The following is a 144,179-nucleotide window of genomic DNA, read 5'->3' as shown; positions in this document are numbered from 1 at the left end:
AAGTAAAATGAGTTACTAGTGAAAGAGAGAAAAAATATGAGGGGAAGTATTTTTTAAATCACTCTTGGGGGAAATATTGAGAAGAAACTGGAGAGCAGTACAAAGTTAAGATATAAATTTTTTTCCAAATGAAAATGCATTGCATAATGAAGACAAGGAGAAGATTAAAGACAGGCTAAAACATTTTAAACTCACAATTACAATATATAAAGATATTAGAATTCTACTTATATGAGCATTGAGATTGTATAAAGTAATGACATCCATGGGAACAAAAAGAGGAAAAATTGAGTTCACATAAAATAATTAGGCATTATGAAAATATTTAAAATATGAGTAAAATGCATGCTTATGCTGATATCTTGAAAAATAACAGCAATAATGCACATTCCAAAAGTAAAAATAGTGATTTTTTCATATTGATATTTACATATTGATATAGTTTGATCTGTATCTCTGGCCTTTATTTCTTACTTAAGTAAAGTAACAAGAAAGATTTTTGAAAGTTTTTAATCTTCACACCTGTGGTAGCATTGCCTTCAATATGTAACAAAGTAAAAATCGACTATTGTAGCCAGAGGAGACTGAGTTCTCTCACCCTTTGGAGACAGGTGCTTTTGGGATATGAACCAAATCCAATGCTTGACCTTACAATGTGAACAAAGGCTACTGGGGTTAGCTCCCTCTTTGAAAGGAACAGTAGATAGTAGATAGATAAGAATATTTCCACTCAATAGTAGCTAATACCATTTATTGTACAACATGAATCTTTGTATGTTTTAAAAACCCACAGCTAATATACTACAATAAATAAAACAAAACAAAGATGTAGAAACTCAGCGTTCCAGTCTTTTAGGTCATCGAGAAACATTAAATAATAAGAGTGGCTCCATATTCAAAAATTGAGAGGACATTTCAGTCAAAGCAGTCCTGCCATGCATTGTATACTCTCCCTATTCAAGTGGCATTGTAAAATCAAGATCACTAAAACCTCTATGAAGAATTTTCAAATAAAAAGAAAACCAGAGCATCACAGCCACATCCTCACTGTTTTCTTACCCACTTACCAAAATAGAAGACTCTGGGCAGGCCTGAAAGCAGATATTAGTAGAATAAGAAAAATTTCCTATCTAGGTATATTAAAGTTAAGATGAAATTAAGACATGCTAGTGAAGATATTGACTATGCTGTGAATACATACACCTGGAATTCAAAAGAGTCATGGAGTCGTGATCATATAAGTTCTATGTAAATGCTGAAAAGACCACAGAAACAGTAGGTATAGAAATATCAAAAAAAAATCCGGGGTCTAATCTGGAGATTTCAACATTTAGAGGTCTAGAAGAGATGTAAACATGGGGGTTAAATTAGGAAGACTTAGGACTGGTCACACAATAAACTAAGGAATACTTGAGTACCTTTGGTTGTACAGTTTGGATTATTTATAGATGAATGTGATTGTTATTCATTGTCTCAAACACAAATATTATTTCTGCCTACTATATATAGGTTCTTTTTAATCCTTAATCGCCTTTTGTTTTTCCATTTTGCCTGAGGCTGGCCTTCATATCATGATGAATTTAAGGATTTAAGATGTAACAATCATTTTTTATTGCTTTTATGTCCTAGAGATAATCTTTTCTCTTTGGATCCTAGTGAGTGTGCAAGTTTACAGACTAAAGGAAAATAAGTAAATAAACCAGAATAAACTTGTGTTCTTCTTGGTTTTGTTGGATGTTTTTAAACATAATATGTTAGATAATTTATACTGTCTTTTACATTTTGGTGGTATTGTTAATATTTACTAGATTGAATACCATTGGTTAACCATGAAACATTTGAGCAAGAACTTTTTCTGCTCTCTAAATTTTTAAACATTATGATTAACACCACCTTGGGTTTTGGTCATAATATAATCACTATAGGGACAGGTGAGTAACTTTTAGTATTTTAATGCTATTGCTTAGTGTTGTTGTTGTTTTTATAATTAAACACAGTATGGAAATAAAGGAATTTAACTATGAAGACAATTATTTCTATATTCCTTTAGCCAGAAAAAGCTTAAATTGGGATTAATGAGTGGCTGGAGGTGCTTTTAAGAAAACATTTTGTTGAGGTAAACTTGATGTATTAAAAAGTTGCACAGATTTTGAGTAAACAATATAATAAGTTTTGACAAATAAAAGTATCTGAGAAACTTTCACCATACCAAGATAGTGAACATCCCCAAAGGCTTCCTGTAACCCATTTTTCCCCTCAACACCATCCATGGACCCATTCTGTAACCCATTTTTCCCCTCATCACCATCCATAGACAACCATTGAATTTCTATCTCTTATTATAGATTAGATTGCATATTTTGGAAATGTAAATGCAGTACATATTCTTTATCCCCTAGCTGCTTTACCTCAGCATAAAGATTCTGAAAATCATCTATGTTTTTGTTTTATTTCAATTATGTAATTGCATGTATAAATATTTGCTTTTTTATTGCCAAGTAGCATAATATTACAGGGATATACTACAATTTATCCATTCATTCACCATTTAGGAACATTTAGATGTTACCAGATTTGAACTACTAAAAATAAAGCTCTATTAGTTACGTACAAGTCTTTGTACAGATAGTCACTTTCGTTTATTGGGAATTACCTAACAGTGGAAGGTTAGATGTCCTACTTTGAGCTGCTATAACAAAATATCTTAGATGGGGTAATTCCTTATAAATAATAGAAATTTATTTCTCACAATTCTGGGGACTGAGAAGGGTCACTCTGCTTCATAGCTGGTGCCTGTTGCTGCATGCTCACATAGCAGAAGGGTAGAAAGGCAAATGGAGCAAAGTCACATCCTCAAGCCTCCCCCTTTTTTGTATTTATTATTTTTGTAATTGACACATAATAATTGTACATATAAGAACACTAATCCCATCCATGAATTAGGAGGCCTCACAGCCTAATCAACTCCCAAAGGCCCCTTTTCTTAACACTATGATCTTGTGGTTTAAGTTCCAATAAATGAATTTGGAAGGACACACACATTGGAACTATAGGACTGGGTTATATGTAGGTGAATATCTAACCCTTTAATAAACTGCCAACTGCTTTCTTTTTAATTATTATTATACTTTAAGTTTTAGGGTACATGTGCACAACGTGCAGGTTTGTAACATATGTATACATATGCCATGTTGGTGTGCTGCATCCATTAACTCATCATTTAGCATTAGGTATATCTCCTAATGCTATCCCCCCTCCCCCCACCCCACAACAGTCCCCAGTGTGTGATGTTCCCCTTCCTGTGTCCATGTGTTCTCATTGTTCAATTCCCACCTATGAGTAAGAACATGCGGTGTTTGGTTTTTTGTCCTTGCGATCCAACCCAAATGTCCAACAATGATAGACTGGATTAAGAAAATGTGGCACATATACACCATGGAATACTATGCAGCCATAAAAAATGATGAGTTCATGTCTTTTGTAGGGACATGGATGAAGCTGGAAACCATCATTCTCAGCAAACTGCCAACTGTTTTACAGTCTCACAAGCAGTGTAGGAGAGTACAAATTGCTCTTTACTCTCACCAACACTTGGAATAGTCAGTTTTTGCTTTCATTGTTGCTTTATGTTGTTTCCATATATTACTAATAACTTTATTACCATTATTATTTTAGTCATCACTAGGTGTGTCATCATATCTTATGATGGTTTTAATTTGCTTTTTGTGATAATTAATGATATTTAGCTTTTCATGTGGTTGTCATAACTAACCTTCTTATGCCTTCTTTTACGAAGTGTCAATTTACTTTTATCCATTTTTATTTCAACTGTTTGCCTAATTATAGAGGTATTAAAATTCTTCATTCTGATTGCAAGTCTTCAATATGATGTATGTATTTCAAATTGCAAATAAATTCTTCTAGTATATGGTTGGCTTATTTTTAAGGATGCCATTTGAGCACCACATTTTTTAAAGTAACTTTAATGAAGTATAATTAATTCATTTTTAAAAGATGATTTGTGTGTTTTGTATTGTGTCTAAGAAAGCTTTGCCTATGTCAATGTGGCAAAAATACATCTCCCACTCTTCTAAAAATGCTATACTTGTAGCTTTTACATTTAAGCCTATGATCCCTATTAAGTTAATGCTTTGTGTATGATGTTGAGGTAAGGATCTGTATTCATGTTGGCCCAGCACCACTTCTTGAATAGACATTTTTCCCCCTTTGAAATACCTTTGCACCTTTGTCAAAATTAATTGGCAATATAATGTGTGAGTCTAACTCTGGACTCTCTTTTTGGTGCTACTTATGTATTATGAATACCATCTCACCAAGTAACAAACTGTCTTGATAACTGTACTTTATGTGGTGTCTTGAATTCAAGCAAGGTAAGGCCTCCAAATTTGTTCTTGATTTTAAAAATCTCTTTGATTTTTTTGATAGCATGCATTTCCTTGTGAATTTATAACCCTGTTGCAAATTTCCACACACACACACACACACACACACACAAAAACTCAGCAAAATTTTTAATTGGAATTATACTGAATTTGTAGATCACTTTGCAAAGAGTTATCATCTTAACACCGGGGCCTGTTGTGGGGTTGGGGGATGGGGGAGGGACAGCATTAGGAGATATACCTAATGTAAATGACGAGTTAATGTGTGCAGCAAACCAACATGGTACATGTATACATATGTAACAAACCTGCACGTTGTGCATATGTACCTTAGAACTTAAAGTATAATAAAAAATATTAATTCCTCCCATCAGAGAATATAGTATGTATTTCCATTAACTTAGGTCTTCTTTAACTTCTCTCAGAAAATCGTTAACAGTTCTTAGTTTAGAGGTCTTAGATGTCTTCATTAGATTCATTCTTAAGCACTTTGTATTCTTGGCTCTGACACAAAAATAGACATACAGATAAATACATTTTTTTCCAATAGTTTTTTGCTAATATATAATTGATTTTTTAAAATAGTTTTACTTTGTATGTTGTTACTTTGCTAAGTTCATCTTAGTTCTAGAAGTTTTGTTGACATTCCCATTTGCACATAAGGACATCTGTACTTATTCCATTCTGATGTTTATTATTTTTATTATTATTCTTTGATCAAATGTGATTACTAAGACTTCTAATAAAATGTTTAAAACAGGAGCTATTATATTCTTCCTGATATTAGGAAACAACTCAGTGTTTCACCAGGTAGGAATAACATTAACTGGATTTCTTTCAGAAAATGGCCTATGTCAGCCTGAGGAAGTACTACTTATAGTTTTTTGAGTTTTATGTTTAATAGCAGTGAACTGATTTTTCTGCATTTGTTTAAATGATCTTTTATTTTGTATAATTTTCCCCTTTATTTTGTTAATGTCATTAATTACATTGATCAGTTTTCAAATTTTAAACCCCGGTGAATTGCTTGGATTAATCCCACTTTGTCATATCTATTTTGTTTTATGTATTGTTAAAATCAATTTGGTAAGGTTTAATTAAGATATATTGCATCTATATCCATGAGAAATATCAATCTATAATTTTCTCCTCTTCCTTATTTCTCTTCTTTTGCCTCTTCTTGCTCTTCTTCTGTCTCCTTTTTCTTTTCCTTCCCTTTCTCTTTTTTGTTCTGTTCTTTTTGTTAAAATCTTGTCAGTCTTTGCATTAAAGTTATATTGGCTTACCAAAATAAGTTGGATTGTGTTTAATCCACTTTCTTTTATACAGTTTTTTTTTGTAAAATTGTTATTATTTTTACTTGGATGTTTGATATAATTCATTAGTGTAATCATTAGGGCCTGGAATTTACTTTGGGGAAAATTTTTATTAACAAATTCAATTCCTTTAATTGATATATGGCAACTCAAATGTGTGTGTGTGTGTGTGTGTGTTTTCTTTTGTTCTCATACAATTAGAGTGTCCTCTTGTTCAGTTATTTCCTCTCTTTTCCAGATTCCTCCATAACAAGCTTAGCCACCCCTGCCTGTGTTAGTCCATGACTGTGGAGAATGCTTGGAAAAGTTGAAAGAAAAAGTGAGAAACTAAAATAATGGATGAGTCATTTTATCAGATGTTGCCTCTCTACCACAATCTTACTTTGATTGTTTAAGTATCAGAGCCTACCTTTTCTTTTTTCTCTCTTTTCCTCTTTTCTTTTTTTAATATATTGTCCAGAGTCTAAATCAGCAGACTGAATGGGCTGTAGGGGACCTACATCACCATAATAGCACTGGAACCCCTTGAAGTTATTCAAAAGCACCAAGACTATATTCACAACTAAATTTAGATGCATTCCACATCATTTCTTCAAATGCAACTAAAATGAAATTTATGTGCACAGTTGGGGGATGCGGATAGAAAATAGTGTGAATTTTCTGATTAACTTATCTCTAGAACTTTCTATTATTTAATTGTAACTTTTTGACTATCCTTATGTTTCATGATGACCCGGAAACAAGAGATCTTTTTATCCAGTTCTTTCTTCCTTTTAACCTGGTTTCTCTACCATCTTGGAGTCTCAGTAATTTTCTCTATATTGTAATTCCGAGTTCTTCATAAGCAATTTCTTTGATATTATTTTGTGTCATCTCTGAGTGGAAGTCTATTTTCTTCCTAGAACATGAGCAACTTGGATCCTCCCTCTTGAATCAAGTTCAGAAAATAAATCTACTGTGTTACATCCTAACTCTATCAGGGCAGTGTTATTGTGTGTTATTATTACTATGATTATCCATGTTTACTTTAACACAACTAAGATTGAGAATCAGTATTCCAGGTCAACTGTCTGGTTGCAATGATGAGAAAACCAGAGTCTATTCATTTTAGCATGGGTGAGCAAAAGAAAAGTGCAACATACTGCTACTCCTTTAGCTTTAATTTTTTCCAGTATATTTTATTGTAATATTTCTTAATGGAATTAATCTAGGTGACTCTATTGCCTCTAAAACATGCCGTTCTCCATGAAATTATTTCCAAAAAACTCAAACTATGTCTATATCATCTTTCTGAAGCAAAGTGGTGGTTCCTCAAAAACCCAGCACAATTTATTTGTCTCATTGTATATCCAAGGTTCCTGTATTTACTATCGGGTTAAAAATTGTTGTCTTAATTCATGTTTACAAGGACTTGATATTTATATGTAGATTTCATGTCCCTTGATAGACTTTGCTGATTCCAGCTCATAAAATTTGAGTTATTTTTATCCCATCTCATTAGTCAGTCTACTCACTGAATCTCTCATGTTGTTGCTTTGTTGAGCCCGTTTTTTATCTATATCTACAGATTGGAATTTCTATAACTGAATGTATTCTAAGAGGTAAATTTCACAACAAATAAGGTAAAGGCAAATCATTATTTTCATCCTTCTCTAAAAGTGTTTTTTCTTGCTTTCAACAAAAGCTGCACAAATAAAAAATTTCACCTATATTAATTATTCTTCAACATTTTACTGTGATGATGAATTACATAGAATGCTATCCTTACACAACACCAAATTTTATCATTTGTATATATATTTCCATACTGTTGTCTATTTGGTTAACTTCTCAGCATTGTTTTGAGACCTCCAATACATACTTCTGAGATTAAATCAGACGCCTGAATTTTAAAATAGCTATTGCTTCAAAACTTTATTAAAAGTTTCACTTCCCTCTTTTTAGTATCAATAGTAGTACTTCACTGTTTATATACATAGTTTTAAAGTCACAAAGAAATAGAAGTAGCAACTACTGTAAAAATCAATTGTAACAGTTGTGAAGAAGTTACAGAATGGATGAAAACAATGTGAGATAAATTCCTTTTTAAAAAAAATGAGAATTCTTTTTCTGGGTGAAATTTATTTTCTTAAAAAAATTACCTTGTAAAAATAAATTAATTTAAAATAGACCAAATCTTAAATATATAATAACGGCATTGAGGTTTTAACTTTCTTTTTGTGTGTGTGTGGAAACTTATTCATGTAAATCTTTTTAAAAGTTTAATAGATAGGTCATGACAAAAGATAAATGACATTTGGGCTTAATATCAGAGCATGCTTCAGGGCTCCTTTATGTTAAGTTGCTATCAATTAAAAATAATTCTGCCAGTTGAGATCAGGACTATCTCAGACATTCCATTTAGTATTTAGGTCTGATCAGTTTATTTCGAATATGTTGTTAAATTGGTAGTTGATGGATATTTGCAGCCCTGGTAATGTATAAAACCAATTAAAGCTTTTATTTGGAAAGAAAAAGTTCACCTCTATTAACGAGTCAAACATTTTATGTTACCAGCCAAAACAGAAAAACAATTCTAAGAAAAAACAAAAACTATGTTCTATATAGATTGAGTCTATAAAAATTAGGTCTGAAAATCAAACATTAATGAAATGAAGGTACTCAGGAAAAAATCAGAAATCTTCACATGAAGAAAGCACTTTATACTTATGACTCTGGGAAAGGTGCATAGAGAGGTTGGGTTTGGTGAGGAATTAACAAATGAAAAGAGAAATCATCTCCAGGTCATTTCACCTATCCAGACCTAACATCATTAAGAAGGATATTCAAGGCCAGTCAGAAGTACACCTTGGGAGGCCCAAAGCAGGCAGATCATCTGAGGTCAGGAGTTCGAGACTAGCCTGACTGACATGGTGAAACCCTGTCTCTATTAAAAAGACCAAAAAACAAAAAAATTAGCCAGCCATGGTGGTGCATGCCTGTAATCCCAGCTATTTGGGAGGCTGAGACAGGAGAATCACTTGAACCCAGGAGGCCAAGATTGCAGTGAGCCGAGATCGTGCCATTGCACACACTCCAGCCTGGGCAACAAGAGTAAAACTCTCGTCAAAAAAAAAAGAAAGAAAGAAAAAGTACACATGGGGAAATTCTGAGTTACACAATTTTTATGTTTCATTGCAATCTCTCATATTACACTATATCACACACACACACACAATATATAGAGATATTTATATATAGTATGATTTTATATATATACACATTATATATATATTTATATAAAATGTGTGTATACACAAACACACACACACATATACACATCAACTAAGCCATAAACTAAGACTGAGAGATAACCTAATACTAGAATCTAATAATAAAAGACAGATATATCTGAAATGAGAAAAACATTTTCTGGCTCTTCCATATGGAATCCTAAAGCTCTGTCTCATGAAATTGGCTGTGTGAAATAAGTTAATTTCATATCACCCCTTGTGGATACAGCCACATTCAGAGTCCTGTAGGAAATAAACACATTTCTAAAACCTCTAGGATGTGTGGGGCTTTTCTTTAAAAAAATTAAAGGATCAAGAAGACTGAAGAAAATCAGGATTTTGGCAATGTTGGGACTCCTATTTCAGGAACCCACAATTCTCCAATTCTCCCAGCAGTAAATTAAATGCCCCTGTGTCCTGAGAAGTTTCCATGGCCCCTGAAAATCACTGATGCTTTCATCTAATAAATTTACGCATCCAATTATAATACGGTATTACAATATGGTTATACTGTTAAAACTGTGGCTAACCATTTACAATTACATGAAAATCAATGATTAACAATACACTTCCCTACAATACACTTACAGGGAATAGCTAAAAATTTGCTTCACAGTTCAAATACTCAAAAAATTTTTGCATTCTTCAGAGTGACACTACTGTTTAACTGCTGTTTATGGTGCAATATCATTCTCCACCCTGCAGTTCCCTTAGATATTACTGTAGTTATCAACAGTTAAAAGATATTCACAGTATGCAGAAAAACTCAAGATTTCTCAAAATACTTAAGAAATTTTATCTGAGTTTTTATATTGCAAACTCAGATGGTAATATCATAATCTCAGATAATGATCTCTATTTTTCTCTTATTTTTTGTCTCCATCGAAAGCATACTGATACCTCACTGCATCTAATTTGCCATTCCCTATTTGTAACATTATACTCTAAACTGGCTAGAATTTACGGAACATCTATTCTGTCTTCTCTATGACTCAAAGTTATAATGTGCCATTTCTCTCAAAAAAAAAAATGTATATTTTCCATTTTCTCTGTGCTCTAAAATCGAAGTTTTGTCCTTACGTAAAAAGTAATACAAAAAAAAGCTATGTCCAAGGTTGTCTAAGGCACACACAGATTGAAGGCAGTGGTGGGCCGTCCAAAGTGACCATTGCCATTGCTCCGGCTGCAGTGGGGAGGAGGGAGCAGTGGTGGCAGGAGCAGCAGTGGCAGCCATGGGACCCCTGTGCCCCACGTCCTGTGTGCCCCACGTCCTCAAGGCAGATGACTGCACTACCCTCACCCTCACGTGGGCTTGGGGTATCTGCCCAGAGCCTCCACTCCTCTAGACCCTGGCCCCATGTCACTGCTCTCACCCGCCCCCACTGTGGGGAGAGCAAGGGAAGGAGACAGACAGTCCCCGGCACTTCCCTCTGAAAGTCCCCCAGATCCTGCCCCCCGGAGTCAGATGTGATGGAGCCTGGCCGAGTGGTCCACCAGAAGGGGAGCAGCGCCATTGGGCAGAAAGGGGCCCCGAGTTGGAGCTGGGCCTGAGGTGTTGCTGCACTTGCACACTGAGGCCCAGGGGGCAGAGCTGGGGCCATGCCTAGGGGCCCTGGGGTGGGGAGTGGAAGTGGAGACCTCTTCAGGGACCCAGCCAGCAGTGCAGCCACCACACACACCCCGCTGAGGGTGCCAGGTTCCTGTGCCTTGGAAGAAGGCTCTGTGTAGTGCATTCTGGGGCCACGTCCCGAGTCCTCTCCTCATTGAGGTAATCACTGAGCCTGACACTCCTGAAGGCCAGGCTCAGGCCCCCTGTTGGCTCCTGAAGGTTCTCACCCTGCTCTGGGCAGGGCCATGAGCCAGGTGATAGGGAACCCTGGGCCTTCCTTGAGGCTGTGGCCACAGGGCTGGGGACAGCTTATGGCAACATTGTCCTCCCCAGGAGGCCAGCCAGGGTCCAGGGAGGACCTGGAGCCCATGCCCCAGGCTGCAAGGGGGTGTGGGCAGGACTGCATTCTCCACGAAGCTGGCAGGAGTTAGGGACAAGCAGAAACCCTGCCCCGTCTGTGTTGGCTGGATGGGAGTTCCTTGGGTACAGCCGCAGCACCCTGCCATGGCTCCACATCTGGGCATCTCTGTGCTCTTGGGGGCCTCAGAATGCTCCCTGGCCCTCGTAGGCTCAGAGATGCCTGCTCCCACTGTAAGGCTTCTGCCCACTGATGGCACCTACTCTGATCCCAGAGCAGGTCTGGCCCACCCCAGGCACTGTCACGCCTGGCTGGGTGTGCACATGCTCAGGGCAGTGCTGACACACCAGCCCCCTGCTGCCTCAGCCACTTCTGGATTTTGGGGTCTGATAAGCAGGAGAGGGAGGCCAAGGTGGGGATGAGGACAGCTTGGCTCTGGCCTGCAGGTGCCCCTTGGCATGAACAGCCATGGGGCCATGAACAGCAGAAGAAGGCAGACAGGTTCCTGGGCAGAAGGGTGCAGGTCCCTGATGAGCTATACCTTCAAGCTAAAGAGGGCCTGAAGCCTGGGGCCTGGGCTGCCACTCACACAGACCAGAAGGGAACTTGTACTTTTCCCTGGGCCCACCCATGGCTGCCCATGGCCACCCATGGACCAATCAACATGCACTTCCTCCTCTGTGAGGCCCATAAAAACCTTGGACTCAGGCCCATAAAAACCTTTGCCTCAGCCGGACTGGAAGAGAGGATGGAGAGGGTAGAGAGAGGATGGAGAGATAACGGGGAGACAATGGGATGACCAGCTGCAGAGAGGAACTACCCTCTTCGGAGATCTGGACACTTGTTGGGATGACTTGCCTAGCAGAGAGGAGATATCCTACTCTCTGCTGAGAGCTAAAGAGACAATAGTATCACTAGCTGCAGAGAGTAACTACCCTCTCTGCCAAGAGCTGAACAGTCTTTAGGATACCCTGACTATGGAGAGGAGGTGCCCACTGTGGGTCTCCTCTGAGCTGTTCTATTGCTCAAGAAAGCTCCAGTTTATCTTGCTCACCCTCCACTTCTCTGATTACCTCATCATTCCTGGATGCAGGACAAGGACTGCCAAATGGCTGGCCTAAAAGAGCTAAAATACAAACAGGGCTGAAATACACCTTTTGCTCGCCAGGCTACAGGCAACATGGAGGAGAGAAGAGAGAAGAAAAGAAGGAGAGAAGAGCTATGGCCCTTTGAGGAGCTCAGACCCGGGAGCTCCTGGAATCAAGGCTGGGACTTCCCCTTTTGGGCCCTTCATTCCTGGAGTCTCCAAGATTCCAGGCACCACTGCATTCCCTGGTGCCAGCTGTGGAAGCTGCTTGCAGTGCACCTGGTCCAACCATAGCCTCACAGTGAGTTGGTACCTATGCCTGCACATGGAGCTGCCTGCCCCACTGCAGCAGCTGGTGTGCTTTACTGTGCACAGTGGTTGGACCCCACACTCGCTTGCTCATATACCCCTTGGCACTCTGTCCCAGTGTCTTCAGAGGTGTGGGATACAGGCCAGTAGTATGAGCTGAGCTCAGCCTGCCAGGCCAAGTGGGCCCAGTGGGCCTGAGCAAAAGTGCCACCAGCCACAGAAGTTTCCGACCAGAAAAGCAATACCATCGATGATACTGTAACAATATTTTACAATAAATGATAACATTTTTAAAAATTCCAAATATTTCTGTTATGAACCACTGAATAAGTTCAGTTGTTGTGAATTGTTTTCCTTTCCATCCCTTCTGTGTCTTTTCTTTAGCCTAACATTCTCTATAATCCTTCCTCTAACTCCCTCTTTCTCTTTCCTTCTTTCTTATCTCCACCTTCCATCTCTCCTTCACACCCTTTCCCTCTCACTCTCATCTTTCCTCCCCTCCCTCACATCCTTTGTTCTTCTTCCTCCTTCCCTTTTCTTACCTCCTCCTCCTTCCCACTCCCCAACTTTATTCCTCCTTAATTTCTTATTTTCTTCATTGTTTTCTCTCTTCCTCTCTTCCTTTTTTTTAAATTGTTGATTTCCATAGGTTTTGAGGAACAGGTGGTATTTGGTTACATGAGTAAGTTCCTTATTGGTTATTTGTGAGATTTTGGTGCACCCATCAACCAAGTAGTATACACTGAACCCAATTTGTAGTCTTTTATCCCTCACCCCCTCCCACCCTTTCCTCCTGAGTCCTCAAAGTCCATTGTATCATTCTTATGCCTTTGCATCCTCATAGCTTAGCCCCCACTCATGAGTGATAACAAACAATGTTTGGTTTTCCTTTCCTGAGTTACTCACTTAGAATAGTCTCCAGTTCCATCCAGGATGCCATTAATTCATTCATTTTTGTGGCTGAGTAGTATTCATGTATGCTATATGATACATATATGACAATTTCTTTATGCATTCGTTGATTGATGGGCATTTGGACTGGTTCCATATTATTGAATTTGTGAATTGTGCTGCTATAAGCATGGGTGTGCAAAGTATTTTTTTCACATCATGACTTCTTTTTTTTTTTTTTTTTGAGACGGAGTCTCGCTCTGTCGCCCAGGCTGGAGTGCAGTGGCGCACTCTCGGCTCACTGCAAGCTCCGCGTCCCAGGTTCACGCCATTCTCCTGCCTCAGCCTCTCCGAGTAGCTGGGACTACAGGCGCCCGCCACCACGCCCAGCTAATTTTTTGTATTTTTAGTAGAGACGGGGTTTCACTGTGGTCTCGATCTCCTGACCTTGTGATCCGCCCACCTCGGCCTCCCAAAGTGCTGGGATTACAAGCGTGAGCCACCGCGCCCAGCCCATGACTTCTTTTCCTCTGGCTAGATAACCAGTAATGGGATTGCTGGATCAAATGGTAGGAGCCGGGTAGTGGGATTACTGGATCAAATGGTAGTTCTACTTTTAGTTCTTTAAGGAATCTCCATGCTGTTTTCCATAGTGGCTGTACTAGTTTACATTCCCACCAGCAGTGTAGAAGTGTTCCCTTTTCACTGCATCCACACCAGCATCCATTATTTTTTGAATTTTTTATTATAGCCATTCTTGCAGGAGTAAGATGATTGTACTGTGGTTTTGATTTGCATTTTCCTGATCATTAGTGATGTTGAGCATTTTGATGGAATTATTTGGGTTTTTTTTCCTGCTAATTTGAGTTTCTTGTAGATTCTGGATATTAGTTCTTTGTCAGATATATACTCTGTGAAGATTTTCTCCCACTCTGTGGGTTGTCTGTTTACTTTGCTGACTGATACTTTTGCTGTGCAGAGCTCTTTAGTTTAATTAAGTCTCAGCTATTTATCTTTGTTTTTGTTGCATTTATTTTTGAGTTTTTGGTCATAAAATCTTTGCCTAAGCCAATGTCTATATTGAAGTTTTTCTGAAGTTGTCTTCTAGAATTTATACAGTTTCAGGTCTTAAATTTAAGTATTTGACCCATCTTAAGTTGATTTTTGTATAAGGTGAGAGATGAAGATCCAGTTTCATTTTTCTACATGTGGCTTGCCAATTATCCCAGCATCATTTGTTGAATAGGGTGTCCTTTCCTTATTTTATGTTTTTGCTTGCTTTGTCAAAGATCAGTTGGCTGTAAGTTTTTGGGTTTCTTTCTGGGTTCTCTATTCTGTTCTATTAGTCTATATGCCTATTTTTATACCACCACCATGCTGTTTTGATGACTATGGGCTTATAGTAGTTTTAAGTCAGGTAATGTCTTGCCTCCAGATTTGATTTGTTCTTTCTGCTTAGTCTTGCTTTGGCTCTGCAAGCTCCTTTTTGGTTCCATATTTTAGGATTGTTTTTTCTAGTTCTGTGAAGAATGACGGTGGTATTTTGAATTGCACTGAATTTGTAGATTGCTTTTGGCAGTACAGTCGTTTTCACAGTATTGATTCTACCCATGTATGAACATGAGATGTGTTTCCATTTGTTTCTGTCATCTACGATTTCTTCTAGCAGTGTTTTGTAGTTTTCCTTGTAAAGGTGTTTCATGTCCTTGGTTAGGTGTATTCTTAAGTATTTCATTTTTTGTAGCTATTGTAAAAGGTTTTGAATTATTTATTTGATTCTCAGCTTGGTCACTGTTGGTATACGAGAGCTACTGATTTGTGTACATTAATTTTGTAACCTGAAACTTTGCTAAATTCATTTATCAGTTCTAGGAGCTTTATGGAGGAGTCTTTAGGATTTCCTGGGTACACAATCATATCATTAGCAAACAGTGACAGTTTGACTTCCTCTTTACCAGTTTGGATGTCCTTTATTTTTTTCTCTTGTCTGATTGCTCTGGTTAGGACTTCTAGTACTATGTTCAGTAGAAGTGGTGACAGTGAGCATCCTCATCTTGTTCTAGTTCTCAGAGAGAATGCTTTCAACTTTTCCTGGTTCAGTATTATGTTGGTATGGGTTTGTCATAGATGACTTTTGTAACTTGGAGGTATGTCCATCGTATGACAATTTTGATTAGGGTTTTAATCATAAAGGGATGCTAAATTTTGTCAAATGCTTTTTTCCATGTCTACTGAGATAATCATGCAGGAGATAATTCTGCTTATGTGGTGTAGCACATTTATTGACTTGCATATGTTAAACCATCCCTGCATCTCTGATATGAAACCCACTTGATCACGGTGGATTTTTTTTGATATGCTGTTTAATTTGGTTAGCTAGTATTTTGTTAAGAATTTTTGCACCTATGTTCATCAGGGATATTGGTCTGTAGTTTTGTTGTTGCTGTTGTTAGGTTCTTTCCTGGTTTTTGGTTTTAGGGTGATATTAGCTTCATGGAATTATTTAGGGAGGATTTCCTCTTTATCTTGTGGAAGAGTGTCAATAGGATTGATACAAGTTCTTCCTTGAATGTCTGATAGAATTCAGCTGTGAATCCATCTGGTCCTGGACATTTTTTGTTGGTAATTTTTTAATTATAATTTCAATGTTGCTGCTTGTTATTGGTCAATTTAGGGTTTCTAATTATTTCAGATTTAAGATAGGAGGGTTGTATATTTCCAGGGATTTATGCATCTTCCTTAGGTTTTCTAGTTTATGAGTATAAAGGTGTTCATAGCATCCTTGAAAGATATTTTGCATTTCTGTGGTATCGGTTGTAATATCTCCCATTTCATTTCTAATTGAGCTTATTTGGATCTTCTGTCTTCTTTTCTTGGTTAATCTTGCTAATGATCTATTGATTTTATTAATCTTTTTCAAAGAACCAGCTTTTTGTCTTAGTTATCTTTTGTATTGTCTTTGTGTTTCAATTTCATTTAGTTCTGCTCTGCTCTTGATTATTTCTTTTCTTCTGCTGGGTTTGGGATTGGTTTGTTCTTGTTTCTCTAGTACCTTGAGGTGTGACCTTAGATTGTCTTTTGTGCTCTTTGAGACTTATTGATGTAGGCATTTAATGTATGAACTTTCCTCTTAGCAGTAACTTTGCTGTGTCCCAGAGGTTTTGATAGGTTGTGTCACTATTATCATTCAGTTCAAAGAATTTTTAATATCCATCTTGATTTCATTGTTGACCCAATGATCATTCAGGAACAGATTATTTAATTTGCATAATTTTGAAAGTTCCTTTGAGTTAATTTTCAATTTTATTCCACTTAGTCTGAGAGAGTACTTGATATAATTTCAGTTTTCTTAAATTTGTTGAGACTTGTTTTGTGGCCTATGATATGGTCTACCATGGAGAAAGTTCCATGCACTGATGAATAGAATGTGTACTATGTGGTTGTTAGGTAGAATGTTCTGTAAATATCTTTTAAGTCTATTTATTCTAGGGTATAGTTTAAATCCATTGTTTCTTTGTTGACTTTCTGTCTTGATGACCTGTCTAGTGACGTTAGTGTATTGAAGTCCTCCGCTATTATTGTGATGTTGTTTATCTAATTTCTTAGGTCTAGTAGTAATTGTTTTATAAACTTGGGAGCTCCAGTGTTAGGTGCATATATATTTAGGATTGTGATATTTTCCCGTTGGACAAGACCTTTTATAATTATGTAATTAATGTCCTTCTTTGTCTTTTTTAACTGCTGTTGCTTTAAAGTTTGTTTCGTTTGATATAAGAATAGCTATTCCTGCTCACTTTTGGTGTCCATTTACATGGAATGTCTTTTTCCACCCCTTTACCTGACTCTATGTGAGTCCTTTTGTCTTAGGTGAGTCTCTTGAAGCAAATACTTAGTTAGTGAATTATTATCCATTTTGTAATTCTGTATCTTTTAAGTGGAGCATTTAGGCCATTACATTCAATGTTAATATTAAGATGTGAGGTACATTTGTTGACTGTTTGTTGCCTGAACACGTTGGTTTTTTTAAATTGTATTTTTGTTTTATAGGTCCTGTGAAATTCATGCTTTAAAGAGGTCTTGTTTTGATGTGTTTCTGGGATTTGTTTAAAGATTTAGAGCTCCTTTTAGCAGTTACTGTGGTGCTGGCTTGGTAGTGGCGAATTCTCTCAGCATTTGTTTTTCTGAAAAACACTGTATCTTTCCTACATTTATGAAGCTTAGTTTTGCTGGATACAAAATTCTCAGCTGAAAATTGTTTTGTTTAAAGAGGCTGAAGATAGGGCCCCAATCTCTTCTAGCCTACAGGGTTTCTGCTGACAATCTGCTTTTAACCTGATAGGTTTTTCTTTTTAGGTTATCTGGTGCTTTTGCTTCACAGCTCTTAAGATTCTGTCCTTTGTCTTGACTTTTTATAACCTGATGACTATATGCCTAGGCAATGATCTTTTTGCAATGAATTTCCCAGGTATTCTTTGAGTTTCCTGTATTTGGATGCCTAGATCTCTAGCAAGACCAGAAAAGTTTTCCTCAATTATTCCCCCAAATATGTTTTCCAAACTTTTAGATTCATCTTCTTCTACAGGAACACCAATCATTAGCTTTGGTGATTTCGCATAATCCCACACTTCTTGGAGGCTTTGTTCATTTTTTGTTTCTTTGTTTATTCTTTTTTCTTTGTCTTTATTGGATTGAGTTATTTCAAAACCTCGTCTTCAAGCTCTGAAATTCTTTCTTCTGTAAGAAGAATTGTTCAATTCTGTTGTGGAGCCTTTCCAGTGCATTTTCCATTACTCTAAGAGTGTCCTTTATTTCCTGAAGTTGTGATTGTTTTTTATTTATGCTGCTATTTCACTAAAGATTTCTCCCCTCATATCTTGTATATTTTTTTATTTCCTTAAGTTGTACTTCACCTTTCTTTAGTGTCTCCTTGATGAGCTTAATAATTGACCTTCTGAATTATTTTTCTGGCAATTCAGGGATTTCTTCTTGGTTTGGATCCATTGCTGGTAAGCTACTGTGATTTTTTGGGGGTGGTAAAGAACCTTGTTTTGTCATATTACCAGAATTTTTGTTTGTTTGTTTGTTTCCTTCTCATTTGAGTAGGCTATGTCAGAGGGAAGATACAGGGCTCAAGGCTGCTGTAAAGATTCTTTTGTCCCATGGGGTGCTCCCTTGATGTTGTACTCTCCCCTTTTTCCTAGGGATGTGGCTCCCTGAGAGCCAAACTGTAGTGATTGTTATTTCTCTTCTGGATCTAGCCACCCAGCAGGGCTGCCAGGCTCCAGGCTGATACTGGGAGGTGTCTGCACAGTGACCTGTGATGTGAACCATCCTCAGGGCTCTCAGCCATAAATACCAGAACCTGCTCAGATGGAGGTGGCAGGGGAGTAAAATGGACTTTGTGAGGGTCCTTAGTTTTAGTTGTTGAATGCACTAGTTTTGTGCTTGTTGGCCGCCTGCCAGGAAGTGATGCTTTCAAGAGAGCATCAGCTGTGGTAGTATAGGCAAGGCCCTAGAACTGCCAAAAGAATATGACCTTTGTCTTCCTCTACCAGGGTCAGTAAGGAAGGACTATCAGGTGGGGGCAGTGATATGCATGTCTGAGCTCAGACTCTTCTTAGGTAGGGCTTGCTGTGGCTGCTATGGGGGATGAGGGTGTGGTTCCCAGGTCAATGGAATTATATTCCCAGAAGGATTATGGCTGCCTTGCTGTGTCATGCAGGTTGTCAGGGAAGTGGGAGAAAGCAGCAGTTACAGGCCTCACCCAGCTCCCACGCAACCCCAAAGGCCAGTCTCACTCACACTGTGGCCACCTCAACAGCATCAAGTTTGTTTCCAGGCAGTGGGCGAGCAGGGCTGAGAACCTGCCCCAGGCTACTAGCCCACTGGCTGAGAAAGCAAACAGGGCTTTTGCACCTCCCTGCCTGTTGAGTCTGTACACCAGATTGACGCCCTCTCGAGTTCTGGCCAGGAATCTTTGCATTCAGTTGGAATTGTTACAAAGTTCAGCTGGAGGTTTCCTTCTTTCTGTGGTCTTTTCCCAGTTCCTCTGCAGCCCTCCCAAAGGACCCCTGAGACAAGTCAGAAATGGCTTCCCTGGGGACCCAGAGAGCCCACAGGCCTTTTCCTGTTGCTTCTTCTACCTCTGTATTTCACTTGGCTCTCTAAATTGTCTCAGCTCCAGGTAAGATCAAATTCTTCTCCTGTGATCTGGACCTTCAGGTTCCCCAGGGAAGATGTGTGTTTGAGGGCGGATGATCCCCACTTCCCACTTTTACAGTTTGGGCATACAGTATTCGGACTGTCTCCCAGGTCCTACAGGAGAAATTCACTTCCTTCAAAGGGTCTGTGGATTCTCTTGGCTTTCCTGGTATATTCCTCCAGTCTATCTTGGAACAAAAGTTCACGATGCAAGTCTCCACATGCTACTCTTTCCTTCCAAATTCTCTCTTCCTTTCTTTTCCATTATCTTTTCTCTTTTTTAAGTTGCAAGTATAGAGAGAATTCTATCTTTGTTAGGCACTTCAGAAATATTAATTTCAGAAATAACATTTGCTTCTTTATTTGGGTGATGACGTGTGTGTGTTTGTATGTGCAGTTTTTTCCCAATTAGAAAAAAATATTCATGGGAAGTGATTGCCTTAGTTATTTGAGGTTTATTAGTAGTACCTTTTAAAAAACTGGATGGCCGTGTATTGCTTATGGCAAAGTATCTTACTGATAGTCAAAAATCTAGTTCAATGAGGTACATCTGTTTGAAAGTAAGTTTATGAATTTACATAGCATTTGAAATTTAATTTAAATGCAGTTTTGCTCTCAAAAGAATTTTGATTCGTTTTAGAATTTCAGTAAATATAACAGATGTACTTTAGAAGCAGGATATAAATCTACATAAATTCAAAAAAGCAAAGTCCTTTGAAATTCCATTGGTTTTTGTTGCTGTTGTTTTCCCCAGATGTTGAAACTGTGCATAAGTCCTAATATTTGAGGAACAGATGGCTGAGGAAATGTGATCATTTACTATGTATATATATGTCTTTATACATGTAAACTAGCTTATCTGTAAACTCATATTTACTCAGCAGCATATATATTGCATTAGTAGATTTTTATCGTATTAAAAATTACCAGAATGTTCATAGATTACCTCAAGATCTCTCATCTCAATCGTGACGTAGCGATGCCAACAATGATGCCTGAGAGAGACAAACAGAAATAGATGTGGGGATTATTAAAATGGGATCTTCTAAAACTAATGGAAAAATTATTTGTGCTATCATCATTTTTTCCCTCAGTTTCTTCCAACAAACTTTCATTCACCCTCCACTAACCCCCTCAAACTGGGGTGATGCAAAACTGAAAGATGCAAAAAGGAATTTGGGAATAACTAAAGAAGTTGAACTAGAAGCTGGAGTAATTTTTGTCTTTAGTTACATCTTAACTAATATACTAATGTATACCTAATAATATAACATAATCTTATATTTAGCTACATGCTTAAGTCTGATTTATAAAGTTGGAAGAAAACATAAGAATATTACTTGCCACCAATTCCCATTGAAGGAATTAGACAGGTTCTCTCCAAAGTCATCCATGTCTTTCTTTTGCAGATATTTCTATTACTGTCCTCTTAACTCATATTTCTCTAGGTTGTTTAGCTCTTTTATTTTGTTCACTCTCCCAAAGGAGATTTGCAAACATTTGACATCGTACATGGGCAGTAAGATTCACAGATTTTCTTTTATGCATTGATCTAATAAAAATCATATTTATTTTATTAACATGTGAAGTACTATTCAGCACACTGATTTTTTCCTAAAAACAATTTTACAATTTTACAATGTACTGCTGAAACCAAAAAAAAATGCTTATACCTAAAAGCAATTAAATGATATAATTATGCTAAGGTTAGGAACTTAATAACATAGAATGGAATGATAGAAATATTTGAGGGAATTTAAGTGAATTAAATCCTAAAGATTTTTCACGACATCTTATTTATCTTAAATTGCCAATGCTAATTAAATGCTTTATAACATAGAACATATTTTGTATACTTTTTTAAGTAAAAAATACTAAAACTCAATATCTACCATTATAAAATAAATTGTCGCAGAAATTTTGAGTAAATAATATGATTTGACTATTTCTGCATTTAAATACTGTTTGGTTAATTATAAAATACATACCCAAATTGTCTATTTACATTTTATTGATTGGTTAATTTTTAGAGCATTAGAATATATTTTTTCACATAAAAATTATATATATATGTATATATGCATATGTGTACATTTTTATTACATTGTATTATTTTACTCCTTCAGGATGTTCAAATTCTGAAATATTTGTCTGTTGCCTGTGTCTACCACTGTCCTTTTATTTGCTCTTTTCATTTCTATCACTGTGTTCCTTACTGTGCTTTTTCCATGTATATTTTACATTGAACATTTTACAATTTATCTTTAATTCTGAGATCACTTCATCATTTCTTCAATTTCTTTTTTAAATTTAGTGTTCAATTGACATTTTTCTTCATTTATATTCTGATTTTGAATTTCTTGTTGTCTTGAATGTAAGCAATTTCTCAATTACAGTTTAGATTACATTTATATTATACACATAGTATAAATGCTATAGTTGAATGCCTCTATTTTGAGCTTCTCGTAAGGAAGTATTTTCATCTGTTGGAAAGTTTCAGTTTATTTTTGTTGTTGTTGTTTGTTGTCTTACTATATTAACTTTCTATACTCAGAGTTTTTTTCTCTGTGTTACATTTATGTGCTTTAAGCAAGAGATAAACCTAAAATAAATTGATTTAGAGAGGCTGAAATAAAATGATCAACAAAACATATCCCAAATGCAAACACAAAGAAAAAAAGTTTATCTGGCAATGTAGAATTTATCCTCCAAAGCATTAAATGAGACAGATTTACAGTGTTAAAGGTTAGGAATCACAATGATTGTGTACCAGTTCTAAATATCTATCCAACAAATTACATAGCAGTGAAGTTTCTGAAGTAGAAACTACAAGAAGCAAAGGAAATGATAGAAAATCAGACAATACCTACTCAAAATAAAAGACTTTAACTTATTACTCTAAGTTGAAGACATTTCAAATGAAAAATAATTACAGAGAATACTAAACAATGTAATTATTATAATAAGATACACATTATAAAATATAGACCTCAACTTTTACTCATTGGTAATACAGAAAAAAAGGCTTTTAGTTGCAAAAGAAAAATTTTAAAAGAAAAAATAATATGCACAAAGTAGAAATAAAATAAAAGTCAATATTTGATTATAGAACACTATGTTTCTGGGTATGATTCATCAATACATTAAATACATTGGTAATTTATGTATATAAAAATAGGTTAATAATTTCCCTTATTATAATATCAATCAATCTTTTGATAAGATTATGTAAAATGGTGATTTTTATAACAATTTTTAAGAAATATCCTTTTTTGTTTTAGCTAGAAAAGGTTTTTTAATGTAAGTGTTATTTGGTTTTATGTTGGGAACATTCACTAGTGAATATAATTGAGATAGAAATTTCCTGTGCAGAAAATACATTTGATTTCTTAATAAATAGTGGACTACTCAAATTTTCTATTTTTTCTTGTGTTAGATAAGATGTAATCATTTTTTCAAGAAATGTTTGCTTTTTTTTACATTATAAAATATATTGGTATACAGTTTTTCACAATGTCATCTTATTAATTTTTTGTTAGTAGAACTCTTCACAATGTTTTCCTTATTTTTTATTTTTTAAATAAATTATATTAATCTTTAAAATAATCAGCTTTTGGATTTGTTAATTTTCTCTATTGTTTGTCTATTTCATTTATTTGTTTTATCTTCCATTATTTTCTGCCTTCTTGTGGGGAAAAGTGGAAAGAGGGTGAGATTTGCTATTTGTTTCTTTGCTTTGTGAGTTGGAAGTGTTGAGGCTAGCTAATTTCAAATTTTATTTCTTTAATATAAGCATTAAAGTTATGACTATCTCTTGGAGAACTTTAATTACAACCTACAAGTGTGCATTTCCATATCATCATTATTCATCAGTTTAAAATACAGTTGACCAGGATTACTGATCTCAACCTATTTTCTAATTTGTGAAGTCTCTTATCAATAGGAATAAAGTTCTCTCATGCAACTCTGCTAAAAAAGTTGCATAGTACTTTTCAGAATGGTGTCTTTATGTTGTTTTTATCTTGCTTTTCCTGTCATATAAAGTGGTATGTTAAGGTTATCAATATGATTTTGAATTTATCTGTTTCTTCTTTTGTTCTGTTAATTTTATACACACACTTGACATAAAATTTACATATCTTAAAATTCACCATTTAAAAATGTCCAATTCAGTGATTCACAAGACACTGCAACCATCAGTCCTACTAATTCCAGAACATGTTTATCATGTCAAAAAGAAGCCCTGTAAAGGTTTCCATTTCTACACAGCAGTGCAAGGAGTTTCACAGACTTACTCCCCAGCAACACAAGCAAAACTAATGAGGTATAAAAAACTAAGCACTTAAAGTCTCTAGAGATTTTCCTAATAAATCAGCTAATGAATAAAACAATGATTTCCTATTCCCTAATGAATAATGCTGTTGGATACTTACTCGTGTGCTTACTCATGTGCTTATTAGCTATTTTTATATCTTCTTTGGAAAAATGTCTTTACAAATCTTTTTTATTTTTAATTAGGTTGTCTTTTTATTATTGGGTGATAACCATTCTTTACCTATTGTGGATCCACGTCCCTTGTAAGATAGCTTGCAATTTTTTCTCCCATTCTGAAGATTGTCTTTTCACATTCATGATGACATCCTTTGAAATCCATAACTTTTAAATTGAGTGATGTCTGATATTTCTGTTTTGTTCTTTTTTTCTCCTACTTTTGATGTTATATTTCAAAAGCTCCTAATACATGTTCATAAAGCTTTAAACTTAGGTTTCTTCTAAGAGTTTTATAGATTAAGTTCTTACATTCAGGTAATTGAAGCACTTTGAGTTAATTTTTGTACATGTTTGAGACAGGGGTCCAATTTCACTCATTTGAATGTAGATATCCAGTTGTCTCAGTACTTTTAGTTGAAAAGATTATTCTTTCCCCAATGAATAACTTCTCACCTTTGTTGAAAATAAGTTACCCATATATGTATGGATTTATTTTTCAACTCTCAAGTCTATTCATTAATCTAAATGATTATGTGTATGCTGGTACCACATTGTTCATAACTTTGTATTAAGTTCTGAAATTTGGAAACGTAAGTCCTTTAAATTTGTTCTTTCTTTTCAATATCATTTTGACGTTTTGGGGTCTGTTGAATTTTATATACATTTTAGAAGCAGCTTGTCAATTTATGCAAACAAATCACCTGGGATTTTAATAAGGGCTTCATTGAATCTGTAGATCGATTTAGGGTATATTTTCATCTAAACAATATTGAATTATCCAATCTATGAATACAAAATATCTTTTGATTTATTTAATTATTCTTTATTTCAGCACTATTTTGTTGTTTTCAGACTAAGTTGTGGATTTGCATAGATTAATTAATTGCTTTATTTTAGATTTGTGGTTTCACTATGTTGCCCAGGTTGGACTCAAACACCTGACCTCAAATGATGCTTCTGCCTCAGGAGTAGCTGGGACTACAGGTCTGTGCCATTGGGCCCTGCTAAGATTTATTTTAAATATGTTTTTTAAGGTATTATAAATGGAAATGTTTACATAATTTCTTTTTACATTTGCTCATAGCTACAGTATATATAGTACAAGTGAGGCTTTGTATTGGTCTTGTGTACTGAAAACTTGCCAATTTCATTTTTTAATTTTCATTTTTTTAGTTACTGTCTTAAGATTTTATATATACAAGATCATGATCTACAAGTAGAAATAATTTTATTTTTTCTTGTTCAATCTGGATGCCTTTTATTTTATTTTCTGGTGTAATTGTGCTGGGTAAAGTCTCCAAAACAATGTTGAACAGAGTTGGGAGAGGGGTTATCCTTGTTTTGTTCCTGATCATACTGGCCTAATATTCAGTCTTTCGCCATTTAGTATGATGTTGGCTGTAGGTTTTTTGTAGATGTTTTATATCAGCTTGGAGATGTTCTCTTCTACTCCCAGTTTTGTATGTGCTTTTACCATGAAAGGGCTTTGGATTTTGTGAAATGCTTTTTCTGCTTCTATTGAGATAATGATATAGTTTTCATCTTTTATTCTATTGATATCGGTTATTACCATGATTTTTATATGGTGAAACTATCTTGCATTCCTGTGATAAATCCTGCTTGATTATGATATATAATCATTTTTATATGCTTCATGACTTGGATTGTATTACATTGTAGAGAAATTTGTTTATAAGAGACATTGGGTTTGTAATTTTCCTTGGGTGTGATCCCTTTGCCTGATTTTGATATCAAGGCAATTCAAGATGGCCTCATGGAAAACATTAGGAAGCACACCCTCCTCTTTCATTTTCCAGAGTTTGTGAAGGATAAGTGTTAACTCTTTAAACCTTTAGTAGAATTGAATTCATAAAGGAAGTCGTATGGTTATGGGCTTTTCGTTTAATAAAATTTGTCGATTACTAAATCTATTTAGAATTCTGATTTAATCATTAGTCTGTTTTGGTGATTTATGCCTTTCTAGAATCTATTTCATTTTGTGTAGTTTATCAAATATTTGTCCTGTAATTTTTCATAGTATTATTTTGTAATCTGTTTTTATTTCTATAAGTCCAGTAATAACCTTTTCTCTTTGATCCTTGATTTTAATAATTTTGGCCTATTACTAAATTTCCATATGCATTTTAGAAAGTTTTGGCTCATTTAGTCTTCACTTTCTGCTTGTATAGAACATCGATATAAGTCAGAACTGACAATTTAGGGGCTTTTCAGATCTTCCTGAGCATCTGCCAAGTACTATACCTGTGCATGGCCTTCTAAATTCCTAAACTATGTGGGAGATTTTCAAAGCCCTATGAACATCTCATTACTCAGCCGTACCTTTTAAGTTTTTTGCTTAGTCTATTGTTTGCCCCAACTGTTACCCATCCCTTAGGCAGTCATAATGTTAAAGAATTCAGTAAGCTATCTCTAATCTCCAAAGAAATGCTTTCAGCACTGCATGAGTTTGAGAGAAATCAGATAAAGACATGTCTTTCAGATGTCTTTTGGGGTGCCACCAGACAGGTCAAACAATGATTGTTCTTTGGAATGAGGCTTTGAAATAGATTCAGCTCTGCCCTGCTCCCTCCTGTACAAGGAATGCAAGATGTAATTTTTTAAGGCTACTGTTGAGCTAAGGAGTAGGAAATGAGGTAAGTTAAAACACCACAAAGCTCTCTGTTCTTATAAGGATTAAACCATTTTTTTCTTGACTAAATGATCCTTAGGTTGTGTAAGCCTTTGGTTAAATTTCCAGCATTCTGAAAACATTGTTTCTGACTTTTTTTTTTTTCAGGTTTGAAAATTTGCTTTTATGCAATGGTAAGCTCAGTGGTTTCTATCCACCTTTTTCACTTGCCATATGTATATTTAAAGATGTGTTAGTGAGTGCATATATATTTAGAATTGTGACAATTTCTTATTGAGCTCTTTTTTTTTTATAAATTAGCATTCCTTATCCTTAGTAATGTTTTTCCTTAAGGTTTATTTTGATTTATATTTGCATAGCTACATCACTTTTTTCTTTTTTTTTTTTTTAGACAGTCTTGCTGTGTCGCCAGGCTGGAGTGCAGTGGCGCGATCTCGGCTCACTGCAACCTCGGCCTCCTGGGTTCAAGCGATTCTCCTGCCTCAGCCTCCTGCATAGCTGGGACCACAGCCGCGTGCCACCACAACAAGCTAATTTTTGTATTTTTAGTAGAGATGGAGTTTCACCATGTTCCTGACTTCATGATCCGCCCACCTCGGAGGATCACAAAGTACGTCAGTTTTTTTTAGTTTGTTATTTTCATGTTGTATTTTATGTCTTTCAATTTTCTGTTTTAAGAGTGTCACGTATAAAGAAAGCATGTTTGTTTGTTTGTTTCTTTGCTTTTTACTGAGTTTGACAATCTTGTGACAATTGAAGCGTTTAGTCTATGGTAAATCATAATAATTACTAAAATAGTGGGGTTTTAATGTTTTTAGTTCACCTATTCCTTGTTTTTTTTTTTTTAATTTTTATCTCTTCAACACCTTTTGAATTAATAATGTTTTTTCTTTATTTGGCTTCTTAGTTACATTCTGTCAATATTCTTTTACTGGTTCTACTAAATATTATAAGACATTACAGTTTCTGTGTTTTATTTATTATATTGAATACGAATTATTTTCTCTACCAGTTCATCCAATACTGTTAGAATTAGAGAACATTCGAAATGTGTTTACTCCATTTCAGATTTTGTGTCATTGTTAAATTCATCTTACTTCTACATATATTTAAACTACAAAAGACATTCAGCTGTTTTCTATTGTCAGCATTCATTTATAACTTAACTGTTTATAATTTCAGGTGATTTTAATTTTCCATTGTAGTTTCTTGTTTTCTTCTGTAGTAAGTTTGCCTCAGATGAAATAATTCAATATGCAGGTGTCCACTGGAAAACGAAGAAAAAATTTAAATAAACATTTAGAAGTAAAAAAATTCAGACTTCAAATATCTTTTAAGAAACCTGTCCTCCCATGCCTATAATTTGTGTCCGTAAATAAACTACTGCCAATGGCTTAAAGCATACTTTTATTCTCAAGAATGGGGAAAAACTAAAAAGCCAAAAAGAAAAATGGTTAATAAATTTCATCTATCATTTCATGTTATATCTTAAACATTCTCATTGAATGTAGCAAATAAGCTAAATAAAGAAAAAAATTATTATTAATTCAAAAAGTGTAAAAGGGACAAAATTTTTAAAAACTAAAAAAAAACAAGGAACAGATGAGCTTAACTAAAAACATAGATGGAAAATTAAAACACATCTGTTTTATTAATTCTTACAAATGACAATAAACGTATACTTCCGTTTTGACTAAGATTGTGAAACTCATTATTGAATCTAATTGTCTCACTGAGTCACAGTAAAATACAAACAAAAGATACAATTAATGCTTAGTTTCCCTGCATCAGTTGAGGTTATTTGAAAACCATCACCTTAACACCTCAAAAATTTTAAGGGCAGCCAGAGAGAAAGGTCGGGTTACCCACAAAGGGAAGCCCATCAGACTAACAGCTGATCTCTCGGCAGAAACTCTACAAGCCAGAAGAGAGTGGGGGCCGATATTCAACATTCTTAAAGAAAAGAATTTTCAACCCAGAATTTCCTATCCAGGCAAACTAAGCTTCATAAGTGAAGGAGAAATAAAATACTTTACAGACAAGCAAACACTGAGTGATTTTGTCACCATGAGGCCTGCCCTAAAAGAGCTCCTGAAGGAAGCACTAAACATGGAAAGGAACAACCGGTACCAACCACTGCAAAAACATGCCAAATTGTAAAGACCATCGAGGCTAGGAAGAAACTGCATCAACTAATGAGCAAAATAACCAACTAACATCATAATGACAGGATCAGATTCACACATAACAATATTAACATTAAATGTAAATGGGCTAAATGCTCCAATTAAAAGACACAGACTGGCAAACTGGATAAGGAGTCAGGACCCATCAGTGTGCTGTATTCAGGAAACCCATCTCACGTGCAGAGACACACATAGACTCAAAAAAAAGGGATGGAGGAAGATCTATAAAGCAAATGGAAAACAAAAAAAGGCAGGGGTTGCAATCCTAGTCTCTGATAAAAAAGACTTTAAACCAACAAAGATCAAAAGAGACAAAGCAGGCCATTACATAATGGTAAAGGGATCAATTCAACAAGAAGAGCTAACTATCCTAAATATATATGCACCCAACACAGGAGCACCCAGATTCATAAAGCAAGTCCTCAGTGACCTACAAAGGGACTTAAACTCCCACACAATAATAATGGGAGATTTTAACACCCCACTGTCAACATTAGACAGATCATCGAGACAGAAAGTTAACAAGGATATCCAGGAATTGAACTCAGCTCTACATAAAGTGGACCTAATAGACATCTACAGAACTCTCCACCCCAAATCAACAGAATATACATTTTTTTCAGCACCACACCACATCTATTCCAAAATTGACCACATAGTTGGATGTAAAGCTCTCCTCAGCAAATGTAAAAGAACAGAGATTATAACAAACTGTCTCTCAGACCACAGTGCAATCAAACTAGAACTCAGGATTAAAAATCTCACTCAAAACCGCTCAACTACATGGAAACTGAACAACCTGCTCCTGAATGACTATTGGGTACATAATGAAATGAAGGCAGAAATAAAGATGTTCTTTGAAACCAACGAGAACAAAGACACAACATACCAGAATCTCTGGGACACATTCAAAGCAGTGTGTAGAGGGAAATTTATGGCACTAAATGCCCACAAGAGAAAGCAGGAAAGATCCAAAATTGACACCCTAACATCACAATTAAAAGAACTAGAAAAGCAAGAGCAAACACATTCAAAAGCTAGCAGAAGGCTAGAAATAACTAAGAGCAGAACTGAAGGAAACAGAGACACAAAAAACCCTTCAAAAAATTAATGAATCCAAGAGCTGGTTTTTTGAGAAGATCAACAAAATTGATAGACCGCTAGCAAGACTAATAAAGAAGAAAAAAGAGAAGAATCAAATAGATGCAATAAAAAATGAAAAAGGGGATATCACCACCGATCCCACAGAAATACAATCTACCATCAGAGAATACTACAAACACCTCTATGCAAATAAACTAGAAAATCTAGAAGAAATGGATAAATTCCTCGACAAATACACCCTCCCAAGACTAAATCAGGAAGAAGTCGAATCTCTGAATAGACCAATAACAGGTTCTGAAATTGTGGCAATAATCAATAGCTTACCAACCAAAAAGAGTCCAGGACCTGATGGATTCACAGCTGAATTCTACCAGAGGTACAAGGAGGAACTGGTATCATTCCTTCTGAAACTATTCCAATCGATAGAAAAAGAGGGAATCCTCCCTAACACATTTTATGAAGCCAGCATCGTCCTGCTACCAAAGCCTGGCAGAGACACAACCAAAAAAGAGAATTTTAGACCAATATCCTTGATGAACATTGATGCAAAAATCCTCAATAAAATACTGGCAAACCAAATCCAGCAGCACATCAAAAAGCTTATCCACCATGATCAAGTGGGCTTCATCCCTGGGATGCAAGGCTGGTTCAACATACGCAAATCAATAAATGTAATCCAGCATATAAACAGAACCAAAGACAAAAACCACATGATTATCTCAATAGATGCAGAAAAGGCCTTTGACAAAATTCAACAACCCTTCATGCTAAAAACTCTCAATCAATTAGGTATTGATGGGACGTATCTCAAAATAATAAGAGCTATCTACGACAAACCCACAGCCAATATCATACTGAATGGGCAAAAACTGGAAGCATTCCCTCTGAAAACTGGCACAAGACAGGGATGCCCTCTCTCACCGCTCCTATTCAACATAGTGCTGGAAGTTCTGGCCAGAGCAATCAGGCAGGAGAAGGAAATAAAGGGTATTCAATTAGGAAAAGAGGAAGTCAAACTGTCCCTGTTTGCAGATGACATGATTGTATATCTAGAAAATCCGATTGTCTCAGCCCAAAATCTCCTTAAGCTCATTATAAACTTAAGCAAAGTCTCAGGATACAAAATTAATGTACAAAAATCACAAGCATTCTTGTACACCAATCACAGACAAACAGAGAGCCAAATCATGAGTGAACTCCCAATCACAATTGCTTCAAAGAGAATCAAATACCTAGGAATCCAACTTACAAGGGATATGAAGGACCTCTTCAAGGAGAACTACAAACCACTGCTCAATAAAATAAAAGAGGATACAAACAAATGGAAGAACATTCCATGCTCATGGGTTGGAAGAATCAATATCGTGAAAATGGCCATACTGCCCAAAGTAATTTATAGATTCAATGCCATCCCCATCAAGCTACCAATGACTTTCTTCACAGAATTGGAAAAAACTACTTTAAAGTTCATATGGAACCAAAAAAGAGCCCGCGTCGCCAAGTCAATCCTAAGCCAAAAGAACAAAGCTGGAGGCATCACGCTACCTGACTTCAAACTATACTACAAGGCTACAGTAACCAAAACAGCATGGTACTGGTACCACAACAGAGATATAGATCAATGGAACAGAACAGAGCCCTCAGAAATGATGCCGCATAGCTACAACTATCTGATCTTTGACAAACCTGACAAAAACAAGAAATGGGGAAAGGATTCCCTATTTAATAAATGGTGCTGGGAAAACTGGCTAGCCATATGTAGAAAGCTGCAACTGGATCCCTTCCTTACACCTTATACAAAAATTAATTCAAGATGGATTAAAGACTTATATGTTAGACCTAAAACCATTAAAATCCTACAAGAAAACCTAGGCAATACCATTCAGGACATAGGCGTGGGCAAGGACTTCATGTCTAAAACACCAAAAGCAATGGCAACAAAAGCCAAAATTGACAAATGGGATCTAATTAAACTAAACAGCTTCTGCACAGCAAAAGAAACTACCATCAGAGTGAACAGGCAACCTACAGAATGGGAGAAAATTTTTGCAACATACTCATCTGACAAAGGGCTAATATCCAGAATCTACAATGAACTCAAGCAAATTTACAAGAAAAAAACAAACAACCCATCAAAAAGTGGGCAAAGGACATGAACAGACACTTCTCAAAAGAAGACATTTATGCAGCCAAAAAACACATGAGGAAATGCTCATCATCACTGGCCATCAGAGAAATGCAAATCAAAACCACAGTGAGATACCATCTCACACCAGTTAGAATGGCCATCATTAAAAAAGCAGGAAACAACAGGTGCTGGAGAGGATGTGGAGAAATAGGAACACTTTTACACTGTTGGTGGGACTGTAAACTAGTTCAACCATTGTGGAAGTCAGTGTGGCGATTCCTCAGGGATCTAGAACTAGAAATACCATTTGACCCAGCTATCCCATTACTGGGTATATACCCAAAGGTCTATAAATCATGCTGCTATAAAGACACATGCACACGTATGTTTATTGCGGCACTATTCACAATAGCAAAGAGTTGGAACCAACCCAGATGTCCAACAACGATAGACTGGATTAAGAAAATGTGGCACATATACACCATGGAATACTATGCAGCCATAAAAAATGATGAGTTCGTGTCCTTTGTAGGGACATGGATGAAACTGGAAAACATCATTCTCAGTAAACTATCGCAAGGACAAAAAACCAAACACCGCATGTTCTCACTCATAGGTGGGAATTGAACAATGAGAACTCATGGACACAGGAAGGGGAACATCACATTCCGGGGACTGTTGTGGGGTGGGGGGAGGGGGGAGGGACAGCATTAGGAGATATACCTAATGCTAAATGACAAGTTAATGGGTGCAGGAAATCAACATGGCACATGGATACATATGTAACAAACCTGCACATTGTGCACATGTACCCTAAAACCTAAAGTATAATAAATAAATAAAAAAAAAAATTCTCATAATCCTATTTTCATAGTAAGGAGAAATATTATATAATTTTTAATTCCATGCAACCATTCTTCAACTCCAAAAAGTTAAATCATTATAATAATAATTCCTGAAAAATACAAATAATTGACTATTTCTAGATACTGTGTGTCTGAGTTTGTGTTGTATAGCAGGATAATTTGGAAGGTGTGAGTTTAGGGCGGGTGTTGTGGAGTTAAGTGGGAAATGAAACAGGGAAATATTTAAAGCGGCATGATAATTCATTTCCCTGTTGGCACCTGCTTTGTTAAATGTCCAGGAAAAAACTCGCTCAAGTTTTTTGGCAGGTGTGCTTACTCAGCATGAAGAACTGAAGGACTAGAAGGAAACTGCATGTCTGGCTGTCTCCTATCTGCCATTTCTCTTTGGTTAACTTTCAATCCATGGTGAACAAATTCCCCTGCACCTTCACATTTCAACATTCAGAACCTCCGCCATTGTTCAGGAAGCCATGTTCCACATTTCATGGCATGGTACTTCATCTAATAGGAAAGTTGAGAAAAAGAAAGAGGTAGTCAAAAGAAACTATGAAATACACGATTTCTTTCTAAGTATTCTGAGGTAGGTAATTCATATTCATTATGAATTTAAGTCTCACAAATACCCTATAGAGTAGGCAATGAATTTTATCCAATTTTACAAATGTGTAAATGGTATTTTTCAAGGTCATATAGCTTAAAGTGCTATAAGGCATAATTGAGATTCAGTATGTCTGCCTCCATTGCCCACAGTTATAGCTTGTGGACCATATGCACTCACAGAGCTGATATTAAAATATGATGTTTTAATTAAACAAAATAATGCTTCTTTAATCAAATTATTTTATAATGTTACACAGGCAGCCTGTCATTAAATGGAACACCTTATCTGAGTTGCTATTTTTTCATTTTGAAATAATTGAGTAACTTTTTAATAAAGTATTGCCCTTGTGGAACTTGAATATATAATAGGAAATTCATTGGTTTTAATATGGGATTAGATAAATGAAAGTTATAGTTAACTTCACAAGGAATCTTACTTAATTACCTGGAAAAGTACAAACATAAATAATTATTGAGGCTCAATACTTTTCTGCCTAATAAAGATTATTGTTTACTTCAGGAGGGGGACATAATAAATGCTTGATGCTGAGTCAGTTTTTCCTCTGCGTTTCACAGCTATAACCAGCTTCTCTAAGATTTTTTAACATAGATGAAGCACATACTTAATTCCAAGGTTGAATTATGATCCAGTAGCCTCTGAATGCAACTGCACTGTCTTGTATGAGACAACAGATAATTAGAAGTCATTTCTCAGTGTTCTGTATGTTCTTACTTTCTATGTGCCAATAAATTTAAATGAATTTAGGCAACCTCTCCAAATTACACTGCAAGTAGTACCCACAGCTTAGGCATTATTATATAATACAAGGTTATGATTTTACTTTTTTTTGTCAAGCTAAATATTTTACTTCTAAGATGTTAATTAAAATCAAATCTCTCGACTTAAGTAACTATAATAGCAACAATTGAAAGAAGACATTTCAATAATGACTTTTGTTTGTGCAAATAAGTCAGTGTTTGGAATATTTATAACTAAATGAAGGTTTATGTGTAGAACTTTGAGTATATTACAATGGCCAGTCTTGCCAGTAAGACATCAATAATTAAAACAATGAGTATACAGACAAGGTATTTAATTACAAAGATGGTCCTTCATGCCGATGGTATTTCACATGCTTTCATTGGCTCTATATCTTCATTTTTTGGAAATGTTTAAAGATTTACTCTTACACAAAACAACTCTTTTACACAAATTTTAGATTTACCTATAATCTTGTACACACACTTGGAATCATCTAAGGGTTATGGAGGATATAACAAGTGAAAATAGGAACTTTGAACTTAGTAGCTTTACCTTCCTTGACTTTCAGATTGGTGATAATCAATGTGAATAATTTTGCCATAATTATCCATTTAAATGGTATGTTTAAAACATTAATAAGTCTACTTCTTAAAAAGCCATATAACTGTAAAAATGTAGTTAGGTGAACTAAGAAGTTAAAATTATCTCTCAGTAAGCTACATTGGATTGTCTCCTACTATTTCAAGAGAATGTATTATGAAAAGCAGCTATTCCTGCTTACTATGAATTCTTGTATTTTGCTAAGTTCTAAGTACCAGATAAGCTTTACCAGTTATATCCTGCTGTTCAGCACTTAAAATACAATGAGTCAGCTCTAAAACAGACCAAATAGCAACTATATAAAGTTTGACTGATTGCATGCTTATCATCAAATGAAACAGATATTATGTCTAACTGAATGTTTCCATGATACTGTATGGTGTGTAAACTTTATTAAATCTTCAAAGTTTTTTCCTACATGTATTGACATTTTCCCTTAAATATAGGCTATGAGAAAATGTCGGATTCTGATGGCATAAATTGAAGAAGGAAGAACTTGTCATCTGTCTATCTCATAAAACTCAGAGTGCTATGTAATACTTTTTTCTAGAAAAATAATGTTCCTTCATAAAATAGTGGATATAAGTAAGGAATTTGAAATCAAATTGAGTGCATTTGAGTGAATTTCAGTTTTCTCATTTACAAAATGATAAGAATCACTTTAAAGATTATAGTGCTTGTTGTGAATTGTTGAATACTTACTCAGCATTTGTCAAATTTATTCAATTATGTTATTATATACTACTAAAATTTGACACGGAATGCAGAAAAAAACATACATACAGAATAAAGCACAGAAAAAAAACAAAGCAAAAGAAAATGAAACATCAGTAAGCAGAAATTCAGAGAAAATGGACTCACAATTCAATTAATTGTTACAATAAAAAGTGAATTTAAAGATACATTAAAGATAATTCCATGGTTTCAAATGTGAGTCATTTGGAAATTATTCAAAATATTTACCCAAATAAAAATAAAAAATATTAAGAAACTAAAACAATTTATTTTTGAATGTTAATTGGATTAAGCTTAATTGCAAGTCCAAGTATACAAGTAATTTTAAATATGGTCCCACAGATTGGGAGAGAAGGTAGAATAGGGGGTTAGATTTAAGAGAAATAAAAAAAAGTTCAAAATCTGAACTTATTTTCAAGTAATTAGTGTTTCTCGTTTTTATGGTAAATTAGGAAGCAAAATTTTATGTTGCCACTGACAAATTTTAATTAACAACAGCAATGTCATTAATGATAGCTTAAAATTATGATTAATGCTAGGTTATTCTGAAATAGATTAACCTCACAAAAGCATAGTACAGAACTGAAAGCCAAGATTTTAGCCCTCAACTGTACTCATCTCTGCAAATGGAAATACTTATTGATAACTACCAGTTACCACAAGGATAAGAGAACAAATCCAACCCTTGGGCCTCGATTGCATCAGAAATTAGTGGACAAAAAAAGTGGTTTAATAGTTGAAACTTTAGCCTCCAGAAACAGATTTTCATTCTAATCCTCACCCTCAGCAGCTCAGTGCGAAGTTAGCTCTGCCTTTAACCAATTAAGAGGGAGTAACCTTGTCATTGGCTAGTGTCTCAAACCAGTGACTCTGTCTACAGTATATTGAAAATATTCTCTGTATTAAAAAAATCATTTGCATCAATCAAGAGGATCACAAAATATGGAAATAACCCTTTCATTGCCTGTCATTACTATAGAGGTTATAATTAGTAATATGCAATATGGACAACATCCTCAGCTAACAGTTTGAACTTCGGAACAATAGGTACCATATATCCAAGTAATTTATTGCTTTATTTATTCTAAATATTCATTTACTTATTGCATGCCAATCACTGTTCTAGGTTCCAAGGACACTGGGATGAGTAAAAAGACAAGATCACCACTTCCATGTAACTTACCTTCTAGTAAGGAAAGATGAAAAAAAAAATCAAGATTGATTAATAATGGTAAATTACATAATAAAAAGAAAATATGTTAATTGAGATAAAGCATGGATGGTCACATTCAACTGAATTTCCAGGGAAAGCCTCACTGGGGTGATGTTCAATATGATACTTGAATGATAAGAAGTAGCCAGACATGCCAAAATCTGCGAAATAAATAGACCAGAAAGAGGAATTAGGTTATGTACAAACCTGGAGGTATGAAATTGGATAGTTGTAGAACTGGAAAGTAGGCCAATGTCACTTTGGTGAAGACATTGGAAGATTTTAGAAAATGAAATCAGAGCTGGGCGCGGTGGCTCACGCCTGTAATCCCAGAACTTTGGAAGGCCGAGGCGGGCGGATCTCGAGGTCAGGAGATAGAGATCATCTTGGCTAACACGGTGAAACCCTGCCTCTACTAAAAATACAAAAAATTAGCCAGGCGCCGTGGCGGGCACCTGTAGTCCCAGCTACTCAGGAGGCTGAGGCAGGAGAATGACGTGAACCCGGGAGGCGGAGGTTGCAGCGAGCCGAGATCGCGCCACTGCACTCCAGCCTGGGCTACAGAGCGAGACTCAGTCTCAAAAAAAAAAAAAAAAAAAAAAAAAAAAATGAAATTAGACAGACAACAGGGCCTTCATTAATGCTGGACTTTGTAGACTATGAAGTTTGGATTTCATTCTAAGGTTAATGGGAAACCACTAGTGATTTAAACAACATTTCCCCAGCATTTAATAATCTGTCTGTGGAAAGATCATTCTGTTTGCAGTACAGGAAATGAATGAATTGATTTATGGGGAATAAATTAAAAAGGGTGAATTTTGAGGAAGGAAGCTGGGATAAAATGCTAGTCTATTAATCCCTGAAAGGAACTGATAATCACTGAAAGTGATAGGAACAGAGGAAAAAGGAGTATGGGATTTGTTTTGTAAATAAAGTCACTAAAATTTACTAATAGGCTGGATATGAAAGGATGAGAAAAAGGAAAAAAAATTGAGCAGTTCCCTGAATATGAGTGTAGAAAGCAAGTATTATTTTTTGATGTCTGGTTTGCAATAATTATTAGAACACCGAATGAATGCGTGAAGTAGGAAAGTGGATGTAGATGTTTGGAGCTCAGAACAAGGAGGTGCTGGGCCGGTAACTCTGAGATTCATGATCATCATGTAAGTGTTATTAAAATATATCATGTTGGTTAAGATCACCTTGGAAAACAGTTTAGAGAGAGAAGATAAAGGACTTCCGTCAGTATCAAACTCTGAGATAAAGAGAGGATTCTTTATACTGGGAAATAGACACATTTTTTTCTGAGTAAACTGAATCTTTTGGCTTCCTGATGTCACTACCAATTTTCTCCTTGAATTAGCGAATTACAAATTGACTTTGTATGAGATAAGGATAAGGACTCATTTTAGATGACACTAGCATATCTCCATTAAGGAAGACTAGTTTAAACTACATAATGTACTCTTCTAGGAGGAATACTGCATATATAATTTATATATAGATATACTTGTGAGTAATAGAAAACCCCCAAATTACATAGACATAAATGACAAAGAAAAAGTTTATTTACCTGTCATAAAAGTCTGTAGAAATGCAATCTAGGACTTTAATGGTGGTTTTCATAAAAAAATGTCTTCAGAAATTCAGTTTACAACTCCATCTTACCTAGGGTCTGAACCTCATTCTGATGTTGTAGAGATCAACTGTGTTTGAGGCAATAAAATGGAAAAAAGATCTAAAATAATGGAATCATAGGGCTACTCAGTGCCTTTTTAGGAAGGTTCCTAAAAATACTACATACAAACTTCTTTTACAACCCACTAGCTGCCAGCAGTCACAAAGCCTCTCCAGACTATGATCTTATTAGAGGTGATCATATGTCCAGCTAAATATTCTATTTCCTTAGAAGAAGAAGAGAAGGGGTACTGAAATAATTGGTGATCTCTCCTAGCTTCATATTAGCATGTAATTAAAATAAGGTGCTTAAAAATATAGTATTAAAATAAAATAATTATGTTGACAGTTATTAAATAACCCAATTAATGAGTTCTGCATTAACAAAAAAGTTAAGGATCATATGGTTATTTTAATTAATATCAGGAATTGTTCACATCAGTATTAATTTACTGTAATTAATGCACCAACACACACCCTGTATCCTTATTGTAGCCCAAATATAATGTGAAATTAACAGAGGCAAAAACTATAAGGCTTAATAACAAAGGCAATAGTGAATTAAAGAGGAAAATATGGCCAGGCACAGTGGTTCACGCCTGCAATCCCAGCACTTTGGGAGGCTGAAGCATGCAGATCACCTGAGGTCAGGAGTTTGAGACCAGCCTGACCAACATGAGGAAACCCCATCTCTACTAAAAACACAAAATTAGCCAGGCATGGTGGTGCATGCCTGTAATCCCAGCTACTTGGGAGACTGAGGCAGGAGAATTGTTTGAACCTGGGAGGTAGAGGTTGCTGTCAGCCAAGAGCATGCCATTGCACTCCAGCCTGGGCTACGAGAGCAAAGAAAATATGCAGTGTTACATTAAAGTAAAATATTTAAGTAAACTTAAAGTATACACTTAAATGGAAATTTATTCCAGAGACAATATATACACTGTATTATATACAGTGTCTGGCAATATATTATGCCCTCAACAATGCCAGCCAACTCCTTTTTCTGCAGTACTAAGGACATATAAAGCCTCTGCTCATGTAAAACGCTATATGTATAATCATCTGGGAAATGGCTTGAAAGAAGAAAATTTGTGGAAAATTTCAAAAAGCATTTTATATAAGGTATATTTGTCTTTTAGAACTTGATGTGTGGTGTGTTTATTTTTTTTTCTCTAAATGTTTTTATTTATTGTAAAGAATAGGTCCACTCTGAAAATCTCTAAATTTAAGCTGAAGCACTAAGTTTAAAAAGTTGCTCCTTGGGTTTCATTACTTCTCCATCTGGAAACTTTCCATGTCCAGAGTTAGGGGAGAAAATTCCCACTTTCACTTGAAGGAAACAAAATCAAGATAAAAAGCTATTAAAAAAATAAAGGTGAGATAATTCCAGCCATTGCAGCCAATATAACTGTTTCTTTAGTAGTTGATAATAAAAGTAATGTGAGCTCTCTAAATTGGGATAAACAGCTGATTACATAAGGTTAGTGAATTTAATAAATGAATTTAGAATATTCTTTTTAATTTTTTTGAGATGGAGTCTCACTTTGTCACAAATGCTGGAGTGCAGTAACACAATCATTGCTCACTAGAGTCTTGAACTGTTGGGCTCAAGAGATCCTTCTGCCTCAGCCTCCCAAGTAGCTGGGACTACAGGCAGACATCAATTCCAGCTTATTCATTTATTCATTGATTTATTTAGTACAGACACGGTGTCACTATGTTGACCAGGCTGGTCTTGAACTACTGGCCTCAAGCGATCTTCCAGCCTAGGCCTTCCAAAGTGCTGGGATTACAGGCATGAACCACCATATCCAGTCTGAAATGGAATATTCTTACATAAAGTGGAGAAGACCTGAAAGGAACCACACACACACAAAAATAAAAGTCTAAAAAGTCAATTTGTTAGAAACCGCTGTGTGGTATTTCAGGATTTAAGATTGATTCTCATGTGAAATTTGAACTTAATTATAGGGCAAATTACTTTGTGTTTTTCCATTTGCAATTTCAGTTATTCTTAGTTTTAATCTTCCTGTAATATTGTCATGTTTACTTTATAGAAACACATGTATCTCAGGCACATTTGTTTATTAAAACACAATAGTGTTACCAGCATAAGAAATAAAACACTATATTTGTTTATCTTTTGTAAAAGCAGGAAAAAAATAACAAAGAAGAAATGTTTCCAAACTACAAAATGTTTAATCTTTAACTTTGCAACTAAAATCTCAAGAACAAACTATTTTATCATTATGAAAATATAAAATCTGAAATGGATTAAAGAGATTAGTTAGTTGAAAATAAACCCTATCTGTTTGAACATCACTAGTATTCTGCAAGAAAACAGAAAATATCCATTCTATTTGCAGACAAACATACACTTGTCTATGTCCTCTTGAATTTATTCTACAGCCACCTCAACAAATCTTATAAACATGAATCCCAGTTTAGCCCTCTAGAGTTACAAAAATTATTTGTCATTATTCTATGTGTCAAACATTGGGTAGGGTAAAAGAGTTTTTATGTCTACTTTGTCTTTCTTTTTCTTTTTCAGACTTAAAAATATTTTTGTCAAATACTTTTTATATTGTCTCTTCATGGCAACCCAGAAGAAAGACTACATTTCTCTCTCCAGTGTGGCTCCATATGGGTACTAAGTGTCAGTTGAATGTAAGAAATGGTATGCACTAAGTTCAAGTGCCTTGAAAGAGAGGAGAAGTGGCCTTCATCTGCCTTACTCCTTCCATTGCTTCCTTATGTGTTTGTAAGCTTAAATAAACATTTTGACGGTAAAGATGAAGGCTATATCTTTGGAAGACTTCACTGGAAATCTGGATGTCAACTATGATAACTTGGAGCAACCGTGAATCAACTTGAAAGACAAATTTCCAACCATTTGGGTAAGGGATAAAGCTTGCGTATATTTAAAATACAGTTAATATGGATGTTTTTCTCAATTTTTGAGCTGTATTCATAAATGAAATGCATTCTTAATTGATGCATTCTGTGTTAGGCTGTGTATAAAGAAATACCTGGGGCTTTATAATTTCTAAGAAAAGAAATTTAACTGGCTCAAGATTCTATGGGATGAATTCACATCAGCTTCTGGTGAGAGCCTCAGAAAGCTAACAATCATGGTGGAAGGCGAAAGGGCAGCACATGTCTCACATGGCAAAAGCAGGAGTACGAGAGAAAGTGGGGTTTGGGAACTGCCACACAATTTTAAACAACCAGATCTCAGTATAACTCACTATCACGAGCACACGACCAAGCCATGAAAGACGCACCAGCATGACCCAAACACATCCCACTAGGCCTAATCTCCAACACCGGGAATTACATTTTAACATGAGATTTGGAGGGGACATATAAACTGTATTATATCCTTATATCAGATTTAATATTCCAGGTGATTTTATGTAAAAACATTTTGCTACATAAAAAAATCACTATACTTGTGTAAAATATTAATTTATGACATATTTAACTGATATACAATTACATGAAATGAATTGAAATGAGTTTAAATACATTTACATTTTTTACTATATCTGTTTCCTCTCAGTTATGAAAATGAGATAATTAACATGGCTATGCTTCTCTCCTTCTTTTATCACTACTCCCACAACTTTATCAGTATTATCATTTTAAATTGTCATGTTACATAATATTTACTTTCTCCTATGTAACTGTAATTTTAAAAATTAGTTTTCTTGGTTCTAGATTGAATAAAGTTTCTCATCAATTATTTTTTAATCTATGGTTCTCCAAATTCCTCCATTCTTTATTTCTAGGGATTTATTTGTCATCCACGTATGAGCGTTTTTCAGTAGTTTTCTCAATTAATGCTCAAAGATATGTTTGCTTACATGATAATGCCTATTGCTTTATGGCTGAATGAATACTTTTCTGACCATAAAATAATTAGGGTACATTTACTTTTCTCAGAACTTTGTTTTATTATGAGAATATCTGAATTCAATGTAATTGTCTAACGGTATACATATTTCTTTTGTGACTGGATGCCCTCAGCTTAACAGAATATTTGTAAGTGCTGATAATTTAAATTTTCCTGTAATGAATGGTGCCCTTTCAATCTGTACATTGAAATCTGTTTTAAGGATATTTTATTCATGTATATATGTATATATATATATATGTTATTTTTCATTTGCATATTTCTACTTCTTGAATACCAGTAATATGTATAATAATTTGGTTATTCTCTGCCCCTGGAATAATCCCTTTCTTTATTCTTTTTGCATATCTTTTTGTTTTTGTTGCTTTGTTTTCCATTTTGAAGTGATGACTTGATCTTATGAATCATGTACACGGATAGAGTGCGCAGAAGTAGTATGTGCTACTTTCAAGCATGAAAAATATTCTGTAAGAGACCATATGCAATTTGTTACCTTTGTTTCTCCCAACTGCTACAGCAAGTGATAGTTTATATGATGGATAATGCATTCATCTGTGTCCCTGAGTGAGGATGAAATTGACAGGAGCCCTATGTTAAACCAAGATGGATATATAGTATGAACAGGAAATAAACCATTGTATTTTTATGTTACTGAGACTTGGAGATCGTTTCTTACTGCAACATAAAATATCTCTTCCTTACTGAGTATATAGGATATTTTTTTTCTCATTTATCAGTCATATAATTTCTTTCTTCATTTTTTTAAAAGTTATGATTCATTATCTGCATTCTATTCTCCCAATGTTTTTTCTTTTTTTTCTTTTCTATTATAAAGTCTGGACCTTCTAGAAATATGTTCTATATGTTTAAACTTTTTTCTCATAGCTTCCCTACTTTCGTATATTTTTGTGCTTTGCTTTGGGATATTTTTCCATGTTCCATTTCACCATTTGTTAACTTAATAAAATATCTTCAGTTAGAGATTTCTAATTGATTCTTTTTCTTAAATATCTTTTGGAATTCTCTATAAGATATGAATTATATATATTTTCCAAAGACTTCTTGATTTTGTTCTGTTAAATCAGATTCATTGTGGGTTAAATATTTGTTTATTTTTAATTTGGTGGCTTTCCTTCATGGAATCGGTTTTCTTTCCAATTGTTTTCATATCTTTTTAAGTGGAAAATTTTTGTCAGTTTTTGTTCCATGTATTTAATTTTGTTGAGTGTATGGAAGAGGTAGGATTATGTGGATGTTGTTAATTCCCTGAAATATTTTCCTCATTCTTCAGTGCTAACACTGACTAGCCAATGCACTCATACTACAGCTTTCCACTTAATACCTAGTGAATGCCAGAAGTCTCAATCTAATTTCTATTAAGTCTTGACTTACATATCCCTTGAAATATTCCTACGACAATAACAGTGTATTTCTGCTGTTGATTTGAACTGTGGTTTTTCGAGTTTTTCTTCTGTGTACGATTTGAATCTGTTTTCTCTTCTACTGACAGAAATTTCTGAAAATTCCTGATACACTGATGGCACTCTGTCTTGTTTTTCTGTTATTGGAACTATAGCCAAATCTGTCTGTTGTTGCTTAAACCTTTCATGGGATTCGAGGTTTTGTGGGGTTGTTGATCTTGGCTTTGTCTGGAATTTTTGTCTGATGTTTGATTTGTCTTTCTGAAGCAAAGTCTCTTTCAAAAATGTGACTACATTTTCCAGTCTGTTATGATAATATAGTAGGCCTATATACATGTTTCAATGTGTCGCTGCCAGCTTTAGGTCATCTGTGATTTTACTTGCGTGTTTTTCACGTACCCAGTTGAATCACTGATACATATGCTCAACAAGATAATATGAGTCTTCTGCCTCAGTTCATTCCAAGTTGGCTTTGAAACATTAACCAATGCTCTCTTGGAATTCTCATTCAGAAATTACTAAGTGAAACTAGCTGTAATACCAGAAAGTCCAGAGCTCTCCATCCATTTCTCAAAGATACAAAAAATAATTTGTTAATAGTTATGCCAAAATTATTTTACTCTCTAATTTTAGTGTTTTATATCTGGTTTCCTTGATTCTGCTGCCCTACCCATGGCTGTCTTCTACATGGGAACTAAAATAATTTTTCAAATATCATTAAGATACTTACTGCACCCATCAATGTCTTTCCTGTAAGTCTGTACATGATCTGACCTGCAACTATCTGCAAAGACCTCCTAATGAGTAGGTCTGCAATTCTTTTGAATTCTCAAACCTTAGCTTTCAGAGGTGACTTTAAATGGTTTCTAGATCCCAGATTCTTTCTTAGGGAGTCTTTTTTGTCTATTTTGGTTTCTTTTGGTTTTTTCTTCTGTTAAATATCCGTTTAGTCCTCAGTCATTATTTTACAATTGCATTTAAAATACTTATTTTTTAATGGCCTTTTAAAAAGAAGTTAGATGCAGTGCTTATCAGTGTGGTCTGACCTTCAAGTTCTCATTTTCCTCTTAGTTATTTCTAATCTGTCCTTTAAAATTTCAACCTTTTCCTTAGGAATATCTCTCTTCCTCCAATTCAGTCAGCCTGACTTGCATTACTTAGTTTTCATTCCTGTACTGCTTCTATTTTGATCATCAGACTGAAGCACTCTTCTTTTCTATTTCTAAGCAAATCTGACTCCAAGTTTCAAAATACTCCATACTCAGAATATTAATGTTGCTTTGTTAGTTCACAATAATTTCTTTAAATTGTTTCTCTTCTTCCATTTATAAAAATGGCATATTACTTTAATATACAGGCCATCATTAATATTTACTTTGTAATCTGTCATTTAACATGGATGAACCCACAAGCCGAGTCCAAGGAAATTATGCTCTGATAAGAGCTTATGTGATTAAAAAATCCAAAGTCAAGGAATAAGTTCAAGGAATGGGAAACAATATCTAATACCCTGTATGAATAAGCTACATAAATTCAAAGTTATCTAACCTGTTTTTAGTTTCCTCTTTGAGCTTGAATGTAGAATTGAATTTGAGCCATTCTACTTTGGCAGTTATGCCTGTCACTAAGCCATTACTCTTGCCCCCTGTGACCATATTGGGTTCTACCTATTGGGTGGTGGGAACCTGTAAAGCACTTGTGAAATTCACAGCTCAGGAGAACAGGCTTAGTAAAGGGCTGAGACCTAAACATAAGTACGTAGAACGCTTCTCATTCCTTCACAACTTACTACCACATCACTCAAGCCCTATTTAACAGAGTTCCTTTTACCTAGAGCATTGTGTCCAAGTTTCAACGAAAAATTGAGTCATACTAAGCAAAAAACACAGTCTGAAGAGACAGAGCAAGCATCAGAACCAGACTCATACGGCAGGGATGTCAGAATTATCTGACCAGAAGTTTAAAACCACTATTTGAAATATGCTAACGGTGCTAGTGGAGAAAATAGATGACATGCAAGGGCAGATGAATAATGTAAGCAAACCGATGGGAATTCCAAGAAATAATCAAAAAGAAATGCTAGAAATCAAAAACACTGTAACGGAAATGAAGAATGCCTTTCATAGGCTTAATAATAGACTGGATATGGCCGAGGAAAGAAACTCTGAGCTTGAGGGTATGTCAATGGAGATTTCAGAAACTGGAAAGCAAAAAGAAAAAAGGAACAAAATATCCAAGAATTCTGAAACAACTACAAAGTATTACATACTATTACATATATGTAAAAGAAATACCAGAAGGAGAAGGGATAGAGAAAACAACAGAAGAAATACTTGAAACAATAATGATTACAATTTTTTTCCCAAATTAATATAATACACCAAACCACAGATCCAGGTTTCCCAAAGAACAGCAAACAAGGTAAGCTCCAAGAAACTACAGCTGAACTCTAACCTTAACTTTCACAAAGGCGCTAAGCACATGTACCCCAGAGTTTAGAAAAAGCATCAATTTCCTGTATAACAGTATTCCTCAATGGAGGGCTATTTTTGGCTCTTAGAGGAGATTTGTCATTATCTGAACACATTTTTGGTTTTCACATTGGGGGAATTGTACTAGGAGAATTCAGTGGGTAGAGGTCAGTGATCCTTGCTAAACATCCTGTAATGCACAGGAAAGCCCTCCACTCACCAATCAATCAATAGTTATCCAGCCTGAAATGCCTATAATTCCAAGGTGGACAAACCTTTCTATATACAAATCCCTTAAAGATGTTAATACTGAGTAGCAAAAGGCACGTTTTCTGAGGATTAAAAGCCCTTGCACTGACATCAACAGTTAAAAGCCACCTGCACCAATGCAAAAACTCCTGACCAACCTAAAATAAGCCTTCACAAGCCACCAAGTTAAAATTTCCCAACCCACATGTTGAAGTGATAGTTATACCAACTGTGCCAACCTATATCAAGAGAAATGGCTGTGTCCCTCAAAGAAAAAAAAAAGAAAAATAGGGAAGATAGAAGATATGGAGAAGAAATTACATATATTTTCTTATTTTTTGAATTTTAGAATTTATATCTTTTGCAATACAAATTATATATGTATGCAGTTATAAATATGTATATTTGGGCAATAATATATAAATATAATTCATATAAGCAACAAAATATGTTAAAGAGAATATTTCTGAAGGCAGGATGAATAGATTTTTTTTTTTTTTCGAGATGGAGTCTCACTCTGTTGCCCAGGCTGGAGTGCAGTGGCGCAATCTCGGCTCACTGCAAGCTCCGCCTCCCGGGTTCACGCCATTCTCCTGCCTCAGCCTCTCCAAGTAGCTGGGACTACAGGCGCCTGCCACCACGCCCGGCTAATTTTTTTTTTTTTTGTATTTTTAGTAGAGACGGGGTTTCACTGTGGTCTCGATCTCCTGACCTCGTGATCCACCCGCCTCAGCCTCCCAAAGTGCTGGGATTACAAGCGTGAGCCACCGCGCCCGGCCAGGATGAATAGATTTTAACCCCATGTTTAATAATCACTGATGGAATGATTTTCAACAATTTATTTTATAATGTCCATGTCTTGAGTTTTTTCTCATATATAAACTGAGGATACTTGAGATTGTTGTTAATACATACGAAAGTTAATGCAAATAAATTCAACTGAAGAGTGCCTGGTATATGGTAAGAGCCAAATAAATATTTATTACTTTTATAATATATAAATATACATCTACTGAGGGCAAATAGTAAAACATTTCTAGAAATCGAGTACAATATTCTTTTAAAATAAACTTTACACAGTTCCCAAGTGCATTTCTGGGAAAGCAAAGGCAAAGGACACTAGCCACCCAAAGGCCCCATACAACTGATGGTTTTTGTTGGCTTGTGTAAACATTTATTTTAGGTTTGGGGGTAGATGTTAAAGTTTGTTACATAGGTAAACTCATGTCATGGGGGTTTGATATACAAATTATTTTATCACCCAGGAATTAAGCCCAGTACCCAACAGTTATCTTTTTTTCTGCTCCTCTCCTTCTTCCCACCCTCCACCATCTAGCACATCTCAGTGTCTGTGGTTTCCTTCTTTGTGTTCATAAGTTCTCATTATTTAGCTCCCACTTTTAAGTGAGAAGATGCAGTATTTGGTTTTCTGTTCCTGGATTAGTTGTCTGAGGATAATAGCCTCCAGCTCTATCAGTGTTCCCACAAAAGAAATGACCTTGTTCTTTTTTATGGCTGCATAGTGTTCCATGGTATATATGTACCACATTTTCTTTATCCAATATATCATTGAAAGGCATTTAAGTTGATAATGATGATGCTGAAGACGATGCCGGTGGTTGCTCTAAATGCCTTACGTTATCTCCAAGAGAGCCACTCCACATCATTCTCCATCATGTTTTCTGCCCTCGGAAGCTAAGGCCCATATGGAATAACTCTATGGTTTCCCATCCCTTCTTATGCCCTCTTACCTTTGGTCAATAGGGGGCACCAGTAGTAGACTGGAAAGAAAAAAAAAAGGTGAGATCTAGCTATTTATTCTTTTGACTCCCACCTTGGAGTATCTAGGAGTTATTATAGCCCTTCTGTTAGTAGTCTCAGGGTATTCCATTATCCCTGTTGTTTCTCTACACCTGACAATATTTTCATCTATAACTTTTGAAACGAGTTCTTTTAACTTTTCCCAAAATCACCCATATGTGTGTTGTTTCTGTTTTCTACCAGGACTTTGACTGGTACAGTTATTAATTATGATGATGATGATTGTTATTGTTGATGCCACAATGATTTATGTAGAGGCACAAATTATGTCTTACATGCTATTTTTCTTAAAGCCCACATCACTATTAAAATAAAATGCCGATATAAAACAAAAGCAGTGAACTCTTGTGTTTACCTTTGATTGCTATTAATGTTAATTCATCAAAGTCACTTCATAAAAAATTGTACACATCAATTAATGACAATAAGCACATCAAGCCAGAAGCATTAATGGTAAGCAAACACAGGAATACCATCATTTTTATACTGAGGTTTGTAATATTGCCTCAGAACAGTAATTTATAACCAAATGTCTCCTAATTCAATCTCTTCTACAATTTTGAAGTCTTGAAAAAAATTTCTTTAAGTGCAACAAATCCTTAACATAAAATTAAATAGTTGATAAGCTTCTCATGTTGCAATTGTTAGCTTAGGGTTCTCAAGAGATTTGGTTTCGAAATTAGATACAATCACTTTTCTGACAAAGAATATCACACCAATTTAATGAAACTGTCACAGACTGGACCAAACAATATACACACCAAAGAGATCAGTTCTCAAAGTTTGGTCTTCAAATTTCATAACTTTTTATTTCGGTAGAATAGCAAAAGTTTCTTAAATTCTGACATTCTTTTTAGTTTGGGGAGCAGCTTCTTTTCAACAGCGAAAGTCCTTTAGTATCCAAAGAATTAGGCCTATAAGTTTTATGTGGTCATATAATTTATCCCCCTAACTGGGACACTTTTGAGAGTATCAGGAGAGGTTAATAATCATTACAGGGGGCAACAGTTATGAACAGGGACTGTATGAAGAAAACTGTGATGTTTGATCACTCTATTAAGTTTTCATCTGAATTGATAAAAGATTTTTTTCCTTAAATTTGCAACTTCGTTCTTCCTGTTAGCTGTGCTAGTCCCCAGAATGTCTCCCCTTAGGGTACCTTTTACAATTTTTCAATAGGATTTTTGTTTGTTTGTTTGTTTTGAGAATTTATGTGAGAATTAGCTCCTGGGTGTGCTTAACAATATTCTTGGTGCTTCTGTTACTCTTTTCAGTAGGCAGGAGCTAAAAAAGAAAAATGACGAAATCTTTTGGAGTAACTTATGTAAGTATTTTTTTGTGATGATAAATTTTATTTTTTTCCCAAAATGCCTACATTCCAAATGAAAGCATCTCAAAAACAGGTTTGAAACAAGATCATGTTCTTTACAGGGACATGGGTGGAGCTGGAAGCTATCATCCTTAGCAAACTTATGCAGGAACAGAAAACCAAATACCACGTGTTCTCAGTTACAACAGGGAGCTGAATGATGAGAACACATGGACACATGGCAGGAAACAACACACACGGGGGCTCGTGGAAGTGTGGGGGCTAGGAGAAGGAAGAGCATCAGGAAGAATAGTTAAGGAATGCTGGGCTTAATATCTAGGTGATGGAATGATCTGTGCAGCAAACCACCATGGCGTATGTTTACCTATGTAACAAATCTGCACACCCTGCACACGTACCTCTGAACTTAGAAGTTGGAAATTAAACAAAATAATAAGTGAAATAAAAAAAGAAAGCATCCTATAAACAGGTTCGAATATGGTAAAACTTTCATTGAGATATTTCTTATTTCTTTCAAATCTGTTAGAAAAACATCAAAATCAATAGCATGATATAGAGAATGTTCTTTTAAATATGTAAAAATAGCTGATTATAAAATTTTAAAATTTGAAATTTATCTGTAAAAGAAACATGGATGATAAGAATATCATATACCAAATTTTCTGTCTGCAGCAGTATTAACTGATTGAGACAACAACCTTCAATATGAGAGTCTGTAATGCAACTAAATACAGAATATAGCATTGAAAAGTCTATTAATGCTGTTAACAGGAAGTGAATTAATATAATAACCTTGTAAGCACTCATACTTCAATCAGGATATGAACATATTTTATGTCATTTCATGGTCCTATTTTAACACAATAAATCATTATCTATGTACTGCTTTTCTTTTCCATAAAGTTTAAATAGGTGAGCTAAATTCCACTGAGCTTCATGAAACCTTAAAAACTGAATATTGAACAATAGCTCTAAGCTGTTTGTAAATAAAAACACTCAGAAGCGAAGATCTTTCACTGCAGCTTAAAGCAGGATTTGGGGCTATAACGTACAGTACAATCTATATATGCAGTGAACAAATACTATGATCACTATCAGACATTCTAATAAGGCTTAACGAATTTAAAAATAAGTGCCTTTTTTTAGTAAATACAGAAAAAACACTTTAAAAATGTTGCAAAGTAAAATGGTGTTCAAGTTATGTCATTTACAGAAACAGATGTAACTGGAGGTCATTATGTTAAGTGGAATAAGGCAAAAAACAAAAGATAAATTTCTCACGTCCTGACTTTTTGTGGGAGCTAAAAAGGATGGTCTCATGGAGGTAGAGAATGGAATGACAGACAGCAGAGGCTGGGAAGAGTGAGTGAGTGGAAGAGGGAATTAAGGAGAGCTGGTTTTTTGGTACAAATATATACAGTTAGATAGAAGAAATAAGTTCTTTTTTTTTTTTTTTAGATGGAGTCTCCTTCTGTTGCCTAGGCTAGAGTGCAGTTGCACAACCTCAGCTCACTGCAACCTCCACCTCCTGGGGTTCAAGTTATTCTTCTGCCTCAGCCTCCAGAGTATCTGGGACTTCAGGTCCCGCCACCACGCCTGGCTAATTTTTTGTATTTTTATTAGAGACGAGGTTTCCCCATGTTGGCCAGGCTGGTCTCAAACTCCTGACCTCAAGTATCCACCCACCTCAGGCTCCCACAGTGCATGGATTACAGGCGTGAGCATCACTGAGCCCAGCCAGAAGAAATCAGTTCTAATGTTCAATAGCAGAGTAGGGTGACTATAGTTGGCAACAATGTAGTATATATTTCAAAGTAGCTAGAAAAGAGAACTTGAAATACATCCAACACATGGAAATAATAAATACTCAGGTGATGGATACCCCAAATTCCCTGATTTGATCATTACACATTCTATGCATGTAACAAAATCTTACATGTATTCCATAAATATATAGAATATTATGTATCAATAATATTTTTAAATGAGTTGAAAGAATTACAGACTAAATAAACAAATTAATAAATTTAAGTCAATCTCTTTGAGAGATAAAAGCATTAGATATGATATTGAAACACTGACATTTGCTAACATGTATTGAACAATTATTACATGCCAAGTACATTAATCAAATTTTCACAACAGTCCTTGAGGTAAAAATATTTCTACCATTTCTAAATTGGGAAAAATTGTTTTATTTGTTTTAATTTACCTTACTCCAAGCAAGATTCATAATTAGGAGAGTCAGAGCTTGAATATGTGCTTTGTGATTCCAAATCATGAAGTCTAAACTACTAAGTTGTAATGCCTCACCAAATACACACTATGAGAATTCAGCTGAATAATGCCTAAGATAGATCTTGAAAAACGAATAGAACCTAACCAGGTAATGAACTTGTGCATATATTAGTGGGGTGGGACAATTATTTTTGAGAATGGAAATAGTTAACACAACATACATGTCCAGCATAAATATTTTAATTCAGGTCTTATGTGGCTTATAATAACAGTCACCTACATTTGTTATGCTGCTTTATTTAATAGAAAAGTTCCTGTCATATGGGATTTCATATTTTTTCAATTCTTTGATAGCTTCCACTGAGTAACATCCTCCTGGGAAGGACAGCCAGAATGACATGGTGAGAAATACATATATCCACATAAGCACAATAGCCTGACAATAATTTATTTATCTTTGTATGTTCACATAAACTGCTATGAAGCCAGATGTATACTGGACACACCCAAATTTTATAGAAAAAAAACAAATGAATTAATAAAGGGAAAATATTTTATAGTTTGAAGGACACTAATTCGCAATCTGGTATATCACACCTCTGATAAATGAATTCTTTCTCAATCAAGTGGTTAGAGTTATGCATTGAAGAATTTCTTTTAAATGTCAGAATGAGAAATACGTATGCTTTTTTAGAACAATTTTACCAGTAAAGATTTTAAATGGAAAAAGTACAATGTCATAGTTTAAACTTAGAAAAATGAAAAAATTAATAGAAGTGGTGATTTGAAATAAATTTTGTTTGAAAGATAGAGTCTGCAATATTGGATAGTATCCTTAGAAATGGAAAGAAAGAAAGGACAATGTATGAAGCATTTTAAAAATAGAATTAACCAATTTTGCTGAGTGATTAGGTGTAGACACAATTGGGAACAGAAGAAAAGATAACTTTAATATTTTGAAACTAGGTTACTAGGAGCTTGGTGGAGATAGTAGTAGACATGCACAGAAGAATTCATTTGGGGACTTGCTGAATTTGAAACCTCACTTGGAATAGCATCCAGCAATGTGTTTTCTATGAAGCCAAAGTTTTGGTGGCAATTAGTAACTTTTTATAACAACAAAAATGGAAAGGGATTCTGTGGTAAAACCATAACTGAAAATTTGGGCCTAATGAAAGGTACTTTTTTGGTAGGACTTCTCAGCACATTTAGTATTGTCATATGCATCATGGCTACCTAAGAGGAGAATGAGCTCCTAACTGCTGAAATCTTTTTCCAGCATATTTTCTGGAGGAAAAAAAAAAAGAATAAGAAAGATATTTTTATAGAGATGAAAAAAAATTGCCTTAGGTAAGATGAACTCACTGTGGGAAGCCAAAGATTAGTAGGAGCAGGGGTCACTATATGTGTACAGGACTCTTCTGGTGGAAGCCTGCTGTGTTGGGACAAACAGCATGGCCTTCAGAAGCAAAGATGTCTTGGATCTTGCCTCAGTCCCTTTGTAAGTATCAGCTGGGTAAGTATCTAACTCCTTTTAGCCTTCTTTTCCGTACGCTCTTTGTTAAAAGTGATCTGTGGAGTGTAAATCTCTCAAAGCAAATGAAAGTTATTATTATAATATAGTCAAAAAAGAGAAAAAAGATCACATATTTTTCCATTGCTTTATCAAATGGTATTTTTTTTTCTTTCAAGTCATTCTGGTCCACTTTCAATGTGAATGATTTTAGTAATTAAATTTTATCTTTCTATACATATTTGAAATGTGGATTTGAATTGGACTTTCTATATGTTAGAGATTCTCTGTTTGTTTCTCCAAATCACATGTCCCCTTTTTCCACCCTGCCCTGTGGTCCTGGAAGGCTGAACTTTGTGTACTGCATCAATAAGCTTTTTTACTCTCTGTCCTCCTATTGATTCTGCCAGTAGAATTAACTGTCAGAAAATGCGTATGGGAGAAGATAACAGTCAGACCCACAGGTTGACTGCTTCCCTACACCAAAGGCCACAACTTCCATACAGTAGCTCTCTTCTAGAGCTATTCTCAGTATTCTGGATCCTTGTTCCCTCACTTTTCTTTTTCAGGCCTTGGGCTCATAACAGCTCCATGATATTGCTTGGAGGTGTAGTTCATTATCTCATTTGTTTACCTTAACTTGGCCAATAACTTTATCAACAATTGTGTTTTTTCTTAATTAAATTTTTGTAATTATCCATTTATATGTCTCATCTGTTTCCCCCAAGGATCATGACTGATATAATTGGGGAATATATGTTTGTATACATAACACATTTCCATATTTAGACAAAATTCCATTTATTTGTGATGTTATAAGATTAAATTTCTTACCAATCCATATTGATTTCTATTCCTTTAACACTAGTGGTGAGGTCTAGCCAGGTCAATTCTTTTGATGAAGCCATGTAAGTGTTTTTAGCTCTGAGGAGCTCATCTAGCTTACCATGTCAGTTTATTTATTGTTATAGATGATAAAACTGACACACAGGAATAATAGGTAATATTTGTTTAAGGTCTTACTATTTGTGTCATCATGAAAAATTATTTCTTATCTATGAATTGTGAATAATTATTTCACCTAATTAATAGGTTTGTTGAGTAAATTAAATATATAATACATTGAAATTGCTTATAACAGTGCTGTGTTAGGTTTCTCCAGAGAAACAGAAGCAACAGGAGGGATGATAAAGAGAGAGATAGATGAGATAGAGATAAAGATAGAGATATAGATACAGATAGAGATACAGATAGATAAAGGTAGAGATATTTATTTTCTCTGTGAATGAGGAATTGTATAATTGGAATTGACTTCCTCAGTTATGGAGGTTAAGGAGTCCCATGATATGCCATCTGAAAGCTGGAAGACTAGGAAAGCTAGTGGTGAATTCAGTCTGTGTCTGAAGGCTCAGGAACCAGAAGTTTTGTACCTGGAAGCAGAAGAAGATGTCCAGCTCAAGAAAAGAGATAGAAATTTACCTTCCTCAAGTCCGTTCTCACACTGCTATAAAGAATACTACCTGAGACTGGGTAATTTTAAAGGGAAGAGGTTTATAAAGGGAAGAGGTTTAATTGACTCATACTTCTGCAGGCTTAACAGGAAGCATGGCTAGGAGGCCTCAGGAAACCTACAATAATGGCAGAAGATGCAGGGGAAGCGGGTACCTTCTTCATAAGGCAGCAGGAGAAAGTGAGTGCAAGCAGGGGAAATGCCAGATGCTTATATAACCATCAGATCTCATGAGAATTCACTCACTATCACAAGGACAGAATGTGGAAAACTGCCCCCATGATCCAATCACTCCTCTCCCTCAACATATGGGGATTACAGGTCCCTTCCTCAAAATGTGGGGATTATAATTCGAGATGATATTTGGGTGGGGACACAGAGCCAAACTGTATCACTCAGCCTCTTAGTTTTATTTCAGATTGGATGATGCCTGCCCATATCGGTGAGGGAGGAACTTCTTTACTCAATCTACTGATTCATATGCAAATCTCTTCCAGAAACACTATCACAGTCATACCTGAAAATAATGTTTTACCAGCTATTGGAGCATTCCATCAAGTTGACACATAAAATTAAGTGTCATAACTGCTGTGGGTTTAGTACATTGCATAGAATTATTAGCTGCTTTCTGTCTTCTTGTTCTTGTTTTTTATTATTATTGTTACTTTGTTACTATTATTACTCCAATGAGAACAGCTATGCCACTGGAGACACCAGTTCTCTAAAACCCTGTAACTTTCAGTGAAATGCTCAGCCTAGACAGGTCAGCCACAATTTTCTAATATTCTATCAAGGTTAATTCCATGAGTCTGCATATGCTTGTTTACCTTAATCAATACTAGAAACCAAGACCTCTCAATTCATGTATCTTCACCTGGAATATTATTCTCATACAATGTTTTATTTCTCACATTCCAACTTAATTTTCTACACTCTTCATTGTACCACATGAAACTCAGTTTACCATTAGTAAACACTTAGAAATCCTTCAAACCTTTCATCTCATTCCAACTCTTCTTCAACTGCTTTGTAAGCTTAAACCCATTAAACTTCACACACACACATACACACACAAATAGGCTCACAATCAATCAATTGTTGGGGTTGATGAGTACAAAATTGCAGGGTTGGCCAACAGGCAGGCTGAAACCTGAAGCAGAATTTCTATGTTAAATTGTTGGAGAATTCCTTTTTCACCGGGAATCTCAGTTATTGCTCTTAAGGCCTTCAAAGGATTTCTTAAGGTCCACCTACACAATTGATAATAAACTTCTTTATTTAAAGCAAACCTATTGTAAATGTGAATCACATCTACAAAATACCTTCACAGAAACATCTAAGCCAGTATTTGACTGAAAAACTGGGCATCATTGCCATAGCATAGCCAAGGTATCATGTAAAATCAACAATCACACATCGTTAAATATTTTTCTACATTTTTAAATCTAGAAAGAGCCCAACCCTGGTTTATTCTAACTACTTGCTAACTGTATGTCCCCAGTAAGATCAAGCTTCCAATCACCAAGATAGATGTTTTAGATTCTCCTTATCATAAACTTTCGACATACACTCTTACCCTCACTCCCACTTTTAGCTGATAAACATGCAATAAACTTCAGTAAGCTAAATAAGTAATCATAAATAATTTCTTTTATTTTCTCATCACCAGATCTACTAAGTTGCTAGTATTTGTATTTACATTCTCTGCTTTCTTTTCCAGGATGATTGATGGAAAAATATCACTTGTTTCAATTAATAGCCAATTCTTCCTCTTGTGACCTGCAGTTGATTAACTCTTGACTCCTCAAGGAGTTTGTTCTGGCAACTGAATTAGTGTTCTCATGAATTATCAGTTCTCTCTTTCCACTGGGCATCTCCATCAAATGTGCTAGTATCTCCTTACTTAAGAACAAACAAAAACAAAACGCAAAAAGCAAAACCAAATACAAATAAGAATATTTTTATGATATGGAAGAGAAAACATTTTTATGCTTCTGCAGTGTTAGATATTTCTGAGCAAATTTTACTAAAACTTGAGACCTGAGATGAAAGATAAGCCTAGATAGTGAGAATGTTTAAGAGATTTATCTTCCTCGAGATGTTTACATTTCAAGGGATATAAACCTTGAGTTGTAAACTAAGTGATACAGAGCTGACTTTCCCCATAGAGACAATTTATATTCCAAAGAATGTGAATCTTGGATTCTTGATTCTCCTTTTGTTTCCAAAGATAATTTGTTTACAGTAGGAAGTAATATTTTTTGTTCCTCTCCCAGGAAGAGAGAGAGATAGGGTGTTTATAAGTACTCAGATTCATATTTCTGGGAGTCTTCACCTACAGCAAAGTGTAGGATGAATTACTGCTGTCATTGTGCCATCCCAAAAAAGGAAAACTAGAAAGTTTTATATTATTGTTGAATAGCATAAAATATATTAAATCAATAATAAAGAAAAGTAATTTTAATTATTTTATACATGTCAAAGATGAATCAAATTTATTGGTTTGTTCATACATTCCTATTCAATTTATCACACAAATATTAATATGTCAAGTTAATTGTTTCAATTTATCATTTAAAAATTCATTGTCATATAATTGCTTGTTAGGTATCTTCAGAAATAAATGTTAGTTCAATGATTTTTACAGTTCAAGAAATAAATAATATGACTAGAATTTTGACTAACGACTTCTAAAAAGAAAAACTATTGGAATATAAATTATAACTAAATAGCCTAGTAATGACACAGTCTCAGATACATCTGATATTTATAACAAAGTATTATTAAGTTAGTAAAAAGATATATACTAGAGGTAAAGTGAAAAAAGAAAAAAGAAAACATTATAGTAGGAATGCAGTAGACTTGTTCATATTAGTTTCAAATTCAGATATTTTAAAAAAATTCATGTATGTAAATCTTATAAATATAGACATAATTATCCATCAACATAGATAGATGGCTTCTAAATATTGAGTCTTTCAGCTTGTTAGGTTATTGGCAAAAATAATGAATTTACTGCTTTAAAAGAAGAACTGGTGCTGGCTGCATCAGTGTGAAGAACTGCTTTCCAAAAACACACTGGAAAACTATGAGGCAATCACATTTCTAGCTACCATTCTTGTCACACTCCAGGTGGAGACTTTCTTCCATCTAGCCTATCATTTAAAAACCATGCAATTACACATCAGTATAGACAGTTTTTAAATAAAATGTAAACATATAATTTATAGAAGAGGAGGAATTGATATTTTGAGGACTGGAATGTATCACTTTATTTTAGAGTAATTTTGGGTGGTTTATTTGCTTGTGTGATTGATTTTCAATTCATGGTTACATCTGGTATCTGAGCTCTGATTCACTGTTTAAAAATAAATACATTTCTGTACTATTCACTGTACTAGTTATCATCATTTATAATCACTTACTTTGATGACAAATTAAATGAGGTGGATTGATTAATATTTCCTATAAAAGATGGATGAGTGAGTAGACATTTATTACCTTCTTCTTCCAAACTACCACCAAAATCACACAAAACACACAAATCAGGAATGAAGTTATAACAATGCTGGCAATGGGATAAGATGATATCAGTGCATCAAAATTTGAAAATATGTCTAAATGAAAATAAGATGGAATCATAGTGACAAAGATTGAATTGAGAACATGTAAACCAAAAGAGGTGGAAGAGAATCCTATGGGAGGTGAATTTGTCCAATCTCATTATTCCACACTACAATGTTTTCCTTCCTTATATCACAGACATTTAATGTAAAATCAAGGCATGGAAAAGAAGAAAGTGGGACAAATGTAGTTACTGACCCTAGATAAAACAAAGAAACTAAGATTTTATTAATATCATGGAGACCATCTCTGCTTTAGAGTGCTGTTTTGTTTTCTTCTCTATGCTTTTCTCTGAAAATTAGTGATACGGTTTGGCTCTGTGTCCTCAATCAAATCTCATCTCAAATTTTAATCCTCACTAGTTGAGGAAGGGACCTGGTGGCAGGTGATTGAGTCATGGGAGTGGTTTCCCCTGTGCTGTTCTCATGATAGTGAGTTCTCATGAGATCTGATGGTTTAAAAGCGTTTGACACTTCCCCCCTTGTTCTCTATCTCCTGCCTCCATGAACAATGTGCCTTGCTTCCCCTTTGCCTTCTGCCACGATTGTAAGTTTCCTGAGGCCTCCACAGTCATGCAGAACTGTTAGTCACTTAAACCTCTTTTGTTTATAAATTACCCAATCTCAGTAGTATCTTTATAGCAGTGTGAGAACAGACTAATACAGGAAATTGATACTAAGAGTAGGGTACTGCTATAAAGATAACCTGAAAATTTGGAAGCATCTTTGGAATTGAGTACAGGCAGAGGTTGGAACAGTTTGGAGGGCTCAGAAGAAGACAGGAAGATGAGGGAAATTTTGGAACTTCCTAGAGACTTGTTGAATGGTTTTGACCAAAATGCTGATAGTGATATGGAAAATGAAGTCCAGGCTGAGGTGGTCTCAGATGGAAATGAGGAACTTATTGGTAACTGGAGCAAAGGTCACTTTTGCTACATGTTAGCAAAGAGACTGATGGCGTTTTGCCTCTGCCCTAGAAATCTATGGAACTGTGAACTTCTGAGAGATGATTTAGGGTATCTGGCAGAAAAAAAATTTAAGCAGCAAAGCATTCAAGAGGTGACCTAGCTTTTCCTGAAAGTGTAAAGTAATATGTGTTCACAAAGAGATGATTTGAAATTGGAACTTATGTTTAAAAGGGAAGCAGAGCATGAAAGTTTGGAAAATTTACAGCCTGACTATTCAGTAGAAAAGAAAAACCCATTTTCTCGGGAGAAATTCAAGCTGGCTGTGGAAATTTGCATAAGTAACGAGGAGTCAAATGCTAATCACCAAGACACTGGGGAAAATGTTTCCAGGGCATCTTCACCATAGCTCCTCCCATCATAGGCCCAGAGGCCTAGGAGGACACATGGTTTCCTGAGCCAGGTGCAGGGCCCTGCTCTTCTGGGCTACCTTAGGATATGGTACCTTGTGCCCCAGCCACTCCAGCTCCAGTCATGGCTAAAGGGGCCAAGGTACAGCACAGGCCATGGCATCAGAGTCCCAAGCCTTGGTTTCCACATGGTGTTGGTCTTGTAGGTGTGCAGAAGACAAGAGTTGAGGTTTGGGAACTGCCACTATATTTCAGAGGATGTATAGAAACACCTAGATGTCCAGGCAGAAAGAAGTCTGCTGCAGAGGCAAAGCCCTCATAGAGAACCTCTACAAGGGCAATGCAGTGGGGAAATGTGGGGTCAGAGCCCCCACACAGAGTCTCCACTAGGGTACTGCCTAGTGGAGCTGTGAGAAGAAGGCTACCAACCTACAGCCCCTAGAATAGTAGATCCAATGACAGCTTCCACTGTGTGACTGGAAAAGCTGCAGACACTCAACAGCAGCTGATGAAAGCAGCCGTAGGGCCTGTGTACTGCAGAGAGCTATGGGGATCGACAGAGCTGCCCCAGGCCATGGGAGCCCACCCCTTGCATTAGCATACCCTGGATGTAAAATATGAAGTCAAAAGAGATTATTTTAGAGCCTTAAGATTTAATGCATGCCCTGCTGTGTTTTACACTTGCATGGGGCCTGTAACCCATTTGTTTTGGCCAATTTCTCCCATTTAAAACAGAAACATCTACCCAATGCCAGTACCCCCAGTATATCCTGGAAGTAATAAGTTGCTATGATTTTACAGGCTCATAGGTGGAAGGGACTTGCCTTGTGTCAGATGGGATTTCGGGCTTGGACACTTGGGTTAATACTGGAATGAATTAAGACTTTACTGGACCCGCCGGGTGCGGTGGCTCACGCTTGTAATCCCAGCACTTTGGGAGGCTGAGGCGGGTGGATCACGAGGTCAGGAGATCGAGACCACGGTGAAACCCTGTCTCTACTAAAAATACAAAAAATTAGCCGGGCGTGGTGGCGGGCGCCTGTAGTCCCAGCTACTCGGAGAGGCTGAGGCAGGAGAATGGCGTGACTCTGGGAGGCGGAGCTTGCAGTGAGCCGAGATCGCGCCACTGCACTCCAGCCTGGGTGCCTGGGTGACACAGCGAGACTCTGTCTCAAAAAAAAAAAAAAAAAAAAAAGACCTTACTGGACTATTGAGAAGGCATGATTGGTTTTGAAATGTGAAAAGGACATGAGATTTGGGAAGGGCCTGGGGTAGAATGATATAGTTTGGCTCTGTGTCCCCACCCAAATTCATCTCAAATTGTAATTCCCACATGTTGATGGAGGGACCTGATGGGAGGTGATTGGATCATGGGGGTGTTTTCCCCCATGCTGTTCTCATAGTGAGTGAATTCTCACAAGATCTGATGGTTTAAAAGCAATTGGCAGTTCCTCCCTCACACTCTCTGTCTCCTGCTGCCAGGTAAGATGTGTCTTGCTTCCCCCTTCTCTTCTGCCATTATTGTACATTTTCTGCAGCCTCCTCAGACATTCAGAACTATGAGTCAATCAAAATTCTTTTGTTTTACCCAGTCTCACATAGTGTCTTTACAGCAGTGTGAGAATGGACTAATACAAATGGCAGATGCCTAATGGGGAAAAAATGTCCAAGAATGTAAGGCTAATGCTGCTAAAGTGTATGTGTATATACTGAGATATTAATTTTACTGCTAGTACATATTACATACAGGTACAGTATAATGAGGGTTCACTGTTAACTTGTGATCTCTCTTTAGAAATATATTCATGAAATTCTGACCGAAAATTAAATAAAGTAATATCCTAATTCTGGTTTTCTATGTCAATACCATTTATAATTTTGTTTATTGAGTACTTATTAAAGGCAAGGGCTAAACTGTAGGTGATTAACAACTTATCATCATCACAATACTGATTAATATATTATTAAAATATTCTAATATATGAAATACTTCACTAAATTGTAGGCATTGCTGAAAGCACTGTGAAGATTTTGGTAAGCAAACAGTAACTGGTCTTTAGAAGATATATAGTAAAAAGAAAAAGATATAAACAGCAAATATTCAGTTAGTAAAAGACTGATATAAAACAATTACACAGGGGTGGAGCCAAGATGGCCGAATAGGAACAGCTCCGGTCTCCAGCTCCCAGCCCCAGTGACACAGAAGACGGGTGATTTTTGCATTTCTGCTTGAGGTACCGGTTTCATCTCACTAGGGAGTACCTAACAGTGGGTGCAGGACAGTCGGTGAAGCACACTGTGCGCGAGCCGAAGCAGGGCGAGGCATTGCCTCACTCGGGAAGCGCAAGGGGTCGGGGAGTTCCCTTTCCTAGTCAAAGAAAGGGGAAACAGATGGCACCTGGAATATCGGGTCAGTCCCATCCTAATACTGCGCTTTTCCAACGGGCCTGGAAAACGGCACACTAGGAGATTGTGTCCCGCACCTGGCTCGGAGGGTCCTATGCCCACGGAGTCTCGCTGATTGCTAGCACAGCAGTCTGAGATCACGCTGCAAGGCGGCAACGAGGCTGGGGGAGGGGCGCCCACCATTGCCCAGGCTTGCTTAGGTAAACAAAGCAGCCAGGAAGCTCAAACTGGGTGGAGCCCACCACAGCTCAAGGAGGCCTGCCTGCCTCTGTAGGCTCCACCTCTGGGGGCAGGGCACAGACAAACAAAAACTCAGCAAGAACCTCCACAGACTTAAATGTCCCTGTCTGACTGACAGCTTTGAAGAGAGTAGTGGTTCTCCCAGCACACAGCTGGAGATCTGAAAACGGACAGACTGCCTCCTAAAGTGGGTCCCTCACCCCTGAGCAGCCTAACTGGGAGGCACCCCACCAGTAGGGACAGACTGACACCTCATTCAGCCGGGTACTCCTCTGAGACAAAACTTTCAGAGGAACTATCAGACAGCTGAATTTGTGGTCTCACGAAAATCCGCTGTTCTGCAGCCACCGCTGCTGACACCCAGCCCAACAGGGTCTGGAGTGGACCTCTAGTAAACTCCAAAAGACCTGCAGCTGAGGGTCCTGTCTGGTAGAAGGAAAACTAACAAACAGAAAGGACATCCACACCAAAAACCCATCTGTACATCACCATCATCAAAGACAAAAAGTAGATAAAACCACAAAGATGGGGAAAAAACAGAGAAAAAAAACTGGAAACTCTAAAAAACAGAGCACCTCTCCTCCTCCAAAGGAACGCAGTTCCTCACCAGCAACGGAACAAAGCTGGATGGAGGATGACTTTGACGAGTTGAGAGAAGAAGGCTTCAGACGATCAAACTACTCTGAGCTACGAGAGGAAATTCAAAACAATAGCAAAGAAGTTAAAAACTTTGAAAAAAAATTAGAAGAATGGATAACTAGAATAACCAATGGAGAGAAGGGCTTAAAGGAGCTGATGGAGCTGAAAGCCAAGTTTCGAGAACTACGCGAAGATTGCAGAAGCCTCAGTAGCAGATGCGATCAACTGGAAGAAAGGGTATTGCCGATGGAAGATGAAATGAATGAAATGAAGAGAGAAGGGAAGTTTAGAGAAAAAAGAATAAAAAGAAATGAACAAAGCCTCCAAGAAATTTGGGACTATGTGAAAAGACCAAACCTACGTCTGATTGGTGTATCTGAAAATCATGGGGAGAATGGAACCAAGTTGGAAAACACTCTGCAAGATATTATCCAGGAGAACTTCCCCAATCTAGCAAGGCAGGCCAACATTCAGATTCAGGAAATACAGAGAACGCCACAAAGATACTCCTCGAGAAGAGCAACTCCAAGACACATAATTGTCAGATTAATCAAACTTGAAATACAGGAAAAAATGTTAAGGGCGGCCAGAGAGAAAGGTCGGGTTACCCACAAAGGGAAGCCCATCAGACTAACAGCTGATCTCTCAGCAGAAACTCTACAAGCCAGAAGAGAGTGGGAGCCGATATTCAACATTCTTAAAGCAAAGAATTTTCAATCCAGAATTTCCTATCCTGCCAAACTAAGCTTCATAAGTGAAGGAGAAATAAAATACCTTACAGACAAGCAAACGCTGAGTGATTTTGTCACCACCAGACCTGCCCTAAAAGAGCTCCTGAAGGAAGCACTAAACATGGAAAGCAACAACCGGTACCAGCCACTGCAAAAACACGCCAAATTGTAAAGACAATAGAGGCTAGGAAGAAACTATAGCAACTAACGAGCAAAATAACCAACTAACATCATAATGACAGGATCAGATTCACACATAACAATATTAACGTTAAATGTAAATGGGCTAAATGCTCCAATCAAAAGACACAGACTGGCAAACTGGATAAGGAGTCAGGACCCATCAGTGTGCCGTATTCAGGAAACCCATCTCACGTGCAGAGACACACATAGACTCAAAATAAAGGGATGGAGGAAGATCTATCAAGCAACTGGAAAACAAAAAAAGGCAGGGGTTGCAATCCTAGTCTCTGATAAAATAGACTTTAAACCAACAAAGATCAAAAGAGACAAAGAAGGCCATTACATAATGGTAAAGGGATCAATTCAACAAGAAGAGCTAACTATCCTAAATATATATGCACCCAACACAGGAGCACCCAGATTCATAAAGCAAGTCCTCAGTGACCTACAAAGGGACTTAAACTCCCACACAATAATAACGGGAGATTTTAACACCCCACTGTCAACATTAGACAGATCAATGAGACAGAAAATTAACAAGGATATCCAGGAATTGAACTCAGCTCTACATAAAGTGGACCTAATAGACATCTACAGAACTCTCCACCCCAAGTCAACAGAATATACATTTTTTTCAGCACCACACCACACCTATTCCAAAATTGACCACATAGTTGGAAGTAAAGCTCTCCTCAGCAAATGTAAAAGAACAGAAATTATAACAAACTGTCTCTCAGACCACAGTGCAATCAAACTAGAACTCAGGATTAAGAAACTCACTCAAAACCGCTCAACTACATGGAAACTGAACAACCTGCTCCTGAATGACTATTGGGTACATAATGAAATGAAGGCAGAAATAAAGATGTTCTTTGAAACCAACGAGAACAAAGACACAACATACCAGAATCTCTGGGACACGTTCAAAGCAGTGTGTAGAGGGAAATTTATAGCACTAAATGCCCACAAGAGAAAGCAGGAAAGATCCAAAATTGACACCCTAACGTCACAATTAAAAGAACTAGAAAAGCAAGAGCAAACACATTCAAAAGCTAGCAGAGGCTAGAAATAACTAAAATCAGAGCAGAACTGAAGGAAATAGAGACACAAAAAACCCTTCAAAAAATTAATGAATCCAGGAGCTGGTTTTTTGAAAAGATCAACAAAATTGATAGACCGCTAGCAAGACTAATAAAGAAGAAAAGAGAGAAGAATCAAATAGACGCAATAAAGAACGAAACAGGGGATCTCACCACCGATCCCACAGAAATACAATCTACCATCAGAGAATACTACAAACACCTCTATGCAAATAAACTAGAAAATCTAGAAGAAATGGATAAATTCCTCGACAAATACACCCTCCCAAGACTAAACCAGGAAGAAGTTGAATCTCTGAATAGACCAATAACAGGTTCTGAAATTGTGGCAATAATCAATAGCTTACCAACCAAAAAGAGTCCAGGACCTGATGGATTCACAGCTGAATTCTACCAGAGGTACAAGGAGGAACTGGTACCATTCCTTCTGAAACTATTCCAATTGATAGAAAAAGAGGGAATCCTCCCTAACACATTTTACGAAGCCAGCATCATCCTGATACCAAAGCCTGGCAGAGACATAACCAAAAAAGAGAATTTCAGACCAACATCCTTGATGAACATTGATGCAAAAATCCTCAATAAAATACTGGCAAACTGAATCCAGCAGCACATCAAAAAGCTTATCCACCATAATCAAGTGGGCTTCATCCCTGGGATGCAAGGCTGGTTCAATATACGCAAATCAATAAATGTAATCCAGCATATAAACAGAACCAAAGACAAAAACCACATGATTATCTCAATAGATGCAGAAAAGGCCTTTGACAAAATTCAACAACGCTTCATGCTAAAAACTCTCAATAAATTAGGTATTGATGGGACATATCTCAAAATAATAAGAGCTATCTATGACAAACCCACAGTCAATATCATACCGAATGGGCAAAAACTGGAAGCATTCCCTCTGAAAACTGGCACAAGACAGGGATGCCCTCTCTCACCGCTCCTATTCAACATAGTGCTGGAAGTTCTGGCCAGAGCAATCAGGCAGGAGAAGGAAATAAAGGGTATTCAATTAGGAAAAGAGGAAGTCAAACTGTCCCTGTCTGCAGATGACATGATTGTATATCTAGAAAACCCCATTGTCTCAGCCCAAAATCTCCTTAAGCTGATTAGCAACTTCAGCAAAGTCTCAGGATACAAAATTAATGTACAAAAATCACAAGCATTCTTGTACACCAATAACAGACAAACAGAGAGTCAAATCATGAGTGAACTCCTATTCACAACTGCTGCAAAGAGAATAAAATACCTAGGAATCCAACTTACAAGGGACGTGAAGGACCTCTTCAAGGAGAACTACAAACCACTGCTCAATGAAATAAAAGAGGATACAAACAAATGGAAGAACATTCCATGCTCATGGGTTGGAAGAATCAATATCGTGAAAATGGCCATACTGCCCAAGGTAATTTATAGATTCAATGACATCCCCATTAAGCTACCAATGACTTTCTTCACAGAATTGGAAAAAACTACTTTAAAGTTCATATGGAACCAAAAAAGAGCCCGCATCGCCAAGTCAATCCTAAGCCAAAAGAACAAAGCTGGAGGCATCACGCTACCTGACTTTAAACTATACTACAAGGCTACAGTAACCAAATCAGCATGGTACTGGTACCACAACAGAGACATAGATCAATGGAACAGAACAGAGCCCTCAGAAATGATGCCGAATATCTACAACTATCTGATCTTTCACAAACCTGACAAAAACAAGAAATGGGGAAAGGATTCCCTATTTAATAAATGGTGCTGGGAAAACTGGCTAGCCATATGTAGAAAGCTGAAACTGGATCCCTTCCTTACACCTTATACAAAAATTACTTCAAGATAGATTAAAGACTTATATGTTAGACCTAAAACCATTAAAATCCTACAAGAAAACCTAGGCAATACCATTCAGGACATAGGCGTGGGCAAGGACTTCATGTCTAAAACACCAAAAGCAATGACAACAAAAGCCAAAATTGACAAATGGGATCTAATTAAACTAAAGAGCTTCTGCACAGCAAAAGAAACTACCATCAGAGTGAACAGGCAACCTACAGAATGGGAGAAAATTTTTGCAACATACTCATCTGACAAAGGGCTAATATCCAGAATCTACAATGAACTCAAACAAATTTACAAGAAAAAAACAAACAACCCCATCAAAAAGTGGGCGAAGGACATGAACAGACACTTCTCAAAAGAAGACATTTATGCAGCCAAAAAACACATGAAGAAATGCTCATCATCACTGGCCATCAGAGAAATGCAAATCAAAACCACAGTGAGATACCATCTCACACCAGTTAGAATGGCCATCATTAAAAAAGCAGGAAACAACAGGTGCTGGAGAGGATGTGGAGAAATAGGAACACTTTTACACTGTTGGTGGGACTGTAAACTAGTTCAACCATTGTGGAAGTCAGTGTGGCGATTCCTCAGGGATCTCGAACTAGAAATACCATTTGACCCAGCCATCCCATTACTGGGTATATACCCAAAGGACTATAAATCATGCTGCTATAAAGACACATGCACACGTATGTTTATTGCGGCACTATTCACAATAGCAAAGGGTTGGAACCAACCCAAATGTCCAACAACAATAGACTGGATTAAGAAAATGTGGCACATATACACCATGGAATACTATGCAGCCATAAAAAATGATGAGTTCGTGTCCTTTGTAGGGACATGGATGAAACTGGAAAACATCATTCTCAGTAAACTATCGCAAGGACAAAAAACCAAACACCGCATGTTCTCACTCATAGGTGGGAATTGAACAATGAGAACTCATGGACACGGGAAGGGGAACATCACACTCCGGGGACTGTTGTGGGGTGGGGGGAGGGCGGAGGGATAGCATTAGGAGACACACCTAATGCTAAATGACGAGTTAATGGGTGCAGGAAATCAACATGGCACATGGATACATATGTAACAAACCTGCACATTGTGCACATGTACCCTAAAACCCTAAAGTATAATAAAAAATAAAAAAAAGATGTGGAAGAGTGTAAAAAAAAAAAAAATGACAGAATAATTGGCTAGAAAGCAATGGAGTGTAACTATATGTAGAGTAGTGATCTAACTGCTAAGTAGGAAGACTCATGTTATGATATGTGAGTTGACCCTGAACCAATGAGAAGGAGGGAGCTATATGAGGATTATGGAGGAGTTGAAGGAGACAGGGAAAGATGCTTTCCAGTCAAAGTGGATAGAAAATTCCAAAGGCTATTGGTAGAAAAGAGTTTGGATCATCCAAGGGGCAGAAAAAAAGACCATTTACGTAATTTCTTTCAAACATACCTTCATCTTCTAGTCAATGAGAATAATATTGTTTATCATTTAGAGCTTTTGTCAGGATTGCAGATAGGACAGAATGCAGAATATTTAGTAAACAGTGGTCTGGCACACATTAGAAGATTTTAAAAAGTCTACTCATAATTATAATAAGTTCTTATTTTTATACGGTTTGGCTGTGTCCCCACTCAAATCTCAACCTGAATTGTACCCCCTAGAATTCCCACGTGTTGTGGGAGGCACCCAGGGGGAGATAATTAAATCATGGGGTCGTCTTTCCTGTGCTATTGTTGTGATAGTAAATAGGTCTATGAGATCTAATGGGTTTATCAGGGGTTTCTGCTTTTGATTCTTCCTCATTTTTTCATGCTGCTGCTATGTAAGAAGTGTCTTTCTTTTCCCGCCACGATTCGGAGGCCTCCCCAGCCATGTGGTACTCTAAGTCCAATTAAGCCTCTTTTTTTGCCTAGTTTCAGGTATGTCTTTATCAGCAGCATGAAAACAGACTAATACAGTAAATTGGTACCAGTAGAACGAGGTGTTGCTGAAAAGATATGCGGAAATTGGAAGCAACTTTGCAGCTGGGTAATAGGCGGAGTTTGGAACAGTTTGGAGGGCTCAGAAGAAGAAAGAAAAATGTGAGATTTCTTGGAACCTCCTAGATATTTGTTGAATGGCTTTAACAGAAATGCTAACAGTGATATGAGCAATAAGGTCCAGGCTGAGGTGGTCTCAGATGGAGATGAGAAACTTGTTGGGAACTGGAGCAAAGATGACTTTTGTTATGTTTTAGCAAAGAGACTGGCAGAATTTTGCCCCTGCCCTAGAGATTTGTGGAACTTTGAAATTGAGAGGTATGATTTAGGATATCTGGTGGAAGGAATTTCTAAGCAGCAAAGCATTCAAAAGTGGACTTGGGTACTGTTAAAATCATTCCATTTTAAAAGGGAAATAGCATAAAAGTTCAGAAAATTTGCAGCCTGACAATGTAGTAGAAAAGAAAAACCCATTTTTTTGAGGAGAAATTCAAGTCAGCTGCAGAAATTTGAGTAAGTAGCAAGGAGCCTAATGTTAATCCCCAAGACCATGGGGAAAATTTGTCCAGGCCATGTTAGAGACCTTCACAGCAGCCCCTCCCATCACAGGCCTGGAGGCTCAGGAGGAAAAAGTGGTTTTGTGGGCCAGGCCCAGGGTTTCCATGCTGTGTGCAGCCTAGGGACTTGGTGCACTATGTCCCAGCCACTCCAGCTGTGGCTGAAAGGAGCCAATGTAGAGTTCTAGCTGTGGCTTCAGAGGGTGGAAGCCCCAAGCCTTGGCAGCTTCCATGCAGTGTTGAGCCTGCAGGTGCATAGAAGTCAAGAATTGAAGTTTGGGAACCTCCATCTAGATTTCAGAAGATGTACAGAAACTTCTGGATGCCCAGACAAAAGTTTGCTGAAGGGGCATGGCCCTCATGGAGAACCTCTGCTGGGGCAGTGCAAAAGGGAAATGTGGGGTCAGAGCCCCCACACAGAGTCCCTTTTGGGGAACTGCCTAGTGGAGCTTTGAGAAGAGGTACAGCATCCTCCAGACCGCAGAATTGTAGATCCACTGACAGCTTGCACCATGCTCCTGAAAAAGCTGCAGACACTCAACACCAGCCCATGAAAGCAGCTGGGAGGGAGGCTGTACCCCGCAAAGCCACAGAGATGGAGCTGCCCAAGACCATGGGAATGCACCTCTTGCATCAGCATGACCTGGATGTGAGACCTGGAATCAAAGGAGATAATTTTGGAGCTTTAGAATTTGACTGTCCTGCTGGATTTCAGACTTGCTTGGGCCCTGTAATCCCTTTGTTTGATTTCTCCCATTTTGAATGGCTGTATGCACCCAATACCTGTGCCCCACTGTATCTAGGAAGTAACTAGCTTGCTTTTGATTTTACAGGCTCATAGGTGGGAAGGACTTGCCTTGTCTCAGATGAGACTGAGGACTGTGGACTTTTGAGTTAATGCTGAAATGGGTTAAGATTTTGGGGGACTGTTGGGAAGGCATCATTGGTTTTGAAATATGAAGACATCAGATTTGGAGGGGCAAAGGGCAGAATAATATGGTTTGGTTGTATTCCCACCCAAATCTCAGCTTGAATCATATCTCCCTGAATTTCCCTGTGTTGTGGGAGGGACCCATGGGGAGGTAATTGAATCATGGGGGCTGGTCTTTCCCGTGCTATGCCTATGATAGTGAATAAGTCTCAAGAGATCTGATGGGTTTATCAGGGGGTTCCACTTTTGTTTCTTCCTCATTTTCTCTTGCCACTACCATGTAAGATGTGCCTTTCACCTCCCACCATAATTCTGAGGCCTCACCAGCCATGTGGAACTGTAAGTCCAATTAAACCTCTTTCTCTTCCCAGTCTCAAGTATATCTTTATCAGCAGCATGAAAACAGACTAATACATTAGTCAACTACAGTTTATCCCATGTTAACAAAATATTGTATTATTTATCAAGGCAGACCTAACAACATGTAAGAAAATCAAGTCTTTTTGAATTGGGATAATGATGTGGGAGATACTTATGGCATTACGTTTTAAACCAATGTGAGTTTCTAAAAATAAAAGGGGGGGGGGCATTGGCAATATGGTATATAAATAAAATAAAGATAAACTTCAGTAAGTGGTCTGGATTCAAATAGAGGCTCTACCACTGATTGTCTACTTGCTCTTGGGTCACTTGCTAATTAACATTAGGCTTCAGTTTCCTTTTTGGTAAAAAAAAAAAAAAAAAAAAAAAATAGGGTAATGATTATGCCCCTTACAAATTTGTTGTAAGGCCTCACATCAAGTTATTTTATTTTTAACATAGCACTTCAATATAGTTTCTGTTCATGTTTTTAATTATTTTATTTGTTAATTTTATTTGTTTTTAAGACGACCACAACTAGGATGTAAGTTCTCTAAGAAAACATATTTTGTCCATTGTGTTTACTTATGTCTCTGGGTACTCAGAATCATGTCTGGCACGTGAAAGTCATTCCATTATATTTATTAAATGATTGAATAAAAGGCTGAATGCTACCCAGTGTGTTTAAATAGTATATCCATAAAATTGAAAATTTCTGTACTTTTCTTCACAACACTTTAAGCAAGTTTAAATGATCTGAATACACAATTAGCCCTATAGGTCAGACTGACAGATACTGCATTGCTTATGGCACCACACAAATCTTTGGAGCTGTGTAAGTCAGAAAACATTTATGGCAGGTGGATACATTCAAGACTGACCAACTAGGTGAATTAGGACAACAAGAGAATCCAGGGTATAAAAAGTTTTATAGACACATTGAGAAAAAGATAGGCTCAATTATGCTCTGAAGAGCTGCTAATAGAAAACACTTCTTCAAGCAAAATTCAAAATGAAATAAGACATTTTGAGAAACATAACTATGAGTTTAAGAGGCAGAATGGTAAACAGTGACTACAAATACCCATCAAAAGAAAGATTGTTATGCGAAGACTTTCTTGTAAAGGCTACTAATTTCATCAGGTTTTTTTAGTCATGTTCATTCACATTCAATAACAACAGTATAATAAGCATCAACTTCAAACATAAAAGGCATGCATTATGAAAAATCAGTTCTTTCCCTTAGCATAGGTAAGATTAATTACAAGTTCCCAGTAATAGTTCATAGATTTTACTTTAAGAGAACTAGAGATTTTCCATGAATAGTTTTTTTTTTTTTTAACATCTTTCTAGACTTTAAAGAGCAACTAGTCAATTGGAAACTTTCAAAGATAAATCAAGCTTACTAGATTGATTAACCTTGATATTTCTCCTAAGGTATGTTTTCTATTGCTTATATGTAACAAAATTATTTTGTATGTATTGATACAATTTCAACAAGCTCTGCTTCCTAGAGGGCTTGCATAGCAAACAACTATTTAATTTTTAGAGCCAGATTATTAAGTTTTAAATGGAATAATATATTGCTATGATTCTGTGTAGGGCAGTAGAGGAGAAGTAGAAAAGGCCAGCTTGGTTTGAAGAAAGGGGATGGATAACCATTTTCATCTAAGTTCTAACTAAAGTTAAATTTAGTTATTTCTTAGCGAAGAGTTCCTGACTTTCTAGAGTATAATCACCACCTGATCACCACCATGAGGGTCATCATAACTGCTTTTTAATTTACAAAATCCACAAATGCTCTTTGAAAATTGTTAAACATGAGTTCATAATAATAAAAAAAGAAAACATGAAAATTTTCATCCTACTTCACTCCTCTCCCAATTTCTACTCTTCTAGTGTAACTAGTGTTAAAATTTTAAAGTATGTTTTTCCAGGCTATTTTTGTGTGTGTATGTAACCACAGAGAATAAGACTGTTTTCTATTATTTTAATACAAATACAACAAATATGAATCAAGTACTTGCTATGTAGCCTGTATTGTCTAAATTGTTTAATGTGTTATCTCATTGAATATGCTAATTTAGTATGTTAATATTTGTGTACTTGTTCAATATATACACATATATGCAGTATTTATAATCTAGTGGGTGTTTTTTCTGATGGAATAATTAAAGGTATATTGCTGGATCAAACTGTGGGGCTAATTTACATTTGATAGTTAATGGAAAAAATTTCCCCTAAGAAAAGCTGAAACTAATTTCACTTTCATCATCTTCTGATCATACATGTAGAAGTACTTCATCTCCTATCTTCAGCAATGCTGGACATGGACACTATCAATCTTTTGTTATGTTTTCCAACATGATGGTTTTAAATATGACATTTATTTTTATGCTTTTTTGTAGTTATTTGTCCACTTAGATATTGGAAATATTAACTCTTAGTTATATATGTCATAAATATTTCTTGTCAGCCTATTTTGTGTTTATTCTTCGATTACTTCACACTGCCACAAAAATGAATACAAACTCCTATATTTGATACCAAATTCGTTTTGATCTCTTTAGGAGCCTTTGAAATGGTCATGGCTCAGACCTATACTGTTTTGTTCTGAGAGACAGAGAAGTTCTCTTTGCGCCCTATTGTCTAAGATGGTCCTATAATAACCAAAGAAGATAAAAATTTTACCAAGAAGATAAAAATCTTGTATCTGAGAATATACCTCTTTAGCCCTGACTGTGAAAACTTCTAATTACAATAACTTGTTAAATATAACATAAACTTAGTGGATTTTAATCATTTCAACCACAGAAATCCAAGAAATAAAATATGCACCTGAAAATCTTGATACAGAGGATGAAAATCATACTTTTTGACCTGATTGTAGTATTTTTCCAAACTATATGAAATGACAGTACTTGTTAAGTCATGTCAACAATATAAAATATGTATGTGCAGTATTCACATACCAAGTAAGCACTGCCATAAATAAATCAAAAGTTTTAAAATTACCTGCATAATAAATGCAATGTTTATAAATGTATAGACATTTTACAGGTACAGAGATGCCTCTGATGTTTGACCATCTGGCAGTTTGGACAGATGATGTCCTTGAGACAGATGCACCTGTAAAATACTAAAAGTTTCTTTGCAAGTGTTAGTCAGATAACTGGGTTTAGATGCATACCTGTGAACATGCTTAAATGTTTGGTCTTATTCCTAGAAATGCTAAATCTGTGCATTACTAAAAAGTAATAGCTATCTATTTCTATGCATCACTTGACTTAATGGTTTCCTTCCAAAATCTTTAGGGAAAGAACAGCATTATAGCATTCTTAGCTGATTGCCTATAATAGAGAATGATATTTCAGATTGGGAACAATTGCACTGATAATGACTCTTAAATATAGAAGGAAAGAAAGCTGGGGGAGGAATATAAAATTAATCTACTTCATTTTATAAAAGAGGAAATGGACACTTTGACACAGAGTTCACAATAATGGCACAACATAGTAATGTGCACCATAGTTTTCAAATACCAACTCTATTGTTATTTCCACTAGAGCATAAAATTCCAGGTAAGTTAGAAACACAAAAATTGAAAAATCCAATATTTATAAAAGACACTAACAGTTAAAAACTCAACTTACATAATACTTACACAGATTTATATTAAGACTGGATTTTAAAATAAAAATTAATTGCAATAATTATATTTTAAATTAATAGTACATGTCATAGTGTTATGTGGGATAGGAAAAGTAGAAAAAGTGCCCAGGAGAATCATAATTTTTCATTTTCTTTTTTGAAAGAAAATATACAGTTTCATTTATATATTGCTCCCTACATTTATACTGAAGAAAAAAAAACTGAATATAAAACCCTCCCAAAAGCTCTTTACATTTTGGTTAAACCCTTTTAAAATACAGGTAGGAAAAATCAACTTACAAACCAAGATTCCCGAGCAAAAATTTGAAACCTGTAAAATATGTTACAACTCATATTCATTCTTTTGAATATGAGTTCAAAAACTGGAGGTTTTGACTCAGCTTTCTTGTTTTGACTAAGTTTTATTTCTCCTAAGGCTGAGTTTGAGAAATATTACTTCCTTTATGCTCTCCACTTTACTCCTTTTCTTTTATTAATTCCCATTGCTTTTTTCCTAATACAAACACACATCTGCTACAGACAGGCAAATCTTGCCTAGGGATGTCTCTATTGATGGTGACTTCTCATGAGAATAACTCTTAACAAAGTTAATCCATCTTTTATGAATTACATTTTAATGTAATTTAGAATAGATGTAATTTAACATTTTCCTTGATGTTATATTAGTTTTCGTTCCTTTTTTGCCTTTCCTCCAACATGAAGCTACATTCATTTGCTCTGACTTTTTCTGCTGACTGGTGACTGTTTGATTAGCCACATAAAAAATATATTTTCAACATCATTGCTATTAAAATTCATTTTGTTCAGTAACTGACAAAGCGTAACATCAAATATCTATAAGGTGGATTAATAAAGAGTTGAGGTCTCAATACGAACCTCTTGTTATTCTCATATGCGACATTTAACAAAAGGGTCATAGAAAGCACCACATTGAGACCTAAATGACAGAGGGCTCTGGGAGATCATGGTTGACTTTGTTATTTGGTAGCTGACCCAGGAAAGCTCTGACTGATACTTAGAAGGAATGCCTGCTGAAAAGAAAGAACGACTCAGCTGGGCAGAACATGTGCTGAGACTAAATGGCAGCAGGGAATCCAAGCACCTGCTGTCTGGTGAACCGAAATAGGCAACTGTAAGCTAGAAAAACAGATTTAAAAAATAGACACCCAAACTCACGTTTAAGAAATTCGGTACTTGTTTACATATTAGGCAGTGCCTAATACCAAAAGATCATACTCCATAGATCTGTTTAGAGCACAGAGCAAACAGATCTCTACAGAATCAAATATAGAAATTTTGGACATAGCAGGCTGTTTGATTCCTATAATACAGCTGTATACCAAAGCACTGCCATTTACAATAGTCAAGGTCTCCCTCCAGCTGTGAGTTGCATTAGGCTTCTCTCCTGGGGTACATGAGAATGGAAGCTAAGGCAGTAGCAGGAGGTGGGGATTATCAGGAATCTAAGAGGATAATAAAGAAGGGAGAACAAAGATGTGTCTTCCTCTCTATCTTTTTAATAGTGAATAAGAACTATTCCAAAGCCAATTCTGAACTAGGCCATGAGGCATTCTGTTATTTTCAAGCCAAGTGAACATGAAACTCTGCTCTTGTGAAGTAGATATGGGTCTTATAAAGTGGTGGGGGTCCAAAAATGCAGGGAAGTAACAGAAAAGATACCATCACAAAACTTTACACTGACATCAGGAAACACAAGAACAGAACCAATGTATTCAAAAACAGCTCCCCAAAACTAGTTGATAGTAAGCCTTAATCACACTGCTAAGGTACCTGTCAGGATTCTGCTTTGAGTTCAAGTACAGAGACACTTTAAATATTCAAAGAATCAAGGAAGAAGAAAAGCAAGAAGCAATCCACCCTACTCATGAAAGTGTGTGGATAAGCTGCTCCTTGATAGCTCTACAAAAATATGTGTATTTGATCTTCAGTGAAAGATAGACGAGACACTGTCTGAATGTCAGTTGTCTTAAAAGGAAAAACCCGCATTGTTCTTGTGGCAAATTCCAGTAATGACTATTCATCCTGATGTGGTTTGGGAACAGGACCTACCTTTTCTTCATTAAATATTACAGCCAGACTAAGACAATGTGCTTTCTCATTGACTACTTTGAGGATCAGGTGGACAAGAGGGCTTAGTATAAGTGGTGGGGTAAAGGATGAACTTGCTTGTAACACCATGAAGACGGTTAGGCTACAACTCTCCACATTTGCAAGGTCTGGTAAGAGTCTATAAAAACAAGCTTATGGAAGTGCAAATTGTGTGATGAGTGTGGCTCACAGGCAAACACATGTATGCAGAGAGCAGAAGGTCAGACGTTTTAAGGGTGGTAGCATCAGCTCAAAAGCCACTGTGGTTTTGACAATAATTAATAGAGTTAAAGTCCTCAAAGGAGGAGCTCAGGAATACTCATGTGTAACAAGGTCTTCTTTAAACATTCAGTCTGAAAGGGGACTGCAGGTGAATTTGAAGTGGCAATAACCTTTAGTGCTGCCTTTCTGACTGCTCTAACAGTTCCCTCATTCTTGACTTTAGCTCTAGGATGATTCCTGGGGCATTTAAGAATGAATATCACTATACCCATCAGTAGCATCAATCTCTGTACTTTCTACATACTACTTCTGAGTCTGCATCTGGGTTCACTATCTACAGTAGTTTTCATTGCTATTGTTATTGTTCCTGCCCTGGCACATAATCTAACCCCTGCATCACCCTCAGGATCTCATTGTAGCTACAACAGCCTGGCAATTTATGGGGAAAGTTTATTTCTCCAACAGTTCTGGGCTGTGCACTGAGCCAATATCCCTCAGACAGCCTCCCGGGTCAGAGGCCGGAACAAAGCCAACCTTGTTTGCTTCTCCACTTCTGCCAACACATCCCTTTCTCCATCACTGTTCTTGTCAACACAGCACTTTGTGTGCTAGTCTTTCCTAGGCAGTAGGTTCCTATAGCTTCTGTAAAGATGCCAATTCCCTGCCCCAAAGCCAGGTGCTGAAAATTAGAATAATCATCTCTCTATTGCTCTGTAAATCCCAGAGGCCACTCTGCAGCCAAAAAGCATCACTTATTTTTGACCTGCTGCACCAAGGTGTTCCAGCCTGTCCTGGTTCTTCCCATCTTTTGGCTCCATCCTCACCAGGAAGCAGTACTGCTTTGACAATTGTGGCCACAATCCAAATGTAATGTGAGTAAAGCAAGATAGAAGTTAAATGGATAATATCAATATACACTGTTAAAAATATGCCTCAAGATGATTAAGAATCTCTATATTTTTCTCTTTTCTTCTTATTTCAAACAATTTATCATCAGGTAAATAAACCTTGAATTTCTCTACTATAAGACACGAAGCAGCCTCTCAATCAAGATGGAATGTACCTATCAAAAAGACACTAAATAACCAATGGTGAATGTGTGCATTAATGAATGAATAAAGGGAGACCTGTTTATATCAGAAACACATAGCATGCAATGCCTTTAAACTACTTTTTTTTTCTTTTCTTCTTTTTTTTTGTTTTTTGTGATGGAGTCTTGCTCTGTCGCCAGGCTGGGGTGCAGTGGCACAATCTCGGCTCACTGCAACCTCTGCCTCCTGGGTTCAAGCGATTCTCCTGCCTCAGTCTCCTGAGTAACTGGGACTACAGGTGCACACCACCACACCCAGCTAATCTTTTTATTTTTAGTAGAGACGGGGTTTCACTATGTTGGCCAGGATGGTCTCGATCTCTTGACCTCGTGATCTGCCCACCTCGGCCTCCCAAAGTGCTGGGATTACAAAAGCCACCGTGCTTAGCCACCATTAAACTTTCTAAAAGCTTTTTAAAACACTCTGTATTCTCCCTAAAAGATTTTCACTTATCTTGCATATTTGTTTGTATTTTCTTTAATAAACTTGAAATTTAAACACGTAGATTTAGATGCTTATTTTTGTTCTAATAAAGGACATTTCTAAATATCATAAAGTATATTTTCCTTTTATTACTACATGCATCTTTATATGTAAGTACTCTTTCCCCTTCACACTGAATGTTAATTATAGAAAAAAATCTGATCCAAGATTTGTCACCTAGAAAAAAGAAACATGATTTTTAGAGGTAAAATAGACAATAATGGATGCAAAGTCAGGCTTTAATGTCCTTCTTGATGAATGCACATGAAAATGATCAATCAGGCCTATGATTCAACTGCTATGATATAGATCATTGCTGCTATATCATGACAGCTCAAATATGGTCTTTATCATTCTGTTCTTTTTCCAGCATGCCAGCCAGATTTTGTGTAATGTTGAGAATATGCTGAACAGTGCTGAGATTTAAGAATTTCACATTATTTTATTGGTTCCAACGTTAAAAAATATTGACTCAGCTTTGCCCCATGAGAGAGGATGGGGAAGTGCTTCTGCATCATGTGGAGTAGGAGTAGGAGTGGTCCTTTTTGCTTCCTAAGGTCATAGAAGAATATTTAGGGTGCAGTGCTCTATGAGATGCCTGGAAAACAGAGAAGAGGCTTTTAGTCTGCAGTACATGAGGGGTAGTCACTGGGATTTGATTCCAAGCATGTGTGGTCATTTGTATATGACAGTTCCAGTTTCTCCATGCTAAGCGTTGTCAAAGAGCAGCTGCTGTTAGTGTTTAGTCTGCAGGAATCCACTGCCATCGCATCAGAGGTCCTGCGTCTCAGGATGCAGGTCACAGTACTCATGCCACTCACAGAATCTGCCATTGTTGGCTGCTTCCGAGTCACTCTCTTTTTTGTTATCTTCTTAGGTAGTGTAAACCTACCTCTTCTAGGTTTATCACTAGCCTCATTTAGTCTGCCTGTATATTGTTAAAATAAATGGCTAGATTGAAAATTTATTTCATTGTATTAAAATGGAGTCTCCACAACACAAGACCCTTTTTTAGACTGAGGGGATCAGTCTCTATTGAAACAATCAGAAATCCTTTTGAAACAGAGGAGAGAAAAATCATGTCTAGTGATGAACTATATTAGTGAGAACAGTATCAATTAATATATTGATACATTATTCTACCACAGAGCAACCTCTTTTATTCATTATTCAGCAAACATTTATATTGCAAATCTTAAAACATATTACATTCATGTAGCTATCACTGGAAAAAGGTAAGGCAGGCAAAAGCTCATCTTACCATCACTGGAACATATTGTCAGTATTTTCTGCCTTTAAAGAGAATATAAACAAAAATAAATGAGACACAAGTTAAACTATATGAAAAAATAGAGACCTTAAGACAGTTTGTTTATAAAATGAACTTTATCAAGGAACATTCTTACTGATTAGTCTGGCAGCCCAAGGAAATATGAATAGTTGTCAGGACATTTTATTTTCAAAAATACTTACTATTGGTTACATGTGAAGAAAGAGATATCTGCACATACCTGCATCTCCCTATATGTAAAAACTTTCCACAATTTTTATCTCTTTAACATCTACCATCCAAAATGTTTTCTTGTTAAAAACAATTATGAGTCAATAAAAGAAAAAGAAAGCTCACCATAACACATCAAAATTATGTGCTAATCAGTTTAAGTGATTTTTAAATTAATATGAAGTAATCAAAATGCCAGCACTTGACTAAGGTTCAAAGGCTATGGCTTTTGAGAGAATCTGAGATTAACACTTGTTTCCTTACAAAAGATTCACTCTATAGAAGAGTCAAATGAAGCATCTGTTTCCTGTTACTCTCTTGAAGAAGATAAAAATTGTGAAATGTTCTAAACTAAGCCAAACAGTCATCAAACAGCTGGGTTTTTTTGGCAAAAAAAGAAGTAAAAGGGATTCTGGGCTAATTGTTTTCCTCTAGGGGACCTATGGAAGAGATTCTTTTGTCATTAGCATCCAGGAAATGTGATGACTACACTTACCTTTTAATTGCATGCAATTTTATTGAAGACACTTACATGCTAAAAAATTCAATGTATCATTGGTATCTAAAATGGTGCAAAATTATGACATTTGTGTAAGGAAAACACATAAGACTTTTCAGTCCTACTAGACATTCATAAAACTTCCAGTAGCTTTGACCACAGTATGTTGATTATTTTTTGCAACATAGTCCTGAGGAAAAAAAAACTGTATTATTGATCTACTTGCATCTCTCAAACATACACACATACACACACACACACACAAAGAGAAATACACACACACACACACACAGAGAGAGAGAGAGAGAAAGAGAGAAATACATACACATACACATGTCTCACTCAACCGTCTGAGATACATATACATATATTTTTAAAAGGTAACTAGCAATTAATGTATGTAAAATATAAATGAGAGTCAACCGTGCATGCCTACTTTGGATTATTATAAATCATAAATCACCTCAAATTTAAAAAGTTAATATTCCATTAGACAAGAGCACTTATGAATTTTATTATTCACTAGGAGTAATTTGGTGTAAAATGCCCCAAAGTTCTAATTTCGCTAGACATAAATATAGTTTATCAAATTTGGTGGAAGGTATATTAGATTTTAAAAATTAACTTCAGCTACAAAAAGTAAAATTATTTCTAAAATTATTTATTTAAATGTTTTGATGCGAGAATTAAGCGGTGTTAATTTATTTGGAGGATTCACCCAAGCCTAAGAGATGAGTATTTCCTTACCCAGTCCCCTTGGGTAAATGGAAATCACCATTCGCAATTGGAGAATGAAAATGATCTCTAAATTATCTGCAGTATATTTTAAAAGATATGGAAACCATGGGAACATTGTCATGAAGGCAATGACCATGTTCAAACCATACATGACTTTATCCTCAGTACCTAGCATGGTGTCTAGCTTATAGTGTAGACTCTCAATAAATATTCCGTCATTGAATGGAAAAAAATGTTTCCTTTCCTTTGGAAATTATCAAATATCTTAAGACTTTTCATGCCTGATAACTACTCACCAAAACTTCTTACATACATACTTGTACACGTGTGTGTATGTGGGGGGGGTATATCTCTTTATCACCCTTAAGTGAACAGAACTAGAGCAATAATAATCTTAGGAGTATTCTATTAATGTATTTTTTATTATTAATATGCACATTTTCTTTCTTTAACTTTTAAATTTTCTTTCTTACTTCTTCCTTCCCTCTCAGCTTTCCTCCCTCCCTCCTTTCTTCTTTTTTTCCTTCCATCTTCACAACAAATCAATATGTTCCATGAAACCACCACATGCTCCAGAGGACAAGACCCTGACAACAACTTTCATCTACCATGTGGTCCTCCCCCATCACATGCTTCTGCCTCCTCTCACTCAAATTATCCACCTCCATCAATTTTCTATTCGTTATTTTCCTACTTTCTTTTTCATATTTTAAAAAATCTCAGCTCTAAGTATCTCTTAAGACGTATATACAGGTAAATTGACCTACAGATTTAATTTTGATTGTTGTAATTTTGTTAGAATGACATCTTTAATGTGTAATTTGGTGGAACTTAATTTTATTAATTGTGCTTCTGAGTTTCAGGCATTGGTAAACAACATTACAGTTCATTAATTTATACTATTGTATTAATCTATTAGCATCCCAGTTTATCTTCTCTTTTATTATAGAGTATTTGAATTATTTCCTCATTTTTACTTTTTTTTGTATGGCATCCTTATGATGCTCTGACATGCATTTCATAAAGAGAAAATGCAAAAGTTTATCCTAGTTATATACCTACGTTGGTAACTACTGAGTTATAGGATATATGAATGTTCAACTTTATGATTCAGTGACAGGCCAAAAGTATCAAAAAGTATTTCTTTCTTGTCTTGATTTGTGTTTTCCTAATTACTAATTGTCTTTTGAAGAACAAAATATCTTAATTTTAACATTATCACATTTATTAATTTTAATTAGCAATCCTGTTTATTGCTTAAGAAATATATTTTAATCCTTAGAATGAAGAAGGATTTCTTTAACAATACGCAATCATATTAATTGGGGGTGGTACTGGAATTCCCCAGCCTTGTTGCTTTTCTTGCCCTTAGCCTCTCCCATATAAACTTTAGAATAAACAAGTTTCATAAAACCAATTGAAATTCTAATTGAAATTTCATTGATTCCACATATCCGCTTAGAAAGACTAGATAGAACTTTTTATAAAATTTAGCCAATCACTTTACTCCTTTTTCTTTAATTCACATAACAATGTTTTATTCTTTTCCTGTAAAGACCTTATCCATCTGTTATATTGATTGTGAGGTCTTGAATACTATTGCAAATTGTTTTTCTCTTCAAATATCTGTTCTACATGTTTGTTGTTGGTATAAGAAAATATAACTGATTTTTTCACATTAATTATATTCATTTATATGTTTAAATTGTTCCATATTTTCTAACAATTTGGTTTTCTATGTAAAAGTTTACATAGAAACATACATCATCTGCAAAACGATAACTATTTTTTCCTTTTTACAATTTCTAAGTCTCTAATTTATTTTCTTATCATACTGGCTGGCTAGATGTTCTTACCATACTGGCTTAAATAGATGTTAAATGAAAGTAGCAATGGCAGGATCCTTGTATTAGCTCTGATTTTGAAATAAAAACAAATTTCTAATATTTTCTGTGTAGAATGCTGCTTGTCATAAATATTGTTGATAAATATTTTAAATGGTTAAAAAGGTCTCTTCTTATCCTAACATATTAAGAGTTGTAACATGCATTTATGTCAAATTTTATCAATGTTTTAAATATATATTGAAATGTTTACATACATTTTCTTGTCAACCAGTACTATGTTTTACCAAGCCAAATTTAATAATTTAGTTTGTATTGTTCATGTGGCTTCTCAAAGAGCTAGGAATTTCATTTTTTCTCTTCAATATTCATTTATGCATTTCTATTAAGGCAAATTTGTGAGGGCCAAGATTTAATGGATAGCATTGGTATGGTTTTTGTTTATCCATAATAATTTTAAACATTTCATCCTGTTGTAATATTATTATTTTGATGATTTATATATTTTTCCCATATTGGGTAAATATCTTGGCAAATAACACCCACGTTTTAATTGAAAATAAAATGTAATGTATTGAGTGCATCATTGTCCATTTGAAATAGTACAAAAATGTTTTAGAGTTAGAAAAGAATAACACACATCCTTGTTACAGTATGTAGGAGCTTTGTAACATTCTGAAATGTATAACCTCTGTTCATATGACTTTATCTGTAATCATGTTAACTTTTTGCTTTGTGAGAATTAAAGACCTGATCTGTATGAAGTAGACAAGATATAAGGTACTTACATTGCCATTATACTTACTATTAGTGATTGTGACCTCTAACAAACATTAAATATGAATGAAAAGACATAAATAAAAGTTAGGTTTTATGAGAAAACTTGGTACAATCTTACATTACACATATAAACTTCAAACTTTCAAATAATCTCAGATTGGTAAATGTGAGTATTCATAATGTAGTATCTCCCATTTCTTAAAAATATAATTAAACTTTGGAATGTCCAAATGAAATTCATTTTCTACTCTTCTCCATAAATGGAGAACTGGCCATTTACATAATCACATTAGGAAAGTCAGTGTGTATGTGCAACATCAGGCTTACCTTTGGGCTAATTCTGGATAGATAATTGTGAACCTCATTTTCTATTTTGAGTACTAATAAATAGTTGTTTCCATAGATACATGATGACTTAATTAGAATAATGAGCTTTTCAAAATTCATTTGTCTCATGACTTTTAAATATTGAACTCACTCAGCATGCATTAAATATATTTCTTATATCTCTTTTAAAAACAATAATTATCTTATGCTTTTAATATTAGTAGGGGTTAATACATAGAGATAAGATATGAGATTGATATTTTCTGTGATAATTATATAAAATTAACTTGACGGACTGATTGCATACTCTTTGAAGTAATATTTTGAATGGTCTGGTTATACAAATACATGTTATGCAGTTGGACCTTATGTGCACTCATAACTAATGAGTAAAACTATTAAAGATTCAATCTATTTTTTCCAACAGCCCCTGTATATCCTCCAAAGCTTTGGGTAATATAGAATACAATTCTTTCCATAATAAAAACTATGTTGTTAAAATCCTCTGTATAGGCTGGGTGCAGTTGCTCATGTCTGTAATCCCAGAACTTTGGGTGGCTGAAGCGGGTGGATCCCCTGAGGCTAGGAGTTTGAGACAAGCAAGGCCAACATGGAGAAACTCTGTCTCTACTAAAAATACAAAAGTTAGCCAGGTGTGGTGGTGCGGGCCTGTAGTCCCAACTACTCGGGAGGCGGAGGCAGGAGAATCATTTGAAGCCGAGAGGTGGAGGTTGCAGTGAGCTGAGATCGCGCCACTGCACTCCAGCCTGGGTAACAGAGAAAGACTCAGTCTCAAAAGAAAAAAGAAAAATCCTCTATATAATTACTTTTTTGCATGAGTTAAATCATGTTTTACTTTGAAGTAAAAAAAAATGTATATTGCCTTCTATGTAATATTTGAGATTTCAAATATATACATAATAGCAAAGTATAATTAATAAATAATAAGTACATGCCGGGGAAAATTAATAACTGGACTTCAACTTTTGTAGGATATGAGTATTTATATAAACCATAGAGTGGTTTCATTAGAACATACTTTCAGATTTAACTCTGAGTCCTGAAAGTTAAAAAAGAAAAAAGAAAAGAAAGAGGAAGAAAGAAAGAAAGAAAGAAAGAAAGAAAGAAAGAAAGAAAGAAAGAAAGAAAAGAAAGAAAAGAAAGAAAGAAAGAAAAGAAAGAAAAGAAAGAAAGAAAGAGAAAGCAAACAAGCCAAAGTAGATGGCTACAAAAGAGTGAATATACTTAGATGAAACACATTACTTCATCAAGGAAAATTTTACCTTATTTCTATTTGGGAACAATTTTACTAACATTTCTGGATTTTGCTGCTGTGGATACACTATGCCTTACATTATAGCAGATAATATATTGTTTATCATGTTTCTGTGGATATAGAGTTAAATGCAAACAAGACTTTCCAGTTATTTTTTTCCTCCCAGGTAGTAGTGCTAATCAATGAAAATGTCTGTGACTTTAAAAACTTCAGAGCAAGCATTCTATGAAGGGCAGAATAGTGTGTAGTTATTGTAGTCTAGGGTGGTCACTGTATTGTAATAAAATATTATTGTATTTTGGTAGTCTTCTTCTGAAAATACGTATAAGAGCGTCTCAGGAAATGAATGATTTTTCAAAGAAACTGTTTTGAAACAACTGTTCACAAATACTAGTACTCCATACTGGATGTTTAAGTAAGAGTTAGCTAAGAGACAATAATGAGTCCAGTTCTAGGCTGAAATCCTATGTGCTATCTTTCAGGACCAAACATAGGCAATTACAAGTCTTTGCCTTCCAATCCTTATGGGGGAAACTGTACTCCACACATGAGATTTGGTATATAGTCAGCACATTGGAGCTTTCTAGAGACAGTTGCAATAAAAATGTTGCCTTCTGAGCCAGCCAAGTTCATACACATATTTGCATTCCCCGTCTAGGCACCTCTATTCAGAAGCCTCCTAATCAAGGGAGTAAGCTGATGCACTCATCTCCACTTCGACTTTGTACTTTTCTACTTCTAGCCCATTCTCTTCCTTTCTTCTACCTCCAGGGTTCATAAAAAGTCAGGAGCTTTTGTTCAGGGTCTTCAGAGGTGAGATAATTGACTTCTCTCTACTGTATCATTTGTCCACACTTGGTGCCATTCCGTGGAGGCAAAGAGAACACTGGTGAGCCAGTGCCTTTCTTATTGACCTCTTGCATTCACTGTTGTGGTAAGTGAATAAAAGCTTGATTGTTACTTTCAGTTTGGATCTTTATCCTAATTGACCACCGTTAACACCCAGAAGCTCAATAGACAATTCGATGTTATTTTTCTCTGGCTGCAGTATGAACTATAAAATCAATTGAATTGTTGATTTAAAACAGAACATACTTGAGTTCAGTATTTTGAATAGCAGTGAGTCAGCAGCAAAGGACTTTTTGTGAACTGACTTATAGTGATGAGGACTGAAACTAGTTGAGGCTATAACACCATCATGAAGCTGAGGGTAAATAGAATGTGATGGAAATGTAATCAAACTGACAGTATAATACCATGTAAGAAATTTACTTGATCTCATGCTGAAGGAAAAGTTTGGAAGCTAAATAGACAGGCAATGGGGAAATAGAAGTCAAAATTGGAAGCAGGGCAAATGAGAAACACTGGAAACACAGTCTGGAGTCAAAAAACAAAGAAGTCCCAGATATCATTAGAGCAGATCATTCCAGAGAGCATATTCAAAAAAAGCACTGAGATACTCAAATTTCAAAGAAAGAAAGTAAGTTTTAGGTCATAAATTGAGCAGACAATTTAGACACAAACAAAACAAATTAGGAATAGAAAAGATAGAAAGATATATGGACAATTTTGGTGGTGGGAGGGCATACAAGAAAAGCAGAATTTAAAATGGGAAGAAGGCAATTTGGAGTTGATATAGAGCATCAGCAACAAAGAGTCTGAAACCCTCAGTGTCAGGTAGTGGACAGAATATAGAGTTAGTGGTCAGATACACTGGGTTTGGGAAAGACTTCCACACTTACTATTTGTCTCAATCTTGTCCAATCTTGTTAAAATGATACAAAATTGAGCTCAAAGTGGCTTATAAATATAGGAAGTTTATTCCTTCACAGAACTGAATAGGGTTTGGTGAGGTTGACTTAAATACACTTAATTAAGGAGTCAAATAATTTCACAAGGCCTTCACCAGGGCCTCTAGCTCTTCTTGTCTCATACTACGTTCCTGTATACTGATTGTAGTATCTAACGTAACCCCTCATGGGGCATGGTTGCTACAGCACTAACAATCTTTCTGTTTACATCTCCAGGTGCAATGGGAAGAGAACGCTCCTTTACTTGAAGCCTCAGCAACAGTTGTTATAAGAATCCTTATAATTAGACTGCTGGGTAGCATGCTAACTCCTGAAGGATCACTGTACCTAGAGGAGTATGAAATAGTGTGATGGAGGATCTACTCAAGAGTTAAAGGGGGGTTATAAGATATAATATATGCATATAGCCCAGGTCCTAATCTAATGTAACTACCTAGCATATGTAGCTTTTTAATTATCTTGCCTTCATAAATATGGATAATTTTTTAAAATACTTATCTGCTTTGTACCATGGAAGTGTCAGTCCCAAGGCAGTTTTCAGAGGAGAGCAAGTTCAATGCAGTACAACATGCAGCAGATGATTAACCTGGATATGTTATGTGTTCAAATATAAGGGCAGGATTTTAACAAAAACAGAAAAGAGGAGTATATATCCTCCTTGTCTTATGATGGGATGACATACCAATAAGCGTATCATGAGTTTAAAATATCGTAAGTTGAAAGGCATTTAATAAACCTCATCTATCCAACATCATAGCCTAGCTTAACGTACTTTACGCATGCTCACACTATTTAAGTTAGCCTACAAGTTAGGCAAATTCGTATAAAACAAAGCCTGTTTCATTAAAATGTGTGGACTGTCTCATGTAATTTATTGAATACTTACTGAAAATGAAAAATAGAATGGTTGTATGCATACTCAAAGTACAGTGTATACTGAATGCATATTTCTTTGCCATCATTGTAAAATTGAAAAATCATTAAGTTGAGCTACCGTCAGGGACCACTGTACTAGGTATCTAGATACATAGAGAAAAAGAGCTAGAAGCTATGGCTGTAGGTTAAATCTGTAACCAGTATTTCGCAGTGTTGCCCTGGTTTTCATTGTTCTCATCTTATCCAATAAGCTATTGTATTCTGAGCTCACAAAATTTATACAGGGAAACTTGGAATTAAGAATCCAATTGAAAAGTCAAAAATAAATCATTTTTCTCTACCCAAAGGAAAGAGTGGAAGACTTTGCCTTGCAGTACTCAAAATTATGTGTCTATATTAATATACTAAAGCTAATATGAACCTAACATATAACTATTGGAGAGTATTATTTATTTATTTATTTAATCGTTCTCATTATTAATTTATGATTCAATCAAAATTTAGTCAGAATCCAATGCATGCTAAGCATTCCGTTAGTTGTTGTGAAACAACAAAATTTCTGTTTTTAAGATGCTCCCAATTCATACAGTAATTAAAACAAAAACAAAATTTTTAAGGTAAGGGCTTTTGCATGTGTTTATACATTATGCACAATTATTAAATTTCAATCCTAAACATTGAAATTTACTTAAAAAGTAATAACTTTGTCTAAGATCTGGTCCTCATCTAAACTCTGCCTGTAGTGTATAGTCATCCTTAAGATTTAAGTCGGCTGGGTGTGGTGGCTCACGCTTGTGAGCCCAGCACTTTGGGAAGCCAATGTGGGAGGATCATCTGAGGTCAGGAGTTCGAGACCAGCCTGACCAACATGGAAAAACCCCGTCTCTACTAAAAATACAAAAAATTAGCTGGGCGTGGTGGCACATGCCTATAATCCCAGCTACTTGGGAGGCTGAGGCAGGAGAATCGCTTGAACCTGGGAAACAGAGGTTGCAGTGAGCAGAGATCACGCCATTGCACTCCAGCCTGGGCAACAAGAGTGAAACTACGTCTCAAAAAAAAAAAAAATACATATATATGTTTAAGTCAACTCCTCACTCTCCCATGAAGTATTCCCAACCACCTACCATCTTTTCTGGCCACCCCAATAACACTGTAACTTTCTCTTAAGTCCCAAGGGTATGGAATATGCATATTTTATATTTCTTTAATAAGTACAGTAAATACTGAGCAATATATAAATAATTAAAATGTTTGTGAAATTAAGTAACTCATGAAAAGTCAATAGATATATTTTCTAATGTATGCAGAAGATGCTATCCTTAGTTAAGACTCTAAGGAACTAATCCAAGGTATATAAAATGTTTAAGTGAGCTCTGAAATTATATAAGAAATAAACTTTATCACTTTTTTAAGTAACTGAAAGTTTTGGATGACACTCCAAATAACATGTTATATCCTTTGATTAGAATATTAACAACATACAAACAAGTTTATAAAACATATATATATATAAAGGGAAAGAAGTAACATTGCATCCAAAAGGAGAGAGTAAATGACTGCATAGTTATAATCAGTGCTTTTAAATAGCATTGACTTATCCTAATGAACTTAAGGTTCTGTCAAAATCTATTTCACATGCTAGTGAAAAAATCTGATAAAAGTGATATTTGGGTATAATAAACTTCAAGTATAGTGAAAAGACTAAATGTTAAAATGTCAACATACACTTCAAAATTATTCTTGCCATATTAAAATATAAGGTTTGCAATTCTAGCAAATAAATTTGAAGTAGCCAAGTAGTATCTGGTTAATGTTTAATCACTTCAGAAAATTCTGATCTAATATTTTGGTTAGTAGATATGGCACCATGGAAAAATTATTTTAAATAATTTTTTTAACTTTTAACTTCAGGGGTACATGTGCAGGATGAACAAGTTTGTTACATAGGTAAATGTGTATCATGGGGATTTGCTACACAAATTAGTTAATCACCCAGGTATTAATCCTAGCACCCCTTAGTTATTTTTCCCTTATCCTCTCCTTTCTCCCCATCTCAACCCTCCAATAGGCCCCAGTGTGTGTTGTTCACCTCTGTGTGTCCATGTGTTCTCATCATGTAACTCCCACTTGTGAGAACATGCAGTATTTGCTTTTCTGTCCATGTGTTACCACTCAGCTCCCACTTAGAACATGCAGTATTTGGTTTTCTGTTCCTATGTTAGTTTGCAAAGGATAATGGCCTCCAGCTCCATCCATGTCCCTGCAAAGGATATGATCTCATTCTATTTTATGGCTGCCTAGTATTCCATAGTATGTATGTACCACATTTTCTTTACCCAGTCTATCATTGATGGGCATTTAGGTTGATTCCAAATCTTTGCTATTGTGAACCGTGCTACAATGAACATACGTGTGCATGTATCTTCAAATAGAATGATTTATATCCCTTTGGGTATATACCCAGAAGTGGGATCGCTGGGTCAAATGATGTTTCTGTCATCAGGTCTCTGAGGAATAGCCACACAAAATGTTATAAATTATAATCTACTTATATTTCTCCTCCTGTCTAAAAACCAGTGGGGGAAACAATCTGTTCATCACATCCCTTTGCACACTGTGATTTTCTCCCAAACTTCACAACGTTGTTAGTAACAATAATACTGTATTCTACCATCTATGAAATAAAGGTCTTATTTTGATTCCTTTTAATTTGTCATAATCTATGACTTTTCTACATCTTTGATAGTTACCTTTCCTTTTCTAGGTTTCTGTTATAATTCTTCTATAATAATTCGTGAGGTTAGGTGTTGTGGTCTTAAATATATCCGAATTGCTTGACATGCATTTACCAAGATATTTGCAATATCTTAAAAATGAGTAGAAGTGAAGAAATACATCACTTTAGATACAAAGCCAAACCATGAAAAACATGAGAAATTTGTAGCCACTTGTAATTCTGATTAGTTTCACTACATCCTTTGGATTTATAGATTTGATTTGGCCTGATACATCTTTTATGAGTATTAACATACCCAAACAAGAATAATAATAAAGCTGAAATTAACTTAAAATAACACTAATACATTCATGTTGTAACTCATCCATTTCTAAAGTTGAAAACGTTATTATAATGTCTCTAAGGAATTCTTAGGATCTCACATAGTTTTCCACATATTTAGATTTCTGCAATTGGATGAGACGGTTGATTAGAACATTATAATTGTTACTGAGAAAGTGTAAATCACAAACCTTTATAATTACTGAGAGATATATAGAGGACATTTCCTGAATGGAGAGCCCTCCTTTCATATATTCACGTGGCTCACTCCCTCAGTTGACTCAATTATGCTCCAATGTCCTTCTGTAAGGGGATGTCCCTGAGTTGCCTCCTACTACCAGTTAACAAAATATCATCTTATTTTTTTTGTAGCCCACTATCATGACTTCCTGCTTTATTTTTTAAAATATTTGTGTACTTGCCAACTGAACTCTTTTTGAGGACAAAAATGTTCTATATCCAGTTTCTCTAATAGGATCCTCAATAGTCCTCTGTAAGTATTGAGCATTTGAAATATGACCAGTATGACAGAGGAATTGGATTTATAATTTTACTTGAATTTTGTGAATTTGTACCATATGGTACAGTGAAACCTGATAACATTTGTCACTTTTCAACTTCATTTATTTCTTTTCCATTCTCTGCACTAGAATGGAAGTTTTATGACAGTAGGAATTTTGTGTTGTTTAGTGCCATATTCTCAGAACAGTCACTGGCATAAATTAAAAATTCAGTAAATTTTTGTTGGACAAATAGATACACCAGAAATACAGTATTGTAATCAAATATTTATAACAGTCCTCATAGATTCCTTGGAAAGAGTTTCAATATTTAAAAAAATCAATCATATTTTGCAGTTTATATACACTTTTATGCCTATTGTGAATAAATACACTTACAAAATATAAAATTAATAATTAAAGCTCAAAATACCAAAAACAAAAATGTAATTTTTGAATTATATCTACAAAACACCCAACATCTGGTAAATGTAAAGATAATGTTAGCTGTTTGTGCTTCATTACAAAGGACTTCCCAGATTGACTGAAATTAGAGTCACTAAAGGTTTCTAACTCCCTCGCTGTCAGAAGATTTTGGCGCTAAGAAGTGGAGAGGAGTTTGAGAATATTAAATATCTTAGAGAAGGCCAGGCACTGTGGCTCACACCTCTAATTCCAGGACTTTGGGAGGCCATGGTGGGTAGATGACCTGAGACCAGGAGTTGGAGACCAGCCTGGGTACCATGGCAAAACTCTGTCTCTATTGAAAATACAAAAAATTGGCTGAGCACAGTGGTGCATGCCAGCTACTCAGGAGGCTGAGGTGGGAGGATCAACTGAGCCCTGGAGGTCAAGGCTGCAGTGAGCCATGATCAGGCCACTGCACTCCAGCTAGGGCGATAGAATGAGACTCTGTTTCAGGAAAAAAAAAAAAAAATCTTGAAGGAAATAGTCTGACTTTATATAGTCTTTAAATTTCACTAAGTTCTTTTGATGTCATTTAGCAGAATCTCAAAATATTTAATGTTTCCAGCTAAAATCAAAGCATGTGCTTTTCAGATTTTAAAGGTTAAATCTGTGTATTATAGATTACATCAGAAATCTGGGGATTATTTCTAAAAATAATAAAAATCTACCTGATTTTATTATCTCGTAATAAAAAACAGAAATATCTATATATGTCAAACCACATTGAGTAGCTAGAAACTATGAATAGGAAGAGGAATAGAGAATGTTTGTCTTTAATTTCATTTGATGATGACTTAATTCATTGTTGCCTTTATTAATGAGCATTTTTGTATACTATTTATAGTTAACGGTATTATTTATTGAAAGTTACTATTTCTTCAGATAATATATTGATATAGTTTGGATGTTTGTCCCCACTCAAATCTCATGTTGATTGTAATCCCCAATTCTGGAGGTGGGACCTCATGGGAGGTGTTCAGATCTCCAGGGCAGATCCCTCATGGCTTTGTGTTGTCTTCATGACAGTGAGTTCTCAAAAGATCTGGTTATTTAAAAGTGTGTGGAACCTCCTCCCCATTCTCTCTCACTCCTACTGTGCCATGTGAGACACCTGCTTCCCCTGCCCCTTCTGCCATGATTGTAAGCTCCCTGAGGACACCCCAGAAGAGACGCAAATGCCTGTGCAGTGTTTCCCGTATGCACTGCAGAACAGTGAGCCAATTAAACTTCTTTCCTCATTAATTACCTAGTCTCAGGTATTTCATTCTTGCCACAATGCAAAAACAGCTTAATACAATATTCTAAACAAATCTATTACTCCAGACATACTATTATTTTTTCTTTGTTTGTTTGCTTTTTATACAAAATGACATTGCTATTAATAAATAATAAGTAAAATTTAGAATTAACTCAGTGAAGTAAAGTGTTATTTTTTCTGATCATAATTCAATTTTATATGCCTTATCTTTGTTTTTGGTATAGGCAATGAATCCTTCAGGCATATTTTATGTTTATGAGTACAAAAATGATAATATTTATAAATGCTATAGATGTGCTTACACGAAAGAGAATGATTTTTAGACAAAATAAAATTGAGTTTAGTATTAAGATGGCTTGGGTTTCTTTGATTTCATGCTTTAGCAGTATCTGTTAGTGAATAAGAATTACAAGAGCATTTAACAAACTGTGTTCAATGAAACACTAACTCTGAAAGTTGTCAATAGGTCATTTATAAAATTAAAGTGTTCTGTAGTCATAAAAATTTCCCCTCACATACAGAATACTATTAATACATCATGAGTGCCATTTGCTACACATAGATATGGGAAAACTAGCTTAAAAGTGCATATGTATTGAAAAAATAAGTATAATTTGGAGGAACTTTTTTGTTTTACATATCTGTTTTTCACATGTATAACATACTCTACATGAAAAAGAGTGGGATTATGTTAATTAAACTAACATTTTAGGCAGGCAGTTATTTTGCATTTATTCTGGTGGATACTATTAAGCAAATTGAACTTGGCTTAACCCTAGATTTAGTACAACGGACTGCAATACGATTGCATGGATATTTCATAATAGGAGTTATTGTTTATTTCTCTGAAATTTCAACTTTGTATATGAACTGAGCAGACTAATGTGAGTATTGTAGCTTCTCTAAAATAGTTACATCAGTTGTAAAACTGAGCTTTTAATAATTTCTTAGATGACAAGTTGTGGTATCTCTACACATGTGGAAGTCTCCAGTAGCATTTTCTGATTAAATAAGCCGCATAGTTTTTATTTCCTGAGGAAAAAGAAATAAAAGACTTTGAGGGTAAGGCATTATCACTGTATTTTACCAAAATTAAAAGGGACAATGACAATAGAACTGTTCTTAATAATAAGTAGGCATGAAGTTCTTAGTAACAAGATCAATAAAACACAGAAATCTGTAAATGACCCATTCTACAGTGAAGAGATTATGCCAGTACTCTACAATCGGATTATACCTAATACAAATACAATAATGTTGATTTCTTTAAAAAAAATGGAAGAGTTGAAAAAATCAACTATTCAAATCTCATTGGAATTTCAGGAAGTTGACAGCTCATATTACTAATAAAAAAGGAAATCTAGAATATTCAAAAGTTGTATATCATACTGATAACCATGATGTTAAGGTGCTTCTAAACATATCAGTAGAATTCAGAGAACTCTCCAATGATTATAGAGAAAATATAGAAGTCAAATCATAAGTGATACATGTATACAGTATTTACTATCTATCAGGCACTTTTCTAAGAGCTTTTGGCATAATAACTTATCTAATGTTTACAAAGATTCTGTGCATCAATGACTATTATTTCCATCTTGTGGATAAATAAACTATTGAAATTACATAACTTACCCAAGGTCACAGATCTAGAAAGTGGCAAAACTGGTTCCAGTTTGAGAGATAGTTCACACACTATACTACCTTGTCTGTGGTGTGGATATTTTTATAGGTACTATACTACACACCCCTAAATATACTTATTTTTTAAATATCCATGTGTTTTTAAGCTAGTTTTCCCAGATCTATGTGTAAAAAATGGCACCCTTGATGTGGTAGTAGTTATTCTGTGTGAAGGAAAGGTTTTACAACTATAGAATACTTGAATCTTATTAACTACTTATTGAACCTTTCAGAATTAGTGTTCCACAGAATACAGAAATAAATTATTTCATAAGATTTTTGTGTATCCAAGGGACTAGTCAAGTTTTCTGGAAGATGGGGAGAAATTAATACATTTTTCAAGTTGGATTTGTATGCTTTGTTTTGATATTGCTTGAGTTTTTATCATGAATATTCAATATCCCTTGGAAATTTTTACACACCATTAAGAATTAAGTATATATGATTGATTTTAAACTTTTTTCTTTAACTGAGCTATAACTTTAAGTTATCGTAAGCATGACAATGTTTCTAACAAGTTAAAATTAATGTTAAAATGAAACTTACAAATATGCTATTCAAGTGCTGAAGATAATGCAAGCTTAAAGCATGCCACACTTTGTATTTTGTAAACTGCCAATAGCTACTCAAAATCCCCTTTCTTCAAGTTTTAACAACAAATACAAAATATATTATACCAATAGTTTTTCAATATTTATTCCATTTTCGATACAGCAACTCCAAGATAATTTCCGATCTATTTTAAAACTATAACTCAAGTAAGTGATATTATAAATAATTTTTGACTGTCAACAAAACGTATTTTTTCCTTATATAATTTAAGGTACCATGTTTCTCACTTGTTAAATGGAAAACAAACTAATACATTTCTAGTGCATAAGTTAGAAATGTTTTGACTGCAGGTAACAGAACACACAACTTATTCTGATATTTGTTGCATAATTCATAAAGGCTAGAAGCAGACATTCCTCTGTCTCTTGGCCTCAATATAATGTAGCAACTAAAGCATTAACCTCTTACAAGACACCATCCACAGAAAAAGGCCGAGTTCTTAATCCCCTTTCTCTTATCAGATAATAACATTTTGCCCATAAGCCTTAAACAGATATTTCTATGTATATTTGGCCAGAACTATATCATATATCCACCTGAGAACAGTCATTGGAAAAAGAGAATGAGAATATCATTAAAGAATTTTACCCAAATTAATTCAAGCCCTTGGTCTGAGTACTTTACTCTACAAATGCTATTGGAGACCTATTAGCAAGTAAAGAAAGAGAAGAATGGCTCTGTGAAAACAACCAAATATTTTTAGCATAAATATAAAATATAATTAAATATTATAATAAAAGGAAATCTATATTGTAATATTTATTTATAACAAATCGTAACATGTTATTTCTGACATAAAACCTGTTTATTATATACCATGCAATAAAGAACAGTTGTTTGTTTATTGATTGTTTTAATTACCAATGGGATATCAATAAGACATATTTTTAAAGTGCTTTCCAATTCAAAGAGCATGGGGATCATGTGCAATACATGGAAGCAAATAAAATATTTCAAGAGTAAAATAGCCCAAGTTTCCACTTTGTATTATCCTCACATGGCCTGTCTACAGCTTTTATGGCTTGCAAAAAATACAAGCGTCTGCTTGACACTTTATAATGGAAATTGGAAATCAAATGTGCTCTCAAAATTTCAACTGAAAAAGAGCATTAGTTTAGAATCTAGCATAATTGGATTCTTAGCTCAGTAGATACTTATAATCCTACTTGATCAAGAGTTCTGTGAAAACACAGACCTTGTTACATTCAGATTTCAGTTTCAATAATGCTCATCTACGATGTTCTTAGTACACAATTATTACAATGTGTGAGACCTATAGTAAAAAAAATTTCATCTCTTGGCCTAATAAGTTAACACTTCTAAAAAATTTTTTTGCTTCTTATTTTTAAAGAAAATTAAAAAATAAATATTAATGCATACATACATGAGGGAGACATAGTACTACACCATGTTGTGTAAACCTGGCATTAAAGAAAATTTTTCAAGTTCGCAATTCTTGGCACAGATAATTTTTGTTTTCTTTTTAACAGAGAGCATATGCCTATTTCTGGATATGCAGCATCCATTTCTAATATCACCCAAATTACCTGTTTAGAGAAACGACCTTTTCCCTATTGAGCAAGTAAAGAAACAGGTATATAATGTGACCTAGGCAAAATCCTCCCTTACAGTTCAAATCTTGAACTTCAAAATAGTTGTAGAAGCAGGGCATGGTGGCTCACGCGTATAATCCCAACATTTTTTGAGGAGAGCAGATCACTTGAGGTCAGGAGTTCAAAGACAGCCTGGCCAATGTATTGAAACCCCATCTCTACTAAAAATACAAAAATTAGCCAGGTGTGGTGGCATGCACCTGTAATTCCAGCTACTAGGGAGGCTAAGGCAGGAGAATTGCTTGAACCTCAGAGGTGGAGGTTGCAATGAGCCAAGATTGTGCCACTGCACCCCCAGCCTGGGTGACAGAGCAAGACTCCATCTCAAAAAAAGATGGGGATCCTATTGATGACATTATCATCAGATGTTCTTGTTTAAAAACTTTATGATAATTCCAATTTCTTTTTCATGTGCTGCCTCTTTGATGTTACTGTTGGGTTTTATCCTGCATTTCCAGCCTACTCTAAGTTCTACAAACTCCTGTTACCTTTTATTTAAAAATTTTTCTTTTCAGTAATGGAATAAAGATTCAATTTTTGTTGTTTTTGACCTCAAAAATTGTCTAATGTTTTGACAAAATATTATTCTTAAGCTTTTAATTCTGAAGCCTGCTTATAGGAATTATGCAAATACACACTTACTACGGTATAATTTTAGTTATTTTGTTAGAATATAGTCCAATCCCAAGCTTTTATAATGCAGATTTTAACATTAAGAAAATGCAATAGTCATGTTTGAAAATCAGCTTGTAAAAAAGTTAAAAGTAAAGATAAACTGCTAGAATATGAAATTCGAACACCATTTTTCAGAGCAAATTTTTAGCATGAAAGGACACAGGTTTAGTGGAATACACTAAATTTCAATGTCTTAGATTTCTTCTATCAGTGTACATTTCAAGGGTACCTGACTTTTGTAGAAAATTCTTTTTCACACAAACCTCCCAAGCTTTTTTCTCAAATAACATTATAACTAATACCAATGTCTTCTTTTCTTCCTTAGTTTTGGCTTAGTATTTCTATTGTTTAAAGTATCATATTCATGATTTCAACTCCCACAAGGGCTTGTTGTTTTTATATACTGAAAAAAATTTATGTGACTGTCCTTTTCAAAAGTATGAAAAGGACACACTTTTGTAAAGGACAATCACATAATCTTTGTTATGTGACTTAGTGAAAATGTTACATGTCCTGTCAGCCTATACAAATTCAGAGCTCCTGGGATCATGAGTCAAAAGTTTAAGGGTGTTTCACTGAGAATATCCTTGCATTTTTGCTAGCATAGCCTAAAAACTTATATAGTTTGAAGAATGAGAAATTTTATAAATCTCAGAAAATGACAACTTTGCTTAAACTTATTTGGGGCAATAACCACATAACTACCAATCCAATATAGAGATCCTGTCTATGATTTGTAGACACCTAGTCCAAATTGTGTGTTTCCTACATTTATTAATTGTTGATTTTCAATCAAATATTGAAGTTCTAGTGTGACTCCATTTTTTCCAGTAATAATTATGAAAAATAAAACTTTTAATATTATCTGGTTATTTTCAGAACTACTAGTTTGTCAGTGAATTTGCCACTAGGTCATTGGCTCTCAAACATGGCTATTTGTTGGAATCACTTGGGTTCATTTTAAAATTCTGAAGCCTCAAGGTCCAAGTTCCACTTTCAAAGATTCTCACTTAATAGGTTTGACTGGGGACTTAGCAATGGTGGTTTAAAAAGTTCTCCAGGTGATTTTAATGTACCTCCAGGGATACATTACAATGTATACCTTTTCCATAAGGGCTTGATGATTACTGATAAAAAATGCATCCCATGGAAAAAATTGAGCCTCAAGTATTCTAATTTTTAACTTCTATATTGGTAGAACTTAATATTTATCTAATTAGTGACTATTTTACTATTACAGAGCAAAATCCTCTATTGAATTTTTATTTCTCAGTATTCACTCAATCTGACCCTTAAGATGGGTAAAGATATTGTTTCATTCTGATTTTCTACCTGATCAAAATAATTATTTACATGTATTATTCAGAGAGTATGCCAGTGTTGTGAAAGCCTAAGAATACTAGTATAATATACCTACCACTAAATAAATTTATTTAATAAACTTATTAATATACTATACTTTATAGTATATAATAGTAATTATATACTATATAGTATATAAATATAATAGTAATTATATACTATATAGTATATAAATAGTAATTATATACTATATAGTATATAAATATAATAGTAATTATATACTATATAGTATATAAATACAATATTAATTATATACTATTAATATAGTATATAAATATAATATTAATATATTACATTTAATATACCTACCACTAAATAAACTTATTTAAATAAACTTATTTAATATGGACTCTATATTTAATCTTTTTCTTCTCAGGTCTTCTAGTTCTAATGTTATTATACTGGCCTAGTATTCTGTACTGACTGAACATTTTTTAAGAAGAAATAGCTTTTAGTGGGATAATTTTTGGAGAATAACTTTATAACATTAACTTGATCATACTGTTACACAGTTTAAAACAAGAAGAACCCAAATTTACTTTACTTATTTTCTTTTATTTGACACAGTTAAGGAAGAATGTAATATGGATAATAATTATAACAATTGTCATGCTTAAGATGTACCCAGCCCTATTCTATGTATTTAATATCATCTTTAATCAAAGAAATAATAAAAAGGAAGGCCTAATACTATCCACTTCATAAGTAAAATAATAAAATGCTGTATAGGTTAGATTCATACAGGCAGAAACTGCCAGATTCTGATAGTTTTTAAAAAGTGGTAGGGTAAGTTTAGCCTTACTCGAAAACTAATAATTCACTCATTATACCATAATCAATCAATATTTTTGGAAAAATAAAAGGAGGCTATTAGGTCCTTAAAAATAATCAGTAGCACCAACTTGTAAATAGAAAAATATAGTATCTCATCTAGGAAAAAATACAAAGAAAATGTGTATAGTTATACATATACACATTAACTATATATACATATAGTTAATATTATTTTCTTAAACTAGGCAAATCTTATATTTATTGGAGTTTAAAAATTTCTCAGATGCTCTTGCTGTCTTCCTCTTCCTCATTCCCCCAGTTCCTAAACTCCCCTCACACACACACACCACAGTGAAGAAAAGGGCTAGCAACTTACCTATAATCCAAACTCTTTCCCCAGAGGAGAAAAAGAAATAGTGTTCAATCTCTTCCTAATGATAATTACTAATGAAAGATAAAATGAAGTTCTTATTTATGAATTACTTTTAGCATGATTTCCTTAGTGTCCAGGTTTTTTTTTTTTTTTTTTTTGTAGACAAACTGAGAATTTGTTGATTTACAGGGAACGAAACTCTGGAAAATGTCCCTCAATATATAAATCAGTGTAGTATAAAATGTTGATCTTCATTACCTAAATTGCTTCCATGAGCTAAATGATACACCACATGCACCACCTAAAAATGTACATGATAAATCTGGATCAACATGCTGCTTTAATGAAACAAGCGTGTATTTGTGAAGATGGTTGATATTACTTCAGCTTCACCTATCTTTCAATTATCCATAACCTATCATTGGTAACATATGAATTAGTAAAGTAGAGTGCTATGTAAGATTTCTGATTCTTATGAGACTGATTTGACAAGCACCTTAAAAATGAAATTATTAGGCCGGGCGCGGTGGCTCACGCTTGTAATCCCAGCACTTTGGGAGGCCCAGGTGGGCGGGTCACGAGGTCAGGAGATCAAGACCACGGTGAAACCCTGTGTCTACTAAAAATACAAAAAATTAGCCGGGCGTGGTGGCGGGTGCCTGTAGTCCCAGCTACTCGGGAGGCTGAGGCAGGAGAATGGTGTGAACCCAGGAGGCGGAGCCTGCAGTGAGCCAAGATCGCGCCACTGCAGTCCAGCCTGGGCGACAGAGCGAGACTCTGTCTCAAAAAAAAAAAAAAAAAAATGAAATTATTAGTCTGGGCGCAGTTGCTCATGCCTTTAATCCCAGCACTTTGGGAGGCCGAAGTGGGCGGATCACGAGGTCAGGAGATCGAGACCATCCTGGCTAACACGATGAAACCCCATCTCTACTAAAAATACAAAAAGTAGCAGGGCATGGTGGCGGGCACCTGTAGTCCCAGCTACTCAGGAGCCTGAGGCAGGAGAATGGCGTGAACCCAGGAGGCAGAGCTTGTGGTGAGCAGAGATTGCGCTACTGCACTCCAGCCTGGGCGACAGAGCCAGACTCCGTCTCAAAAAAAAAAAAAAAAAAAGAAGTAATTAGGTATAAATTGAATAAAATATGTATAGTATCAAATGAATAAAACTATAAAATTATGATAAAAGAAATCAAAGAAGATATAAATAAATGGACAGATATTCCATGTTCATGGATAGAAAGATTCAATATTATTAAAATATCAATTATTCTCACACGATCTACAGATTTAATGCAATCCCAGTAAAATCCCAGCAAGTTATTTTGATGACAAAAACAATCTCTTTTAATCATTATTCAACGAATATTTATATTGCAAAATCTTAAAACATAGTAGATTCAAGTAGTTATCATTGGGAAAATAATTATATGAAAAGTCTAAAGCCTATAATGTTAAATATATAATTGAAGCAGAACAAATTTACAGGACTGACACTATGAAATTTAAGACTTACGGACAAATCAGTTAATGAAACAAAACAGAGAACCCCAAAATACACGTACTGTATTTGTCTGTTCTCACATCACTATAAAGAACTACCTGAGACTGGGTAGTTTACAAAGAAAAGAGGATTAATTGATTCACAGTTCCACAGGCTGTACAGGAAGCATGGCTGGGGAGGCCTCAGTAAACTTACAAGATGAAGGGGAAGGAGGCACATCTCACCTGACTGGAGCAGGAGAAAGAGAGAGTGAAGGGGGAAGTGCTACACATTTTTAAAACAATCAGATCTTGTGAGAATTAACTCACTATCACAAGAATATCAAGTGGGAAATCCACCCCCATGATCCAATCACCTTCCCCAAAGCCCCTCCTCCAACGTTGGGAATTACAATTTGACATGAGATTTGGGCAGAGACACAAATACAAACAATATCTCTCACCTACAAAATGTAATCAACTGATTTAGACTTTAATAGTCCATTCTCACACTGCTATAAAGACTCGGTAATTTATAAAGGAAAGAAGTTTAATTGACTCACAGTGCCGCAGGGCTGGAGGGGAAACTTACAATGATGGCGAAGGGGAAAGCAAATTATGTCCTTCTTCACATGGTGGCAGGAAGAAGGAAGAAGTGCTGAGCAAAGGGGGAAAAGCCCCTTATAAAACCATCAGAGCTCATGAAAATTCACTCACTATCATGAGAACAACATGATGGTAACTGACCCCATGATTCAACTGCCTCCCACAGGGTCCCTCTCATGACACATAGAGATTATCAGAACTAAACTTCAAAATGATATTTGAGCCAAACCATATCATTGACCAAGGAACAAAAGCAATTAAATGCAGAAAAGATAGTCTTTCCAGCAAATAGTGCTGGAAAAACTAGCCATTCATATTTAAAATCAAAAACAAAAATTAAGAATCTAACTATAGATCTTATACTTTGCACCAAAATTAACTCCAAGTACATTACAGACAAAAATTCAAAACTCAAAATTATAAAACTTCTAGGAGATAACATAGGAGAAAGTCTAGGAGACCACAGAAATCAGTATGTTGAAGAAATGTCTGCACTCCCCTGTTTATTTGCATCATTAGTCACAATTGCCAAGATGTGAAATCAAACTATGTCCACCAACAGATGAATAGTTGAGAAATATATGATATATATATATATATTCCATTATATATATATATATCATATATATATGATATATATATATCATATATATATGATATATATATATCATATATATGATATATATATATCATATATATATGATATATATATCATATATATATGATATATATATGATATATATATATGATATATATATATATATAATGGAATACTATTTAGTTTTTAAAAAAGAAAACTTGCCATTTGTGACAACATATGTGAACCTGGAAGACATTTTGCTAAGTGAAATAAGCCAGGCACAGAAAGATAAATATGTAATCTTACTTATATGTGAAATTTAATACAATTGAACCTATAGAAGTAGAGAACATTATGGTGGCTGCCATTGGCTGGGGGTGGAGGGGAAGCAAAAAATGAAGAAATAGAATGCCAAGTTTCAGTTAGATAGGAATAAGGAAGGATAAATTTCAAGACCTAGTACATAGCATGGGGACAATAACTAATAATTATGTATTTCATATTTCAAAATTGCTAAGAGAGTACATTTTAATATTCTCAGTAAGAAACAAGTATGTGAAGTGATAAATATGGTAATCAGATTGGTATAATTTTTGATATAATTTTTTTGTCTTGGATTTATGCACACTATTTTATTTTATGGAGGAAACTGAGGCTTGAGGCCAGAAGCTAGAGTCAAAACAACAACATGCAAAGAGTGGTGATTAGGAACGCAGGTTTGTGGGGTGCAGGTGTGCATTCTAGGTCCACCACCCATTTGCTGTGTGTGAGCTGGGTCAGTCACCCTGGCCTCCACGCCTCCAAGTGAAAGGACCTGCTCGGGCAGGTTTAGACATAGAAAATAATCCAAAACAAAGCAGGTAATTTGTAAAGATTTTTTAAATATATATTTTTGAAAATAATTGAGTTAAGAACATTGATTGGGAAGGGAAAAAAATCAACACAATGAAATTTAGGAACAGAAATGCAAGAGAAGCTGCTTAATCCTGCCCCTTCCACCCCGAGAGGCACAGCACAGAGATGAAGTTTGTTTTATGATCCCAAGTACAGGCTTCTGGTCAACAGAGAATCACTTTAAGTCTTTGGCCAAAAGGCCCTGCCCAAAATCAGGATTCAAAATAGTCAGCTCATTGGGCTTAGCTTGTTTTCATGAGGGAGACACCTGGTTACTCACAGGTGTACAAAGTACACAAGTATACATGTTTCTAAACGTTGCACCTCATAAATACACATTGTTGTCAATTAAAATTGAAATTAAAAAATATAAATGGAAAAGCCCTCAAAAGTAGTAATAAATAACCAAAAGCATAATTGATGAAAGAAAAAAAATGATAAATTGGCCTTAATTCCAAGCTAAGACTTCTACTGGGAAAAAGATACTATTGAGAGAATGAAAAAAACAGGCTGGGAGGGAATATTTTTAAATCCTATATATAATAAAGGAACTGTATCCAAAATAGACAAAGAACTCCAAAAACTCAGTGATGATAAAACAAACAACAAAATTTCTAAACTGGGCAAAAGATATGAACACATTATCTCCAAAGAAGATACACAGATGGCAAATAAACATATGAAAAGATACTAATTAACATAAGACAATAAGTAATTGCCAATTAAAACAATGAGATGCCACTACATACCTATTAGAACGGCAAAAATCCCAAAATATGACAATACCAAATGATAGTAATAATATGGAGAAACAGAAATTTTCATTTATTTCTGGTGGGAATGCAAAATGATACAGCCACTTTGGAAGACAATCTGGCAATTTCTTACAAAGCTAACCATAGTGCTGCCATAAAACCCACAATCAGACTCCTAGGTATTTACCCAAATCAATTGAAAAGTTATGTTTACACAATAACCTGCACATGAATGCTAATAGCAACTTTATTTATAATTGCCAAGAACTGAAAGCAGGTAAAATGTCCCTTCAAGAGGAGAATGGAGTCAGGTAGCATGATGCCTCCAGGTTTGTTCTTTTGGCTTAGGATTGTCTTGGCAATGCGGGCTCTTTTTTGGTTCCATATGAACTGTAAAGTAGTTTTTCCAGTTCTGTGAAGAAAGTCTTTGGTAGCTTGATGGGGATGGCACTGAATCTACAAATTATCTTGGGCAGTATGGCCATTTTCATGATATTGATTCTTCCTATCCATGAGCATGGAATGTTCTTCCATTCATTTGTGTCCTCTTTTATTTCATTGAGCAGCCAACAGACACATGAAAAAATGCTCATCATCACTGCTCATCAGAGAAATGCAAATTAAAACCACAATGAGATACCATCTCACACCAGTTAGAATGGCCATCATTAAAAAGTCAGGAAACAATAGGTGCTGGAGAGGATGTGGAGAAATAGGAACACTTTTACACTGTTGGTGGGACTATAAGCTAATTCAACCATTGTGGAAGACAGTGTGGCAATTCCTCAAGGATCTAGAACTAGAAATACCATTTGACCCAGCCATCCTATTACTGGGTATATACCCAAAGGATTATAAATCATGCTGCTATAAAGACACACATGCACACATATGTTTATTGTGGCACTATTCACAATAGCAAAGACTTGGAACCAACCCAAATGTCCATCAATGATAGACTGAATTAAGAAAATGTGGCACATATACACCATGGAATACCATGCGGCCATAAAATAGGATGAGTTCATGTCCTTTGCTGGGACATGGATGAAGCTGGAAACCATCATTCTCAGCAAACTGTCGCAAGGTCAGAAAACCAAACACCGCATGTTCTCACTTATAGGTGGGAATTGAACAATGAGAACACTTGGACACAGGGTGGGGAACATCACACACCAGGGCCTGTCATGGGGTGAGGTGAGAGGGGAGGGATAGCATTAGGAGATATACCTAATGTAAATGATGAGTTAATAGGTGCAGCACACCAACATGGCACATGTATACATATGTAACAAACCTGTACATTGTGCACATGTACTCTAGAACTTAAAGTATAATAAAAAATAATAATAAATAAAAAAAGAGGTGAATGGAAAAATGAACTGTAGTTCATCCATACACTGGAACATTTTTTAGCAGTAATAAGGAATGAGCTGTCAAGCCACAAAAAGACCCAGGGGAATCTTAAAACATATTGCTAAATGAAAGAAGTCAATATGAGAAGACTACCTACTGTATAATTCCAGCTATGTGACTTTCTGGAAAAGGCAAACTATAGAAATAATAGAGACCAGTGGTTACCATTGTGTGGGAGGGATGGGCTAGGGTAAAAAGTGACACAAAGGGGATTTTTAGTGCAATGAAACTACTTTGCATGATATTGTAATGGAAGATATTTTACATTATACATCAAAACCCATAGAAGTATATAACAAAGAGTAAGTCTATTGTAAACTATGGCATTTAGTGAGTAATAATGTATCAACATTGGTTCTTTAATTATAATAAATATACCACATTAATGCAAGATGTTAATAATAAGGGAAACTATTGGGAGGAGGTCAGTATATGGGAAGCTTGTACTGTGTGCTGAAGTTTTCTGTAAATCTAAAACTGTTAAAAATAAAACCTATTAATTAAAACAAGAAAATTGTGAAGCTGGATATAATACAGCTATGGCAAGATGCCATTATTCATCGTCCATTATAGAGTCCAAAGTATGTTGACGAAACTACAAATGTAAACCCCATCATTGCAAGAATTTCAATGTTTTGTCCCATGTCCTGAAAAGAAATGGATGTGTCACATCACACATCTGCTCTCTAACCTCACCATTACTATCATCAAGGTAATAATTTGCTACTTTCTGTGACAATGACAGGAGAGTATGTGTTCCCTGAGTGGTACTGACAACCTATGTGGGTGAAAAATTGTACTTTGATGGTCAAATGCACATATAAACAATAGGTACTATCTGCTTGTGCAGTTCCTACCTTATCTCATAGTTTCCTAAGTTTGATGTCCTGATGTTGCACGAAGACTCCATTGAGTTCCCATCTTATTCTCACCTCCTGTGAAGCTATTTAGCCACTATCTCCCTTGTAAAGTTGCTTCCATGATAGTAATAATTATATTAATAATAACATTGATATGTTAATATATAATATATAGTAGTAATAATTAAAATTTAATGATTATTATCATGACACTCAGGAATATTAATGACCAGTTATTACATGACAGATAGTGTACCAAATGCTTGTTACAAGTAACATGTCTTTTATGCTCACAGTAATTAAATGACAAAGTTATGATTTTTCCTTTTTGCAACGAAAGAAACTAAAGATTGAAGGGCTCAATAATTTACCCAATATCTCACAACTAATAAGTGAAGTAGCCAGGTTTCATACTAAGGCAGCATGGTTTCAGAGCCTGTGCTTTTATTGCCTCTGTATGGTGTAACCAGAGAGCTACTCTCATATATTCTAGACTATGGAATTAATCTGAGACGGAGAGTGCTGTAGCAGAGACTGCAATGACAAGAAGCCAGAGTTCTTGCATAATGTGCTATATGGCAAGTCACTTAAGTTATTTGAAAATCTCAGTTTTTAAAATATATAAAATATAACTAAGTCTATCCCTCAAAATGTTGTTGACATACCTTGAAAGGTTGTGTAAAAGATAGTATATAAAATAGTTTTATAGTAAAAAAAAACTCCATCTCAGAAAAAAATACATGTATTTACTGAGATGTAATGAAGTAAAAGCACAAATATTAAAAGAATAGTGGAAAACATTTTGATAAATGTATATACCCTTGAAACCAAAACCCCAATCAAGATTCAGAACATAGCTTGCTGTTTAGAAAACCCCCTAGTGCCTCTTTCTATTCTCTAGCAGCCACCATATAGTTCTTCAACTTCATTACAATCATAATATTGTCTATGCTTTTTAGCTAGCATAGCTTCTTTGCTGTGTGCAATGCTTTTGAGATTCATCACAACATCCGGCTAATTTTTTTTGTATTTTTAGTAGAGACGAGGTTTTGCCATGTTGGCCAGGCTGGTTTCCAACTTCTGACCTCAGGTGATCCACCTGCCTCAGCCTCCCAAAGTGCTGAAATTACAGGAGTGAGCCACCGCGCCTGGCCTTTTCCTCTTTAGTTACTTAGGATTGGAATAGTTGAATCATAAGGTAGGTATTTGTTTAATATTTTAGAAACTTTATCGACAATTATCAGTTGTTTCCCATCCTCTCCAACATTTTGTATTGTCTTTTAACTTTAGCCCTTCTGGTGGGTGTATCATGATATCTCATTGTGGTTTTAATTAATACTTTTGATGAAAATTTTTATTTGTTAAAGACTTCTTCATAACTCTTTTTGAAATGCTACAATCAGAATGAAAACTTGGTAGTACTCCTGTAAAGATAAATAAATAGAGCAGTAGAACAAAGTAGAGTTCATAAATAGACTCACACACTTTATGAAAACATAATTTTTAGCAAAGGTACAAATGTAACTCAATGAGTAAAGAAAAGTCTTCTCTGTGGAAAAAATAATAATCTTTCTTAGCCCAGTGAAGTTTTTCATCCTGGGAATTGGCAAAGACTTTTTACACAGCATGCAAAAGCACTGATCACAAAAGAAAAAAAAAATTGTTAACTTGTCTTCACCGAATTTTTAAAAATGGTTTTTATCAAAAGACATTGATAAAAAAATGAAAAGGCAAGCCATAGTCAGGGAATATTTGAAACATATAACTGATGAGGGACTCGTACCCATCCGGGTTATATAAAGAACTACTACCAACTGATTTATATGTGAAGTTTTATTAACTCTAAGAACACTAAACACTACATGGCATTCTGTTTAAAAAATTCGCATGAAACAGTAAATTCCATGCATCTTTTCTCCTCTCAAAGGTCCTTGAGTAATCTGTATTATACCTCTTAGTTGAAATTAATGTGTGAACGCTGAAATTTAAAATAGTACTCTAAATAAGATAACACTTTCTTGTTGTTTGTTTTTATTTTTTTCCCCAAGAAGTCTTTCTAGGAACCCTCACAGTCAAACAAGAAGGTGCTACCCTCATCTGAGGCTCCTGTCCAGCTGTCATAACCATAGAAGCTGGCCAAATAGTTACTAAAAGTAATCGTTTACCCCATCCCTGGCTGGTGTGTGGGCTACTAGAAAGAGGTTTAGTGATTGTTTAAGGTACCATTTGAATTCTGATGTATGTAGGTATCTTCCAGTTTTCTGATCAGTTCTAACAAACCTTAGGTTTCTTTGAAGAGCAAGATGATAAAAACTAAGTATATCAGGGTCTCAGATCTCAATGAATATACATGCTCTCAACTCCAATAAGTTGTCTCATCTGCATGATAGGAGGACAATCTAGTGAAAAGGAAATTCACAAAGCAATGGGAAAGTCTCTTTAAATACTGTGAGAAAATAAACGTTATCATTTTAATGAAAATAAAATGGCACCATTCTCCTGCAATGTATACCATACCTTTCCTTACACACATGGTTTCCTCCAGTAAGTATCCTACCATGCCCTGCCACTAAACAAACAAGAGGCTGCGCAGGAACTGTTTACCACCTTTTCTGGGGCTCATAGTTCCTATTATTTTTTGTATGTTTCTCACAGTGCCTTGCTCATCAAATATGACCAAAATTTATTTCATTGTCTTGAGTTATCATTCTTCTCATAAAATATATATTTCATATTTTAAAAAGTCTCTACACCTTTGTCTTTTGTACAAGTACTGCAATTATGCCTATATTTGAAGTGATTAGTTATTGTGGGTGGATCCGTTACCTTAGCACTTTCTACAGCATTGCTTTCCTAAAAGATATATATCTGAACTGTAAAAACTTTCATTCATAAATAACTTTGAAACATAATAATTCATAATTTGGAAGCTTATAAGAAAATTAAATGTACCTCATAGGTATTCAAAGAAGTCAATTGGTATGACCAGCACCTTATTATCCTCTGGTAACTATAGTTTGTCTTTGTGTTTCTGTGTGTGTGTGTGTGTGTGTGTGTGTGTGTGTGTGTGTGTGTGTGTGTGTGCATGAATTTGGTTTATTCTTTATCCCAACCATGTCTTAAAAATGACAGTTTAACCATATAGGCTTAATCTAGTGATGTGTTTCTTAACATTTTTTAAAAAGGTACACATTTATGTGGAAATAAATATAAAGATGTATAAATGCATATGTATAAATATATAGAATGTATCTTTATATGTATAAATATATAGATGTATCTTTATATTTATTACATATTTATTATATAAAGATGTATCTTTATATTTATTTAGGTTCTCTAGGTTATCCATTATTATTATCATTATTTATTTATTTATGAGATGGAGTCTCACTCTGACGCCCAGGCTGGAGTACAGTGGCACAATCTTGGCTCACTGCAACCTCCGCCTCCTGGGTTCCAGTGATTCTCCTGCCTCAGCCTCCCAAGTAGCTGGGATTACAGGTGCCTGCCACCACAACCAGCAAATTTTTGTATTTTTAGAAGAGACGGGGGATTTCACCATGTTGGCCAAGCTGGTCTTGAACTCCCGACCTCAGGTGATCTGCCTGTCTTGGCCTCCCAAAGTGCTGGGATTACAGGTGTGAGCCACTGCACCCAGCCAGTTCTCCATTATTAAATAATACATTGCTTAATTCATTATTCTTTCTAGGGCATTTGAGCTAATCATTAAGTAGTGCACTTTTGGAAAATTCTAATTATATCAACAATCTTCGAGGAAAAAGAAATATCTCATTGGATAATTAACAATGGAGGATTTGATTGGGTAATATTAAATCCCATAGTTTCTAAGTTACATAAATTATAAAATCAGGTGTATAGTGTTCATTTAGTCAACAGAACAGTAAATTAATGATTTCTACTTTCAAAGTATGCCTCATCTATACTTCTAAGTTTCAAACATAAAGCAGTGCATTTCTTGAAACAACAAAGGGAGAGGATTCGAAATTCCCAATTCTCTCCATAAAATTATTGACTCTGCCACTACTTTCAAATAATCAGAGAATCATGGAGTTTGAATAAACTTTAGAGATCATCTCATCCGGCACCATTTTTAATTGTAAATCTTTAAACCTCAGAAGGGTGACAATCTTTTAAACAAATACATTTTAGCAGAGGAAATATCTTGATTATTTGTTTTTACTATAGTTATTTAAAATTCTAATTAGGTTATTAAAGTAATGGTTAAATAGGATTCTGTAGATTATTTATATGATTTACAGTTCAGAAGAATCACAAAAGAGACTTTCTTAAGTGAACAGCATTTGAGGAAAAAGATACAAAAGGTATGTTTCCTTCATGATCAATTATAAAATCCATGTTAGTAATTCAAACACTTAAGTGGTTCTTTTGAAAAATTAAATCGGTTATTCAAAGTGTATCAGAAATAATAAAATATTTTCACCTTAAATTTTGTTAACTTGCAAACTCAGTAATTTCTATTAAATAATACATGAAAAGAGTTCAACTATAGAAGCTAACGGGGCAAACTCATTTCTCTTGAATGCAAAACCTAAATTTATAATTGTAGAATTCTATAGTTATTGGGTGCACATTCAAGAGCATCTGTATTTGGTAAAGAAAGTCTTAGACCCATGACTGAAAGATATAAAACATATGTTTTTTTTTTTTTTTTTTTTTTGAGACGTAGTCTCGCTCTGTCACCCAGGCTGGAGTGCAGTGGCGCGATCTCGGCTCACTGCAAGCTCCGCCTCCCGGGTTCACGCCATTCTCCTGCCTCAGCCTCTCCGAGTAGCTGGGACTACAGGCGCCCGCCACCATGCCCGGCTAATTTTTTGTATTTTTAGTAGAGACGGGGTTTCACCGTGGTCTTGATCTCCTGACCTCGTGATCCGCCTGCCTCGGCCTCCCAAAGTGCTGGGATTACAAGCGTGAGCCACCGCGCCCGGCCCTAAAACATATGTTATTTTTAAACAGCTCAATCAAGGAAAGATTGCATAACTTCCCTCTGTAATACATTCCAAGATTTTAAAATCCTACTGTCAGGAATTTCTTCTTCTCCCTATCTAACCTACATCACTTACGCGTCAGTTCAGTCCATTATTCTTTTTTTTTTCTTTCTCAGTATGAATTGAGAACGGCTGAAATAGAGCTGATATAGAGATTGAAATAAGTTGAAATGTATTCTGGATTACTATCTCTCAGAACAGGACATTCTAAAAACAGCAATTCAGAGTAACTTAAATAGAGTTAAATCTAGTAAATTACCAACACTAATAAATTTTACTTAATTTGTAAAATTTTTTAGAAGAAGCATAGTTGATGGTAAGTTTACTTTTTCTTGATGGAAAGTTTACTTTTTCTTGATGGAATACCTTTAATTCCTTAGGCAAATACATGAAAATCCCCTTATCACAATAAAAGCAATAGGAAAAGAAAATCTTGTGTAAGCACATATTCTGATTTTTTAATTTTTTAATAATTTTTTTTTAATTTATCTGAGCTTATTTTATGTTTGTTTTATTTTGTTTGCCCAGTCTGCCATGCAGTGACACAATCACAGCTCACTGCAACCTTAAAATTGCGGGCTCAAGCCATTCTTCTGCTCCAGTCTCCTAAGTAGCTGGGACCACAGGTGCATGCCACAACATTCGGCTACTTTTTAAAAATTTATTTTTATTTCTGTAGAGAGAGTCTCACTATGTTGACCAGTCTGATTTCAAACTCCTGGCCTCAAGGGATCCTCCCTCCTTGGCCTCCCAAAGTACTGGGATTACAGATGTGAGCCTCTGTGCCTGGCCTGAGCTCATTCCTAAATGAATATTACAGTTCTTATTGAAGTTGACGAAACTCGGTCACCAAGTAATTATAACAACTTACGGAAAATGATGGATGCATATACTGTCATGGAAACCTGTGTGCTGTTTTAGTTATTTTTGTCAAACTAAGTTCACATACCTCACATTATTGGCCCACCATAGTCTGATTTGTAACTATATGCTTAGAACTTTTATTCCTGTCAAGGTTTGAGAAACTATGAAGAATTCTCATCTTTAGAGGAAATTCCACAGATGGACGTGGAAATCATTCTTAGAGAGAAATGATACTTAATATTCTGTATAAATCTAAATAGTCCTACACTATCTACAGTGGATCTGAATCTATGTTTAACCACAGAAAAAAATCAGCTAGGTGACGCATAACTTGGGACATAGAGAGGAAAGCAGAACTTGAACAGGCAGGGAAAAGTCACTTTTAAGAGATTATAATTCAGACAACCTGGGTTAATCAAGATGCTGACATTCCAAATTCGTTGCACTTGACATGACTTTGCAGGTTGAGTGTTGAAAAAAGAAACTTTTTTGTCTTCTACTGCTGTACAACTTGAAATCAAAAGACAGAGATTTTCTCTGGAACTATTTTATTATTTTCACCTTTTTCCAGCTACCACATTCAGTGTTATTTTTTATTATTATTTTATGCAATCAAAATAGTATGTGTTTAACTTCTCCTTTGGATAATTTTAGAGAGTTTTAAAATAATGACAGAGAGAGAGAGAACCAATTTTATAAAGAGTTATGTCATAATCAAAAAGGAAATTTCTACACGATAAAAATGTTCCAAACCTCATAAAGGAATAAAACAAGCAACAAATAACTCCCAAACCCAAAAATATTATTTCCAAGCCTACACAAACTCCGTAAACTAAAATTAAATTTTGATTTTCTGAAAATACGGATTATGAGTTACCTACATTGAAATCATCTGTAGTACCAAAGAGACAGGTTGGGAGCATCAGCCTAGACTTAATTAAATAAAAATTTTTGAAGGTGGGTCTTGAAACTTTGCATTTCTAACAGGTTTCTTATGTGATTACCTAAGCCACAAAAATTTGACCACCACCCTTATAGAGTTTCACGGGCATAGAGAACAACTAAAGAAAAACAAACATCTTCCAACATGAAAAATTGTGACAATGTAAGGTTTAAATCCCTTTAGACTAAATAGCTTGGTTGAAACAGAGAATTCCTTCCTTTGGCCAGAAAGTCATCTCATTAATACTGCTGTTGGTTATAAGAGCAAGGGAAGGCAAGTAACAGATTAAAAGTAATCTGCCCAATGCAGAAATCTCCTTGAATACAGAGACTATGTGGTTCGCAATTGCATGCCCAGCCTAAAGTGGGCACATAAATATTTGTCAAATGAGTGGGTGAACATGATCAGAGAATTTGCCCTACCAGTCAAAGGGCAATTAATTGCCTTATTCAAAGCACAGCAAACTATTTTCCAGAATGTGTGACCAGCTACCATACCTTGAATAATCTACCTCCTAAGTATATTGAAGCCAATGGTGTGTGTAGGAGACTAATGGAAAATTACCAGCCAAGAATGAAAGTAAGCTGTGTTCTTGACCTTCTCCGTGCCTTTTCTTTTGACCATACTATTGGCACTATTACTGTTTTCATCACTGCTGCTTACAGTATTCTTTGTGAACAATTTATTAACATATTATTATTATCTTTGCAGCTTTCTGTTATATTTTGCCTTTATACTTTCAGTTCATTTTTTTCAGATGTGACTTTATTTTATTGCAAAAATGATAAGTAGATACTTGATGAGAAATTTGAGACTTCACCTGCATATCTTAATGTATTGATTTTAAAGCATTAAATTTTTGGCACCAATTGAGTTCTACAAAGGGGAAAAATCAATACCTAGAGAACAAGTAAAACACTCTGGCAAAGGCTAGTAATATTATGGTAGACTAAAGAAAAGAGTTTTATGAATAACAACTTCAGAGTCTGAAGAATACATACGAATTGAATGATAATGAAGTTCCATTAATGTATTCCTATAAAATAAAAGTTCACATTCCAACAGTCAGATAAAATTAAGGTAAATCACCGTACTTGTTTACAACAGGTTTATTCTGGCTTTCTGAAAATTTGGCATCATAAAGTTCATAATTACTTAAAATATTTTGATAAAACAAATGTAAAAGTTAAAACTTGATAGAGTAGTTTTAGCTGGAATATATTTTGTAATCCCAGCAATGTTATAAAGATTACCTATCATCATTTCTAATGTAAATTTATATACAGCATATAATTCAAATACTACACACTATTTATAAATAAGATAATGCACTCATGGAAATCTAGTATTGCCTTCATAAATATCATTAATTAATAAAAAGTTTATTTGTCCCAGGAAAGTTGTACATATTATCTTCTAAGTGGTAAGCATCACAGTATAGGTATTAGAAATTTAAAGATAAAATATATGTGGAGTCATATTGACAAAATACCTATAAGGAATATCTTACAAAAGCAATACCATCTATTATGAAAACAATAAAATGTTGAAATTTAGGGAAAGTTGACAGTGACCAGATAGAAAGAATAAGGAAAGGAGGATATTTCAGACAATTTCAAAAGCCCTGAGATTTTCCAGGAATTGTGAGCAATCCAAAATAGCTGGAGTACAAAGGAAAGGTAAAATGGTAGAAACTAAATCTGTACAATAACTCCTTGTTTGCTGACATGTGAAAGCTTGACCAACTTTTACTATCCGTTTAGTCTCAAACCTGAATCTGTCTGGATCTTTCCATGTCCAGGAATGCTTGCCAGCTAACTCTCCTATTCACTCCTTTGTATGTGAAATATAATGTAACTCTTTTCTCCTGAATAACTCAGCTGAAAAAGTATGTCAATATTATTTTTAATGCCTAGAGTTAAAAAATATATATATGACCCCAGACTATGAAGTTGTTATTCATAAAACTCTTTGCTTTGGCTCATCATATTTGTATCATATGCCTGAGTGGTCTACTTGTTCACTTGTTTTACATCTATACATTAAAATATATTTTTTAATGTATATCATATATAAACATATATATTTAACTCCAGCTTGTGTTTGTGTATATAAATATATTTATTTATTTAACTCCAGTTAACTATCAAATCTGTGAAGAACTAGATCTATTTTCCAGACTTAGTGGTCCCCTCAACATGTGGTTATGGTGACAGTAAAACACCATGATCCATGGTTATGTTTACTTATGTGTGAGAGTCCAGGAATGTATTACCATTTGTGTTGAATGAAAGAATATTTGCAAAGTTGATAAAAAATACACAGAATTTAAGAGTTTAAACATGGTATGGTAATATTTATCTTTGAATATATTTAAATATCCATTTTCATTAATTTTGTATATTTGAATTCAAAATATATTGGAAGTCTCCATTTCTAAGCCTCTGCCTATCATTTACATTTATAATGATGGGTGAACTTATTGTTTCTGCCAAACAAGTTGGAATGGAAAACCCACAAGCACACAATTCCAGTGCATACTGCAAGAACATGTTGCTAATAACAGGTTTAAATAGTTCTTTACAGCTTACAGAGTGTTTGAGCATATATTACTTTTGTATGAGATTTCAATGTCATTACCTGCATTTATTGAAAAACAAATCAAGATATTTAGATTATTCTTTAAGTAATAGAGCCAGGAAATGCCAAAGCTCAGTCTTGAATTAAAGGTCATTACAAATCCATGTATCTTTCCAACAAAACAGGTTCTAGATAACCAGAACACTTGGATAAAAAAGCCAAAATAATGTTGATATCACTCCAAAATGGAATTAGATTTGTTCTGATCTAATAATGTATTGTTTTATTGAAGATTAAGTCAGTCCTATATATGCTTATCACTTTTGTGAACACTTACCACAACTAAACAAGTCATTACAAACCAGATTGTGTATATTTCTGGATAAATTATAACCACTCGTGGATAAAACAAATCGACACTTAAATAATTTTGATGATTACTCAATATAATTCTAAATGCACAACTGTCTCCATATCTAAAACTCTATTTTTATCTATAGTTATGTATAAAAATATTAACTGGCAATATGTGTATGAAAACAACTATTTCTATGCTTTCAACATTTGAGCTATAGTGTTTCCATTAGTAAAAGTTAATTTTTAAAATTATTTTTGAAAGACTTCATTGAATATTCTTCTCAAAATGTTTTACTATTTTTTTTTTGCTTGCACTCCCTCTTTGGTTATGGTTACAATTATGAGTCTGAGTTTTAGGATTGTCCTATGTAGATTAAAGTTATCACTTTATGCTTTAACTGATTTGTACTCTATAGCTCTCCAAGTTCCATCAATCAGCACAATAACGAAATTACAATACAAGGTTTTATCTAAACCAGTATGTATTTGAGATATAAAATGAGATATTTAAGTTTCTGTAACTTCTGCTTAAAATGTTGGCAATGATCCATGGCCTAATATAGCCACTTGCATATAATAGGTAATAGCAAATGTTTATAGAAGTAAGGTGGGAATGTAGAGGAAAGATTCTGTGTATAGAGGAGAAGTGATATTTAATGGAGTACCTTGCTCTGGATGTCACCTTATAGGCAAGTTGAATTCTCCCTTCATGTGTGATTTACATTCCCAGGTGAATTATCCATTGCTCAGCAAAAATTAAAAAATAAACCCTAATCCATGGTATTGCTTTTCTTCATCCATTTATAATCACAAATGAAACAGAGAAGAAAAAATCAGAAGTAATAATGATGAAAGTTTAATTAAACTTTTAAACTTCATGAAAGCTAAAAGTTTGGGAAATTGAAGTTTATACTTTAGATGACCCAGAGCATTCATTTCTAAAAACCTTATAATAACAATTTTCTTTGTAAGTACATCCCTTCTCAGGTATGCTATTTTAGATTGATCACAGAATCTTTTGAAAGACTGAAATTTATTCCTGCCTGGGTGTTAATGAACTTGTGTATTAGGATATAAATTTAGGCTTTATTGGGTTCTTTTTTCTCATCAGGCTAGGTGAGATGCAGTTCCAGCCAGATATAAAGAAGGAAAGTCTTAGCCAGTTTATGTGTCTTTCTTCATTGAAATCATGCTAAGGAGATGAGACCAGAATAGATCTAGAAGATGACTACCAAAATCAAATTTTCTTTAGACTGTATTTCACTATCATCTGTTTTTTGTTTGTTTTTGTTTGTTTGTTTGTTTGTTTCCTCCCACAGAGTGCTGGCATTTCAATTCAACACACAGCCAACAGGACAGCAAAGTGCCTCTTCCGTGGTTTGTTGTGTCTCCTCAATTGTTTAAAATCAACTTATTCATTCTTTTTACAATTGAATTATTCTTTCTTATAATCATTCAAAATACCTTTTGAATGGCTGCTAAATGCAGTGCCCTGTGAGAGATGAGTTAATCTTCAATCTAGTAGAAGGTTCAAATAGGTAATGAAATTATTACTCAATATACTAAAATTGGACCTTTAAGAGAAGCACATGCAAAACACACTGGTGGCATACAGACAATGACGTTTTCAGATAAGTGTATACTTGTGCAGGACTTTACTAGAGAAAAGTGGGCTTGGGAAGCTGCAGGGCAGGGAGATAAATTATTCCAGCCCGACAGAAGGGGCAAGAAAAGGCAAAACAGTGTGAATGAGATGGGACATTCTGAGAAAAAGTATGATTAGAAATATACAATTTTAGAAGAATAAGCACATTGTACTTAAGTTAGAATTTTAGAGTAGGAAGATGATAATAGAGCCTTTTCTATTTATACAATATAAAAGGTATAGGTCAGTCAAGACCAGTAATGGTAAAAATATAAATGGACAGAAGATAATATTTAGCTAAATAAAAATTGAGACACTGAAAGTGATAACAAATAGAAATTTTCAACCCATAAAAACACCATGTGTTGGATATAATGTCTCCTTAAGAAGATTATGTAGTTAATTTTGATTTTAATACTGGCCAAATAAACATTTGAGGTCATTTTCCTGTGTGTTTAAAGTGAGTTGTAGGGTATTGTGGCCATTAAAGAGAGGCTGTGGAATGGTTTTTATCCTCATGAAAGGGAGCGATAAAATGGAAACCTTTCCCTATCTCATCAAGTTCTAAATTTCTTAAGATTAAAAAAAACCCTCCTTTTCTCATTCTTTTACCAAACTGTAAATAAATGTTACTCTCAAAGAGGCTGCATAATCTACAACTTGATTTTTTAAGAATCTCAAATTCATTCTGCATAAACAGTATGTAATATAAATTATTTTGTATAGTGCTGATATGCATGCCGGAGACTAAGAGGAATATACCTGCCTTGAAGGTTTTTATTTTTAAAAAATTGTTATAAGGCAACAGAACACCACAGCTTTCCCTCAACTGAAGGCATCAGTTCTTTCTGCCATAATACTTTTTATGACACTGCTCTCTGCAAGGACTGCTCTTTTTAAATGAGACATGAGCTGTGAGGTTGAGATGTAAACAATCTGACACTGTAGAAAGAGAGAAAGACTCAACCGAAAGCACAAGCTATTCACTAGTCTAGTGGTATTGGTCCTTATCCTTAAATATCGTTATACATAAACCTTATTTTGAATTTCCTCTCAATCGTCACATGAAACAGCTATGGGAAAATAAGTGACAAATGCCTTTGCTCTGCTGCCTCGAAAATCTGTCCTAGTTGTGGTATAAAACCTTTCCTGGAACCAGTAAATTAGAATTTCTGTTACAGCACTAAAATTTTCCAAGAATTTGTTAGAGTGAAATCAAACAAAGAGAAGACAGACTTTAAATTGCACAGTGGCCATCTTCCTACATATCAAACCAAGAGATAATGAGCAATGTCTCAGTGAGAATTTGGATGATTTCGAAATACTTTAAAGCACTCTAGGTAGAATTTTCTAATTCAGACAATAACAACAACAACAAAAAATCAATGCAAGCCTCAAACCAGAGATCATTCAGGCTCATCAATCACAAATAGTCATACCAAAGTACAGTGAGAGAACTGTGAAGACTAAAAAAGCTGCTAAGTGTTTGAATAATTGCCCCTAATGCCTTCAATGCGAAATGTATGGGAGCAAGTACTCAAAAAGAAAAACAGGGGAAAGATAAGTCTATTGGTTGAAAACATGGAGTGGAAAACAATGCCAGCCACTATTCAAGGATTTGCTACCTCTTACCCTTCCTTTCTCTCCTTGCCAACAGATTGTAACTCACGAGAAAAGACATAGTAAACAATATAATGTAAAAGATGTAACAAAAAAATAAAGATAGGAATTCTTGATTTCTTTCTTTATTTAATCCATCACACACATTTCATTTATCAACATGTCCTGGCATTCAAACTCCAAAACATGTCAGTTCACCTCTCTACTTTTCATGAATTATCACCATCAAAGGCTTCAATTTCTCTACCTCCACTACTTTAACAACCTCCCAGCTGGTCTCCATATGATCTATTCTGCCAGCCTGCCCACCCTTCCCTCATTCTCCACTCTCCAAATGATCTTTTTGAAATATAAAACAGATAGGCCAACCTATGGATGAAAACACTCTGAGGACTGATCATAGTATATTTTGTCTTACCTATTTATTTATTCATAATTTAGATATTATAAAATACACTGTTTGATGTGTGTTATAGTTTGAATGTTTTTGTCTACTTCAAAACTCATGTTGATATTTAACTGCCATTGTAACAATATTAAGAGGTGGAAACTTTAAGAGGTGATTAGTCCATGTGGGCTCTACCTTGTTGACTGGAATTGATACCATAATAAAAGAATGAATTCATGTTCACTCTTGCTCTTTCTTGGCCCTTCCACCTTCATCCACATGCAATAGTGGAGTATGGAGTAGAAAGAAAAGAAAGGAAGCATAAATGTGTCCAGTTTTTGGTCAAAACAACTGGAAAGAGAATGCAAACATTCTTACAGAAAATGTAAGACCTATTTTAGACTTGTCAAATTTAAGATTCATTTATGACATCTAAGTGTTGTAGTACAAATCATGATAGATTTTATACTACTTTAGATACATACCATTTTCTCAATACTCAGCTCAAGTGACAAGTCTTGTGAAACATCTTGATGTCTCCAAGCTCAGAAATAAAACTTCTCCTCTGTTCTTATCTTGCCCTATGTTCACCTCTAGTATCCCAGATAATAGCATAGAGTTTCACTCATCAGCCCTAGCAGATTTCTTGTCCTAGGATGTATTCAAATCATTTATTTTAAACATCTGGTGTTTCTTTATAATAATTGGATTTTTTAATCATATTTTCCCAAAGAAGGACTTTCTACAAGTAACATCTTGAAAATATCAAAGTATCAGACAATCACAATAGGTTAAAAAGAGCAATAGTAGCAGGAAATATAAGACAAAGAGAAACATCAAAATATAGAAAAGCCTATAAGAAATAATTTGTTTAAACACAATGGTTCAAATAAAGATAATGCAGATGTTCACCTAATGTTCAGCATCTGCTTTGCTTTCAATCACTTCATCATATTTTATTAAATGTGCCTCAGAATCCTTCCCTTTATGTAACAATTTACTCTCATTTTTTGTCTTCAGTTATGTATTTTTGATATTTTAAAAGATAATTTCTTATTCTCTTTTTCCTTCGTGTAGCAAACTTTTTTTTCACAATCTACTTTTTATCAAAACTTTTCTTCCCCATCTCTAATATGAGACCTTGCAAGATTCCATTTGAATTAAGCTCTGGATGAATAGTCTTTGATTGCCAGTTGTTGTTAAACTGACATAAAGTTGTAGATAAAACTATCATTTTCTACCAAACACGTTTTGATATTTTCTCTATTTTATTACCTTAACCTAAGTTCAAACTATTTTTTCTACTCTCAAGGTATAGCAATACAAGAAAATCCCACCATCATTAATTCTGGTCTTTTCAACTAATTAACTTTTATTAATATAGTTGAAACAATTAACCTTCTTTCTCAACTGGGTATATTTAGGCATCCTATCTCATACATTGTGTCCATAGAATAATGTTTCACTAAGTTTGTATGTTTATATTAAAACACACAAAGTTAAGACAATGAAGTATAATTTTTAAAATATTATCTAGCACAATAATGTAATATAATGTTCAAACAATAGTTGAGACTATTTTACTCTTAAATATCCATTAGCTATGTAAAATTATCAGAGAATGCAACTAACCACAGCATTCTTGTCAACCCCTATACACATAAAAAGAGGTTGGTCATAGAATAAACCATATAGCTCCTGAAACAGAAGGTTATCAGGAGCATAAAAGATAGTCTTCTAAAAAGGCTTCAGGGATTAGCGAATTTAGGCAGTGAATGTGTTGGGAACAGGCCCCCCAAAATCTGGCCATAAACTGGCCCCAAAGCTGGCCATAAACAAAATGTCTGCCGCACTGTGACATGTTCATGATGGCCATGATGCCTACACTGGAAGGTTGTGGGTTACTGGAATGAGGGCAGGGAACACCTGGCCCACCCAGGGCGAAAAACTGCTTAAAGGCGTTCTTAAACCACAAACAATAGAATGAGCGATCTGTGCCTTAGGACATGCTCCTGCTGCAGATAACTAGCCAAACCCATCCCTTTATTTCGGCCCATCCCTTTGTTTCCCGTAAGGAATACTTTTAGTTAATCTATAATCTATAGAAACAATGATTATCACTGGCTTGCTGTTAATAAATACGTGGGTAAACTTCTGTTCGAGGCTCTCAGCTCTGAAGGCTGTAAGACCCCTGATTTCCCACCCCACACTCTATATTTCTGTGTGTGTCTTTAATTATTCTAGCACCACTGGGTTAGGGTCTCCCCAGCCAAGCTGGTCTTGGCAGAATGTGTCCTAGATCTGTTTTCTTGTGACTTTTTATAAATCTATAGGCATTCATGATCTTCCTTGTTTGCAAAGCAGTAGCATTAAATTGAGAAATATGTGTAGAATATTTCAGCTAGGGAGAAGGAGTGATAAGAAAAACATGCAGTCTTGTAACCACAATGGACAAAGGAAAGGCAGTGTAGAGAAAGTGGATTATTTAGTGCCAATCAAATAGCAATCATCCCAAGTATATTTTGTTTAGGGGAGTAATCTGGTATAGGCACATTACAAGTAAGAGAGAGAGAAAAAGAGAAAGCTTTAACCATTTGCTATATGTAGTCATTTCAGGCAGCTATAACAGAATATCATAGACTAGGTGGATTATGAACAACAAAAATTTATTTTTTACATTTCTAGAGGCTCCATGTCCAAGATCAGAGTGCCAGCAGGTCATGTTCTGAGGATCTCCCTCTTCAAGGTTGCAGATGACTCTCTTCTCCTTGTATCCTCACATATGGCTGAGAGGAGAAAGCGCTCTCTCTGGTGCCTTTTATAAGAGCTCTAAATCCAAAATGGGGGCTCCACCCTGATAACCTAATTACCTAACAAAGGTCCACCTCCTAATGCCATCACATTGAGTGTTAGGATTTCAACATATGAATTTGAAGGTGGACACAAACGTTCAGTCAATTGCATTATGGATACCACAGTAGTGCAAAATATTCTAAACGGACTATAAGCAAGTCAAACTGTAATTAGATAACATGATATAGAAGAGGAACAGACATTTCTTAGGAATTCAATAATTTATTGATAATGAAAGAAAACTAAAATTTTAAACAAATTAATAACAATAATTATCATTATTTATACAGTTTTGTATCTACATGAAAGCCTCAAATAATAATAGTACCTTACCAATTATCCTTTTTTTAAGAAAAAAAGAAAAAAAAGATCTTACTAGTCACCCAGGCTAGAATGCAGTGGCATGATCATGGCTCACTGAAGCCTCCAACTCCTGGGCTCAAACAGCCCTCCTGCCTCAATCTCCTGTGTGGATGAGACTACAGGTGCACACCACAGCACTGGCTGTTTTTTTTTTTAAGAGATGGGGTCTTACTATGTTGCCCAGGCTGGTCATGAACTCCTGGCCTCAAGTGATCCTCTGTCTTCAGCCTCACAAAAATGCTGAAATTACAGGTGTGAGCCACTGCACCTGGCCTACCATTTGATTGATTTGATTACTCATGCCACTAACCTATAAAGGTTAAAACAAAATGACAACACATTAAATGTGTTTATTTAATGTGAGAGAAATTTTACATAATTAAATCTATGTATTACATGATTCCACATAGAAAATGGTTTCTTCATAATAAGATGTTGATTATTTACATCAGTTAGTTGTTATAAATGTTACTGTTTAAATGGGTTAAATCAGCTTTAGCATTTTAATCTCATAAGTTAAATAACAAACAATATGCTTCCAGTATGTTACATTGTACCTGGTATTATTTTCCAGATTGCTTCAAATGTCAACCTAAATTTCACATTCCATTACCTTAAGTGATATATCACATAGTAAATCTGTAGTTGCCTGAGACTCAAAGTCTTTTCTTATTTTTTAAGATATTGAAACAATTCAATCTACTCTTTTTACATTACATCCAAATAAATGATGATGATAAGCATATTGTGCATCACTATAAATTAAATGCCTACACATACAAACTTGATATTTTTGCTAATCAGAAATTACAAAGTTCTCCTGATAACCTCTAATTCTTTAATTGAAAATGTCAATTTTTTTACTGAAAATAAACACATTTAAGTGCTGTCATGTGCCAAGTATGGATTCCTATTACAAAAAGAATAATAATAAGAAAGTCTATATTAAAACATTCTAACCAAATGATTTCACAGGCATTTGCATCAAATTACTATATATAGTTCAACATTTTTACACAATAAGGCAACCAAAAATACATTAGAATGGCTTAGAATAAGGTCCATATATTGAGGGATCTATAATTCATTTCTTTGTTTTCTCTCTGTTTAGTTGGGAGGTCTGGATTAAAGACTATATGATACTGAAGCTGAATTTTTAGGTTTTATGCATTTTAAATTTTATTTTGGTAGTTCAAATTTAGTGGGGCAGTAAGTGTTAACTGTTTCTACCAGGGGATAATGTGTAAGCCACTTAACTTCCAAAAATTCGATAAACATTACTCACAGCAGAGACATCATGGGAATACAGAGGAGGTAAACGAGCAATAGATAACAATAAAGGCTACATTTTATAATATAAGGTAGTAAACAATAGAAGTAATTCAACTAACTATAAGGGAGACTTCAATTTTGTTGTGGAACCTTAGCAATAAGTAAGTACAGAGTAAAACACACACACACACACACACACACACACACACACACCTGACATAAAAACTTTGAGGATGCACCATTGAAAACCAGGTCCAATTCCTAATATCGCAACTGAAGGGAAAACACTTAAAATAATGAAATCTGCAGTTGTCAAAATATTCAACCTGTTTGATAAGATGATTCTGTGAGAATGAACACATATGACTATCTGGGTTGCTAGAAGCAACTAAGTAAAGTGGGAACTTGGCAACAGCCAAGCCCTGTTCTCAGAAGTATCACCCTCCATCACCACCATATCCATCACTAGCCAGGCATTCTACAATAATACTGTGCCTTGTGAACCAGGAGGAAATAATAGGAGTGCAGGAGATTAATTTGTTAATGTGCTATTTTTTCTACTTTACCAAAACTCTCACAAAAATAATTGCTTAATTTGATCACTCTTAATGATGGGTCAAGGAGAAATGGAATATGCTGTCAAGTTTCCACTGTTTTCCCCAGTTTCCCCAGCTCATAGAGACTATCTTAACAAAGAATTTAAACAAATCACCCAAGTTCCAACACCTGTCTCTGCCTGAGAAGACCTCGCTCCCAAGTCTGTCTAACCTTTAAGCTTGTGATAGTTGGTAGTGCCTTATTTATCAGTTGAATGTGGCCTGATTTTTCCTCGCCAGTATATTGTTAGAAGATTTACTAGAGGGATTGGTGTCATGTTGCCAAAATGCTTAATAGAACATGGGCTGCCCAAGTTTTATTCATTTCTTGTACAGTCCAACAATCTGCCATTTAATATAAGTGGATATTAAATGAATTTCTGTTTTTCCATATTCAATAGCTGAAATCATCATAAAGCGTCAGTAAAAACCCTGATCTAGAAAATCACAGGAAGGCCTTGGAGATATTTGTCAACACATTCATGATCTGAAATGATACACACAAAAACACACAAAGAAATTGTGATCTCATGCTTTCAATTTGCCACTGGAATTCACGCATGAAAAATGGCTGTCGATAAGTATGACTTCCATTAGTAGCTGTTGGAAATTATTTCTCTGAAAAATATTCTATGGAGGAATTACATTAGTTATAAAATGAATGGCCCAAAGTAATTTGCAAAATTTTTATTAGTGAATTAGGAAATGAGAAAATTTAGAATTAATTATTAAAGAAGAAAACAATATAATATTCAAAAATGATTAAACCCACGACAATAAAATAAACTTTGCAATTTTTTCCAGACCTTTGGCTGGCCTTTCTAATTTACACAAGAGCCCCAAGCTCTCAGAGCTGACCCAAACAGAACAGGCATACACTAATCATATTACTAAGAGCTTCTTATTCTTTTTTTTTAACATTCAATGATTGCAAAAAAACATAATCAGTAATCTTTATAGATGGATTGTAAACCAATATGAAAAGCAGTTAACTATGTTACCATGAGTTAAAAAAAAAAAAGTCTAAAAACTCACAAAAGCAAAAAGTGCCCACAGATTCCAAATTTACATCTGGCCATGGGACTTTTAAACCTGTTTGTTTTTTTTTTTTAATCAAGGATATTAGAAACCAAGCTAAATACATGACTTGATACCCAAGGAGGTCCCAGAGAGTTCTGAGTGAGGGTCTTTGATAAACTGTTTTGCTAAGAAAAAAGAGTTTGGAAAAAACCATATTGAAAACATTCCATTGTGAAAATAAAACCACAAGATCTCGATGTGATGTTTTAAGAGGAATAAAGCAAAGGAAAAGAGCTGGATCATGAATATATGTTTATTGTAAAGAAATATTGCCTGAGGAACATTAAATATTGATTCGAGATTTAAAACGAAAACTGTACCTACACTATTCAGTCAGATATCAAAGTGAGACCTTGCCAAAATTAAATATTTATGTACAAGTAAAAGTGTCTATAAGGGATTTAAAGTTTATTTCTGCATCTGCCAGTCTAACACTACAACACCAGAAGGCTGTCAACAAGACATAAGTCTACTTTCTTGTCAAAAATAATGATTTGAAAATCACACAAAGCTCTCTCATAATAAAACAATGAAGTACAGATAAGGGTTTCTTGTTGTTGCCATTTTAAAAAATCCCTAAAACATTTATATTTTATAGAGAATTTTAAATTATGTTTCATAATCACCTATGTATTCATTCAACTATAATTGATTTAGAAATCTAGAAACTAGCAATGTAAGGTTAGAAGATATATAAAGTTCCTGCTCTTCTGAAGTTTACCTTCTAATTGCAAAAAAAAATTAAAATAGAGAAGTAAATTAATGATTAAGACCAAGTCAATTAGTTAAAAGTACCATAAAGAAAGTAAATCAGGGAAAATGTGAGGCAGTTACTTGTGTGGGCTACTTTAGAAATCAGTAGATACCACACAAAAAGCAAAATTTGGTCTGAAATTTTAACAGCAATTTCAATGAATTACTACATTCACAGCATTGATATAACTTTTAAATTTAACCTTGATTTAATAGTAAAAAGAAAATAATGTGTTTTTTCTATGTAATTCAAGCTATAATTAGAACTTCACTGAGCTAAGAGTCATATCTGCGTTCTAGTTATTTACATATTATTCATTCATCTCACACTAAGCTTACTTTTTCTTCATTTAATATATATTTATTAAGTGTTTACCAAGTACCAGGAAGTCTTGAATGGAAGTCTTGATATATAGCAGTGAACACTACATGAAACATCCTTGCCATCACAGAACTTATAACAATTAAGAATAAATATGTATTTTTAAATCACTGGTTTATTTCCTCTTTCCTTTACCAGAGAAAAATCTCCACAAGACTAAAGAACTATATCCATGATCTTGACCACTATGTAACTAACACTGTCTTGTAGTAGATACCTGCAAAAAGCGTAATGAAGGAAGGAGAGAAGGAAGGAAGGAAAAAGGAATGTAGGAAAGGAGAAAAATAAGGATGAAGTGTGGAAAGAATGAAGAAAAGGAATTAAGGAAGGAAAAGAAGGAAGGAAGAAAGGCAGGAAGGGAAGAAGGAGGGACAGAGAAAATTTAATATATATTTATGGTCCACTATTTATAGAGTCTCTAACCCCATTAAGCAAAATGTTTCTGTGATTAAAAAACAAAACAACCTACCAGTTTAATGCAAGTTTATGAACATTTGAATAGCACAATGGCTATTGCTATAAAGAATAAAAACACAAATGAAATCAAATCATTCTGTTTAGAAAAGAAGTCAGAGAATGATGGTTGAGAAATGTAATGCTGAATTCACTCTCAACTGCTTATCCTTGGCTGAGTTATAAGTCTAACACAAGACTTACTGAAGTTCAGGTGAATATTTCTAACTGTGTACTAGATCTTCACTATGGGCCACTTCAAAGTCATATAAACTCAATGTGTCCAAATTGATTTTTTCATTATTTTCCCTATATATGTTCCCAATCTTGATTTCTTGTCTTATGAATCATTTTGTCATCCATCTCATAGCTTAAGCCAAAATAGGTGAGAAACTTCCTCTTTTTGAGCCACTCTGTCCAAATGATCTTCAAGTCCAATCAACTTTCCTCTCAATACATCATAATATTTTCTCTCCATTTATATTTACCTTTCGTTGTTTCAGACCTACTTTGTTTCTTTGCTATATTATTATGGCTACTGAACTAGGCCTCTTTATTCCTATTATAGAAGCCTTCACCCTATAGCATGAATAAAAATTTTAAGGTCCAGATCTAATTATGTCGCTTTCTTAATTGAAGGGCTTTAGTGACTCTCCTTAGTTAAGGACAAACTTATCTTGAAATAAAAGTCCTCTTGTGGTTTGATTATTAAAGTCTTTCCTACCTCATGTTCTCTATGCTATAGTCATACTCAACTGCTTAAATCTTCCGAAATGTGTCTTTCGTTTTTTCACCTTCATATCTTGCATATGTTGTTTACTGTGCCTGAAGTGCCTTTACTCTCTTGGATATATAACTAGTTCCTTCTTGTCCTTCCCTTTTCCCAAGCCCCTCCTGTATATTACATAGCCTTAGCACCCATGTATACCTCCTCATATGACTTACACAATGCAGTGTAATAGTTGTCACAATTTATTGTATATAACTCACAATATGTTACATGCAATATTTTGTATGTGACACATAAAACTTATTGTATGTTACTACTACAGTAGATAATAAATTTTCTATTGGATTTTGAAGTAAGTCCTGGAAGGGCAGATGTCTTGTCTAATTCACTTATAACAATGTATGGCACATAGTTGACTCTAACAAATAGTGAGTAAATCAGTGAAGGAATTAATTGATTCATCAACCATCAAACTTAATTTATTACCTAATCCATAAAATATTTACATGGGATAAGCTTATTTCTAAGTTATTTTCCAATTATCAAACTTTTAATTTTTATTTTTAAAGAAGAAAAATATTTCAGGATCTTACCTATTATTCTAAAAGGGTATTCATTTCTATTCTTTTCACACAGAACATATGTGCATCCGTGTATACCTGCCTACAGACTTATTATTTGGCATATTTAGTTTTTTGGTTAATAGAAAACAGTATTAAAAAGGGAAGAAGTTGAAATGTAAAATTTCCTTATTAATGCAAATATGTATTTCAATGAATGATTACCTGAGATTAGTAGAATTTGTGAAACTTTAACATGTGTGAATAAAATGCTTTAAACTATACTGAATTTTCTTCTCACCATTTTCTTAAGAAAATTTTAAAGTCAAAATTACTTCAGAAATAAGTTTGAAAGAAGTAAATGTCAGGTATCATTTACCATTGGACACACACAAGCACACACACGTACACACACAAACATACACTCCATAAAATCCAGGTTTTAAATATTTCAATACAAGTTTTGGGAAAAGGAGCACTGTTTTGAAAGTTAATCAAAATTGATTTTTTTTAAGTATTTTGAATGCTAACATCAGCAATAAAAATCAATCAGTACAAACCAGCATCTATTTTAAAAGAAAAAATTTAAGACTCAATCCTATGATGAAAAGAACGAAAACAAAATCCTTAGACTAACAGTTTAAATCTAGTTATGCTTTTGGGCTGGGCGCGGTGGCTCACACCTGTAATCCCGCCGAAGTGGGCAGATCACGAGGTCAGGAGATCGAGACCATCCTAGCTAACACGGTGAAACCCTGTATCTACTAAAAATACAAAAAAAAAAAAAAAAATTAGCCGGCGTGGTGGCGGGCACCTGTAGTCCCAGCTACTCGGAAGGCTGAGGCAGGAGAATGGTGTGAACCCGGGAGGCAGAAGTTGCAGTGAGCCAGGATCATGCCACTGCACTCCAGCCTGGGCAACAGAGCGAGACTCCATCTCAAAAAAAATAAATAAAATAAAATAAAATAAAATAAAATAAATCTAGTTATGCTTTCTAAGTCTTGATTAAATAAAACAAATAATAAAAATGATCAGGAGGCACTATCAACAGAATAAGCTAGACACAAACGTTGAGTAAGATGAAGTATTTTATTATTAAACATACCCAAGGAGAACAAAATAAACAACACTTGATAATATAAATCTTCATTATGAGAGAATAAAACCATCAGATACAATGTGCCAGACAGATGTACCTTTAAGAAGAGAAATAGGTCTGAGACATCCCCACACCACTATTCACCGCTTACTCTCTTGGAGCCCTCAGATTGCATCTGTGAGGATGCTGATGGTAGAGGAAACCAATTGGCGTATTTAAAACCTGGATTTAATACTTCAGTATTTTTGTTTAACCATGTAAATTTCTTAGTCATATTTGATAGAATATTAGAAGCTTTTCCTAAATGCCTTAATCAATGCTTGTATCATACTGTAATGAAATTATTCATTTGCTTGTTGGTCTCTACTCCATGCAACTGTAAGCTTCTTGAGAACAGAGACTGTCTTTTTTTACAGCATCTTTAATGCTTAGCATTGCCCAGATGCATGATCAGTGTTTGTGATCTTCTGTTCTTGTTGAATAAATTCCAGTGCCTTCCAGCCAAAGACCACCAGGAAAACACCTGTCGTTAATCAAGTTGAGTTTATGACTCATTGCGGTGAGAGAGAACACACCTCATGGGGAACCACAGAGCATTTCTGTAAGAGGGTGTCAGAAAAACTTTTTATAAGACTTTGGCTCGTGTTAAGTATCTTTGGATACTTAACATCTCTTTCTGTGTTGTCTAAAGAAGCAAGGCTTTGCTCTGAATTAGATGCAATCAGGAAATAGGGTCAACTTTATGATTCTTTCTTAATACATCTCATCTAGGAGAAGGCCAGACTCAGCAAAGGCCAAAGCTGTAACAGTAGAGCAGCTGCAGTGATTTACACCAGTCACATTAGGAAGATGTATGGCCATTTTGTTTTGTTTGGGCAATATTCATGTTTTTGCCTCTATTCAGACATAATTACAGAGTCGTATGTTTTTAATCCATCAGAGTCATGGAGTGACCTTGTCTGATCATAATATTCTGTAAAAATGTGTTAGATTTCACAGGAGATTACCAAGACCTAGCCATGAGTGCTAGCCCAGTCCTAGCAACAGTAAAGCCTGCCTCATCATATAAGGTCAGCTTTTGAATGGCAGGGGCTGCCTTTCTCCTTTAAAAGAAATGGATTATTGTGAATAGTGCCGCAATAAACATACGTGTGCATGTGTCTTTATAGCAGCATGATTTATAGTCCTTTGGGTATATACCCAGTAATGGGATGGCTGGGTCAAATGGTATTTCTAGTTCGAGATCCCTGAGGAATCGCCACACTGACTTCCACAATGGTTGAACTAGTTTACAGTCCCACCAACAGTGTAAAAGTGTTCCTATTTCTCCACATCCTCTCCAGCACCTGTTGTTTCCTGCTTTTTTAATGATGGCCATTCTAACTGGTGTGAGATGGTATCTCACTGTGGTTTTGATTTGCATTTCTCTGATGGCCAGTGATGATGAGCATTTGTTCATGTGTTTTTTGGCTGCATAAATGTCTTCTTTTGAGAAGTGTCTGTTCATGTCCTCTGCCCACTTTTTGATGGGGTTGTTTGTTTTTTTCTTGTAAATTTGTTTGAGTTCATTGCGGCACTATTCACAATAGCAAAGAGTTGGAACCAACCCAAATGTCCAACAACGATAGACTGGATTAAGAAAATGTGGCACATATACACCATGGAATACTATGCAGCCATAAAAAATGATGAGTTCGTGTCCTTTGTAGGGACATGGATGAAACTGGAAAACATCATTCTCAGTAAACTATCACAAGGACAAAAAACCAAACACCGCATGTTCTCACTCATAGGTGGGAATTGAACAATGAGAACTCATGGACACAGGAAGGGGAACATCACACTCCGGGGACTGTTGTGGGGTGGGGGGAGGGGGGAGGGACAGCATTAGGAGATACACCTAATGCTAAATGACGAGTTAATGGGTACAGGAAATCAACATGGCACATGGATACATATGTAACAAACCTGCACATTGTGCACATGTACCCTAAAACCCTAAAGTATAATAAAAAAAAAATAAAAAAAATAAAAAATAAAAGAAATGGATTAATGAATTGCTTAATACTGTACTATTTTTTCCCTCAGCGACTGATCTACTGTTTCATAACATATCAACTGTCTAAGAATTCATCAAAAACTGTAGTATTCCATTTGTCCAAAAGAAAATCCACTAATCTACTATACAATCAACTCTCAACTGCCTCGTAATAATAGTCTCCAGAGATGACTACCATCAAGTCCTTCTCTATCTGTAACTGCGTGCTGCACCATCCAACAAGAAAGAGTTCACTTCCTTTTTCTCTTGACTTTGGGGTAGACTTAAACTTTGTTTGCATCAATGGCAGTCAGTTGAAATAATGCTGTTTCATTTTCATTTTTAGGTATGAGCATTAAGAGGCATGATAGGATTTACCTTTCCTCTTCAAGATGCCTGACTTTGCTTTGCTGGAAAGACGCCCACAGAAAGAGATGTCATATGAAAAATCGCTTAGGCGCCCTGAAATGTGAAATAGTCCTCTTAAAAGCTTTCAGCCAAGCCTAATTCCTAACTGAACATATTGGCATGACTAAGCCTAGGCAAGGCCAATAGAACCATCCAGTCAACCAACAGAATTATAAACAAAAAATGCTTGTTATTTGGGGTAACTGTTATGCAGAAATAAATATCTGTGACACCCAGAATAAGAGTTTATCAAACACCTTAGGAGTCTACTCATTCAAAAGGAAATTATATTTCTTGAAATTTAGAAAAATAAAAAGACATAGAAAATGTATTATTTTCATTATGAACATTGAGATGCAAGTATTAAGAGAGTTTTTCCTGTTTCCAAATTCTAAGAGAATTTTAAGCAGAAAAATTTTTATGAATAACTTTAAGCTCCACTAGTGTCTATGAGAGAAATTTTACAACAAATGTATAATGAATTTCCATGTGACTATTTCTATAATAATTACTGAAATGAAAGCATAAGAATGAATAAAAATAAATGAAGTACTTCGTAGAGAAGCTAAGTAATGTGTTCCAAATGAACAACTTTATGATCTCATTTGATACAAGAAAGAAGAGTAGAAGTCTTGCTTTCTAATCTAGGGAGCTGATAACAGTTTGAAGCCATAATTTTGGCATGGAGCTATTCTATACAGATGACTATAGAAAGATAATACTAAGGTCAATAGATCAACAGTTGATAGGGTTGACATTTCTATAGGAAGATTAAGTGCTAGCAACATTGTTATTCAACTGGAAAGAATGCCTCAACTTTCAAAAAAAAAAGAAAGAAAGAAAGAAAAGAAAAGGTGTACCTTTACAGATACCTGCAGATACAGCTAGAACTTTCATTAAGAAGACCACTTGAATCAAAACTAGCACTTGAATTGCAGTTCCTTGAAAGCTTAAAGTTTCGAACTATAGAGTATATTACAAATGTCATTTTTCTCAGAGATCCATTTTCTTTGAGGCTTGTTCAAAGTGCACATTACCAATTGTCTAACTTGATTAGAAAGAAATCTCTCAAGAGGTTTTTGTGGAATATCCAATTTTAAAGAGCATAATCTCCAGCATGCATTCACAATTGTTGAAATAGTGTAATTTGTAACATTTAGGTCCTGTATTTCTTAGCAATAATCATTTCTATTTTGGTGACATTCTTTCAAAGGCAAATACAATGGTTAATTTTATGTACCAACTTCAATGGGCTAAAGCTCACCCAGATAGCTGGTAAAACATTATTTCTCAGTATATCTGTGAGATTATTTCAGGAAGAGATGAACATCTGAATGAATAAGCTGAGTAAAGAAGACCCACCCTTACCAATGGGGACAGGCATCATCCAGTCCAGTGAGGGCCTAAATACAACAAAAAGGCAGAGAAGGGCAGATTATCTCTCTTTTTAATCTGAGACACTCATCTTCTCCTCACCTTGGGCACAGATAGGAGTTTCTGGTTCTCAGTCCTTCTGACGCAAAGTGAATTATACCATTGGCTTTTCTGGTTCTCCAGCTTACAAACAGCAGATGGTAGGACTTCTTAGCCTCCATAGTCACGTGAACTAATTATCATATATACTGACACTACTATTGCTTTCCTCACTGTGTATAGCAATTTTTTGGATATGAAAATGCCTATGTCATTTGACTGAGTCTATGGCAATATTTTCCCCTCACATAAATATATTTCCTCTATATAAATATATTTATATATGTGTATGAAGATACTGTCAGAAATACAACTATACATTTATATATGAATATACATATGTATATATTAATATCCATATTGCTTCTGTTTCCCTGGAGAATGCTAATATAGCAATCAATAATATCACAAATATAATAATGGTCAAAACTTATTTTCAGTAGTAGTTAGAAATTAAAATCTACTATGTACAAGAACAGACTTCAAGGAAGCCTAAAACCTGGGGTAACAAGGAAGATGATACACCTGGGAAATAGAACTTTGATTTACCTAGTCCCACAGTAAACACTAAAAAAAGTACTTGAGCTATTAGAAGTTGTATGCTTTTTGTTGGAAAGCAGAGATATCACTAGAATCTAGAAACATGCTGCACTCCCATTTAAAAAAAAAAATGGCAAAGAGTTGTTCTGCAAAGGAGTAATGGGCTATTCACTCTCTTCAGGGGTGGCACTGAGTATGTTTGCAGGGATTTTAAAACCATAAAAACTTGCCCTTATGACCGAGATTAGTATTGTTTTTCTGACTTTGTGTAGCAGTTTTGTTTGTTTAAGGATCTCTGTCATTTGACTCAGTGCATGGTCGTATTTCTGGCACCATCCTCCTAATGGAAACCCTGAAGTTTGATGCCTAAAGTAAATATGATACAAAACGTCGAACTCTACTGTCTTAAAGACAAATGCAGAAACTGGAAAGACATGATCCCAGATAAAATAGGATCAATTTTAAACCATTCTTGGTACCTGACAACAAAACTTATGTAGCTGGGGAACTAGAAAGAACAGTCGCAAAAGTTTGTTCTCTTCCTTCTTGACTCCAGGCTCTTTGGCTCTTTAACCTACTGGTAAAAAAAAAAAAAAACCTTAGATGCTGAAGTAAGCAAAATGTATAATTTTCCTGTGGCTTCTATTGGCTCCATAGAAGTGGCACCTGAGGTTTGTTAAAAGAGAAAGAAACAGGAAAACGCCAGATCAGGTGTCTGGCTGGCAAGGAAGCAGATACTAAAACTGTAGTCCCGGGGGCTGGAACAGACACAGCTACAATGATGGTGCTGTGAGTCGCAGAAGTCCTGGGGACCCTTCAAGCCCAGCCTGGCAGGCAGCAACTTTCTAGGCATACACTTGCAAACTGCTGAGGTATTAGATGTGGAAAAAAATTTTTTTAAAGAAACTGAGAAGTGCTTTACCTTACACTGATGCAGTTCCAGCTGTAAGAAAAAGAAGTTGGGGGTGGGTCAGCTCACAGGAAGGACATAAAATGAGTGAATGTCCTGGTATTATTTTTAATCGTGAGTAAAGCTGTTCTAAGGTGTGTGAGCTATTCTTGCTGCTTTTACAGACAGGCTGAAATGAGAGCAGTGACCTTGGAACCTGTGATTTGTGCAAGCTAATTGGGTTACGAATAATGGTATTCAAAAGACTGGGTGTCAGAAATAATTTTCTAATTAGAACAGGTACCCTCCAAGTGCAAATGTAAAAGTATTTAATTGAGACAGAAAATGTTAATTGGTAAGAATAGGCAAAAAAGCAATTCCTTTTTGAAACTTATTAAAATGTGATGGATCCATGTATGGGATCTGGCCAGGAATAAGGTGTTCTTCAACTGTAGCATTACGGTTATTCTGGGTAGCACATTTTATTACTACACGATTCCACACATTAGAGGACCATTAGGATCTCTGCACCCTGCTCACTGAATGACATTATTTTAAGGCCCACAATCATTGAGCAAAAGCATGTCTACATAATTAAAAAAGAAAAAACTAGGGATGTATCAACTAAAATGTCTATTTAATAAATACAAACTGACAAACTTTTATCCTTCCAAGGTTCCTAGTATATTCAATTAATGTGGTCTTGTGACCATGTTGGTTTCTACTTCTGTTATAATTTTCATGAGGCAGAAATGACTTCTCTAGGGCTGAGTACAGTGGGTCAGACCTGTAATCCGAGCACTTTGGGATGCTGAGGCTGGAGGATCCTTGAGCCCAGGAGTTCAAGACCAGCCTGAGCAACACAGAAAGACCCTGCCCCACAAAAATTAAAAAAAAAAAATTAGTTGTGTATAGTGGTGTGCACCTGTGGTCCCAGCTACTTGCGAGGCTGAGGCAGAAGGAGGGCTTCAGCTTGAGAGGTCTAGGCTGCAGTGAACCATGATAGCACCACTGCACTCCAGTGTGGGTGATAGATTGAGACTCTATCTCAAAAAAAAAAGAAAAAGAAAAAGAAAAGAGAGAAAGAAAGAAAGATGAAAGAAAAAGAAAGAAAAAAAGAAAGAACAAAGAAAGAAAGGAAGGAAGGAAGGAAGGAAGGAAGGAAGGAAGGAAGGAAGGAAGAAAGAAAGAAAGAAAGAAAGAAAGGAAGGAAGGAAATGATTTCTTTAGAAATTTAAAGTGGGTGGCAAAGATAGGGAGTGAGAGGTTGGCCATGCATGCAAATCCTCACTAAGTTGACAAGAAAAATGTGTATTTTCTGTTTTTAGAGATTTAAAAAATTATGTCTTAAAGCTACTATTTCTAAGCTGAGTAGGGTCAGTGTAGGTATCCCCTTTCAATATAAGATGGTTCAAGCCTGGGTGAAATGCCTCAGTGGGGGAAAAAAGATAAGCCAAGTGGGAAGTGAAAAAAAAAAAAAAAAAAGCACTGCTGCTGTTATGTAATGAATTTTCCCCCACTCCAATTCCTATGTTGAAATCATATCCCTTCATGTAATGGTATTAGGAGGTAGGGCTTGTTGGGACATAACTGGGGCTAGATGAGGTCATGAGAGTGGTGCCCTCATTGAATGAGATTAGTGTCTTTATAAGAGTTCAGAGAGAACTTGCCATGTGAGGACACATTGAGAACATTGCTATCTATGAACAGGAAGCTCTCAGAACCGGAACCAGACACTGAATCTACCAGAGCTTTGATTTTGGCCAGCCTCAAAAACTGTAAGAATAAGTTTATGTTTTTATAAGCCACCCAGTCTATGGTATTCTGTTATAGCAGCCTGGGTGATCTAAGATAGCACCCTGGTTTTCAGGTGAAGAAAAGAGCTCAAGAGTGAAATGCGAGAGAAGGAAGACTCACTATAAATAATGAGTACTTGAAAGAGGCAGTGAGCTGAGACTTTTTCTAATGTGGTTCAATGATGTTTCCTACTCCAGGAGATGAGGCATTTAATAGAAGTGATGCCTGCAAATATTCTTTGATATAGTAAGTCTCCTGCATGAATACAGAGTCTGGTTTACAAGCAAAATAAAAACTTTGATATTACAAACCACCAGGCAGATAACGAATCCTAAACAGCTAATCATGGGGAGGTTTTTGTCAGTGTGCACCCATGGTAAACTCTATGCAAAAACCCTGCCCACACCCAGAGCAAAACAAGAAGACCAATGACTCTGAAACTTAGCAACATCATTTTATTTGTCCCAGTTTACCCAAATAAAGTTACTCTTTGTTCCCTCTCTGACTGAAGTCAAGCAATTGGCCTTTACAAAAATGTAAAATCAAGCGTGCAGCTAAGGCATGTGTTAATTCATGCAAAATGTTAAACATTTGCCATTGATTTTTCTATAAAAATTGTTTACTGAGTACTTTATATTTCACATGAATATTAAAGCCTTTGGAGATGAGTCTAAAATGACAAAATTGGCCGGGCACGGTGGCTCATGCTTGTAATCCCAGCACTTTGGGAGGCCCAGGCGGGCGGATCAAGAGGTCAGGAGATCGAGACCACGGGGAAACCCCGTCTCTACTAAAAATACAAAAAATTAACCGGGCGTAGTGGCGGGCGCCTGTAGTCCCAGCTACTCGGAGAGGCTGAGGCAGGAGAATGGCGTGAACCCGGGAGGCGGAGCTTGCAGTGAGCCGAGATTGCGCCACTGCACTCCAGCCTGGGCGACAGAGCGAGACTCCGTCTCAAAAATAAAATAAAATAAATAAAATAAAATGACAAAATTACACACAAAGTCATTGGGAGATATGAAAATGTATTAAAACATGAACATAGATATAAAACAAATTTACTAGTGCCTTTGTCAACTGGATCTTGTGAAATACACAGTATTATGGAAATGTGGACTTCATTTATTATTCCACTTAAACTTTGAAATTTACTTGTAAAAATATTTGATGGTCCAAGATATCAATTTTGTTGTATTTTCTGGAATTCTAATTCTTTAAAAGTTAAACATAAAAAACAAATTCGTATTTTCAAAGATTTTTAGCAATTTGAGCTCAACATTATGGTTGCCTGTTTGTAAAGTAATGACACAAGTAAGAGTAAATTTTAAAAAGAGATAAAGAAATTTTAAATACAATTTCAAAGCCTTTATTTTCTGTATTGTCCCTTTGTGCCTGTTGCCTGTTAATTATATGAGATTGTAATTGAGATACCAAATATTATGCATTTATAAAGACTTTAGTATGGGCTAAATAAATAGAATTCTTTACTTTTGTTTCCTGAACTTATATTGATAAGATGGATTTCTGGACATTAGAAGTAGTTTTAGAATGTTTGAGCTTATAGTCAAAGAAGAGAAGGGAAAAAAAATGATTTCCCATTTAAGGAGTCAATCTATAATTTAGGCATCTGTTTTGTAATAGCAATATGCAGAATGACATATCAAAGCAAGTCGAGAAAATAAAGTGGATATAAAGCATTCCCTTTTTTAAAAAAATATGTTTAATTAACTGGAAATTATAGCTGTGAATATAAAATCATCTACAAAATGTCATTATTCTGCCATGTCACTTTAGCATCTGATAGTTTTTACTACTATGTATCTCTCCCTTTGCCCCTGGCCCCATACTCAAGTAGTCCATGTACTACTGTATTGAGATTGCTTATATTTTGTTTCATTTTCTACCCAATATATAGATACATAAATGTTATACAGATCATAGCTTGGAAAATTTAATACTGTTAAAATGTCAACTGTTACTAACTTGATATGTAGATTCAACACAATCTCAACCAAAATCTCAGATTTTGATATTTTCAAAAAACTATTTTCAAAATATCAACAAAATGTCCTAAAATTTTTATGGAAGGCAGATGATCTAGACTAGCAACACAATACTAAATAAGAATAAATATGTTAGACCTAAAACCATTAAAATCCTACAAGAAAACCTAGGCAATACCATTCAGGACATAGGCGTGGGCAAGGACTTCATGTCTAAAACACCAAAAGCAATGGCAACAAAAGCCAAAATCGACAAATGGGATCTCATTAAACTAAAGAGCTTCTGCACAGCAAAAGAAACTATCATCAGAGTGAACAGGCAACCTACACAATGGGAGAAAATTTTTGCAACCTACTCATCTGACAAAGGGCTAATATCCAGAATCTACAATGAACTCAAACAAATTTACAAGAAAAAAACAAACAACCCCATCAAAAAGTGGGCAGAGGACATGAACAGACACTTCTCAAAAGAAGACATTTATGCAGCCAAAAAACACATGAAGAAATGCTCATCATCACTGGCCATCAGAGAAATGCAAATCAAAACCACAGTGAGATACCATCTCACACCAGTTAGAATGGCCATCATTAAAAAAGCAGGAAACAACAGGTGCTGGAGAGGATGTGGAGAAATAGGAACACTTTTACACTGTTGGTGGGACTGTAAACTAGTTCAACCATTGTGGAAGTCAGTGTGGCGATTCCTCAGGGATCTCGAACTAGAAATACCATTTGACCCAGCCATCCCATTACTGGGTATATACCCAAAGGACTATAAATCATGCTGCTATAAAGACACATGCACACGTATGTTTATTGCGGCACTATTCACAATAGCAAAGAGTTGGAACCAACCCAAATGTCCAACAACGATAGACTGGATTAAGAAAATGTGGCACATATACACCATGCAATACTATGCAGCCATAAAAAATGATGAGTTCGTGTCCTTTGCAGGGACATGGATGAAACTGGAAAACATCATTCTCAGTAAACTATCGCAAGGACAAAAAACCAAACACCGCATGTTCTCACTCATAGGTGGGAATTGAACAATGAGAACTCATGGACACAGGAAGGGGAACATCACGCTCCGGGGACTGTTGTGGGGTAGGGGGAGGGGGGAGGGACAGCATTAGGAGATACACCTAATGCTAAATGACGAGTTAATGGGTGCAGGAAATCAACATGGCACATGGATACATATGTAACAAACCTGCACATTGTGCACATGTACCCTAAAACCCTAAAGTATAATAAAAAAATAAATAAATAAATAAATAAATAAATAAATAAATCATTTCCGTGGGTAACTATTAATAAAAAAAAAAAAAAAAAGAATAAAGTTGGAAGACTTACATTATTCGATTCCAATAATTATTTACAATAAAGCTGCAATAATCAAGATTGAATACTATTGGCAAAAGAAAAGACAAGTAGATTAATGCAACAGAATACAGAGCCCAGGAATAGACTCCCACAAATTTGGTAAATTAATCTTTTAAAGGAGCGAAGGATGAAATTCTTGGTAGGAGTTTCTTTTTTTTTTTTTTTTTTTTAAGAATGCTGAATGGAACAGAGTAGAGAACAAAGGAGCCCATACACCTACAACTATCTGATCTTTAACAAATCTGACAAAAACAAACAATGGGGAAAGGATTCTCTATTTAATAAATGGTGCTGAAATAACTGGCTAGCCATATGCGAGGATTGAAACTGGAACCCTTTCTTATAGCATATAGAAAAATGAACTCAAGATCAATTAAAAGCTTAAATGTAAAACCCAAAACTATAAAAACCGTGGAAGACAAAGCAGGCAGTGCCATTCGGGACACAGTCATGAGCAAAGATTTCGTGGCAAAGACGCCAAAAGCAATTGCAACAAAAGCAAAAATTGACAAATGAGATCTAATTAAACTAAACTAATGCACAGCAAAAGGAACTATAAACAGAGTATACAGACAACCTACAGAATTGGAGAAAATTTTTGAAACTATGCATCTAACAAAGATACAATATTTCAGAATTTATTAGGAATTTAAGCAAATTTACAAGAAATAAACAATCCTAACTAAATCGAGTAAAGGACACGAACAAACACTTCTCAAAAGAAGACATACATGTGGCTAACAGTCACGTGAAAGAAAGCTCAAAATCACTGATCATTAGAGAAATTCAAATCAAAATCACAAGGAGATACCATCTCATGCCAGTCAGAATGCCTATTACTAGAAAGTCAAAAAATAACATATGCTAGCAAGGTTGTGGAGAAAAAGGAACACTTATACACTGTTGATGGGAGTGTAAATTAGTTCAATCATTGTGGAAGACATTGTGGCGATTCCTCAAAGACCTAAAAACAGATATGCCATCAGATCCAGTACTACTCATTACTGGGTATATACCCAAAGGAATATAAATCATTTTATTATTATAAAGACACATGGACTCATACATTCATTGCAGCACCATTCACAATAGTGAAGACATGGAACCAGCCTAAATGCCCACCAATAGTAAACTGGATAAAGAAAATGTGGTACATACACACCATGAGGTACTATTTAGCCATAAAAAAGAATGAGATCATGCCCTTTGCAGGGACATGGATGGAGCTAGAGGCCATTAATCTTAGCAAACTCATACAAGAACAGAAAACCAAACATTCCATGTTCTCACTTACAAGTGTGAGTTAAATGATGGGAACACATGCACGCATAGAGGCGAACAACACACACTGGGGCTATCAGAGAGTGGAGGGTGGGAGGAGGGAGAGGATTAGGAAAAATAACGAATGGGTACTAGACATAATACCTGGGTGATTAAATAATTTCTACAACAAACCCCAACGACACACGTTAACTTATATAACAAACCTGCATATGTACCCCAAACTAAAAAGTTTTTAAAAAGTAAATAAGAAGGAGTAAAGGTGACTCAATGGAGAAAATACAGTCCTTCCAACAAATGATGTGGGAAAATCACACATGCTTATGAAAAAATACAAACCAAGACACAAACTTCACACCTTTCATGAAAATTAATTTAAAATGGATCATAGAGCTAAATGTAAAACAGAAAATAATAAAATTTCTAGAAGAAAATATAAAAGGAAATCTAAGTGACCTTGGGTTGGTGACTTTTTGATCCAATACCAAAAGCATAGTCCATGAAAAAAAAAAATTAATAAGGCTGAACAGGTGAAGCACAGGTGATTTTGAAGGGAGATGAAACTACTCTATTACACAGTAATGGTGAATACATGGCACTATGTATTTTTCAAAACCCAAAGAACTTTATGGCACAAAGAGTGAATCATAATATATGCAAAAAAAGAGAGGGAGAGAAAAAAATTGTTTAGGAAGTCAGGAAAATTCCAGAATAAAAAGATAAGATATGAAATATGACAAAGCAATTTAATTGTATTATAAGTGCAAAATAATCAGGGCTCTTGAAATTGCTGATTTTAAGACTAAGAAAGGAAACATGTAGGATGAGTCTGGAGCATCTTGTAGTGTCAAAAAGTAAGGAAGGGCTCAAACCAAAAAAAAAGGCAAAATGAAGAAGGTATGTCAAAGAGAAACAGGAACCAATTTAAAGAGCTCCCAGTAGCCAAACCTGGAACAATTTTACCAACAAAAATAAAATAGCATTAAATTTATAGCCCAAATTATAAAATAAATGTATATAAGCACATATTGGTACAAATGAATGAAGCAATCAATACATATGTACATAAGGAAAAATAGGTAAATTTATCATAGCACAGAATGCCAAATAATTTGTGTAGATGCTCTACTCACAAAGAAGTAGAGTATAAGTCTCCACTATTTAATTTTGGGAGTACATATTGACTCCTCCCATAGTGTATAAAAAATGCATGGAAGGAGGAGTAGAAAAGAAAGAAAGTGTATAGGGCAGACATCGGTTATTAAAATATCAATAACAGTGATAAGTCATATTGATAGTAATATCCTTAATATTATTTAATGAAAACAGCACTGTATCTCTGTGGTCTTTCTCCCAAAAATCCACCTTTTCACTCTACCCATGAGAAAAACACAGACAAATCTCCACTGAGCAATATTCTACAAAATATTGGATCTTTACTCCTCAAAACTGTCAAATTTATTAAAAACAAAAGAACTCTGGAAAATATATACAACCAAGAGTAGCCTAAGAAGATATGCTGACTACAGGTAATGTATCAAACTCGATGGGATACTGAATAGAGCACAAATATACATTAGATAAAAACTAAGGAAATCTGAACAAAATATGGACTTTATTTAATAATGTATCAATATTGGCTCATCAATTGCAACAAATGTATCATAGTAACACAAGATCTTAAATAATATAAGAAAACTCTCAGTATTATTTTTAAAATTTTTCTGTAAGTCTAAGACTGTT

The sequence above is a fragment of the Symphalangus syndactylus genome, chromosome 7 (assembly GCF_028878055.3).
Source record: "Symphalangus syndactylus isolate Jambi chromosome 7, NHGRI_mSymSyn1-v2.1_pri, whole genome shotgun sequence".
NCBI lineage: Eukaryota > Metazoa > Chordata > Mammalia > Primates > Hylobatidae > Symphalangus > Symphalangus syndactylus.
Note: the sequence above shows the minus strand (reverse complement) of the source record.